Source organism: Notamacropus eugenii, chromosome 1, assembly GCF_028372415.1.
Source record: "Notamacropus eugenii isolate mMacEug1 chromosome 1, mMacEug1.pri_v2, whole genome shotgun sequence".
Classification (NCBI taxonomy): domain Eukaryota; kingdom Metazoa; phylum Chordata; class Mammalia; order Diprotodontia; family Macropodidae; genus Notamacropus; species Notamacropus eugenii.
Window position 1 is genome coordinate 465,304,620 of NC_092872.1, and position 144,179 is coordinate 465,448,798.

The 144,179-nt window shown below is 40.5% G+C and overlaps 2 protein-coding genes across 3 annotated transcripts; one reads left to right on the forward strand and one right to left on the reverse strand.

Annotated features, from left to right (window-relative positions):
• Positions 1-526: 526 nt before the first annotated feature.
• On the forward strand, positions 527-87,650 carry ADCY7 (adenylate cyclase 7). Its single transcript, XM_072632175.1, has 26 exons — positions 527-1,006; positions 25,664-26,210; positions 28,993-29,208; positions 31,031-31,189; positions 33,913-34,062; positions 35,498-35,646; positions 40,788-40,899; positions 41,110-41,237; positions 42,032-42,190; positions 43,030-43,162; positions 65,392-65,580; positions 66,996-67,030; positions 68,725-68,808; positions 71,533-71,608; positions 72,475-72,572; positions 73,268-73,352; positions 74,201-74,335; positions 75,224-75,310; positions 78,124-78,320; positions 79,820-79,913; positions 80,424-80,579; positions 81,849-81,995; positions 83,456-83,563; positions 84,891-85,005; positions 85,585-85,709; positions 86,633-87,650. Exons 2-26 carry the CDS (start codon positions 26,040-26,042, stop codon positions 86,777-86,779), a joined length of 3,255 nt encoding a protein of 1,084 aa, XP_072488276.1. The 5' UTR covers positions 527-1,006; positions 25,664-26,039; the 3' UTR covers positions 86,780-87,650.
• A 5,591-nt stretch (positions 87,651-93,241) lies between these two features.
• Positions 93,242-139,031, reverse strand: BRD7 (bromodomain containing 7). Of its 2 annotated transcripts, XM_072632177.1 has the most exons (17): positions 138,768-139,031; positions 137,276-137,484; positions 118,546-118,675; positions 118,087-118,144; positions 116,067-116,211; positions 111,292-111,402; positions 106,128-106,312; positions 105,103-105,226; positions 104,475-104,550; positions 100,987-101,094; positions 100,521-100,656; positions 97,670-97,781; positions 95,819-95,875; positions 95,022-95,136; positions 94,366-94,509; positions 94,004-94,147; positions 93,242-93,482 (listed from the first exon to the last, which is right to left on the reverse strand). In XM_072632177.1, the coding sequence occupies exons 1-17, from the start codon at positions 138,814-138,816 to the stop codon at positions 93,427-93,429; spliced, it is 1,959 nt and encodes a 652-aa protein (XP_072488278.1). In that variant the 5' UTR covers positions 138,817-139,031; the 3' UTR covers positions 93,242-93,426. The 2 variants fall into 2 exon arrangements, with proteins under 2 accessions (XP_072488278.1, XP_072488277.1); XM_072632176.1 differs by lacking the exon at positions 95,819-95,875 and having other exon boundaries at positions 138,768-139,030.
• Positions 139,032-144,179: the final 5,148 nt, after the last annotated feature.

Below are 144,179 nucleotides of genomic sequence, written 5' to 3' on the forward strand. Positions count from 1 at the left end.
TCCCATCCTCATCAAATGCATAGACTCACTAGGAGTTTGATCTGCTTCCATTGGCAACACAATAAACCTTGTCTCTGACTGAAAGAAGGCTTGAGTGGTTGAATTCTTTCAAGGCAGACCCTCTCCCTGTACCCTTGGATTTTAGGGTTCCAAGCACAACTAAGCACCAACACCTATAGTGTTCCAGGCATGATGCAGAAGACTGGGGGCAAAACCAGCTTGTCCGCAACGTTTTACATTCCTATTCAGGAGACAACATGTAAATAACTAGGGTTAAAACTCTTTTCAGGTTTTTAGACAAAGGCTGGAGAACCCTTTGTTGGATATCTTACAGTAGAGAATTCTTTCTTGTGTGGGTTGGATCATTGGATGGCAAGTGAGATCACTTGCAGTTCTCAAATTCTGTGATTTTTGTGGTCAGCAATAAGCCCCTATCAGGATGGGGGGAATGATGAGCAGGACGTGGTCAGAGATCAGCTGTTGACACAGGAAGATAATCTACTTGTTTGGAAGTGGATACTTCCTTGGGGGTATGTGTGAACTTTTCTGTCCATAAGAGAGACTCCCTTTTCTGACTTCTGAACTAGCTCTTTTCTGCAGCTTTGGGTTCTGTCTCCAGCTCTGTTACTACGTGGCCTTGGACAAACCATTCTTTCAAGGCTTCGCTCAGGTACCATTTCCTTCTTAAAGCTTTCTTTGATTCTCTTAGTTTTGGTGGTCTCTCCCTCTCTCTTCAAATTTCCTTGTATTTACTTTTGTGTGTATGTTTTGTGCTCTTCTTTTCCACAAAAGAATACAAACTGTTTATACACAGGAACGGTTTCCTTTTTAGGTCTTTGTATCCCCAGCACCCAACACCATGGCTTGCTTAACTTAATAAATGTTGACTGAAGTTCTTCCTATGGAGAAAACTGTGGATGGATGAGAGTGTATTTAAGATCTCTTCCAACTCCAACAATATGCCCTCTTTGATTTTAACCACCAGCTTGGCTCCTGAGGACACTGGGTGAGAATGGCTTGGGATGATTTTGGGGGGGGGGAATCTCCCAGAAGTGACCTGTACAGTGTCAGGGTCACAAGGTTACTTTAGCCTGGCCAAGCATCTAACTGGGGTGAGCGAGAACGAGAGAGGGAGAGAGAGAGAAAGAGAGAGAGAGAGAGAGAGAGAGAGAGAGAGAGAGAGAGAGAGAGAGAGAGAGAGAGAGAGAGAGAGTGTGTGTGTGTGTGTATCCATCTCTCAATTTCTTTAGCCTCCTACACCTGCGTGTTGGTGAGGCTAGGCTGGGCTGAGTCTAGCTTTGAAGTTTTGGGACTGCCCCAGGGGATGCTTTAATGGGGGAAGCCTTGTCTCTTTGAAGCACCCAGACTTCCTGGAGCCAGAGTTCTTGCCTCAGCCTCACTCTTTATTTGTCCTAGGGTGAGTGATAAGTAGAGGGGAAGTTTACCTCTTTCTGGAGGAGCGGGGAGAGAGATTTGAAACATGGTACTAATACTCTTAGTTCTGAACTCTTTGTTAGACATCAAAGAGTTAACATTTAAATTTGGGACCTCAGATCCTTCTCCTCTTCTCTCTCCTTTCCTCTCTTTCCCCTTTTTCTTTCATGCCAAAAGGAAGGGTTAAGAACAGGCTGATGGGATAGTAAAGGGGATGAAGAAGTATCTTATGAGGTCACGCTCACACAGATCTTCTAGGGCATGTACCCAGTCCTCAGAGCTGACCCTGACTCCTGAAGAAGGAGAGAGCTGTGATGCCCTGAACCATTTGTCATTCTTTCTTTGTGGCTTGGCTTTTGGGGATGGGTGTTCTTCCCTGGTCTTCAAATTGTTTTCCTCCTTAATGCCCAGAAAGCCAGAGTCTGCCCTGGGACTTGGCAGGATGAGGTTTCTGCCTTGTATTTTCTCGGCTCAGTCTGCTATCATTGTCATCTTGGTTCAAACTGCCATGTGAAAACCAACCCAGAGGTGATGTGATATAACATAAAGAGTGTGGGTTCTGAATTCTGTCTCTGACGCTTGTTAGAGTGTCACCCTGGGCAAGTCACCCTATCTGAGTCCCAGTTTCCTTATCTTTGATAATACTTGTACTTCTTCCCTGCCCACCCCCAGGAAAAGCACGTTTTTTCCCCTTAAGCTAACAAGCATTTATTTCTTCATCCCCTCAGTCAACTTTCCATTAGGCCAAAAAAAAAAAAAAAAAAAGACAAAACCATTGTAACAAATATGCCTATTCGAGCAAAGCAAATTCTCAGTTGGCAATGTCCAAAATATGTATGTCTCATTCTGTATTTTGAATCCATTGTCTCTGCTTTGGGAAGTGATTCCAGTGGGATGCTGATTGGTCACTGCATTGATAGGAGTTCTTTCAGAGTTTGTATTTATAATATCATTGGTATTGTATAGACTGATTTTGGTGTTCTACGCAGCCTCACTATTTGTCTGTTCGTAAAAACTTTGTTTCTTTGAAATCATTCCCTTCATCATTTCTGACAATATGGTGGTGTCCCATTGCGTTCGTGTTTGTTCAGCCATTCCCCAATTGATAGGCATCCCCTTCGTTTACAATTCTTTGACCCCACCACAAGAGTTGCTCTAGGTTGGATTTTTTTTTTTTTTAGCATAGGGATTGCTTTGGGATATAGGCATAGTAGTGGCATATGAGCAGCTCAGTGCCAAGAGCACCCCGGGCCTGGAGTCAGGAAGACTCACCTTCATGAATTCAAATTTGGCCTCAGACACTTACTAGCTGTGTGACCCTGGGTAAGTCACTTAACTCTGTTTGCCTCCAATTCCTCGTCTATAATATAAGCTGAAGAAGGAAATGGCAAATCATTCCAGTATCCCTGCTAAGAAAACCCCAAATGGGATCAGGAAGAGTCAGACATGACTGAACAACATTAGTCGTAGCTTGGTCTGCCCAACTCTTTTTGTGCGTCCCCTTGAGACTAGTTTGACTAATTCTACTTGAGGTGGGGAAATGCAAGTAAGGTGGGATGGAATAAACAGGTCTCAGAATTTGCTACCCTAGCATCCTTTTTGAAGAGGAACCAAGGGATACACAGTGTAGTCCAATGGACAGTCCTTTCCTTTGAAGAGGAAGGGAGTAATTTCTTTTATGTTCAGAAATTTTCTTTTAAAATTTCAAGAGTGGGTTTGTAAGGTCACAGACAGAGCTGGTAGGGATCTTAGCAATCATTATTCCTCAGTTTACAGAAGAGGAAACTGAGGCCCAGAGGACTCAAGCACACTTGTCCGAGGTTACGAGATAACAAATGAAAAACTAATATTTGAACCTAGGTGTTCTGGGTTTCTAAATCTAAATTTGTACTACAATATTGGACCCTGTTTTAAGCAAACCTAACATATGACCATATAAATTTACAGAAAGTACAATTTAGGGAGTAATTGATAATTGCCTTTGCAGAAGGATTCATCTGATAAGATTTAAGATCTCATAAGCTGGCAGAGACCTTAGGAACCATCAGCCACCTGTTATCCTAAAGATGAGTATACTGGGGGCCTAGAAAAGTAAAAGGCACCTGCCCATGATTATGGAGGCAGTCCATGATGGAGGTGGGATTCAAATCCAGTTTATTCAGCTCCATCTTTTTCCACCATGCCATACCTTGTCACAGAATTTCATTTTATGCATTTTCTCTAGGAACATGAGAAAAAAATGAAAAAAAAAAATGAAAAGAAAGATGTCAGACAACCTGGTCTCTAGGCCTGGAGTCTGTTGCCATCCTTTGTGTGACCTCAGGCAAGGAAACTGTGCCTCAGTTTCCTGTCAAGTAAATAATATAGCCCATGTCCTCCTTATTTCACAGGGGTACTGTGAAGATCAGATGATAAGAAACCACAATGGGAAATGAAAATGCTAAGGGGAGAGGTTAATGAAACTTTTTTGGCCTCCCTGTTTCCTCTGTGATCTTCACTGGCAAAAATGTTCAGTCTTACATTTTTGCCAGGGTATATTGGCATGGAAGTGACTAGTTCTGTAGTCTCAATTCTGGAAAACCTGGAGAGGTTATTATAGAGACCAGTCAGTTGATTCATTGTCGAAAAGGAATACGGAAGGACTTAGAGCTGAAAGGGATCTTAGAAATTGTTATACTCCCCCTCTCCCCTACCCCACATTATTTTGTAGATGAGGAGAATGACCCAGAGGGCTGAAAGGACTTCCTGCGGCTGACCCAGGTAGAAAGTGGCAAAGCCAGGATTTAAACCCATGAAGATAGGACCCCTAGCAGTGGACATTGCCTTAACAGCCCCAGGGGCCTTCTCACTGCTACAACAGAAAGAGAAGCCTGTGGCTTCTGCCACCATCAGATCTAGGGTTGGGGCTACTTCCGTATCTGAAAACGGTTTCTCTGGGTCCCTGTGGTTAATTTCTTCTGAACCCCCTTCATTGGGGGTCGTTGGCTGAGCTTTTTTCCCTCTGCCTTTTTATTGCTCAGTCCTGAAAAGAATGGGCATGGGCATAGCCACGGGCACACTGTCTCTACAGCTTTCACCCACTGCTTCGCTTTAGGGCCAAGCAAAAGTAAAGGCAATTCCTCTGCTGTTTACTCATCTGTTGTAGGGTGTTCCCTTCTCTTTAAGTGTTCTCTCCTCTGGCACCCTTGAGCTGATCCCCTTGTACCATCTTGTACCACACCTTGTACCATCATTTGAACTCTTCATTTTATCTGGGTCCAGAACTGAACACAGTACACAAAGGTGTTTGGCCAGGGCGGATCATGATGAGACTCCACCTCCCTAGTTCTGCATACTATGCTGCTCTTAGTGTATATAGCATATGATTTCATTAGGTTTGGGGGCTTTCTCATTACATTATTAATTCACTGTGAGCTTTCAGTCTACTAATACCCTCTGATATTAGTTAGCTAATAGTTAACATTTATATAACATTTGCTATGTGCCAAGCATTAGGCTAAGTTTTTTACTATTATTATCTCATTTTATCCTCACAACAACCTTGGGAGGTGGTTGCTGTTACTATCTTCCTTTTACAAAGGAGGATACTGAGGCAAATTGAGGTTAAGTGATTTGTCTAGGGTCACAGAGCTCTTAAGTATCTGAGGCTGGATTTGAATTCAGGTCTTTCTGATTCCAGGCTCAGCACTCTATCCACGGTGCTACCTAAATGCCTCTAGAGATAGCAGGTTTTCTAGTCACGTGTCCCAGGTCTTGTACATGGGAAATTGTGTCTTGATCTCAAGTTTAAGACTTTACACTTGTCCCCATTAAAACACAGTAAAGACAGTAAAAACTGTCTTTTAAAATATTTTTGTCTATCTACTATAACCTAGTATGCTGTTTGATGTATGGTAGGTGTCTAACCAATGTTTGTTGACTCAGCCGACATCTTTCTGGTCAGCAAAATCTTAAAACAGCCATACTGATTGAGTCCATTGTAAATTCATGTCAAAAAACTTCAACTGGGCCCTCACTGCAGCATGGAAATTTTTTTATTCCTCCATAATCTATTTTCTCTCTCACTCTCAACAGAAGTTATTAAAAATCTTCTCTTCCCTCCACAAACATTCCACCATCTCATTCTCTGCCGAGGACCTTGTCTCTACTTAAAAATAGTGAGGCCATTCAGCTTAAGCTCTCTTTTCTCCCATTCTCTTATTAAAATTCCGTGTCATCATTGCCCACTCTCTCATCCTGTCTCCCAATCTCTGACAGTGAGGTTTTTTAAAAATTAAATTTATTTCAATTAACAAGCATTTATTTGCTTTCCCTCCTACATTCCTCCTTTATCCACTGAAGAAGAAAAAAGGAAAAACGAAACCTTTGCAATAGATACGCTTAGTAAAGCAAAACAGATTCTCAAATTGACCATGTCCAAAAATGTCTATCTTATTTTGTGTGTTTAGTCCATCACCTCTTTGTCAGAGAGGAGGGTAGTGTTCTTCATCTTTGATTCTCTGAAGCTCTACTTGCCAAGGCAACCCTTGTACATGTGGACCTGATCTCATCCTGTTTTGTCTTCATATTGCAGCTTTAGCTACTCACCTTGTGCCTCTTATCATCTTCTGTTTACTGGTTTTTTTCTCTACTGCAGAGGACCTGAGTTGAAATCTCACCTCAGACACTTGACACTCACTAGCTGTGTGACCTTGGGCAAGTCACTTAACCCCAATTGCCTCATCCTGGGTCATCTCCAGTCATCCTGATGAATATCTGGTCACTGGATCCAGATGGCTCAGGAGGAGAAAGTGAGGCTGGTGACCTGCACAGCCCTCCCTCACTCAAAACAAAGTCAAGTGCAAGTCATGTCATCATTTCCCTGATGGCATAGTCTTCTTTGGCAATGAAAGATGAACACATATACTCTGGCCCAAGTTTTCCCTGTCTTTAAAAAACTTTGACTATTCCCTACCATTCTCTGAGGCTCTATCTAACCCTAGAAAAACTCTTGAAAAAGCTGTCTGTACTAATCTTTTCTCATTCACTCCTGAACCTTTTGAAGTCAGACTTCATCATTTTACTGAAACTGCTTTCCCCAAAGTTACCCATGATCTCTTCGATGCCATATTGGCAGCGGTAATTTGTTAATTCATGTCCTTTTTTTAAAAATGTGAACTTTTTAATACTTACTTAATTCTAATTCTTCTTGAGCTATCTACTGCATCTGATATTGTTGGCCACCCACTATTCCTGAATTCCTTTTCTTCTCTGGGTTTTCATGACACTATTTTCTCCTGACTCTTTATTTCCTGACTGGATGGATGCTCCTCCGTCCCCTTTGTTGGGTCATCATCCTTATCCCATCCCCTAGCTATGGGTTTTCCCCAGGGTTCTGCATTAGGTCCTTTTCCCTTCTCTTCCCCTATACTCTCTCTTAGAGAACTCCATAGTTCCCATGGGTTGAATTACAGTCTCTATGCAGATGACTCATAGATCTTTACACCCAGGCTTACTTTGTCTCTCTGCCGTTGCCTCTTGGTTATTTCAAACTGAGTGTCCCAGAATCATCTCAAACTCAGCATGTCCAAAATAGACTCATTATTTTTCTTAATAAGCCACCCCTTTCCCTCAACTTGCCTATTTTTGTGAAAGCCACCATCATCCTTTCAGTCTCCCAGGGTTGGTAACCTTGACATCATCCTGAATATCTCCTTCTCCCTCACTCCATATCTCCTAGTCAGTTGGTAAATCTTGCCTTTTCTTCCTTCAGAACATCTCTCACACCCAAGCCTTTCTCTTTCTGCTCACACAGCTGCCATCTTAGTTTAGGCTTTCATTACCTCTCACTTAGAGTGGTACAATGGCATCCTAATTAGTCTCAAGTCTCTCCCTACTCCAATTACTCTCCAACTTCAGACTACCACCAAAGTGGTTTTTCTTCAGTTCAGATGTAACCATGTCATTCCTCTAATCAATCAACTCCAATGTCTCCCTGTTGCCTCTGGAGTACAATATAAACTGCTCTGCTTAGCGTTTTAAAGCCCTTCATAGCCAGTTCCCAGTTTCTCTTTCCACCCTCTTAGGACACTTCTCCCTTTCACGCACTGCAGTCTAGTCACACTGATTTTGTTTTTGTTTCTGACACCTAGTACACCTCTGTCTTTGTGCCTTTACATGGGCCATGCTCCATGCCTGGAATGCACTTCCTCCTACCTCTGCCTCACGTAGACCCTCTTTTTTATTATTTTTAAAGATGCTATTCTTTTAAAAAATTTTTCTTTCATAGAATTTTATTATTTTCCAATTACATGTAAAGATAGTTTTTGACATTCATTTTAATAAGATTTTGAGTTGCAGATTTTTTTTAACTCTCTCCCCTCTTCCTTCCCCAAGATGGCTTGCAATTTTATATAGGTTATATATGTACAATCATATTAAACATATTTCCGCATTAGTCATGTTGTGAAAGAAGAATTAGAACAAAAGGGAAAAACCACAAGAAAGAAAAAAATTGAAAATAGTGTGCTTCGATCTGCATTCATACTGCATAGTTCTTTCTCTGGATGTGGATAGCATATTCTATAAGATGCCATTGTTTTAAAAAAAAGAAATTTACATGATAACTATTATATATTTAAAAAGTATAGCAAATTACATATAATAGATTGACAGTTTCATGTGTAGTTATCTTTTTTACATAATACTGTTATGGAAATGCTTGTTTTATTCCATAAATTAAAAATAAAATAAAATTTATGAAGAAATAATTACCTATTAAAGTTGTTAGTTTTCCAAAAAATATAAATGAAAGATGCCATTCAAATGCTACTTTCTATGTGAAACATTTCCTGAGCTCCCCAGCTGCTGGTGCCCTTATTGCTTTGATTATCTGGTATTTAGCTACTTTATATTTATTCCGTTATGCATTCTTGTAGATATATTTAGATATACACTTATTTCCTCTTTTAGAATAAAAACATTCTTTAGGGGAGAAATTATTTTGTCCTTTGTAGTTGTCTCTCTGGTGCCTAACACATAGATGAGACTTAATGAATATTGGTGGCTTTGATATTATTAGGGTAAGGCATAGAGGAGAAGCAAGAATTAGAGGAGGCTGGAGAAAGAAACCATAGGGTAGTTCTGTCATATTAATTGAATTCAGTAAACATTTATTGTGCACAGAGCACTGGGCTGTTTGTTAGGGGAATGTAATGTTTAAATGAGGTATAATCCCTGGACTCAGAGAGCTTGTAGTCGGGGTGGGGGGTGAGAATGACATAGAGAGCCATAATACACAATATTATATGATAAGTGCTATTAACACTTATTACATGGAGATAAGTGGGGAGAGAGGGCTTCCTGAAGTACAGTGGCACATGATTTGTGCTTTATAATGTGAGCAGTGATTCATCGGATTTAAAGGGATAGGGAGGATGTTCTAGGATAGGGGTGGGGAACCTGTGGCCTCAAGGCCATGTGTGGTCCTCTAGGTCCTCAAGTGCGGCTCTTTTGACAGACTCTAAACTTCACAGAATGAATCCTTACCCTTGTGACCTCAAAGATACAGGGTCTCCACCCCTGTTCTAGGCATTAGATTGGGGTGATAAAACTGGGAGTGATAAAAATCTTGTCTTCTCTTCAAGATCCACCTGATTGGAATTATACCTTCCATATGGAGCCTTCCCAGTCCACAGAGAAATTGTTCTTTAAACTGCTCGGGGCACTCTTTGGATAATCTCATAACCTGTGTCAAAAACTTTTTTGGCCTGTTGGCAAAGATTGAATGTAATCTTGTATCTTTCATATTGTCTTATTATTTCAAAGTGTCTTGGAACCTCAGAGCTAAAAGAGACTGTGAAGACTCATCTGGTCCAATAACTTTATTAAAATTGTTTTTTTCCCCAGTTAATTAGCATTTATTTTCTCTCACTTCCACCCCCTCATTGGGAGAAAGCAAAACAAATTCCTTTATTAGCGACGTCCAAAAATATATGTCTTCTTTCTACATCTCGAATCCCTCACCTCTCTTTCAGGAGGTGGGTAGCCTACTTCCTCATCTGTCCTTTGGAATCATTGGTCATTGTGTGACTCAGAGTTCTGAAATCTTTCAAATGTGTTTGTACTTACGTTTTCCCCCCTAAATTATTCTGCATCTGTTCAGGATCACTTCATTATACAGAGGAGAGAACTAACACTCAGAGGAAAGGAAGGGTTTGTTATTTCAAAGTCATTAAGCTAGCTAGTGGCAGATCTGGGACAAGCATCCAAGTCTGTTCCCTACAAAGTGCTTTGGCAATTACCCAGAGTGTGAGATTAGCCCAGAGAAAGCTAAAGAGAAGTAACAAAAAGTCTTCAAAGATTGTTTGAAATGCTGCTCTTTGTTAGGTTCAATGTCAAGGTTCAGTGGGAGAACCAGAGGAGATGGAACTTCCAGTGCAGCTAATAACAAACATTTATTTAGTACCTACTGTGTGCTGGGCACCATGATGCTTATTGCTTTACAAATATTTTGTACACAGATACAAATAAATACTGTCAAGATCTCATTTGATTCTCACAACATCCCTGGGAGGTAGGTGCTATTATTTTCCACATTTTACAATTGAGGTTGTTGTTGTGTTCATCCTTCGTTGCTGAAGAAGACCATGCCATCAGAAAAATGATGACATGACTTGCACTTGACTTTGTTTTGAGTGAGGGAGCGCCGTGCAAGGTCACCAGCCTCACTTCTCCTCCAGAGGCAAAGAGCTAGTAAGTGTTTTTTCCAAGGTCACAAAGCATTTGAGACTGGATTTGAGCTCAGGTTTTTCCAGCTCCAGGACTGGTGCTCTATGCACTGTGCCATCTAGCTGGGACCCAGTTGTTGTAAAAGCTTCATCAAGAAGGAAGTACTAGAATTGCTGCCCTCCCTGCTTTCAAATGGTCCTAACTGCCAGAAGTCAAAGTAGATAAGATTTCTCCTTGGAGTAGTTGTGTTTCTCGGAGTTGGGGAAGCACAGCCTCCTGGATGTGACTACTTTGCTTGGTCTCTAAACTTCTTGCTTTTCTTTTCCTAAGAAAAAACAGTGATAAATGTGAATATTCTTTTCCACGCCTTCTCTGCTCCCTCTGCTACCACCCTGTGGAAATTCAGAACTTTCAAAAGCTGTTCTGCTGCATTAGCAGTTCGGTTTCCTCCTGTGGTCAGCAAGAGTGAGGAGACCCATGGAAATGGAGAGTCTGCAGAGGGCAGTCATAGCCCCATCAGTGAAGCACTAACTATTCTGTCCCCCAGCCTGAGGACCTTATTTTGCAGATGGGGAAACTGAAACTCAGAGAGATGTGATTTGGCTTAGCACAGCTTTCAAAGAGACACTTCTCTCAAGTACCAGTTTCATCTTTCTCACAAAGACCATGACTGAGGAATTTTCTCCTCTCCCTGAAGAAGGGAGAGGAATTGGTCCTGTATGACCACAGATTGACTCATTGTCCAGTCTCTTGTACTTTGGAAAGTGCAGTGATTTTAGACTCAGAAGACCTGGGCTTGAACCCTGCCTTGATCATTTACTATCATTACAATTCTGGGTGGGGAATTTCATCTCATCTTCTCTCCCCCACTTCTGCTGTCTTCACCTTGTATTTCTAGGATTACAGATTTAGAGCTGGCAAGGACCTCAAGGGATATCTAGGCCAACCCCCTCATTTAAGAGATGTCTAAAATGAAGCACTAAAAGATTTAGTAATTTGTTTGAGGTCATTCAGGTGGTTAAGTGACAGAGGAGAGTTTCGAAGCCAGGTCCTCAGGCTCTAAAACTCAGAGTTCTTTCTACTAAACCACCTGAAGCCTGCACTGAAATACTCAATTTTCCACCCCTGCGGGAGGGAGCATTTCTACTTCAGTCCTTGTCTCCAGTTTGAAGAAAGCAGAAGTTTAATAGGCAAACTGAGAAAAGAAAAAACAAACGAAGTAGGCTGGATCTCCTCCCTTCTTTAGGGCAGCTGGTCTTCCTGTTTCACAAGGCCCTGAGGAGATACTCAGCTCTTGCTTACATGGGCCATGGGCAGAAGCCAAGCAGGTGGAGATGACCCTTGGTTCCAGCTGAGAACCTTCTCTGGCTCCTGTAGCTCTTCTCTCCCATTATCTTCCCTTTTCCAATGTCCTGAAGCTCTTGCTGTCTGGGAAAGGGGTAGGGAACCTGTGGCCTCGAGGCCACATGTGGCCCTGTAGGTCCTCAAGGGTAGCCCTTTGACTGGATCCAAGTTTTACAGAACAAATCCTTTTGGATCCAGTCAAAGGGCTGCCCTTGAGGACCTAGCAGGCCACATGTGGCCTCGAGGCTGTGGGTTCCTCGCCCCTGCTCTGGGTCACCCACTTTGGCACTGAATTACATGTTGCTTTTTATCTTCCACATAGCATCATTGTCTCAGAGTTTACAAGGGATCCCAGGGGCCATGGAGCCTAACCCATACACACGTGAGACTCACCCCCTTTACCAGACCTGACAAGGGGCCAGCCTTCCTCTGCTTTTGGATAGAACTTTTGGATGCTTCTAGAAAGTTCTCCCTCCCTCCCTTCCTCCATAAATCCAGTCTAAATCTACTCCCCTGGAACTTCACCCCATTTTCCCAGTTTTGCCCCCTTCTCCCAAGCTCTGTAGATTCAGTCTCCAGGAAGCCAGGCATGGGGTGCAGTATCCAGGAACACAGGCTTTTGTTATTCCTTTTCTCTAGAGAAAAATATATCCAGGGGAAGATTTCCTCTACCCTCCCACCCTTTTGCCTCCACGCATACAATTTGGCTGATCCTTAATGACACATACATTCCTCAGGCAAGCGTTGCACTTCTGAAGGGGCCAGTGTGCCATGTGTTAAGGGATGTGCGGTCAGTTAGAGGGAACAATTTCTCTTCTGCCTACCCCAGGTCTGGCCCTTCACCTACAAAGTCGCCACTCACTGGGCCTCATTTGAATAGACGAGGGTAAAGTACCAGGGAGTTGGATTAGGGCTGGACTTTTGGAGCTGTGAACCATATGCCAGCCCCTGGTACATGAGACATGGACGGACGTATTTCCACTGACTGAAAGGTCTGTCAGTGACCTTTCACAGGCTGATATCCTGCTGCTTTCTCTGAGGTAGGGGGAAGAAAACATTTCAGAGTCCACCCTTGAGTGAACAAACGTAGAGATAGTGGAGATGATACAACTAAAGAGTTAAAAAGAAAGCCAGAGGGAAAGCTCGCCTGTGCCTGTGAGACCTATTCTCAATCTTCTTGGCTAGTGCACTGAGTCAGAGCTTGGAGGAATTTAGGTCTATGAGATTGGATATGTGGGTACATGGCTTGAAATGGTGACCCAAGTTTAGACTTACTGACTTTCTTGGCATTGGTCCTGTATGACCATAAATTAACTCATTGTCTGGTCTCCTGTCCTTTGGGAAGGGTGTTGGTTTTAGGTACACAAGACCTGGGATTGAATCCTGCCCTCGCCATTTACTATCATTACAATTTTGGATGGATAATTTCATCTGATCTGTAAAATGAGGGGCCAGAATGGATGGTCCCTCCTCTCTCTATGATCCTATAATCCCCTTTTGGAAGTAGGAGCCAGGTCCCAAATGGGGCAAAACACTTTCTTTAAAATCTTTTGTTTTTTTTTCATTTTACAACTCGGTGGTTCTCTTGTTTTGGTCCAAGTGCTCCTGCCATATTCTCCCCTTGTCCTCCTTCCCTGAGGTTCTGAAGCTCCGACTCTCTGGGCCATCTACTTTGGCACGGAATCACGTTTTGCTTTGTGTTGGGTTCATAACATCAGAGCTGCAGAGCATGGAAATTATCCCAGAGGCCTTAGCTATGAGGGCGATTCTCCTCCTCACATTTCATCCCTAGCACAGTGGATTGCTTCCCATGCTGCCTGGCCCAGGCCTGGAGGTAAAGGATTGAGAGGAGAGAAGACAAGGATTTAAATAGAGTGGGATTCAAATGAAAATGGGAACCGAAAGGAGCAGTGGGTAAGTTGTTCCCTTCCAGTGCCTGCCACAGATCAGTCCGCTAATTTCTCTTTAACTTCTATGACTGACTAATTTTATTTTGGGAAAGTTACTTCCTGTCTCAGTTTCCTCCTTTGTAAAATGAGACTTAACTCTGTTGTCTCTATAATTCCCTTCCAGGTCTCATAGTTTATGCGCCTGCTGTGATAGGTTAATCCTTTAAAAACAAATAGCCTTATTATTGTGAGAGACAGCATGATATAGGGCTGGAGGGCTGGCCTTGGAGGCAGAAAGTCCGGGGTTCAAGTATTGTCCCTAACACCTACTGGCTATGGGGCCATGGGCACATCTCTTAACCTTATCAGTGCCCCAAAGAACTCTTTGACGATTGTCGCTGATCTCTGGTAGCGGAGAGAGCTTCTTCCCAGGAGTTCTTTGTACAGATGGAATCAGAGATCCAGACACTTTCTTTCCTGTCCTCCACCCACCCCCTAAACAGAGATAACTTGTGCCCTTTCCTATTCATTGTCTCATTTGGACCTTACAGTGTTTGGGCTTAGCACTGCAGATAATAAAGCAGGATAATTGAGAGCTAGCTGCCCTTTCTTTCCGGCCAGCCTGACTGCAGTGGGACCCCTTCCCAGTTGGGAGACTGTATCCTAGTGACCAGAACTTTTGCTTTTTCTCACGCAAAGGACGCCACTTCCCTTTTCTCTGTACTAAAAAGATGATCTCCAGGGTGTATATGACCGTGGAAAAGCTTGCTGGGGTTTTGAATAGAGAAACCTGATTTTTCCTCCCCAACAAGCTCTAAAAGAGCCAGTTACAGTTAGGGTCCTCCAGGCTTGTGTGCCTGCGTTGCCATGGTTTCCTTCTCCACCTAGACAGGGCTCAGAACCCAGGAAAGAGTGTTCCCTGGTGGCTTCTTTGCTAAGAAAGCAGCTTTGTTGGTGAAGGGAGTGGCCAGGTTGAATTCGATTTAGCTCAGCAAATTTTTGAGAGCTTTCTGTGTGCCCAGCCCAGGGCTAGACACTGGTCCAAAGATGAAGACTTACTCCTTTCCCTTAAAGGGATTATAATTTTGTTGGGGAGACAAGATGAATGCATAAGGGGATTCTTGGAGAACAAGCAATACAGGACAGGATATGATTCAGAATGCATGCTGGAGGAGATCACAGATTGAGAGAAGCTATCTAGTTTAACCTGTTCATTTCACAGATGAGGAAACTTAGATCTGGAGGGATCGTGGCATCATACTTGTCCATGGCCACACAGGTGGTATGGAGGAGTAGATTTGTAATCCCAGGACCTCTGATTCCAGGTCGAGATCAGACCAGAGAAGGCTTCATGGAGGCAGTCAGCTTTGACCTAAGCTCCAAAGATTTTGCAACAATTAAAAAGAGACCTCCCAGAATTTTCTTGAACTCTTGGGCTTAATTGAAAAATTCTACCTATTCTTTAAGGCCTGGCTTAAATGTGACTGTATCCATGAAACCTGTTCTTTTTCTTTTTCTTGTTGTCTTTAGCTTTTATTGAACTACTTAACTCATTCTGGGCTTTTGCTTTTCTAATATTATTAGAGAAAACTAGACCACTCTTATCTTTTTATATCTTAGATATTCTTAGAGTATCCCTCATTTTCATGGCTTGTATGTTTCTTTTTTTTAACTAATAGAAAATTTTTTTCATCTCATAAATATATTGTAATTAATGTCATATTTTGCTCTTGTACAGTGGTGACATGAGAGAAGTGCAGGGTTTTCACTATCCCACCTCGCTAATTAGTATGACGTGTGATCTTCTTCCTCTTTTCTTTTTTTTAAAAAAATATTAATTTATTTGCTTTCAGTTTTCAACATTCACTTCCATAAGTTTTAAATTTTTTCCCCATTCCTCCCGTCCCTCTCCAAGATGGCTTGGGCTCTACATAGACACTGCCATTAAACACGTTTTCACATTAGTCATGATGCACAGAAGAATTACAACGAAAGGCAGGAACTATGAGAAAACAAAACAAAACATAACAAAAGAGATAATAATCTGCTTCATTCTGCATTCCGACTCTGTAGTTCTTTCTTTGGATGTAGATGGAATTTTGCATCATGAGTCCTTTAGAAATGCTTTAGGTCCTTGCGTTGCTGTGAAGGGCTAAGTCCCTCAAAATCAGTCCTTGATCACTGTGGCTGTTACTGTGTACAATGTTCTCCTGGTTCTGCATGAAGCCTTGTCTGATCTGATCCTGTACTGAGATCACAGATTCAGGTACAGAAGAGAATATGTGGGCCATTGAGTGGTCTTTAATCAATAAATTCCACTTACTCTCTACCCTTTCATGTTACAGATAAGGAAACTGAGACTCAGGGAGGATAAATGACTTGTCCAAGGTGACACAAGTAGTATAAGAGGAGAGATTTGAACACAGATTCTCTAACTTCAGAGCCAGTGCTCTTTCTATTTTAACACAATTCCTCTGCTATATTTTGTTCTTCTTGAATCTGTAGTGTAGTTAGTAGGTGGATGGGGTGTTCAGAGAGGACTAGAACCTCTAGTGTGAGGGCTGCGGAGCCCACTTCAGGGCTGCTCATCTACCTGTGGTGTTCACCTGTCACTCAGCTCTCACCTGTGACTCCGGGAAGGCCACCATTGCAGCAACCACACCCTGGTAAACTGTCTTAGCAGATGAGCTAAACCAGGTTGAGGGTATGGACAGACCACCACTTCTCAGTGAGTTATGGGGATCCTACCCCAAGCATGTGAAGACATTCACAGGTGGAATGGGTGGTTAAGAACAATTTATTCTGATGGCTATGAAGGTGGCTGAAGCATACTCTGTGGAGGGCTCAGAGCTGGGTCAGACGCTGAAGATGTCAAGGCTATCCACTGCATCTGGAGCCATCTCCAGTCCTGACTTTTTTGTCTTGCCACCAGACTTCAGTGACTGTAAGAGAGACTTTGTGCAGCACTGCTTCACTAGACCAATTTGAGCAAGATAAGACATCACTTATTTATGATGTCATTGGCCTTCTTCAAATGACTAAGAGCACCAGTATGGTAGTTATCCATACAGTCATCTCATTGCCCTTCTTCCCCACCCTGTGAGCCACTATGGTGGCGGGGATGGGCTTTGGTGCATCTTTGTGGTCTCTGTAGCACAGGCCCTCAACTCTAGGTATACGCAAGAATGCTTGTTATGTTAAGTGGACTCAAGCAGCTGCTCTGTGTAGCTCTCAGGCTGCTGAGGCTCAGGCTGCCCTCACTCTCTTTCTTCTCCCCGCTTTGGGCCACAACCTTCATTCTCCAGAGGCAAACATACGAGGGTTTGGTCACAGATACCTAGGTTTGGGGGGGTGGGGAGGATGGGAAATAAGTGGAATTTATTGGTTAAAAAAGGTCCAGTGAGAGAATTACATCTGGGAACCCTTTAAAATGTTTGTTTAAAAAAGATCTCTAATGTATGTGGCTGTTAAAAAGTTGATGTGTAAATTCAGTTCAAAAAACACTTATTAAACTCTTGCTGTGTTCTAGGCACTATGCTAGGTGACAGGGATGTAAAGACAAAAATTAAACATTCCCTGCCCTCAAGGAGCTTACCATTGTGTTCTTGTTCAGTCACATCTGATGCTTCATGACCCTGTGGACTGTAGCATGACACTAATGTCCATGGGGTTTTCTTGGCAAAGATACTGGAGTGGTTTACGATTTCCTTCTCCAGTGGATTAAGGCAAATGGACATTAAGTGACTTGCCTAGGATAACAGAGCTAGTAGGCTTTCTGATTTGAACTCTGGTCTTACTGACTTTGGGGAAGCTAGGAGCCACAGTCAATAGAGAACTGGGCTTGGAATCAGGGAGAGTCATCTTCCTGAGTTCAAATCCAGCCTCAGAAACTCATTAGTTAAATGACCCTGGGCAAGTTACTTAACCCTGTTTACCTCAGTTTCTTTATCTGTCAAATGGGCTGGAGAAGGACATGGCAAACCACTCCAGTATCTTTGTCAAGAAAAGCCCCCCAAAATGGGATCATGAAGAGTCAGACTGAAAATGACTGAAAATGACTCCAAGCTTAGTGCTCTGTTCGCTGTGTCACCTAGCTGCCTCTACCATTCTTTTTGGTAGCTGTTGTTTGTTGCTCACTATTTTTTTTTATTAATCTACTAATCTATGAAGACATTTAAAGATGGTCATAGCTGTTATATATTGGTTAAGATATGTTTCTTTTTTTAAGAATTTTTTTTAGTTTTCAACATTCATTTTTATAAGATTTTAAGTTCCAAATTTTTTCTCTCCCTCCCTCTCTTCCTGCTTCCCCAAAATATCATTCAATCTGATATAACCTCTACCAGTCTACTGGATGTATTGTAGGAGTGTGCTGGTAAATGTTTAATAACTGGCTCTCTTGGGGACAAAATATACCCAAAACACACTAAGTTTAAGTTGCATTAAAATTTTCTCTATCACTTTATTAAAACTTGACAATTAACAGAACAGTAAATCAAACCCTGATTTGTGGTGGTGTCCTTTTCCAAGGTGTAAATGCACATCCTGAAAATTTAACAGTGGACTCCCTAACTGGTACAGCATACACCCAACCCTAAATGTTTGTTTTAAGTACTGTGCTTCTATAGAAGTGCGAGGTGGTATATGATTAAAATGGCTTGTATCAAATGACTGGATTTCACTCAGTCAGTTTCTTCACTCAGCCAATTTAATAATTCAATAAACATTTATTAAGGGCTTACTATGTGTCAGGCCCTGTGTGTTAAGCACCGGGGATACAATTTATGAAAGGAAAGACAGTCCTTACCCTCAAGAAATCTATAGCATAATGAGGAAGGAGGGGAACAAGATGCGAAAGGAGGCAGGAAAGAGTGTGGGGTACGTGTGTGTGTGTGTGTGTGTGTGAGAGAGAGAGAGAGAGAGAGAGAGAGAGAGAGAGAGAGAGAGAGAGAGAGAGAGAGAGAGAGAGAGACATAAAGTGAGACACATAGGCAGAGACAGAGAGAGATTGATACCGAGGGGGTATCTTGCTCATGGAGTAGAAACCAAGAAGGGCAGCTCTCCGCTGTGCAGTGAGCCGAGTCCAGTTCTGCTTTCTCTAAAGGAAGGGACTGGGAGTTTAGTAGTTTACTCTCCAGCCTTCTAGTCAGAGGGGCAGAACACTGAGGGAGGTAGCTGCTTGGTGATGAGATTAGAGGTGATGATCTTTAATTTGGGAAAAGCATTGTGTTTTATAGAGTTGAAACCAGGCAGGGCAGCAGATGTAGAGTGGAGATGACAACCAACCCAGAGTTAAACATGTTCACTTTCTAGAGAAATACAACTGATTCCTTACCAGCTGACTTCTGCCAGGTGATTATATTTTGCTTCCCCAAGTTCTTTAAACTGGTGGAAGGAGGTGGGACAAATGTCTTGACATTTGTCTAGAGATTGTCTTATAAATTTACTTGAAACTTTTTCTACTATATCCATATTCTCCTCCCTAACCCTAGTTCTGTTTCTTTTGTCCACCTATATATTTTACATTTTCTGTGGTTCAGGACCCTCTACAAAGTTCTCTGATGATGGATGATGGTGGCATTTGCAAACCTAGCAAGACTGTCACTTTGGGGTTTCCCTGGTGACCTTCCTGGGATAGGACCCTCTAACCCTACTGAGTAATTGAAGTAGTTTGTTCCATAGTGAATAGGTGGGAGCTATTGCAAGGCAGGGAGGGGAAGGAGAGGACTAGTGGAGCATTGTGGTTTTCTGCCTTGCAACAACTTAGCTGTACAACTTAGTTGTGGCTTTCAGGCCAAAGGACTGCGGACTTGTACAGGGCCCTGGGGTTTTTTTTGGCAAAGGGTGGTTTGATTGAGAATCCAGAAGTAGTTAGTTCAAATCTAGCTGTCTCAGCTCTCTGCAGAACCTGGCATTGGTCATCTGGAGAAACTACAGAGAATGATTTCCATAAGGACCAACTATGATTGTGGAGCATAATGGAAAGAATGCTTGACTCAGTCATTGGAGACTTGGGTTTGAATTCCATGTCCATCACTTACTAGGTATATGGTTACAGGTAAGTTTCTTCATGTAGGCATGTAAAATGGGGAGGATACAACCCAGAGATGACGGAGACTTATCTGGGATAATGAATGTAAATGCTTTCAAAATGTGAATGTCAGCTCTTGTTCCCACAGAAGTAAATTAGAGTTTCTGAGCAGGTGTTGCAATCTGCTTGTATGTAGTATGCTCAGAGAGGAGGCTGATAGAGAGAGAGCTAAAGACTACAAGTCAAAAGGTCCAGGTACTAGTCAGGGTTCTATCTCTGACACCCTGGATAAGTCATAATCTTTCTCTGGACCTCAGAAAATGAGAGGGAGTAGAATAAATGATCTCTAAGCTTTGCCCCAACTCTGACAGTCTACGATTCTGTGACCACTTAATCTTTGTGCCTCATCGGCTGAAATGTGGCTACTAGCCCCCTTGCACTACTTGTCTCACACAGAGTAGTTGTGAGTCTCCAGTGAGGTCACAGATGGGAAAACTCCCTGAGAAGTTAAAAGTGCTGTACCAATGAACTCCATGGGAGCTAACCATTGGAGACACTGACCAATTAGACACTGGGGCCGGGATAGTGAGGTTTCATTGAAGGAAACTGGGAATGGTTAGTATGGAGAAAGAAAGACTTCGGGGGCTGGTGGAAATGACTGTCATTAAATATGAGAGGTGCTATCATGTGGAAGGAAGGATTGAGTTCATTTTGTGTGACTGTGGATGACAGAGCTAAGAGCAGTGGGTGTGTATGTGGGATGGAGGAGATTACAGTTTGGACCAGAACTTTCTAACAACCAGAGCTGTGATATAGACAGCTCCATGTCTCTGGAAGAGTTTAGGCTGAGACCAGATGATGTCAGGGGAATTCTTTGATGAGGTGGGAGGCTGGTCCAGATAGCCTCTAAAGCCCCTTCTAGCTCTAATGTTTGGTGCTCTTAGGAAGTATTTTCATGATTGTTTCTGGATGGTGGCACCACTGTTAGCCAGTTACACTGAGAGGGTAGATAAATCCCCCTTCTCAGGAATAAAAATGTTCTCTACTTTCTGACCTGACTTTGCTGCCAGCTCTCTGAGGGTAGGGGTGTGGTGGGGACTATTCCTGGGAGAAGAGCCAAGGGCAGCCATGGAGATGGTAATTGAGGAGTGAAGAAGCTATGCTCACATTATCAAATCTTAATCAAATCTTACACTGATTCCCCTCCCCCCCCATGCACCCTCCAATCAGTGCCATAGACTGGGAGAAGGACCTGGCTTTCTGCTGAGCTGCCTTTCTCTCCTGGCCTTTCCCAGACTTCATTTTGAGAGTGCCTGTCATTTGGGTGAATGGTGTCACTCATCTCTTACTGCAGTTTTTCTCCCCTTACCCCGGTTGCTATGGAAGCCCTTTTCATTAGTGCTGAAGGATGAGTGTTTGATCAAGGACAGATTTTGCTAACACTATGAATATCATGCCTTGGGATCTTGTGGGGGTTTTTTTTCCTCTTTGGAATTTCATTTTGGTGGGGCAGAGGGGAAGTGGGGCAAGAAGGGAAAGAGGAAGAAAGGGAGGTTGGTTTTGTTTTGTTTGAGAGTATTGATGATGGCAGGAGGTCGAGAGGAAAGAGAAACACAGTTGTGAGGTAGGACTTTGCATGTGTGACCTGAGTTAAATTGCTTAATTTTTCTGGGTCTCAGTTTGTTCTTCTGTAAAATGATGGGATTGGATCACATGATCTCTAAGGTTGCGTCCAACTCTAACACTCTGTAATTCTGAGTTCTGGGAAGGTGCTATGTTGTGGCAGTGATCTCTGATGCCCCATCCCAGCTCTGAAATTCTAGAATTATAGCTGTGCATGCACAGTGAATGAACAGAACCACAGAGCTAAGGCTGAGAACCGTCTTTTCATGATGACCCACATTCTTGAGATTCTTAGCCGGTTATCCCAGGTCATCAGACAGCTCTGTTTCATGCTTTGCTGGGTTAGATTTTCAGCAGATGTCTATGGAGAGTTCCTTTTTTTCCCCCAACTAATATTTTCTTACTGTTATTATCTCTTTAAGTGATTAGTCTGTTCTAGGCATGCATTACAATAGTTAGTACATCTCAATGCATTCTATGTTAAATTTAGTGTGGACAGGAGTATTAGGTCTGGAGGGTGACTGTGTGACCCTGGGCAAGTCATTTAACTTCACCCAGTCTCAGTTTCCCCCTCTGTTAACTAAGGATAATTTTTTTTTGAGGCTTGGTTTTGTTTTCCTTTAGAGTATTCATGGCAGGAGGTCAAGAGAGGAAAGGGAAAATACGAGTTCCATCATCATTATTATCTGAAATGACCCTGTGGTGACTCCTATTGCAAAATGAATAGTCCCCTTATAATATGTCTGTTACTCAGTACTTCTAAATTATGAGCTCCTTTTCCCTCCAAACAATAAACAAATATTTATTAATCACCTACAATATGCAGGCACTACTAGACTCTGGGAATACAAAGACAAAAATGAAATAGTCCCTGCCCTCAGGGGGCTTACCTTCTATAGGAAATCCACATGTGCATGTGTAAGTTTCTACAGGACAAATAATAGCTTTTATGTGGTGCTTTGAGATTTGCAAAGCACTTCATGTATGTTAACTCATTTTGTCTGAGAGGTAGGTGCCATTTTCCGCATTTTACAGAAGAAGAAACTAAGGCAGACAGAGGTTAAATGACTTACCCAGATTTAGTAAGTGTCTGAGGCAGTATTTGAACTCAGGTTTTTCTCGTTCCAGGTTTGGGAAGGCACTCGCAGACTGGGAGATCAGAAAAGGCTTAGGTGTTTTTATCCATTTTTATGTTATGAACCACTTTGTCAGACTGGTGGAAGACTTAGAGATTCTTAAGAATGTTTTTAAATGCATAAAATAAAACACCTAGAATTACAAAAGAAATATTGAATAGTTATAAATAATTGTTAAAGAGAGTTGTGGATCCCAGCTTAATAACCCCTGATGTAGAAGATGATATTTGAGCTGAATTGTGCAGGAAACGGGATTCTAAGTGGTAGAGATGAGGAAGGACTGTATTCCAGGCGTGTGTGTGTGTGTGTGTGTGTGTGTGTGTGTGGTGTTGTGTGTGTTGTGTGTGAAGAACAGGAAGAAGGCTGATGTGGCTGGACTTGAATGTGAATGTATACTAGAGGATTGAAGGATAGTAGGGTATGGTGGGAAGGGTTTTAAAAGGTAGACAAGTTTATATTTGTTTCTAAAGGCAGTAGAGAGCATTGTAGTTTATAGCAGGAAAATGACCTGGTCAGATCTACTTTTTAGGAAAGTTGTATGGGGTGTGGATTAGAGAGGGGAATTACTTGAGGAAGGGAGACCATGTAGGAGGTTATCATAGTTAGTTCAGAGGTGGTGAGACCCAAAGAGGAGCTAGGTGATACAGTGGATAGAGTGCCTGGCTTAGTCAGGAAAACTCATCTTCCTGAGTTCTAATCTGAGCTCAGACACTTACTAATTATGTGACCCTGGGCAAGTCCCTTAACCTTATTGACCTCAGTTTCCTCATCTGTAAAATGAGCAGGAGAAGGAAATGGCAAACCACTCTAGTATCTTTGCCAAAAAAAAACCCAAGTTGGGTCACAGAGAGTTAGACACAACTGAAAAAGGACTGAACCACTGACGAGACCCATTGAAGTTAAATGACTTGCCCAAAATCACATAGGTAGTAGTAAAGTGTAAAAGACAACATTTGAATTTAAGTCCTCTGCTATCAGATTCTGTGTTCTTTTCAGTGTACCAGAAGATCATAGGTACGTCAATCAGAAGTTATGAGGCTCTAAAGCCAGGGTGTTGGCTACGTGAGAAGAGAGAAAGGAACAGATAAAAAAAAAATGTTGTGGAGATAGAAAAGACAAGACTTTGGAGATAAATGAATAATATATAAGAGTTGGGGAGAGAGTTGGGGAGTTGAAGATGACATTCAAATTTTGAATCTGGGTGATTTCAAGAAATGGTGACAGAAGGGGGAAGTTCCTAAGAGGCATGGATTGAAGGGTCTGGGAAAGAAATGACTCTTGTCTTGTTAGTGTGAGGGCAGGAGCTATGGAAGGGAGGAAGACTGTGAGCCAGGTAGACCTTGAAAGCAGATGTGGCTTCTTGTACTTGTATCTTTCCTTGGCCTGAGCGCAGCTGTGTGCCCAGTAAAGACAACCTCAAGTGAATGGAAGTTGACCTCTTCATTCAGATTTGCCTCTATTGGGCTTCTTAGTGTGACAGAGTGATAGGTGTCTAAGTCACTTTAAGAATTGTCTTAGAATGACCTACCTTTTAGAGTAACAACATTATAGCAATGGAACTGATTGAAAAGATGTTGGACTTGGGAGTTCCCTGAAGTGAACCAGTTAGACAAATCAATAATGACCCCTTGAACTACTTTCTACCCAGTCTGCCTCTGTGCCAGAGTCAGTGAAAAGAACATTGGCTCTGGAGTAAGAGGACCTGGATTCAAATCTAGTCTTTTGCATGACTACCTCTATGACCATGGGCAAATCGCCCTCCTTGGCTTTAGTCTCCTCATCTGGTTAATGAAGGTGTTGGAGTCTAGAGCCCCAGAGGTGCCTTCCTGGCCTGATCTGTGATGGTGTGTGGCACATAAAGACCATGGCTCCTGCCTTTAAGGAGTTAACAGTTGAATTGGAGAGAAAAAGATGCCTAGATGTGACAGAATAATAATGAAAAGAGAAAAAGTGAGGGAATTGAGGGGATTAGCTATGCAAATGGTTGATTGTGGGAAATTGAGAAACTGCACTGACTCCATCTTGTGGCTCAATTCTGGAGCTAGCTTAGTTCCTTCTCTATTCAATTATGGGTCTAGTTCAATTTCTGTCTTGTAAGAAAAGTTCACTCAATGATGGGAATTGTGAGAAAACCTTGTTGCATTATTTGAAGCTAACCTTGTATGGCTGGGAAGCTACATCATCTTTGCCCGCTGCTTAGAGCCCCATAGCTTAGCTAAGGATCTAACTTATTCTGACCAGAAATCCATTCAGATGCAAAGACTGATGCAAAGAGTTTTCTCACAATTACACATCTTAAGCAACCCATATGTCTTATCTGCAAACTGACCCATGCTAATCAGTCAGTTGTTCCCACGTTCCTTTGATTGTTTACAGGCACTTGGGGCATAGGGACACCTCCTTTTCTGGTTTCAGGGAATTGTACCTGTTCACTCTCCCCCCCATCCCCTTCCAACTTGGAAAGTCCCTAATCTTTCACCTTATTAGAAATCAGATTACCTGATATTGTATTATTTTCTTTTAATTAATTGGGCATATTTGATTGTTTCAATGTATAAAAGCCTACCTCCTCCATATTCATTGAGGTCCAGGCCTAAGCTGAGGAGGTCTGGTCCTGGTTTGCTGAGCACTTGGCATTCATTGCTTAATAAATTGATATGCTTGGAATCTCAGACATTTGTTTCCTGAGTCACTTCCTCTTTCACCTACCACATAGATATAAAACGTAGACACAGAACAGTATGTAACTAGATACTAAGCTGTGCGTATGGACTGAGAGAGCTGAGGGAGTTTAGGAAAGAATTCTAGTTCAAGGTGGGTGAAATTAGTCCGAGAAGACTACAATGGAAGAATAATTAAGGATGAGTAGGTTTAAGAAAACCAAGAAATAACGCCTTGCCTGTGAGTTCAGTTACAGTGCCACAGCCAGACGCAGGGGTGTGATGGCCATGGCCATCTTCAGTCAGTTTCTAAGAAGGTGAGGTGGTGTGACCATGGGGAGGAGAGAACAGTAGCTCTTGGTGTGGTCAGAACAGTGCCCTAGCAGTTACAACACCCTGGTTTTGATCCTGCCTCTGACCTTAGGTAAGTCACTTCTCTTTTTTTAGAGTTTAGTTTCCTACTTTGTCCAAGAAGGCTGGACTTTATAGCTAATGTCCAACTTATGGGCCACAGGTGCCCACAAAACTGGCTGGGAACTAGATTAAAATGAATTAACTAGATAAATAAAAATACAATATAACATAGATAATGTTAATGTGAGGTTTTTCTAAGTCGTTATGTGGCCCAGAGCATTTCAAATTGAGTTTAATACCATGGCAGTCTGCATCTCCGAATACACCTACATGTATTCCATGGTTTTTGGGTACTCAAGAACTGTGACTTCACTTCTGCAGATGCCCAAATCCTGTGTCTGACCTCAGAATTAAGAAGGGGTATGGGAAGACTCGGCCTCTCCTCCTCTCTCGTATTAATTAAAGCTTTTTTTGCCTTTACAGTTGTTAACAACTGTCAGGGGACATCTGCAACTTCACTTGGATCAGCAGGAACCTACAGGAGAGATGATTAGAAGTACCTGAGACGAATTAAAGATGTGCCATTTCATAGCAGAGAGTGAGGTCTATGTTGACACATAGAGTGGTTGGAGATGTGGATCTCTCCCCAGCCCTTCCCTCCAAACCCAAATAAGCATCAGACTTAAGACATCCCTCTCTTCCCCCTCAACCTACTTGGCCTTAGTCCCCAAGAACTGCTGCAGGCAATTTGTGGTGTAAGTGGAGACTGACAGATGTGCTTGGGGCACCAGGCCTTCTCTTTTCTTCTTGGAACCCACCTTTTGAACAGTGGAAGAAGCAGACACCTGACCAGGAAAGGATGCCCACCAAGGGGAAATACTTCCTCAATGAGGATGAGGAATGGAAGAGCACAGATTCCCGCTATGAGCAGTTCCATCGCATGAGCCAGTACTACCCTCTCCTGCTCATCTTCCTCTCTATCGCCATCATTTTGTCAGTCATACTCATCATCCTTGCCTTCATCCTTGGGGTGAGTGGATTGGCTAGGGTGGCAGGAGAGACACTGAGGAGGAATTAGGGGTCTTCTGCTCTAGTTCTGGATCCACTCCCAAACTAGCTTAGTGAGCTGATCCCATCCTGTGTCTTGGCCTCAGTTCCTTCCCCTATGAAATGAGGAAGGGAAGGGGGTAGAAGGGAACAAGTATTTATTAAGCTCCTATTGTATACCCTGGGAGGTAGGTACAATTGTTATCTTTATTCTACTGTTGAATTCATTGATGCAGACAAAAGCTAATTGACTGGCCCAGGATCACATACCCAGCATCTGAGGCTAGATTTGAACTGATGTCTTCCCTACTCCAGGCTCCGTGCTTGCTCAGTCTACTGCATTAAGTTACCTAGGGGACATAGGGTTGGGTTTGGAGCCAGAGAACAGATCTGAGTTGACATCCTAGTTCTGTCACTCATACCTGTATGACCCTGGTTACTCCATTGACCTCAGTTTCACCTATAAAATGACAAGAGGGTTGAATTAGATGATCTCTGAGGTTCCTTCCATTTCTAAATCTGGAATCCCAGGATAAGAATTCCTATCCTGACTGTTTGTTTGGGCCAAATGAGTTAATCAGTGGGGGAGCTTTGAAAAATTCAAAAGTAGCATATGACTGGGAGGTTCTGGTTTAGTGGGAGCAGCTTTCTTTCCTCACCATTGTCTCTTCTCTTGTGTTTGTTAAGGAGAAAGCAGCAGCCTGGGAGTCAGGATGAGTAGGTTTTGGTCCTCACTCTGTCACTGACTTGTTTTTTGGTTTTTGAGAAATTCACTTTATGGTGAGAAGAGCTTTGTGTGCAGTGAGATGGATCAGAGCATCTGGGTTCAGATCCCAGACTGTCTACTTTCTGTTTCCCTGGGCAAGTCACTTAAGCTATCTGATCCTCAATTTCCTTTTCCATAAAATTAGGGGAGGGGTGTGGATTAGGTAACACCTCTAAAGACCCCGCCCATTCCAAACCTTACATTATGAATTATAAATGCATGAATTTATGAATTATAAATGTTAGGAATTTCCATCTCCCTTCCTCCACTTGTATGCATTGTTTGCTTCTTCTTACCTTTAGAGGGAAATGAGGTTGGGTTGCATTTCTTAACAGATCTTGTCTAGTATGTAGCATTCTGGTTGGAACTGGGAGTGAAGAGTCACCTCAGTCAGTGAAAACAGCAGTAATACATAATAATACTTCATTGGCTGTAATTTCGTTGATGTACACACTTCTTTTTTTTTTTGGAGGCAGTCAGGGTTAAGTGACTTGCCCAGGTAAGTATCAAATGCCTAAGGCCATATTTGAACTCAGGTCCTCCTGAACCCAGGGCTGGTGCTCTTTCTACTGCGTCATCTAGCTGCCCTGATGTATACACTTCTAACAATGCAATAGGTTGCAACCCATATATCCATGTCTCCTTGTGCTGTGCGTTAATAATAATTAAAGCAATAAGTCATATAAAGCAGTTATCTGATGATCCTCACCATGATCCCTATGACTTTGATAGTTCAACTAATAACATCCCCATTTTCTGAACAAGGAAACTGAGGCCCGAAGGGTTTGAGTGACTTGACCAAGGTCATATATCTAGTAAGGAATAGAGCTGGAAGTGGTATCTGGAGGGTCACTTGGAGGTGCCCTCCAAAGAGATAACAGAGTCTTAGAAGAAAGAGCCTCCACAGAAGGGTAGTAGTGCTGGTGTGTGTATTCGTCCTTCGTTGCTGAAGAAGACCATGCCATAAGAGAAATAATAACATGACTTGCACTTGACTTTGCTTTTGAGTGAGGGAGGGCTGAATGCTGGTGATTGTTACAGGAGGAAGTATAAGCCTTGCCTGGGCAGCCTGGGCTCTAAGTGATGTACACTAAGACAGCTTCTTTTTGAGAGAGCCCCTGCCTCCCAGTCTCTTTTCACTTGGTCCTCACAACACTATCTGGGATTAGTAGGATGAGATGGTCGAGTGAAAATCACCCCTTTCGTTTGGTACAAATCAATCACCAGACTAGAAGTGGACCCCCTCCCCACCTCTGAGGCAGGGAGGCTGGGATGGCCCTCAAGGCCTCACTGGGGTCCCTGCAGATTATTCCTAGGGTTGGGAGGAGTTGTTGGCTGCTACTATTTCTGCTGGGCCAGCTGTGAAAATCACATCAATCTCCACTCTAGACAGGCCTTGGGCCTTGCAGAGTAAACTCCCCAGTATTAATAAGACATGTGACGCCTTAGAAGGAATTTAGAAGAGAAGTTTGGATTCACTCAAAGAGCTGCACTTGAGGACCTACAGGGCCACCTGTGGGCTTGGGGCTATGGGTTCCTCACCCCTGGTTAAGCCATCTCATCCTACTAATCCCAGATATTGTTGTGAGGACCAAAGTGTCAAGTCCATTTGATTAAAGGTGAAGTATTCATACTTACCCCTCAACAGAGATACCTGTAGTAATTTCTATGGGCTTTGGAGATAAGGAGGGAAACTGAGGCTGAGAAATGAAGTATCATTTTCACAGGTTTCCTCTTCTTGAATGGAAACATGGTCCATCCTCTTGAAGCAGCTGATTATTTCATAGTGTAGACCTCCCTTTCCCCTAACACCTCCCTCTCTGTCCCCCTGCCCCTTACCGCACACACCAGGAGAAATTTAGCCTATAAAAGTTGAAGGAGTTGGGAAGATCATCCATAGTGTTAATGGTCTGGGCTAACACAAGAGGACTTCATGGAGGAGGTAGACCTAGAGAGAAGACAATCGTGAGACATGAATTCTTACTGTAATTTCTATTAGGCTGATTCCAAGCACTACCCTGGATACATACCCTTCCTGGTGACTACGTTCATGATTCTTATCGTATTTGCGATCATTTATGCGCTGGTGTACGTGGAGTGCCTCTTTCAGAAATGGCTCAAATTCTTTGCTGTGATCATCTGGATTTGCTTCTTGACTCTGGGTTTCGTCTTAATCTTCACCTGGAAGGATGGTGAACCCTATATGTGGGAGCAGGTAACTATGGGGCCCAAGGTCTCTGGGTCCCAAGTCGCTGCCTAATGGAGAGATCAAGACAGTGCTTTGGACTGATTTAGCCTGGGAAATAGGATATTGAGTTCCACCCCTGGCTCTGCCACTAATTCCCCAAAGGACCTTGTGTAAGCCAGCCTCCTTTTTTGTACCTTTTGCTTCCCGTCTGTAAAATGAGGGCATTGGGCCAGATGACCTCTGAGACCCCTTTCAAGTCAGACATTCTATAGTTATGGGACTTTACTAACTTATACTTTATTGATTTATTCCTTGAGAGACCCGGGGCCTATAAAAAACCCTCAGTAAGAGAGACAATCTGCAAATTGTAGTTTGGTTCTTTTTGGTGAGGTGTACAAGGTGAAGGGATAGATTTGTTTTCTCATTCAGGTTGACTGAGGCTAATACTATACTAAAATGAGACCCCCTTCTTATGGCATCAGTTAGGACTGGTTGCAGGAAGGCACTCAGCCTGGGGGTGGATTTGAAGGGTAATTGCTCAGGATTCACACTTGGTTGCTGAATCTAGAAGGTACTTTAGAGGTCATTTGGTCTACCTCCCTCATTTTACAGATGGGAAAACAGGCTGAGATCAATTGATTTGTCCATGCTCACACAGGTAATAAGTGGCAAAGACAGGATTCAAACCCAAGACTTTGGAAGCCAAATCCTACAATGTTTTCACCACCCCATGCAAACTGTACACCAGAGGGTGTGACTGTTGCCTTGTGCCCTGTCATTGGGCCAGGTGAACAAGCCCTAGCCCAGCTTCCTTCAGAGTGTTAATTATCCTTTCCCAGGGGAACTGACTAGGCTGGAAGCTGTCTTGTCGAGAAGGAGGCTATTTTAACAACTCTCTGTTATAGCCCAGGGTGTTAGTGTGTCAGCTATACTGTCTCCCATGGGTTTATTAGGGGTTTGAAACTTCACTATGGGTGAAACTTGGCAGGCCCAGATCTTGGCCTCCAACTGCATTTTAATGTGTGGGAAATGATGAATAAACTTGACTTTCCCTTGAGTGAAAAAACCCCCAATAAATTTTAGATTTTTTCTTTTGCCTCTATGCTCTTATAAACTCTGTCCTTGGTCACAGCTCATTTGATAAGGGAAGTATGTTACAATGAAGACATCTTGGGGTCTGAGTGACCATATTTGGAGGCTGGTTGGGGAGCTGGAAGATTTTTACCCTTCTGCTCTAGAGCGTAATGTTTATTCCCCAATCAGCTGACTCTGTGCTCCCAAGGGACAGATAGATCTTGGATAGTGTCTCAAATTCGGTTAATAACTTTACCCTCTTGTCCCCAGGATCTCCCCTCTCTCATCCATGCTTTTTCCTAGAATGATGAGTGAAGAGCCAAACTGGCTTGATTTCAGGTCCAAAGGCTTGGTATCATTTTTTGTTGGTTTGCCCGCTCTCTGCAATGACAGTAATGGGCAGTTCCATAGCAAAGGGGAGGAGGGGAATGCTTGTCCATAATGGACATAATTGACTTGGTGGAAAGAAGCCAGACTTAAATCCTGACTCTGACCCTTAGTACCTGCGTGACCTTGGACAAGTCACCTTAAACACTATAGAACTTGGTGTCTTTCTCTATAAAAATAAGTTTAGATGTTCAGTTTAGGTGTTCTCTGATGTCCCAACCCTAAGGTCCATAATAGACATACTGGATAATTGGCCCCTGGATGTAATGATCTTGATTTATTCCAACACCCAGCTGTCTGCAGTCTTACCTGGTCTAGGGAGCCTCCTTCCCTCCTCCCCTTTTCCAGATTTGAAGTTGCTGGTATTCATTATGTTTTCTTTCTTCAGGTACCTTTCTTTCTGTTCATCATCTTTACTGTGTATACCATGCTGCCTTTTGAGATGAAGGAGGCCATTGTGGTGAATGTCCTGTCCACACTGTCTCATCTGCTAGTACTAGGTATCCGTACTAAAGTGTTCACGTCAGGCTTGCCAGTGGTGCTGCAGGTAAGAATCAGCCCTCAATATAGCATACAAATATCCAGTGCTTAGAGTGAGCAGAGCTCTCTGCTTGGTGCCAGGGGAGATCCGGGTGTGAATAAGCTCCTGTTCCTGGCTTTGAGAAGCTCAAAGCCCAGAAGACACCAGCACAAAGTGCTTGATGGTCTAGCAGGCTTCAGTGAAGTAGGTCTGGGGGAAATAACCCTAAAAAAACTGCTAACAAGAGGGAATTGTAACCTTGGTCCGAGGGTTGTTCTCATGGTCATTTTCAGATTTTCACTTATCGCTTGGAGCAGCAGCGGTCTGATCTGAGTCTCTGCATATTATGGGGAGGTCTGGCCTCTAGACAGGTAGAGAGAATATTTATTAAGCACTTACTATGTTCCAGGAATCGTGATAATGGTTGGAAATACAGAAACAAGAAAACATTCTCAAGGAATTTACCTTCTAATGGCAGAAGAACACGCATAAAAAGGAGTTAGAAAGCAAGGGTGGGAGGTTTGAAGGAGGGTCCCCATGTTGGGATGAGGTAGCCAGAGCAGAGGTGAAGTAGGATGGTAAGGGAGTGATGTGGCAGGGGCTTCTGAGGATATGGCACTTCCAGCAGGGACTCAACAGCTATTGAGTTGGCTTTACAGTGGAGTCATCTTCAGGGTGATAAGCAGCCAGCATTGATGTGGAGCACACCAGATGGAGAACCTCATCTAGGGGAGACATTTGTCTGGTGCTCCTAGGGGAGAGAATCCACCCTAGCTTCTCCCTCTGGTCAAAATTCATTAACATGACTTGTGTTTGCATGTTTCTGGGGTCTGAGAAGGGCATGGAAGTGCATTGAGTGGGAAGGTAGGGCTTACATGTAAAGACTGAGCCATTGTTCTTTTAATACCTATCTTAGAAAAGTCCTTAGTGTGGCTAAGATTACAGAGAAGGGGCAAGGGGACTTTTAAAAAATTAGGCATGGCTTTGTGGCTCAGTTAGGCATGGCTTCCCCTGGGGGTTTGAGGCATAGACTTCCTTCTAGCTTTCAGCACATGTGGCTTTGTCACCCACATATCTACCCCTTCCTCAGCACTGGTTGGGGAGTGGGGGAGAAGTGGTGGTGAAAAGGTGGTCATTGGAAGGAAGATGGTTGGGCCTAATCACTCTTAGCTGTTTTCTGGATGTGTTGTATGTCTGTTGAGGGAGATAACCTGCAGTGATCTTATTTCCTTCCCCCAAAGAATTGTGTGGTAGAGGGAAATTCTAACTTGGCAAGATTACAGGGGAAGTCAGCTCCTTTATCACAAGATTCTCCTTTCCCCCATCCCATTCCAACAGCAGTGAGGATGGAATAAAGGGGATTATCATGTTCTCTGTTCCCTGGGTATGTGCTATGTCAGGCTATGTTCATAAAAAACCTGGAAATAATTATTCTAGCTGATACATTTCCAAAGGACTTTCTTAATTATCATTTCATTGTATCTTCACGACTGTAAGGTAAATGGGGTTAGCTGTCATTTATTATAACACACATTGATACAGTGCCTACTGCATACACAAGGTGTTGTGCTACAGATTGGACTTGTAAAGAAGACTCCCCATAATTCTTTGTCACATAGAGAAGTGACTTTCCCCAAGTAAGTAAGTGTTAGAATGGGGACCCCAGTTCCTGTTCTCTCATTTCTAGTCTAGGTTTTTTCCATATGCCTCTGACTCCTGTCTGAGAGTGTGTATGTATGCACACATATGCATGAATACATACTCTATTATCTCTTTTTGTGGTACCTTGTAAGAGACTGTCTGTGATAGCCATCGACAAGTAAGTAGAAGATGATTGTCTTGTAGGAGCCTGTCCTTGATCTCAAAACCCTTAAAAAACACACACACAGCCCTAGGATAAAGCAGATAATCATATCTTACAGCTGAGACGTCTCTCCCAGGCTGCTTTTTAGTCATTTGTAAATTAAAGAAAACTCAAGATCAAGAGAAATGTTTTTCCTTCCTGGAGCTTGGACCGAGAGACTGCTTTGTCCAGGGAAGTGGAATACAGGTTGGGTCTGAGTCCCCCCAGTCATGCATGGTGCATTGGGGCTGTAGCCCTCCAGCCAAGACCTTGTTTGATGGCCCTTCAGCCTTCAGTATACTCCAAACATTCCATGGACATCATACTTGTCTCTGGGCTTCCAGTACAGGCTACGGCCCCTACAGGAAAGGTTGCCTCTTCCTTGTCCCTGGCATGGGGTTCTGCCCTTCTTTTCCTGTGCCAGGACTTATACATTTTGGCATTGGTGGAGAAATGAAACTGGGAGGGTGCAGTGCAAAGAATAGTAGACTAAGAGGTGAGAGGTCCAGTGTCTAGTCTTGGTTCTGCCAGCAATTTTCTCCATGATCTCAAGGATATTGCTTCCCTTCTCTGGGTCTTGGTCTCCATCAGATAAGGGACTGGACTTTAAAGCCTCTTCCTGAACAAGGGGAATGTCCAAAGAGTGTAAAAGATGGTTTCTTCCCACCCTTGTTCAGAAAGGATCGCTGGAAAGGAGGGCCCAGGCTTGGGCTGGGTTTTGGAATTGGGGGATACAGTTTACATAAAATGTTGGGACAAATTCTATGACCCTCCACCCCCTTGGTATGTCCAGGGGCTCAGGCCAGTGCTGTCTGTCTGCCAGTTTTTCCCTATGCCTTGAACATTCAGGTTCTGGGTTACAGCTGCTGAGCTCTCTGTCTTTCCCCTGGACTCTCTATCCTGGCAGTTGCTGGCAAACACCACCATCTTCCTTTGTGGGAACTTGATGGGTGCCTTTCACAAGTCTCAGATGCAAGATGCATCCAAAGACCTCTTCATCTACACCCTTAAATACATCCAAATCCGAAGGAAACTGAAGATCAAGAAGCATCAGCAGGTAAGCACTTCTGGGAGTAGCTGCCTCCAGATTGATCTGGGAGGTCCCACCCTACTCTTCTTTAATACCCTTGACTTCTCTTTCTTTGATGACTCTTCCAGCCTGTCTTATCTCCTTTCCAAGTACTTCATGGGCATCTCTGCCTTCACTTACCCTTTTCTTCCTGCTCTTTTTCATTCCCAAAATACTATTTTTCAAGGACCAACCCAAAATGGTCCTTCTTCAGCTGGTTCCTTTTGTATCTCTTATTATCGGCACTGTATCTGCATAGAAGTGTTGGTGATGTTCAGCAACACTTTATTACATATTGTTCTTTACTTGCATGATGCATATGATTCTCATTTTCCAAATTAAAGTGGAATTCATTGGACAAATTTCTGGACAAATTTCTTAGCCTCTTTGGGTTTTATCATCCCATCTGTAAAGTGAGGGACTTGGAATAGATGGTCCCTAGAAAACTGGTGACTTAAAGTGAGACCATACCTTTTCCCCTTATTCATAAGGGTACTTTACAAACCTTTGTAGAGTTTTATGATGCTAACTAAGCTTTTGGTCCAAGGAACTTGGGTCATTTGTTTTGGAGAAGAAAAACCTTGGGGGAATTTGATGGTCATGTGGAAAATTAGTTAGATGCATTTTTTAAAAAATTCTTTTTATTTTGTTAAAAGTTTTCCCAATTGTATACAAAAAATTATAACAATCGTTTTAAAAGTTTTGAGTTCCAAATTCTCTCCCTCCCTCCCTTATTCCCTCCCTCCGTACCCCCCTTCTTGAGGAGGCAAACAATTTGACATTGATTATACTTGTGAAGTCATGTAAATGTATTTTACATTTTAGCCATGTTGCAGAAGAAAACACAGACAAAATAAAACAATAAAAATAAAACAAAGAAAAGTATGCTTCAAGCAGTACTGAGAGTTTATCGGTTCTCTCTCTAGAGGCGGATAGCATTTTCCATCATGGATCCTTTGTGATTGGAGCAGATTTAGAGCAGAGAATGCCAGAGGTAGAAGGGACCTCATGTTCTATTTGACCCAAGAGTGTAGCACTAGGACCAAAGGGTGGAATTTACTGGGAAGCAGATGTTCACATCAATACGAGGAAGAACTTCCTAGGTAGATATAATAGATATAATATAGATATAATATAACGATATTATAGATATGATATAATATAATGCCTTAGATATAGATATAATAGATATAATATAATGCCTTGGGAGGTGGTGAGTTTCTCCATTACTGGAGCTTCTTAATCAGAGGCTAGATGACTTTGTGTTAGGTAGGCTGTGGAGGGAATGTTGGTTCTGCCTCTGGTGTGAGTGTGTGTGTGTGTGTGTGTGTGTGTGTGTGTGTGTGTGTGTGTGTGTATGTAAAACAAGATGCCCCCTGGGTTCCCTTTCCTCTTTGAAGTTCTGTAATTCCCTGATCCTCAGGAGAACCTGCTGCTCTCAGTGTTACCTGCTCATATCTCCATGGGTATGAAGTTGGCCATCATCGAGCGGCTTAAGGAGAACAATGACAGACGAAGTATGCCTGACAACAACTTCCATAGTCTCTATGTCAAGCGGCACCAGAATGTGAGGTGAGAATCTGTGTGGCTATAAGTATGGAGCCACATTTGGGGTGGGAGAACCATAGGAGAGAAGGTTGAGCAGGTGGTTTGAAGCCATACTGTGAAGGTCCATGAATGCCACAGTCCAATTTATATTTTATTCAGAAGGTGAGGGACCTTTGGAGTCGAGGTGTGACATCATCAGAGCAGTACTTTAGGAATGTCAGTTGGGCAATAGTGTGGATGATGGGTTGGAGTGGGCAGACCAAGTAGGAGGCTGACATAATAGTGTTGTGGATGAAAAGAGGTGAGGGCCTGATCTGTAGTGGTCACAGTGAGAATGCAAAGAAAGGAATGGATGCTCAAGATATCATGAAGGTAGATCTAACAAGACTGGGCACCTGAGTGGATATGAGGGAGAATTGCAGGAGACCACTCCAAATTTACTATCAATAGAAATAGAGAAATTATGGGAGTATCAACTTTAAGAGAGGAGATATTGAGTTTAGTTTTGTACGTGTTGGGTTTGGGGTATCAGCATAACATCTAGGTGTAAGTATCTGGTAGGCACTGCAGCTAAGCTCTGGGGAGAGGTTAAGGGTAGAAATGTAGTTAGATTTTGGAGTTATCTTTATGGAGGTGATAACTGAAGTGAAATTGCCAAGGGGGAGAAGAAAGACATGGTAGTTCAGTATAAGATAAAGCACTCAAGTGAGTGATATGGTCAGTTTTATAAGAATTCAGTGAAGGGACCTTACAGAGGAGCTGGAGCAATAAGAAAGGGCTTTGTGGAGGAGGTAAATCTAGCTTTGACTTTGAAACACCGGGAAGATTTTTATAAATGAGGAGGGTATTTAAGAGACCAGGGTGAGGGAAAGAGTCAGGAAGAGGGAGGACAAAGGAGTAATGGTGCACAAACAGGAATGAGCCTGATATATTCTGGGGAATAGTCAATAGGCCAGTGTAACCGGAATGGAAGGCCTGAGTTTTTAGAAATGTTGGATTTATTGGTGGACATTATGTAGTGGAGTGGGGACAAACTCTAACAGAAACTAAAAGGATCCCTTGCAGCTGCATATTGACTTAGGAAACCACAAATTAACATTATCTGTGTTGTATTTTTATTTATTTTGTCACATGTTTCCCAATTATATTTTAATCTGGTTCCCTTGCCTTTGGTCAGGAGTTTGAAACCTCACCCCCATTTCACTGAGAGGGACTACTTCCCTTGGCTTCAGAGACATCATAGTCCTGGCTTGCCTATCTTCCTAACTATTTCTTTGTGTCTTCATCATCTTTCTGACTCATGAATGTAGGTGTTTTCCCAGGGGCTTGTCTGTACTCTCTCTCTTGAACATTTCAGATGAGCTCCCATAGCTTTAATCACCATGCAGGTGATTCCTCCATCTCTGCCTGTAGGCCTGACCTCTTTCTTGAACTTCAGAACCCTTCTTCCATGGCCTTCAGGACATCTCCACCTCTATGTCTTATCAGCATCTTAAAGCCCGTAAGTCCAAAAGTGATCGTGATCATGTTCTCTTGTCCCCTAAACCTGCTCCCACTCCTGACTTCACTCTTTCTGTCTATGGCACCACATCCACCTGTCAGAACTACCATTTATTAAATGCTGGGGATGCTGAGAAAGCTAAAACAGAACGAAAAAGCTCCAACAAAAACCTTGGTCTCTTATGTCTGTGACCATAACATTGTCTTTGACTTTTTCCTGTATTTCAATTCTCATATGGTCAGTTATCAAGTCCCATCAATTCCCTGTCTGCACCATCTCTTGTATTAGACCTCTCTCCCTCTTCTCACTGTCACCAGCAATGGATCCTCATTGCCAATTGTTTAGACTGTTACAGTAGCCTCCTTGCAGGTCTTCTGAGCCACATTCTTCATTCTCCCCTCCCTCTAATCCATAATTCATTTCGTTGCCAGAGTGGTCTCTTTTTTATGCATAGAACTGTCCCTGTCCATGCTCAGTCACCTTCACCGACTCTCTGCTGGTTCCTGAGTAAGTTTCGGACCCATATTTCATGGTGGTCCCTTCCTCACACTCTGGGCTCCAGCTTGTCTGGACACTGTCATATCCCCCAGCCTCAGGATGGGAACTGAAGCATGACAGGAGACCTGGATGACTTCTGTGCCCATCTTTAACCTGTCATATCCTACCTGTCCTTTAAAACTCAACTTCCATAACCACTTGACGGAGAAGCCTTCCCCCTTCTCCCTAGCTGCTAACAACCTTCCCTCCTAGAGGATAGGAATGAGCTGTATCTTAGCTAAATTTGGCTCTTCCTCAGCCCTGGTACAATTCTGGGGATACACCAAGTGCTTAATAATTATTTGTCACTGTCACTGCCTGAGGATATTAGGGGCTGAGGCTGGGATTCGCACTCAGGTCTTCTGGCTTCAGAATACCCTGCTCTTGCTGAATGAGGAGACTAAGACTTGCCTGACCTCCTACTTCCTAATCTCTTCAATCACCTTTTCTCTTTTCATCCGTGTCTGTTGTCCATTTTTGCACTGAAGATGTTGAAATCCCAGAGCTGCCTGTCAGATCCTAGGAAATGAGGATAGAGTCAATCCAGACTGTGAAAGAAGGGTCTCTGAAGTTTTTTCTTTCCCTTTGTCTTTTCCACTCTCATCCCCCAATCCCAGCACTATGTAATGGGGTCTTCAGGATTGGTTGTATAAGGGGACGGTTAAGTCTTGGACACCATTCTAGGTCTTCTCCAAATGCTGTCTCACAGAATCTGTCCTGAGTCTCCCTGACTCCCCAAAGGAGGCTGTTGGCTCCCAGACAGCTCTGATGGAGAGGCAAGCCTGAGGAGTGTGTAGGGGGGAAGGGATGGGGCAGGGCACAATTCAACATAGATGTTTGTTTTTAAGCACACTATACCTTCATAGTGGGTGCTTTGAGCCGGCAGACATGATCTCATTCACCCCATAACAGTCCAGGCAAAGCAGAACAGGTCACACCTCTCCGAGGTGGCCTAGCATTGTTGGCTGGGAAGGTAGAGGGTACTTATTACTGTTAAAGCCATAGGGGGAAGCCCTGCTTCTAAAACTGCATTCCAGAGGTACTCAGTTTGCCCCACCTCCTGGGCTCATGTCCTCACTTCACAGACTGGGGGGCTGAGGCCCCAGAGGTGCTCCAAATGGCTTATGGCCATTCAGGGTCCTCTTTGGTTCTCACTGCCTCCTTCCTGATGGTCTGTCTGTCGGCCTAGAATGCGGGCCATAGTCAGGGCACACCGCGTAGAGGTTTTATCCTTCCCTCCGCAAGGATGTTGGGGAAATGTCTCTAATCAGTTATGCTCCTAAAAACCCTCTCTCTCCGATGACTTCCAAGCCTTCTTTGTGCTCCTCTATAATCTGACTTCCCTCTGCCTCATCCTCACCTTCTTTCCTTCATGTACTTTCCATCATAGTCAAAGTATATGTTCTCCATCTCCTCCTGCCCCCTCCCCTCTCTGCCTGGAGCTGCCCTATCCTCCTCCCACCCTCTCAGATCTTTGAGCCTTTGCTGACACTCTTCCCTTGAATGGACTCCTCTGCTCATCTCCCTCAGGTGCAGTCCCTCACTTCCTTCAAGGCCTGGCTCAGATGCTGACTCCCCCATGAAGCCTTCCTTGAAGCTGGAAGTGACTGCTTTCTTCTCAGATGTCTCTTAACACTTGGCCTCAATCTGCCCTTTGTGTTTATTGCATTCTTTCTTGTATTGTAGTTATTTTTGTCCTTCTCTCTTTTCATTGGTTGAAAAGTTTTTTGAGGCAACTAAGTAGCGTAGTAGAAATGAAGGGGGGGGACTCAGAGTGAGGAAGTCCTGGGTTCAGATTCTGCTTCAGACACTACTAGATGTGTGATCCTGGGTAAGTGATTTAACTCCTCATCTTGAAAATGGGGATAATGTACAAGTGTGTACCTCCCAGGGTTGTTGTAAAGATAACATATGTAAAGTGCCGTATAAACCTTAAAGTGCTGTATAAATGTTAGTTATTAACGATAATGATAATTACTGTTATTATTCTGAGTACTATTAGTTATTACTCTTAGAGATAAAAAGGACTCTGTCTTTTCTGTGATTGTATACCTAGCACCCCAGTGCCTCAAACATAACACAATAAGTCTTCAGTGAATGTTTGTTGAATTGAATTTGTTGGGGACTCCAAAAGATAAACACTGTTTCTACCAAACTTGGAGCACTTCATCTGGCCGGCAGGAGAAGCAGGGGTAGCAGGGCCCAGTTCCATATCTGGAAAACAGCTTCTGATGTTTGGGGGAGGCCACTTGGGGGGTGGGGGCAGGGCGGAGATGCAAGAGGAGTGAGGTGGAAGGACTGGGAATTAATTACACCAAATAGAGTCACTTATTCCTTCACTATTTGTTCCGGGCATTGTTCCAGTAGTCTCTCAATATTCCCATTATGCTTGGGAGACACAAATTAATTTTAACATTATCCTCACCAAAGCATAGGAGAAGCAGTGTGGCATGGTGAAAAGATGGGTACCCTTGCAGTCAGACACCTGGGCGGCTCTCTCTGGTGATGCCCGTCTGCAGCAGTGGAGTGAGTGTCTTCATAGGGAGTCACCCACACCTTTGAAATCACAGGCTTGCACCAAGAAACCCAAATGCTGAAGACTGCTTCTTACAGTCTACACAAAATTCTGCATCTTGTATGCACCAAGCTGCATGGAAATGGGGCAGATGTATAGGGATGGATGATGAATTTCAAGTCGCTGGGCCCGAGTTAGAATTTCTATTCTGCTACTGGTTGTGTGACTTTTTTCCATCCAGAAAATGACAAGGCTGGACTTTGATGACCTCTAAGGTTCCTTTTCACTTTAAAGCTGATCATAAGATTTCTAGATGACCTGACCCCTGCTGCCCTTCATTAATACAGAATTCAGAGTCGAGTATATTTTGACACTTGGGAACAGGTTTGGAAATGCTAAAAATTTTTTTTGAGGAACAAAGTGCCCTTACTGGAGCCATGTTTGCTAACTATACTTGTGCTCACCATCTGTGTGTCCATGCCTAGCAGTCCCCTGTGTGTGCATCAGCTATCATGTGAAGTTCTGACAGTGTGACCATTGGACATTTCATGTGGAGGATTTGGGGCCATGTTAGTGACTGCCTGGTCATAAGTCTGCTTTGTGGTTGTGCAGCATCCTGTATGCAGACATTGTGGGCTTTACCCGTCTGGCCAGTGACTGTTCGCCAAAGGAGCTTGTGGTGATGCTGAATGAGCTCTTTGGGAAGTTCGACCAGATCGCCAAGGTAAGTCACCCTCCCAGGGCTGCTGGGTAGGGCATAGATTGAGCCTATACTTTCAGTGCCCTCTCCTGCTCTACCTAGGCTGAGCTTTAAGAAGAGGCTATTCTGGGGTAGGGAAAAGAACCTTTGGAGTAGGGCTCAGGAGGCTGGGTTCTAGTCCTGTTTGGGCCCCCTAATTAGCTCCATAGTTTCAGTAGGTTACTTACTTTGCAGGAAAATGAGTGTATGAGGATCAAGATTTTGGGGGACTGCTACTATTGTGTTTCTGGCTTGCCAGTGTCCTTGCCAACTCATGCCAGGAACTGTGTGAAGATGGGACTTGATATGTGTGAAGCCATCAAGTAGGTACTTGGGGTACACAGGGTGGAGGGAGGGTGCTGTGACAGCAAAGACATCAATCATCTGGAATTGTCTGGCTTGGTTTTCTCTGAGCCTATTCCAGTTCTGTTCATATTTCAAGACCCAGCCCCAATCCCATCTCTTCTGGGAAGCTTTCCTTGGTTGTCTGTGCTCCCAAGGCTCCTTTTTCCTGTAACACTTGCTCTGTGTACCCAAATACTAGCACTCTGCTACATTTGATTCAGGAGAGACAGACAGCCCAGTGAGATAGGCCATCCATGTCCTATTAATGTCTCATGGGATAGAGAGCTAACTTTGGAGTCACAGAGACCCAAATTCAAGTTCACGTTCCTTTTTTTTTTGACACTATCTACATGACCATGGGTGAATTATTTTATGTCTCAATGTCCTTGACAATTCTCTAACACTCTTAAGTTGCAGAGGAAGAGTTGACCCTTCATAGTGAAGGGAGTTGCCCCAAACTCTTTATTTCTACTCTCTTCTGTTCTTCCTTAGTTGCATTGTGTATCAATTTTGTCTAATCTACAATTCTTTGAGCTCCCAAAGGGTACAGACTGTGTCTTCTCTTTTCTCTGCAATAGTGCCTATTCCTGGGTGGGCAGTATAAGAGTTTCTAAAAAAAAATAAAGCTTATTCATGGGGTAGCTGAATTTCTTAGTTGGATATCATCTAGGATGAAAGAAGATCCTGAGTGATTTGAAGCTAAGGGGACTATGAGATTGTTTGGAGCCTTGCTATTTTCCAGGAGGTCCTGACATTTCCCTGTTTTCCCCAGGCAAGTGAGGGAAGCCACAGGTGTAGACATCAACATGAGAGTGGGCATCCACTCTGGAAATGTGCTCTGTGGGGTCATTGGCCTTCGAAAGTGGCAGTATGATGTATGGTCCCATGATGTCTCCTTGGCCAACCGGATGGAGTCAGCTGGGGTCCCTGGGTAAGAATCATTCATAGGGTAAAAGGGGTGAGGGGTTTAGCCTTCACTTCCCCCTCATTCTCATAGTTTTGTTATCTGGGTCCTCAGCTCCTGGATATTTTGCTTGGCTGCCAGCTCATTTTCTTTTGCCCTGGATTTGAAAATACAGTTCAATGATGAGAGCTCTGACAGAAGTGCCATTGGCCAATGTCAGCCTTTTCTTCTTCCCTCTTTAAAATGGGAGGTTTGGGTCAAGAAATCTCTGATACTCTTTCCATTACTGACATGGTATATGATTCCATGATTCTAAGTCAGCCCACTAAGAGGGCTCCTGTTGCTAGGAGTATGGACAGCGGATGAATAATTTTCCTCTTTGGTAGCATTGGAGATCTTTTCACAACCTGACCTCAGTTTCTCCCATTTGTAAAGCAAAAGGATTGGACTAAATAATTTCTAAGGTCCTTTCCAGTTTTGGCATTGTGTGATCCTGTAGCCATCAAATTAGGATGGCATAGGGTAAGATCCTCTCTAGAGGCAGGAGAATGAATGAGACCTTGTGGTAGTTTAGTTCTCCTCTTCACCCACCCCCCATCCTCTCTCTTCTCTTCTCCCTCCCTCCCTCCCTCCTTCCCTCCTTCCCTCCCCTCAACTCTTACTATAATCCATCAAGGCCCACTTTTTCCTTCCAAATAAAGCATGTGCGTGGTAAGGGTAGGGAGGTGGGCTCATGAATCCGAACACCTGTAGCTTCCCTGGCACCAGAGAAACTCAGAATGACTAAATTAGGTTAAGAGACCCTTCTTGGAGGATTCTGAGGACATGAGGTTTGAATTTCTTTTTATCCACATTCTTCTTTGCAGCCGGGTGCACATCACTGAAGCCACATTAAACCATCTGGACAGAGCATATGAAGTGGAGGAGGGGAATGGACAGCAGAGAGACCCATACTTGAAGGAGATGAACATTCAGACCTACCTGGTCATAGACCCTCGGGTATGTTCAATGTCTTTTTCTGCTCTTAGGGAGTCTGTGGTGTATGTGTGTGGGCGAATGTATGGTTCCACCAGGACTGTATTGGTGTTGGGGGTGTGTGTGCATGTGTGTGTGTCCTGTTGTTGTATAGCAGCGTCTACCTCAAAGTGCTTCTGGCCATTTCCAGAACCTGGGGTATCTCCCATCTCTCTTCCCTGCTTCTTTTACTGGCTTGCCTGGTCTTGGAAATTTGTGAATCACAATCGCACAGTTCAACAGACACACCATTTCTTAAATACCTGCTGTGGGCAGAGCACCAGGCTGGGTGCTGGTGGTGATCCAGAACTCGAAAGGGAGAATCTGTAACTGGTTGGAGTTTAATAGGAGGATAAAACTCAACCATGGATAACTGTGAATACACATCACGTGAAAAGTGCATAAGAGAGACACAGACGGAAGTACCAATAGAAGGAAAGGGGGTGGAATGTAAGGGGGAGCAGGGAGGAAGTTTCCTGCCTTTGGGGCTCTTTGAAAAGGCCAGTGCGGGGGAAGGAATCAGAGCAGCAAAAAATGCTGTTAGGGTTGGAAGACGTGTGTGTGTGTGTGTGTGTGAGAGAGAGAGAGAGAAGAGAGGAGAGAGAGAGAGAGAGAGAGAGAGAGAGAGAGAGAGAGAGAGAGAGAGAGAGAGAGAGAAAGCATGTATGTGAGAGTATATGTGTATTGAGTATGAGAGAATATGCTTGTGTGTATGAGATACAGTATGCATATGAGTCTGTATGTATATGAGAGAGAGACAAGGTACAGGAGGGAGAGTTTGTCCATTTGTCTTAGACTGCAGAGAGCTCCTATTCTACTAGGCTTTTGACAGGCAAGGGTATAGCCCTCCTAGATAGTTCTGTTCTAAAGCAAGGGGAGATGTGTTCCAGTAATTGGTGGGCAGACAGATCTCTTTACCATCTGCCTTGGTCTGTTTTGGTTTTCCCTCCTGTTCCTCCCCTTCCCCTTGTCTCTTTCTCTTGTGTAGTAAGATGAACCTTAGATTCCTCAGTGGAGTCTTTTCTTTTAAACAAATCTCTGCTAGACTTATGAGCAGGAAATGAAGTTTCCAGCCCAACTCCTATTTCATCTGTTGTTTTCCAGTAATGTTTTCTCATGCAACTTATAGGAGCCACAGATCTGGCACTGGGTGGGACTCTAGCAAGTGATGAGTCAAACACCCTAATTTACTCATTTGCTGAGCCTGGGTTAGAGAAAGGACTTTGCTTAAGGTCATATAGGTAGTAGGGATCCAAGTTGGGATTTGAACCCAAGTTGGCTGAATTTGACCCCAGCACTTCTTTTTGAGAGGAATGGATCTGTCTCTGCACAATTCAGATTTTTTTTTATAACAGTTTACTTTCTCCAATCCATTGTCTAGCCATTGAATATTTTTCTTTTTTGACCAGTAAAACCATTGACGAATGCTTGCTCAAAGGTTCTTTATGCTTTCAGAGTTGAATGAGAGCACAGAGATGAAGACCCTTCTCCCCCATTTGATAAATGAGAAACCAGAGGTCCAAGGAAAGTGACTTGTCACAGAATCCCACAGGTAGCAAGTCAAGATTTGAATCCAAGTCTCTTGACTCCAAATTCAGTGCTCTTTCCATTAAGCCATCCAACAGCTACTGTATATCTATCGTGTTTGGCACAGACCCTGCTCAGAGTGTGGCTAAGGAGATAAAGTGGACATACATGGAAGAGCAGCATGAAATATAGGATAATATGTAATTCAGGGCTGAGTTATACAGTAGGGGTTCCATAGGAGTGATATAGGTGTATGTAGCTAGAGTAGATGAGACTTAAGCTAGGCATGTAGGAGACTGTCACTTCCTGGGTTCTATCTACATCTCAATATGCCTCCATTTATCTCAGGTCATTCCCTCCAACCCCTAATTCCCTACATGAAATGATTTTAATTAAATATATAGGGACTCTTGATAGAGTGGAAAGACCACTGAATTTGGAGTTAGAGGAAGTGGGTTCAAATCCCTCTGCTACTTTATTGCTTGCATGACCTTAAATTCTCTGGGCCTCAGTTTCTCACCAGCAAAATAGGGGATTGGACTCCGAGGGTCCATTCCAGTTCTAAATATGTGGTCCTATTGTGTCTATGTGTGATGGACTCTCTCTAGCACCAGAAGTGCTGGCTGGGTGGAGAGTATGCACTGAGAGACACAGAGCTGTCCCAGGGGCTGAGGTTCTGAAGATGATTGACTGACCTGGCTCATTGGTGTTGGCTTCCTTCATGACCAGAGTTCCGCCTTTGTTCTGGGGAATCATGAGACTGGCAGTAGTTTCGATTCTGAGCCATATTTTTTGGCTGTTGCTCTTAAATTTCCATTTGAAACAGTTCTTCCTTCAAATTATCTGCCCCCATGTCCCTATGCAAGTGTCATTTGTCTCAAGGACTTTGCTCTTGCAAAGGGCTGGGGTCAGGATGTCACGTTTTAACTAGTGAGTCCTCATAGTTAGGCAAGGGAAGATTATCTTCTCAGACACGGAGGTCAGGCATATGACCCTGATACCAAGGCGTAGAGGACAGAGTTTGGAAAGAACCTAGATTTTTCTGCTTTCAAGTCCTATCCTTATCTTTCTTCTTCTTGCAACAGCCCTGCTCTGGGTCCTTCTCACATGGTTTGGGGTTGAGGGCTTTTCCCCTACCCACCACATGCCTGGACAAACAGAATTATTTTCCACACAGGAGGCCAACAAGTCTGTATGTGGCTTTGGTGAATCATTCTTGGGACTCTGACAAGAATGTCGTCAATCTGTTTTTAAGCTTGCTCTCTCTCTCTACCCCAGCGGCACATCAAGGTCTACTTTAAAGACCCAGCCGTTAAGTGTTTAGATGAATTGAGTGCATCAAAACAAGACAGTCCAGTTTCTCATTTCTAGATGCCTGGGACTGTAGCCAAAGATCTGTGGGCTCAGCTGGTCTTAGTTACCACTACTGCGAAATGGGGATACAGACCTCTGTGTCTTATCCTGAAGGCACTATCTGCTTTCTTCTCCCCCAACTAGTGATAGAAATCTCTGAATGTTACAGCTGGAAGGACCGTTAGAGATGGTTTAGACTAACCTCTCATTTTTAATAGGAGGAAACTGAGGCCTGGAGAGGGGAAATTATTTGCCTAAGGTCATAGTCAGTAAATGGAAAAATGAAGACTAGAAGCCAGGTGTTCTGACTCCCGAGCCGTTGTTCTTTCCAGCATCAGGCTATTATCCTAAGTAGCTACTATCTTGAGCTTTATTTTATCATATTTTAAAGGTTTTGTTGATGATTATTTTTTTTAAATTTATTTATTTATTTCACTTTTAACATTCATTTTCACAGAATTTTTGGGCTCCAAATTTTCTCCCCCCTTGTCCCCTCCCCCCACCCCAAAACACCGAGCATTCCAATTGCCCCCATCACCACTCCGCTCTCTCCTCCATCATTCCTCTCTGCCCTTGTCTCCATCCTCTCCTCTGTCCTGTTGGGCCAAATAACTTTCTATATCCCTTTACCTGTATTTCTTATTTCCTAGCGGCAAGAACAGTACTTGACAGTTATTCCTAAAACTTTGAGTTCCAACTTCTTTTCCTCCCTCCCTCCCCACCTCCTCCCTTTAGAAGGCAAGCAATTCAATATAGGCCAAATTTGTGTAGTTTTACAAATGACTTCCATAATAGTCGTGTTGTATAAGACTAACTATATTTCCCTCCATCCTATCCTGCTTCCAATTACTTCTATTCTCTCTTTTGATCCTGTCCCTCCCTGTGAGTGTCGACCTCAAATTGTACCCTCCTCCCCATGTCCTCCCTTCCATCGTCCCCCCCACCCTGTTTATCCCCTTGTCCCCCACCTTCCTGTATTGTAAGATAGGTTTTCATACCAAAATGAGTGTGCATTTTATTCCTTCCTTTAGTGGAATGTGATGAGAGTAAACTTAATGTTTTTCTCTCACCTCCCCTCTTTTTCCCCAAACTAAAAAAATCTTTTGCTTGCCTCTTTTATGAGAGATAATTTGCCCCATTCCATTTCTCCCTTTCTCCTCCCATATATTTCTCTCTCACTGCTTGATTTCATTTTTTTTTAAGATATGATCCCATCCTATTCAATTCACTCTGCGCACTCTGTCTCTATGAGTGTGTGCATGTGCATGTGTGTGTGTGTAATCCCACCAAGTACCCAGATACTGAATAGTTTCAAGAGTTACTAATATTGTCTTTCCATGTAGGGATGTAAGTAGTTCAACTTTTATAAGTCCCTTATGACTTCTCTTTGCTGTTTACCTTTTCATGCTTCTCTTCATTCTTGTGTTTGAAAGTCAAATTTTCTTTTTAGCTCTGGTCTTTTCATCAAGAATGCTTGAAAGTCCTCTATTTCATTGAAAGATCAATTTTTCCCCTGAAGTATTATACTCAGTTTTGCTGGGTAGGTGATACTTGGTTTTAGTCCTAGTTCCTTTGACTTCTGGAATATCCTATTCCATGCCCTTCGATCCCTTAATGTAGAAGCTGCTAGATCTTGTGTTATCCTGATTGTATTTCCACAGTACTTGAATTGTTTCTTTCTAGCTGCTTGCAATATTTTCTCCTTGACCTGGGAGTTCTGGAATTTGGCCACAATATTCCTAGGAGTTTCTCTTTTTGGATCTTTTTCAGGTGGTGATCGGTGGATTCTTTCAATATTTATTTTGCCCTCTGGTTCTAGAATCTCAGGGCAGTTTTCCTTGATAATTTCATGAAAGATTATTTTTAACCATAGTAATTTTTAGATGTACCTTTCCTTGTCACAAAGCAAAGGAACTGACAAAATAATATTGTTTGACAGTGTATTCATTGTTCTATACCTTTATTCTCCCATGTCTCTACTAAGAGGAGGGAAATGTGTTTCATTATCTTTTTCCAAGACATTGCCAAGATTGTTTATAACAATTAATCAGTTTGTTTGCCTTTCCATATTGTGTGTGTGTGTATACATATATAAATTATAGATGTATGATGTATATAATTGTGTCATTGTTTAGTCATTTTTCAGTCATATCCAACTCTTCATGATCTCATTTGGGGTTTTCTTGGCCAAGATACTAGAGTGGTTTGTCACTTCCTTCTCCAGCTCCTTTATAGATGAGGAAACAGAGGCAAACAAGGTTAAGTGACTTCTCCAGGATCACACAGCTAGTAAATGTCTGAAGCTAGATTAGAATTCAGGGAGAGGAGTCTTCCTGACTCCAGGTCTGGCACTCTCTCCATCCACTGGGTCATCTCTTTGCCCCTATGTAATTATATAATATATATTAAATGTACAAATAATTTCATATATGAAAATAATCTGGAATGCATTGTATGTAAGTATATATTTGTGTGTGTATACTCATGCACACACACACACACACACACACACACACACATACATACATACTGTTCTCCAGGTTCTCATTACTACTTCCTGCATCATGTAGTTCTTGTAGATCTTCCAAATGTGTGTGAATTTCTCATAGTTGTTTCTTATGGAGCACTAATATTCTGTTATATTCCTGTGCCACAATGTGTTAAGCCATTCTGCAGTTAGTAAGCAATTACATTGTTTCCAAGTTTTTCTACCACAAAGAATAGGGCTTGATCTGATGCAGTAATACCCAACTAGTTGAGCCTTACTTGACCTATAGTGTTGTAATGAAGTGTTGAAGAATCAGGAAGTGTAGGGTTGAGTTACTTCCCCTGTATGAATATCAGCTTCTTTATCTGTAAAATGGAACCAAGAACCCCATTCCAATCTCTCCTCCAACTCAGTTGCTGAAGTGACTTTCCTAAAGCATAGTGACCCTGTCACTCCCTACTCAGTAAATGCCAACATCTCCGTTACCTCCAAGATCAAATATAAAATGCACTAGGCATTTAAAGTCTTTCACAACCTGGCCCTTTCCAGTTTTCTTTTTCACATTATTTCTTTCCATGTACTATATGATCCAGCTTCTGTCCTACTTGTTGTTCCTCAAACAGGACAGGGCATCTTTCTGCTTCCGCACCTATTTCTGGTGGTCCCCTAGGCCTAGAACGCTTTTCTTCCTCACCTTTCCCTTATGGCTCCTCTTGCTTCCTTCTCAAATTCCATCTTCTGAAGGAAGAAGCCCTTCTAGGACCTCCCTACAACTACCTCCTTCCTTCTGAGATTACCTTTCAATTTACATTGTATATATCTTGTATGTACATAGTTTTTTGCATGTTTCTTTCCCCACTCCCATCTGAATGTGAGCTTCTTGAATGTGAGCTTTCTTTGAATCCCTAGCCCTTAGTATAGTAACTGGCTCACAATAAGAGACCAGTAAGTGCTGAATTACTGTTTAAGAATATTTGCACTATGACTCAGAAAATAGTTAGGAGTGGAGACTAAAAGCCCTCTACAACAAATTATTTTTTCCATCAATGCCGATAGAATCCCCACATTTGGAGTAAGATATCGTAGTCCCTCATGTGAGGAAATAAAAATGGTAATAAGGAAAATAAAGATTGAAAGAGCAAGTGGAACAGATCAAGAGTACCCAGAAAAGACCCATGCTGGAGGAAATACAATTTTGATGTTGCTGAAGATAGCTGGGAAAAAAAGGATAGCAAATGTTTTTGAAAAATCATGGCTATTATCTTCTCAAAAAGATGGTTGGTAAGATTGTCAGTAACTGCCCACTCATATGCCTTCTTTTTCACTACAAAAATATCTTTAGGAGAACCATTTTCAACCTGAACTGAGTATATTTGATGAAAATATCAGAAGGGGCACGCATGCTTTTATTAAACAATGTCCTATAGTGACTCACTTCCCTATGGTCACACAATTGACTGAATGGTGTGGTGCAGAGAATACAAGACAGCATGGTACTTATTGTTTTACTTAACTTCAGAGTTGGAAGAGATTTCAAAGATCATTTGGTCTTTACTCACGAACACAGGTCCTGTTTACAATGTACTCAAAAAGTGGTCGTCCAGCTTTTGCTTTAAGACCTTTGCTGGCAGGGAAACCACCATCTCCCAAGGCACATCCCACTGCTTTTGAATGGCTCTGCTTCTTAGAAAGTTCCTAATTACCGTAAGCTTAAATTTGCCTCTTTTCAACTTTGCTCTAAATTCTGACTTCTGGTGCCAAACTAAACAATTCTAATTCCTCTTTGAATGGCAACTTTTCGGAACTTGGAGACAGCTCTCATGTCTTCCCCCTCATCTCCACCCTCAAGTGTTCTCAATGCTAAACATTCCTTTTTCCTTCATCTGATCTTCAGATGGTATGATCTTCAGTCCTCTCACTCTAATGGTTACACTCCAGGTTGTCAGTCTCCTTCCTAAAACTTGCCAACATTGAATGTAATACCTCACATATTTTCTGATCACAGCAGAGTGCAGAGGAACTGTCACCTTCCAAGTGACAGTCACTATGCTTATTTTAATGCAATCAAAGATTACCTTAGTTCTCTTGGCTGCAGTATCATACTGTTGACTCACATTAAGCTAGCAGTCCACTAAAACTTTCAGTATTTTCTTTTCAGACAAATTTCTGCCCAACCCTACCTTCCTTATTTTGTGCTTGTGAAGCTTATTTGAACCTAAACTTAAAACTTTACATTTATCCAGTTCAGTTTATTCAGATTTGGCCCAATGACCTAGCCTAATACTTCAATTTTCCCTTCAAACTTTGTCATCTGTATATGTGCTATGCTATCTGTGCCCTTATCCAAGTCATTAATAAAAAGGCTAAGTAGTACAAGTCTTAGGATAGACATTACACTAGGAATGTTTTTCTCTGTTGACATTGAATCATTAATGATTACTCTTTGAGGCTGTCTGTTTAACCAGTTTCAAATGGATCTAACTATATTGTTGTGTTAAATTTATCTAGGTCTGAGAAGGGGCAAATTGAAATTTTCCACTATTATAATTTCACTTACTATTTCTCCCTGTAATTCATTTAGTTTTTCCTATAAGAATTTAAGTGCTATATACCATTTGGTGCATATATGTTTAGTATTGATAACAATTCATTGTCTGTGGTCCCTTTTACCAAAATGTAGCTTCCTTGTTTATCTCTTTTAATTAGGATGATTTTTGCTCTTGTCTTAAGATTTTGATTAATGATTTCTGTTCCTGCCTTTTTTTAAAACTTTAGTTGAAGCATGGAAGATTATGCTTCGACCCCCTTCCCTTTTTAATTTTAACTCTGTGTGTATCTTTTTTTGTAAACAACATACTGTTAAATTGTGGTTTCTAATCCATTCTGTTCTCTTGCATCTTATGAGTGAATTCATCGTATTCACATTCACAGTAATGATTGCTGTATATTTTCTTCCATGCTATTTTCTTATTCCTTTCCTTTTTTCTTCCATCTTCTCTCTAAGAATCTGTTTGGCTAAAGCCTTCCTTATTCTACTCTATTTCATTTCCTCCCTTTTCTTAACTCCTTTTTTTTTTCCTATTTCCCCATAGGGTGAAATGTGTTTCTGTTCCTGACTGTGTATGTAAATATATTTCCCCCCCTTTAACCAGTTCATAACAGTGAGATTCATATTTTTCCTGCTCCTCTCCTACTGTTGCCTCCATATATAAACTTTACCTTGTTCAGTTCATTTATGTGAAATTATTTTTCCCATTCCTCTCCCTTTCCCCTCTCTCAGTGTGTTCTTCTTCTTTACTGTTTCCATTCTTCTTTTGTCATCATCAAAACATAATAGAATCACTTCTAGGTTTTCTGCCTAATTAGACTCCTTCTGTAATCCCTGATAATGATAGAAATCTAGGGGGTTACATGTATCATTTTCCCACATAAGAATGTGAACAGTTTAACCTTGTTAGTTCCTTATGATTGCCTGTGTTTACCTTCTTATGTTTTTCTTGACTCCCACGTCAGATTTTCTACTCAGCTCTGGTCTTCTCATCAGGAATGCTTGAAAGTCCTCTATTTCATTAAAGACTCATTTTTTTTTCCCTCTGTAGGATTATACTCAGTTTGCTAGGTAGTTTATTTATATAGAAAGCAAAGGTAGGTCCTTTGCTTTCTAGAGCATTATAATGTTATATATATATCATATAATTTAAAGCTCTTTGTTCCTTATAGTAGTGGCTGCTAAATCTTGTGCAATCCTGATTGGTGCTCATTGGTTCTTGAACTCCTTTCTGTATGCTTGAAGTATATTCTTTGATTTAGGGGCTTTGGGAATATTCCTGGAAATTTTATTTTGGGGTTTCAGGAGATACCTCCTGAAACTGAATTCTTTTAGTTTCTGCTTTGCTCTTTGGTTTTCTTTCATGATTTTTTAAAGTATGATGTCAAAGGTCTGTTTTTGTTCATGTCTTTTAGATAGTTTAGTGATTCTTAAACTATCCATCTTTGATTCATTTTCTAGGTCAGTTGGCTTTTTTTTTCATATTTTCTTCTATATTTTTCAGACTTTTGACTTTGTTTTATTGTTTTTTTGATGTCTCATGGAATCGTTAGCTTCCATTTGGCTAATTCTAATTTTCAAGGAGTTATTTTCTTCAGTAAGGTTTTATACTCCTTTTTCCAAGGTGTTTTAATTCCTTTTTTTCCATTTATTTCTTCTCTAGCTCTCACTTCTTTTCCTATTTTTCCTCTACCACTCTCATTTAGTTTTAAAACAATAATAATAACCAAACTCTTTAACTCTTCTAGGAATTCTTATTGGACTTGTGTCTAAGCTGCATTTTTCTTTGGGACTTTGCTTATAGATGGTTTTGAGTCATTGTCTTTTGTTTGTTATCTGGAGCTTCCTTGTAATCATAGTTGCTCTCTATGGTTGGATTCCTTTTTTTGTTTGCTCATTCTTCTAGCCTATTGGACTTGATATTAGTCTGTGCTTCTTGGGGGGACTGTCAGGCTTGAGCTTTTTATTCTTTTATGTCCTTCTGCTGCTTTCACAGGTCAGGATGGGTGCCTTCAGGCTTTCAGTGCTTTGGAAGTGGTATGATCCAGGTTGAAGTCTGCTCACTACCCTATTGGTCTGACCCTCCTAAAAACAGTTTGGGTCTGTTGGCTTGTTGACAAGAGTTTTAGTAGATGGCTGCTGGACTTGGTCACCGTTAGCCTGATGGGAGGTTCTGTAGGTTCAGAGTAACTGAACTGCTGGCTCCTCTTTGGTTTAGGATTCCTGCCTTGGCTATTTTGTCATAGGCTTAGATGCTAGGCTAAAGGCTAGAAACGAGTCACCTCTCTGCTCCTGGGAGCCGCACCTATATTTCTGGAACTTTTTCTTTGCTCAGTATACAGGTAAGGCCAACACTCAACATTGCTTCTCTCTCTGCCCTGAATGTAAGACCTGGAACTGGGTGGTGGGTGACAAAGCTGTCAGGTGGCACCCCACCCTCTGTATCTAACAGTATTTCCAAGATCCCCTGAGATCTCTTTCTACCCTAGTGTTCCTGTCCTGGCACTCTGTCTCTACCGTCTTTCAGTTCCTGGGCACAGAAATGCTCCTTCCAGGAGCACGCTGTGTTCTTCTGTGCAGAGCCCATTCTCACTGTCCACAGACCTCTCTGTCTTTCTCCTTAAGCTGCCTTGGGCTGGATCAATGATGTACTTTTGCTTTCTCTTGACGTTCCTGATCAGAATTGCTATGTTTTCTAGATCATTGAAGAGAAAGTATAATGGGTAGCCAGGCTATATGGCTTCCTATCACGCTGCTACTTTCGATTTTGCCTTAATGAATGACATCACTGTGCCTCACATTTCTGTTGTGTCCAAAAATGGCATGTGAGATTTTGTAAAATGCTTTGTTGAAATCTAGGTAAACTTTAGAGTATGCTTCTGACCTCATAGTTTGGTAACCCTGTCTGAAAAGTAAATCAGGTTATTCTGAAATGCCCTCTTTGCTGAAGCCATGCTGTCCTGTTGGTAATCCCTGATTTCTCTACCCTCCCCCCAAGTATATTCACTGATCAATCCTTTTAATAATATATACTGGCATTTTGTCAAAAATCCGTCAAATTCACTGGCCTAAGGTCTGCAGATACCACTCTATTCCCTTTCCTCCTTTCATTCCCACCTTTCCCCCTTCATCAATTAGACTAGCATTTGATCTTACCCAAGCTTGTGGTACTTCTTCCATTCCCTAGAATCTTTTTTCTTCTTTGTTATTTATTTTTAAAAATAATTATTTGTTTATTTTGAACATTCTTTTAAAATTTTGAGTTCTAAATTCTCTTCTTCCCTTCCAGCCCTCCCTCAGCCCCCGAGAAGGAAAGCAAAATGACATAAATTATACATGTGAAATTATGTAATGTATGTTTCCATATTAACCATGTTGCAATCCCATGCCAAAAAAGGAAGAACAATTATACTTTAATTTGCACTCAGAGTTCATCAGCTCTCTCTCAGATGGATAGCATTCTTTTTTTCCACCATGAGTCCTTTGGAATTGTCTTGCATCATTGTATTGGATCAGTGTAGCAAAGTCTTTCATGGTTGATCATCATTATGACATGGCTGTTACTGTGCACAGCAGTCTTCTGGTTCTTCTCACTTTACTTTGCATGGAGTTCATATAGATTTTGTCATGTTTTTCTGAAACCACCCCTTTTGTCATTTCTTATAGTACAGTAGTACTCCATCACAATAATGCACCACAACTTGTTCAGTTCATCCTCAGTTAATGAGCATCCTCTCAGTTTCCAATTCTTTGCTACCACAACAAGAAAATGCTATAGATATTTTTGTACATTTAGGTCTTTTCCTTTGATTTCTTTGGGTACAGATCTAGTCATGGTATTGCTGGGTTAAAGGGTATATACAATTTTATAACCCTTGGGGCATAGTTCCAAATTATTCTTCAAAATGGTTGGACCATTTTACTACTCACACAACAGTTTATTAGTATACCTATTCCTGTCATCCCATCTAGCATTGTCATTTCTGTTAGGTGTGAGGTGGTACCTCAGCATTGTTTTATTTTGAATTTCTCTAATCAATAGTGATTTAGAACATTTTTTGTATGACTATAGATAGGTTTTATTTCCTCTTCTGAAAATAACCTTTTTATATTACTTGGCAATTTATCATTTGGGGAATGGCTGTTATATCTATAAGTTTGACTCAGTTCCTATGTATTTGAGAAAAGAGGCCTTATTAGAGAAACAGCCTATAAAATTTTATGATATTACTTTATTGTCTATTGTACCATTTAGTAAAATGTAGTTTCCCTGATTATCTTTTTTAATTAGGTGTATTTTTGCTTTTGCTTTGTCTGAAATCATGATTGCTACACCTGCCTTTTTTTACTTCAGCTGAAGCATGATAGATTCTGCCTTGGCACCTTGTTTTAACTCTTTGTGTGTGTATATTTTTCTGTTTCAGGTGTGTCTTTTGTAAACAGCATATTATTGAATTCTGTTTTCCAGTACATTTTGCTATCTGTTTCCATTTTATGGGTGAGCTCATCTCGTTCATTTTCACAGTTTTAATTACTGTGTATTTTTCTTCATCCTGTTTTCTTTTTTTTATCCTTCTCTTTTTATTCTGTCCCTCCTCAAAAGTCTGTTTTGTGAACTCTGAGGTACTACTTCACACGTGTCAGATTGGTCTAATATGACAGAAAAGGAAAATGATAAATGTTGGAGGGAATGTGGGAAAATTGAGACACTAATGCATTGTTAATGGAGTTGTGAACTGATTCAACCATTGTGGAAGGCAATTTGGAACTATGCCCAAAGGGCAATCAAACTGTGCATATCCTTTGATCCAGCAATACCACTACTAGATTTGTATCCCAAAGAGATTAAAAAAGAAGGTGGGGGGAGAGGGGAGACTTACTTGTACAAAAATATTTATAGCAGCTCTCTTTGTGGTGCCAAAGAATTGGAATTTGAGGTATCCATCAATTGGGAATTGGTTGAATAAAATTGTGGTATATGATTGTAATGGAATACTATTGTGCTATAAGAAATGATGAACAGTATGATTTTAGAAAAACCTGGAAAAACTTACATGAACTGATGAAGTGAAGTGAGGAGAACCAGGAGAACATTGTATACTGTAACAGCTATATTGTACAATGATCAACTGTGAATGACCTAGCTATTCTCAGCAATACAATGATCCAAAACAATTCCAAAGGTCTCACAAGGAAAATTGCTGTTCACATTGAGAGAAAGAACTGATGGAGAGTAAATATAGACTAAAAGCATACTCTTTTCACCTCCTTTATTTTTTCGTGGTTTTTTCTTTTGTTATGCTTCTTTTACAGCATAACTAATATGGAATATGTTTTACATGATTACATATACATAACCTATATCAAATTGCTTACTGTCTTAGTGAGGGGGGAAGGGAGGGAGGGAGAAAACTTGGAACTCAAAATTTTCAAATGAATGTTAAAATTTGTCTTTATATGTAATTAGAAAAGAAAGTACCATTAAAAAAGTCTTTTTTGTGTCTGATCACTGTCTGCCTTAATCCATCCTCTCTTTTTCTTATACTCCTCCTTACCTCCCCACCCCCTACATGTCTCATCCTCTTCTCTTCCTATTTCACTATTGGTCAAATTTCTATACCCAATTGAGTGTGTGTATGTGTATTGTTCCCTCTGTGAAGCAGTTCTAGTGAGAGTGAAGTTCAAGCATTGCCCATTAATATCCCTCTGCCATTTTCCCTTACCTGTCTCTTTTATGTGGAAAAAATTTGCCATTTTTCCTCTCTCTTCTCTCTTGTTTTAGTACATCCCTCTTTCTCAATTCTTTCTTTCATTTCTCTTTTCTTTCTTTCTTTCTTTCTTTTCCTTCCTTCCTTCCTTCCTTCCTTCCTTCCTTCCTTCCTTCCTTCCTTCCTTCCTTCCTTCCTTCCTTCCTTCCTTCCTTCCTTCCTTCCTTTCTTTCTTTCTTTCTTTCTTTCTTTCTTTCTTTCTTTCTTTCTTTCTTTCTTTCTTTCTTTCTTTCTTTCTTTCTCTTCCTTCCTTCCTTCCTTTCTTCCTTCCTCCCTTCCTCCCTTCCTCCCTTCCTTCCTTCCTCCCTTCCTCCCTTCCTTCCTTCCTCCCTTCCTCCCTTCCTCCCTCTCTCTTTCTATTTTGGGAGATGATCCCAGCGTAATCAAATCATATTCATGCCCTCTGCATAGTAGAGTCCTTCTAACTGCCCTAATAATGATAAAATTCTTTCCCCCCTACCCCTAATTAATAGTAATTTATTTTTTCCAATTACATGCAAGTATAGTTTTCAGTATTAATCTTTATAAGATTTTGAGTTCTGAATTTTTTCCTTTCTCTCCCTTTCCCCCTTTCCAAGACAGCAAGCAGTCTAATATAGGCTATGCATGTACAATCATTTTAAACATATTTTCACATTAGTCATGTTGTGAAAGAAGAATCAGAACAAAAGGAAAAAATCATGAGAAATAAAAAACAGCAGCAAAAAAGAGAAAAGATTGTGCTTCAATCTGCATTCAGACTCTATAGTTCTTTCTCTGGATGTGGATAGCATTTTTCCATCACAAGTTTTATGGAACTGTCTTAGATCAATGAATTGCTGAGAAGAGCTAAGTCTATCATAGTTGTTGCTATTACTGTGTACAATGTTCTCCTTTCACTCAGCATCAATTCATGTAAATCTTTCCAGGTTTTTCTGAAGTCCATCTGCTTATCATTTCTTAAAATGATAAAAGTCTTAGGAGTTACATGTATCATCCTCCCCTTATAGAAAGTAAACAGTTTCACTTTATTGAGTCCCTTATAATTACTCTTTCATGTTTATTTTATTATTATTCTCTTGAGTCCTGTGTTTGAGTGTCAGATTTTCTGTGCAGCTCTGGTCTTTTCATCAGGAATGCTTGAAAGTCCTCTATTTCATTAAGTATCCATTTCCTCCCTGAAGGATTATACTTGGTTTTTCTGGGTAGGTGATTCTTGGTTGTAATCTTAGCTCTTTTGCCTTTCTTTAACATGGAAGTCACTAAATCTTGTGTGGTCCTGACTGTGTTTTTACACTATTTGACTTATTTCTTTTTGGCTGCTTGCAATAGTTTCTCCTTAACTTAGGAGCTCTGGAATATGGCTGTGATAGTCCTTGGAGTTTTCATTTGGGCTCTCTTTCAGGAGGTGATTGGTGCATTCTTTCAATTTGTATTTTGCCCTCTGGAAATAAGATATTGGGGTAATTTTCTTTTATAATTTCTTGAAATATCATGGTTAGGCTTTTTTTTAATCATGTCTTTTAGGCAGTCAAATAATTCATAAATTATCTCTCCTTGATCTATTTTCCAGGTCACTTTTTTTTCTGCTAAGATATTTCACATTTTCTACTATTTTTTCCATTCTTTTTATTTTATTTTTTTCTTGATGTCTCATGGAGTTCACTTACATTTGCCTACTTGCAATTTTTATGGAAATCACGTTAATTAGTTTGTTTTCAGTTTTCAACAATCACTTCCATAAGTTTTAAATTTTCTCTGCCTTTCCCCCCTCCTTCTCTCCTCTCTACCTCCCACCCTCTCCCTCCCCGAGATAGCAGGTAACCTTATATGGGCTCTACACCTACAGTCTTATTAAACACATTTCAACATTAGTCATGCTGCATAGAAGAATTAAAACAAATGGGAGAAACCATGAAAAAAACTAAAACAAAGCAAAACATTACACAAGAGAAAATAGTCTGCTTCATTCTGCATTCTGATTCCATAGTTCTTTCTCTGGATGTGGATGGCATTTTGCCTCAAGAGTCCTTTGGGAATGTTTTAGGTTCTTGCTTTGCTGTGAAGGGCCAAGTCTATCAGAAACAAGCTCACACACTGTCGCAATTACTGTGTATAATGTTCTCCTAGTTCTGCTCATTTCATCCAACATTAGTTCTTTCCAGGTTTTTATGAAGTCAGTATGTTTGTCATTTCTTATAGCACAATAGCATTCCATTACATTCATATACCACAACTTGTTCAGCCATTCCCCAACTGATGGGCATTCCCTCAATTTCCAGTTCTTGGCCACCATGAAAAGAGTTGCTATAAATACTTTTGTACATGTGGGACTTTTCCCCATTTTTATGATCTCTTTGGGATACACCTCTAGAAGAGGAAATATTTTCTTCAGTGAGATTTTATACCTCTTTTTCCATTTGACCAATTCTGCTTTTTTTTTTAATTTTGTAATGTTTAACAATCACTGCCATACAATTGTGATTTTATCCCCCCCACCTACCCCCCACTACCCCCCTCCCTCCCCACGACTGCATACAATTCTGTATAGATTCTACATATACTTTCCTATTGAGTATATTTTCACTATAGTCATGCTATGTAGTCAGACTAAGATAAATGAAAGAAATCGTATAACAAATCAGAACATGATACACAAACACATACACATACACAGACATGATCTGCTACAATATGTGAGTGACTTCCATATTTCTCTCTCTGAGTGTGGCAGGCATTTTGCCTTGAGATCCTCCATTGGGTTTTTTTTTTTTTTTTGGTAAGAAGTTCTTGTGTTATTACAAAAATCTAAGTCTACCAGAAAAAACTCTCACACACTGTGGTTGTTGCTGTGCATAAAGTTCTCCTGGTTCTGCTCCTTTCACTCAGCATCAGGTCATATAAGTCCTTCCAGGCCTCTCTGAAGTCTTCTTGTTCATCATTTCTTATGGCACAATAGTACTCCATTACATTCATATACCATAATTTATTCAGCCATTCCCCAATTGATGGACATCCCCTTGACTTCCAGTTTTTGGCAACTACATAGAGTGCTGCTATAAATATTTTTGTACATGTGGGACCCTTTCCCATTTTTATGATCTCTTGGGGATATAGTCCTAGTAGCGATATTGCTGGGTCAAAGGGTATGCATATTTTTGTAGCCCTTTGGGCATAGTTCCAAATTGCTCTCCAGAATGGTTGGATGAGCTCGCAGCTCCACCAACAATGAATTAGTGTTCCAACTTTCCCACATCCTCTCCAGCATTTATCATTTTCTTGTTCTGTCATGTTTGCCAATCTTATAGGTGTGATGTGGTACCTCAGAGTTGTTTTGATTTGCATCTCTCTAACCAATAGTGATTTAGAGCATTTTTTCATATGATTATAGATAGCCTTAACCTCTTCCTCTGAAAATTGCCTGTTCATATCCTTTGACCATTTATCAATTGGGAAACCAATTCTGCTTTTTAAGGAATTCTTTTCTTTATGAAATTTTTGTGCCTCTTTTACTATTGGCTCAATTCTCTTTTTTAAGGTGTTGTTTTATTCAGTATTTTTTTTGTGCCTCTTTTACCAAGCTATTAATTCTTGTTTCATAATTTTCTTGCCTCTCTCATTTTTTTTCCTCCAATTTTCCCCTTCCCACTCTTATCTTTTTCTTTAACTTTTCCAGGAATTCTTGTTGGGTTTGGATCTAATTAGCATTTTCTTTGAGGCTTTGCTTGTAGCTATTTTCACAATGTTATCTTTTCTGAGTTTGCCTTGGTCTTCTTGCCACCATAGTAGCTTTTTACAATCAAGTTCTTTTTTGTTGTTTGCTCATTTTCCAGCCTATTTCTTGACTTTGAACTGTATGTTAAAGTTGAGCTCTACTCACCTGGTGTTGGGGTGGCACTGTGCCAAGCTTTAGGCTTTTTTTGTGCTGCTGTTTTCAGAACTAGTTCTAGGGATCTAGAAGTTTTTGGTGTGGTCCTGGGAGAGGTATAGTCACTGCTCTCCTGGTCTGCACTCTGGCCTTTTCCCAGGAAGGGCCCCTGCTTCTCTGTAGCCATAAGTGCTAATGCTCCTGTCTCCCTTGTAGTTGTGACCAGGCTCCCTAGTCCCTTGTGATTGATCACAAGTGCTCCTCTCCACCCTGGAACTGTGACCCAGAACTGTGTATGGGCAGTATAGTTGCCAATCAGCGCCAGCAAAGTAATCTCTTTCTGACAATTGTCTCATTCCCTTACCATCTCTGGGCCGAGAACTCCTGATGCTACTGCTGCCATTGTCACAGCCACCTCCAAGGCCTGCCCTGGTTCTTACCACTGCATGTATTCTGGGCCAGCCCCAACCCCAATGTCACAGACTCCTCCTGCTGACATCCTAAGTTGTCTTAGGCTGGAAAAATGTCTCACTCTGACCTTTGGTTGACTCTTCTTCTCCCAAATTTAATTTGAGGAGTAATTTTAACATTGTTTGAAGGGGAATGTTGAGACAGTTCAGATAGCTACCTATACTCTGTCATCTCTCCAGAGTCTTTCAAAGATCAATAATTGACCCAGCAGTCACATCTGCCAGTTGTTTCATGACTGTAACAAGAGAGAGAGAGAGCTGTGTATAATCCTCTGTTTTTTAATATAAATGAGATGTGGAGGGAGATATGTTTGTCAGAAGTGTTTGTCACTAGCATGGAGCTAAAAGTCTAAATGAAAAATGGTGCAGACATTCAAGGCACCATACAATGTTTGTAGATGCTAAATTACATTAAGGCTAGATCACATCACATATTCCAGAGCCTCCTAAGTGAGATCCTGATCTACTCAAGACCTCTGCCTCACTATCTATATGGGGAAAAAAGCAAGTGTATGAAGAATGCCTCTTGTAGAGCTATGACAGTGGTGCAGGTGAGACTCCTGGAGTGATCCATCACAGCATCCTATCCCATATGCTGTATTAGTACCTGCCTGATATTAGGACACTTAGAAGTGGGTAGAACTTCCCATCCCTCAAGAGAGGATTTACAGGAGGAAGTGAACGATAATCATGAAGCTTGAGAAGATAGACCCACATCAAAGAGATCACCGATATTTTAAAGTGTATAGAAGTACTACCTTCCTGCTCAGGTTGTTCTGGGAAAAGCACTTTGTAAATAGTTTAGTTACCTAGAAGTGTGAACGATGATTGACTCCCTCTAGTAGAGTTAGCTAACCCAGTAGTTGAGTTTCTCTATCAGTAAAACAAAGGATTCATACCATGGGGTTTCTCAGGTTCCTTCCTGTCCCCTCCTCACTGCCCTCATGTTCTGTGAAATATAGATCCATGATTATAAACTTCAACCCTCCATAATTCAACAGTGAGCATGGATTTCATCTGACTAGGTGTAGAGTAGCCTGTCTAGGAGCCTTGTTACCTTCTCTGTCCATAAGTAAAGCCTTCTGTACAAAGCAACTTTATATTCTGAAAGGAAGTGGCATTGTTAGATATGTCATGGAGACAAGGTACTATAGCAGAAAGGATATAGGAGACCTGGACTCCATTCCTGCCTGACACTTATCAGCTATGTGACTGTGGGCATATCATTTCCTTTGACTGGTGTTTGATGTTCATGTCCACAAAATGGACATTGTCTCCCTTATAGGATTGTTCTGGGAAAAGCCCTTTGTAAACCTTAAAGCGCTAAAGGAATGGAAGTTATTGCTTGTGGCATTATTACCTCTGTGACCTTGGGCAAGTCATTTTATCCTTCTGGGTCTCTGTTTCTTCATCTGTAAAAAGGGACCCCTAAGCGTCTTTTATCTTGAAATCCCCGACGCAGGATTTGGGGTTATCTCTGCCATTTACTAGTAATGTGACTTTAAGGAAATTGTAGGATCATAAATTCAGATCTGGGAGGGACCTTGGAGGCCTTCTAAAGCCCTTCACAATTTTTCCCACCGTATTAGAATTCATTCCCCTTCTCATGTTCTGCCGTCCAGCCAGACTAACCCTGCTGTCCCTCACACATGCTGGTCTCTCCTGCCCCTGTGACTGCACAGGTGCTCCCCACCCCCACATGCATGGAATATACTCGCTTCTCACCCCTGCTTCTTAGTACACTCAGCATCCTTCAAAGTTTAGCTCAAATGCTAGCTATGAGGCCTTTCCTGATTCCCGCGCCCTAAAATCCCCTCGCATTTATTTTGTATATATTTGTATATATTCATTTGCATGTTGGCTCCCTTGATAGAATGTAGGGTTCTTGCTGTCAGAGACCATTTCATTTTTGTCTTTGTATCATTACTGGTGAGCATAGTGTCCAGTAAGCAGGAGACATTTAGTAAGATGAGTATTGATTGGTTGATCTGTGCAAGTGCTTCTTAAATCTATGGGGTTGCAACCCCCAGTTTAAGAAGCACTGACTAGGCTGACCCCCTAAATTTGCAATTAAAGAAACCAAAGCCATGACAATGAAGTGATTTTCTCAGGTTTGAACCCGTGGAGTTCCTTAACCTCCCTAAACCTCAGTTCCTTTATTAGTAAAATAGGAATATTAATCCCTGCTTTGCTTTTTTTTGAGGATCAAATGTGTTATTGTATGTGAAAGTGCTTTCTAAACTGGAAAGTGTCCTACAGATATAAGGGATTAACATGATCATTGCAGGCACTTCGTAATTATCCAATGTTGCCTTCTCTTTGCTCACACAGCCACCATCCTTGGGTAGACTCTTGTTACCTCATGCCCGAAGTACTGAGTGCCATAGTCTGGTTTCAAGCCCCTCCTCACTCTAATCTATCATCCACTCCTCTGACAAATGGATTTCCCTAAAGTACAAGTCTGGCCATGTCACTTCCTTGGTTCAGTAAACTCTGTTTTTCTGTCAACTCCAGGATCCAGTATAAAGTCCTCTGCTTGGCGTTTCAAGGCTTTTACAACTGGCCTCTTCCTGCTTTTCTGGCCTTGTCCCTCTGTACTTCCCTCCTTGTACATGTCATCCAGTGACATTGGTCTGCTTGCTATGCTCCATAAACATTTTTGGGTTCTCTACCCTCCCCACCCCCCCAACTAGTGCCTTCACCTCTCAGATTCCCATCTATCTGTATATATCTTGGACGAACCTAAGTATCCATGTGGTGTCTCTCCAGTTAGAAGATATGGCATTTGAGGGTAGAGACCTTGTTGCCTTTCTCTGTATCCCCCTTCCCTGTCCCCCATTCTTCTGTCCCCATTCCTGGAACTCTTTCACTTCTCATCTCTGCCTCCTGGTTTCCTTCAGGTTTCTACTAAAGTCTTTCCTTCTAAAAGAAGTCTTCCTTAATCTTAGTGCCTTCCCTCTTACATTAATTATCTTCATGTTATCCCATCTGTATGTTGCTGATACAGTTGTTTACCTGTTCTCTCCCCTGTTAGACAATGAGCTCTGTGAGAGCAGGGAGTGGTTTTTGTTTTTTTCTTGGTAATTCCATGCTTAGCCCAGTGCCTGGCACATACTGCTAGATGCTTAATAAATGCTTGTTTCCTTGACTTGATCTCCCTGGCTTTCTCCCATGCCTGGAATGCTCCACCACCTTCTGGCTTCCTTCAGCACTCCACTCAGATCCTCCCTTGGCAGGAGGCCTTTCTTGAGTCTCTCCACCCACCCCAGCAAGTGCCTGCCCTCAGAGATTATTTTCATTTACATCCATACATATATGTACATAACCATATATATTATATATATATTTATATCTTATATGTAGCTATTTGCACTCTATTTCTCCCTTTAGACTATGAGCTCCTTGAAGGCAGGGACATTGCATTTGGCTTTGGTCATGTCTCCAGCATTTATTAGTACTCGGTTTGTTGATTGAGTGACTAGTAATGAAATTTTTGATGAGCTTTTTGCTACGATTTTTGTGTACAGTAAATGGCATAAAACAAACCCTCTTAAATGTGAAACTAAAAAGTAAATGTGGTGGCTGGAGGTTATCCTACCTGCCGGGTCCCATAGACACACTCGGTTGAACATAGGTGTCTGCTTTCCCCTTTTCTGTCTTGTGACCCTTTTTCTTGCTCCCTCCCAGCTCTCTCCCCATCTCCTCCCCACTCTCTTCCCCCCACTTTCTGTGGAAGGGAAGAACTTTATGGAATCCAGGTCCTGAGATACTTCATTCCAACAGTTATGCAGGATAAATGTTGGAAGAGTGCAGTGAGTCTTGACTTCTTTAAGCCCCATTCCTTTGCCTGGATTCACCTTCTTCTATATGTGGTTTTGAGTTTGTCCAGAGTTGGGAGAGGGGAGAGGAGGCAATTATTTATTCACAGGCTCTAGAGATCATTGTCCAGGCTCAGGGAGGATGCTGCAGGAGATTTATAGCATTTGGAAATAAATTCCTCATGTCAACCTCTGGCTCCTGGATTGGAAAGGGTATGGCCTGATGCTGGTGCTCAAAGATGGGGCTGAACTTGGCCTTCTGAGAGCCCTTTAGGGCATGCTAGACCCCTGTAAGGGTCATGATAGATGATTGTGAGAATCTTTATTAGTTTTTTTTTCAGTGACCTTTCTAGTCTTTCTTCCTGAATGGGATGGTTTTGTCCTTGCATTTGCAGTCCCGGCAACAGCAACCACCCAGCCAGCACCTCTCAAAGCCAAGAGCCAACGATGCCCTGAAGATGAGAGCCTCGGTCCGAATGACTCGATACCTGGAGTCTTGGGGAGCAGCCCGGCCCTTTGCATCTCTCAATCACAGGGAGAGTCTAAGCACTGACATCCTCCTCCCCAAAGTGAAGCGACCAAAGGTGAGACCTGTGCAGACTTTCATCTCTTTCCTGTTCTCTGACATCCCCTTTTCACCCAAATCCAAAGGTTTGGCATTTGTGCAGCTAGTGGCCTGTATGACTTCTGGGGAGATGCTATGGTATGGTGTGCTGGGAAGAACCATGGGAGAAGGAGCCAGGAGCCTTGAGTTCTAATTCTAGTGCTCTCCAGTAATGTTACCTTGGCCAGTCTCATCAAACATTTATTAAGTGCTGACTGTGTGCTACATGTTGGGGATACAAAGAAAGACAACAAGGTCTCTACCCTCAAGTACCATGGTTTCTAATTGGAGAGATGACATCACATGTGAATACTTAAGTACATGCAAGGTATATTCAGAGTAGATACATGAGAATCTGAGAGGTGAAGGGTGGGGAGAGCAGGGAATCAAAAAAGTCTCCTGCAGAAGGTGAGACTTGAACCTTGAACTCCAGGTTCCCCACCTTTAACATGAAGAGAAGAATTCCTGCCTTTCCTATATTATGGGCATAACATGAAGGTCAAATGAAATAATTCAAGCTGTCAGCAAGGCACTAGGCACTGTACTAGGTCCTGGGAATACAAGGCAAACATGAAAAACCAGTCCCTGCTGTCCCAGAGCTTACCTTCCTGTGGAGATCACGTAAGGAAGTGCAAAGTCGTCAGTCCTGCTAATAACTTTCAGGGATTTGCTTTGAAATATTTATCTGGACATTTCATTTCACATCTAGTATTATTGCTAACGCTGCCCCAAGCTTTTTCTGTGCCCAGGATGCAATGCTAACCCAAGGTGGCACGTGGACGATTTTGGTTGCTGCCATCTGGTCATCCTCAGAGGGAGCTGGTTCCTTATTCACTTCCCATTTCTTTGGTGCTTTTCCTTTTACGGTGTTATTGCACCTGAGATTTTGTTAGATCCTCACAACAGTCCTGGGATTGTGGGAGGGCAGATATGTATTATCTTCTCTTACGGATGAGTAATTGGGGCTCAGAGGTTGCCCATGTAAGTCATAGATCCCAATGTCAAACGTCTGCAGACATCCCAATCTAGCACTGTTCATGCTGTTTGGGGTAGGAGTAGGCTGGCTTATCTAGGGAGGTTGGACTTAGCAGAGGCTGAGTCCTCATCATGTAGTGCCAGTCTCACTGTCTTGTACCCCTGTGGTTTTTTGATGACCCCCCCTCCCCCATCGTACTGTAGGAGGTACAGGGTCTGTTTGAAGACTTTGTTTCTCCCATCTCACCTTGAGCGTTTTTCAGTTTACCTGTTAAGTTCTTGGTTCATGGGGATGGGGGATGATGTCTGGGCTTCACAGGGCAACCCAAATTTGCCCTGGTTTGCTTACCTTCCAGGATGTGGCATGATATCACCATGCTGTGAAATAATGTTCAGTTTTGATTTCTTGCCTCCTTTTAGGCAATCCCCTTACGGCGTCACAGGGATGTGGACAGGTATGTTTCATTCTCGCTTCTCCCCTCTGTCAGGCCAAGCTCCTCCTCTCTCTTCCAGATCCTAGCCGCCATGTTTCTGTTAGCATTGTGTGGTTTTCAGAGCTCTTTCCTTTCAGAGGCCTTAAGAAGCAGGGAGTGCATTTTCCCAATTTGACATCAGGAGTTCCTTTAAGGATCTATGATTTTGTGAATGTGGTGATCTACTTAGTTCAGCACAGATCACACAAGATACCTGCCTGCATGCCTTCAATGATCTTTGTAAGCTGCTCAAGTCAACCAAATGTCACCATGCTTGGTGGCCAACCTTCTGGTGTTGTACATGGCTGGTCCTTGGGTGCCAGACATATAAGTTGGATCACTGGGTCTGTGCCAGAATGTTTTTGAGCTCATTAGGACCTGCTGTCATTTGTGATTTGCTGGCAGAGTTTTTGAGAGCTCAGGATTACCTCCGTGCCAGAATGAAGCCCCAAAAGAGGAATTTGGTGGAGGAGGCCCATTTTGTAGATTGTGAAAACTGAGCCTCAGTATCACTAGAGTATTCCTTTAAGTAGCTGGATCACAGGATCAAAGGTTTAGATCTGGAAGAGACTTCAAGAGCTACATATCCCAGCACCCTCATTTGTACCAATGAGGAAACAGGCTCAGAGAAGATTAAGGGACTTTGCCCTAGGTGATACAGAGAACAAACATTAGAGGCAAGATTTGAACCCAAATTTTTTAGCCTTGGAGTCAACATACCTGGGTTCAAATCCTGCCATAACTCAGTTAGTTCTATGGGAGATAGGGCTTAAATTTAGGGCTTTTAATCCCTGAGTCCAGTATTCTTTCTCCTTTCCCATGTGGCTTTTCAGTTCACTCTCTGAAAGTTTTCCTTAACTAATTCTCCCAGGCCCTGGCCATTTTAGAATATTCTCAGTGTGCGCACGCACACACACACGCGTGCGCACACACACACACATACACACACACACACACACACACACACACACACACACACACACACACACATACACCGCTGCTCATTACTAATACAGAGCCCTCACATAATCCTCTCTTGGCAGATGTTGACTGAGTTTGTTGTTGAACATATGGCTGTAATTAACACCATACTCTTCTGCATGTGGGGATTTTTCCACTATGTTTTCAGCCTTTCCCATCAGCTCCGAGGGCAGGGATTATATCGCCCATTTCCTCTCTCCTGTTCTAGGTGTTCAGCACTAGGGCCATTCCATCCCTGGTAGTGAGCCAATAACCATCTAGCATTTATTCCTGGCCACCAGACATTGTATATAAACCAATAGGTATTTGCTTATTAAGTGCCTGCTTGCTTATTAAGTGTCAGATACTATGCTGAGGCACTGAGGACACAGACAGAAAAATGACACATTCCATGCTCTCAGATCCAGAAGAATTAATTGAGCACTTGCTGATTACCTATTCCTGTGCCCCGAGGACTTGTGACAGAGAGGAAAAGTAGGTACAGTCCCTGTCTGTTTCATTCCCTTCTTGCTCTTTGTTCAACCCAGGGAAGACTTACTGACTTCAAAACAAACTAAACAACAAGGCAAATGAGACAGAGACCTGCCAGGTCATCTTATTCATCCTCTACAACTGGACAAGGCTGCCTGACTTGGTGGTGGGAGGTGTAGGAGTCCTTCTGGACACTCACTTGTGCTGAATGGGTCTCATTTCAGAAATACCTCTCCAAGGGGGAAGGCTGAGGAGGACACCTATGATGAAGAACTGATGTTGGCCATTGAAGGTCTCAGCGTGGCCAGGTGAGACAATTAGGGATTTTCCCCTTCCCCAAAAGGAGCAAACTCAATAGTTGGGTCACTAGAATCAAATCTTTTTGAAACTGAACCCCAACTTAAATGCATAAATATCATAGACTCATAGATCAAGAGTTAGAAGGGACCTCAGACCAATTCCCTCATTTGATAGGTGAGGAAACTGAGGCACAGAGTGCCTTGCCTAAGGTCATATAGTTAGTAAATGGGATTGAACTCTGGTCTTCCTGATTCCAAATCCAGTATTGTCTACTACACCAAGCTGTCTCAATGGGCTGGAGACATTCTCTCCTCTGTAGTTTTAGGACTGGAACTAGTGCCCTAAGTTCTTGTTGCTAAGGAAGATAGTTCTGACCTTTCAGTCTTGGTGGTGGTTTCTTCTCATCTTTTTCTCCCTTCTGTGTCCCACCTTTTGACATCTTTTTTCCTCTCTTTTCTTTGAGGCCTTTTTTATCTCCATCTTTTGTATCTAAGGATGGATTCTGGCTCAACAGGTGCCTGGTAGTTCTGTCCTAACTAGGTGCCAGGCCTAGAGGCCTGTGGGCTACCCGAGTCTTCTTACCTCACCTCTATCGGAGGTCTTCGGTTGGCCAAACCGGATGCTCGTATGAGAGAAAGGACGTTCCAGAGTCGAACAAGGGTTGAGCTTTATTTCAGGGTCTGGTTACAAGTGCAGGGGAATTCTTCCTTAGGAGGGAGAGAGAAAGATCTCCCAAGGAGGCAAAGATCTTACAATAAGAGATTGGAAGTAGAAGTGTAAGTGGGGAGAGAGGGGGAGGGGAGAGAGGAGAGAGGAAAAGCGGACCCTTGTTGTCCTCACCGCTCCGCGCCCCTCTGCCCAAGAGAGCTTTCAGGCTTTCCTGATCCTACTTAAACTCTTCAGCGGCATAGTTTGCATCTGAATACCGTGCTGTTAGATAACAATAGTGTGCCCAGATCTGGGACAATCTCGAGGGCGGGGAGAGCTCTCTCCCATCATGTTTCTCACGGGAAGAGGCGGAAATACACGAGATAGCTCGGTTCACCTCGATTCCCAGCCGTTTCTTGGGGGGTCTCGTGAGAACTCTAAGATTTAGAAGTTCCCACCTTTACCCACCCGAGACTGTCCACGTGGAATTGAGCTTCCAACCCTAGCAACTAGGAATGGATGGGCATGTGTTGAGGGGAGGGGGCTGTGTCTGCCACAGGGGAGGGGGCTGTGTCTACCCTGGGGAGGAGGGATGTACAGTGCTTTTCTTAGTCTGGGAAGATTTTGACTTGCCTACCACTTCTCCCATCTCTTCCTCTGAGGCTGAATTTTAGGTCCCGTGGAGCTTGGCATATGGGGAGCCTGTGCTTCTGTCTCTGATACTGACTTTCTGTGATATTCTGCGACTGATGGGGCGGAGCAGGGAAGGGATGAAATGAAATTATTCTAGAGTCCTACCCCAAGCACTTGATAGAGTGCTGGACCTGGAGTCTGGAAGACCTGAGTTTAGATCCAGCTTTATAGGCTTACTGATAAGCATGTGACCTTGAGCAAGTCATTTAACCTCTATTTGCCTCAGTTTCCTCAGCTGTAAGAAAAAAGGGTAATAATAGCAAATATCTCCCAGGGTTATTGCAAGGATCAAATGAGAGAATATCTGTAAAATGCTTAGCGTTGTACCCAGCCCATAATAGGCTCTATTTAAATGCTATCATCTTCATCACCACCGTCACCATCATCATCTCCATAGTCTTCATTTAGGAAAGCATGATCCTGGCTCTTAGGAAATAGCAGACTGGTGCCATTCAGGCCAGGAGAGCAGGGGTGGGGAACCTGCAGCCTTGAGGCCCTCTAGGTTCTTGTTAGGCCCTTTGACTGAATCCAAACGCATGTGACCTCAAGACTGAGGGTTCCCCACCCCTGCTCTAGAGACTGTGGAAGGTGGATTTTTTAATTCTTTTTCCTTCAACTCTGCTAATTTCTGTTTTCCAGCCTCCACCTGACCCACTCTGACACATGATTCTTGAGCCTGTCATGGGTGTGGTCTTACAGCTTTCAGATTCATACCCACATAAAATATCAGACCTGCCAGAAACCACTAAAGGTTATCAAGTTGAACTCCTTATTTTCTGGGGATAGGAAATCAAAGTAGATGGGGCAGTGAATTCAGAGGATCATGAGCCTCCAGCTGGAAGGACCTTTGAGTCCTTGTGATTCAGCCCTCCTGTTTACAGATGAGGAAACTGAGGAAGGGGAAATGAGTTGCTTAGGTTATATATAAGGGCCAGAAGGTGGTCCAGTAGATAGAGAGCCATGCCTGGAGTCAGGAAGACTCGAGTTCAAATCTGGCCTCAAACATTAGCTATGTGACCCTGGACAAGTCACTTAACCCTGTTTGACTCAGTTTTTTCATATGTAAAATAAGCTGGAGAAGGAAATGGCAAACCAATCCAGTATCTCTGCCAAGAAAACCCCAAATGGGGTCGCAAAGAGTCAGACATGATCAAAATGACCAAACAACACAGCACGGGTTATGTGAGAAGTTAATGGCAGAGCCCAAACTAAAACTCGAGGCTCTTCCAGAAAACCCCCCTCAAACTCCCTCCCTGTCCAGTGATCTTTCTGCCTCTCCCAGAATCCAGCCTCTCGCCAATAGTCCTACCCCGACCTGGAGCATCCTGCATATGTCATCCTGAGTCTTTTGTGTACTCTCATGTTTATGCCCATACCTTGTGCTTACACAGACCTTGCTGCTGTGGGAATTCTGAAGACTTCTACACCATTGGGACGTTCTTTGTGGAGAAGAACTTTGAGAAGGAGGTAAGTGGGGATAATGTAGCCTAGAAGCCATGATGTGGCAGGGCCTGCTGCAGGCACCTTGTGTTGTGTGACCACAGTGTCTAAACTTCCACCATTAGGGAACTTTATTTAGTTTTTACAGGCTCCTTCCCTTCCTTTCCCGCTCCATTCCCCTTCCTCCAGATTCAATTCCTGTATTAAGAGGGAGCACCCTGCCTGATAAATGTTTACCCCTTAGGCAGTGGAAATAGAGCAAGGACAAGGTGTGGGGAGGTGGAATAGAGAGGCGGAACCCTTGAGGCAACAGAAAGACTGCAGAAACTAGCCATGTTTAGAGGTTCTCCATTGCCACTGGCCACAATCTGCATCTGGCCGTCATTGGGATCCACCAGAAGAAACCTTAGAGATCATCCCTCTAATAAAGAAACTAAGAAAGCAAAGAGAGGCTAAGTGACTTGTGTTAGGTCACAGATACAGTAAGTGGCAGAATCTGGATTCGAACCTATGTCTTCTGCAAATTGTGTGCCTTTTCTCTATATACTATTGTCTAAGGAAGTTAAGCCTACAACGCACAAAATCCAAAGTCCCCCAGGGGTGGCTTGTGGATTATGTCTGCTACTGTTTCAGTCATTCCCTTTTCGTATTAGTAGCTGTTGTCTTTGGTCTCATCGGAGTTCCGAATCCTTTACTGCTTGGGTGGGATGGTCCCTCTCTGGCTTCTTCCCCCGCCCCAGTTGTTAAGGACAATTATATGGGTTACTTCATACAAAGGGACCCCAGCAGGCAGCCTTATTTGTTTGCTAATCAATGTTTATTAACTGACTCGTCACTCTGCAGGGCAGCCTGCTGTTCTCACCTGTCTCCTTCTCCTCGGCCTTCTCTTTCAGTACCGAACCATGCCCATCCCCACGGTCCGTAATTACTTTGCCTGTGCTGGCCTGGTCTTCTTTTGTCTCTTGCTCATCCACTCCTTAGTGATACCCAAGTAAGTTCAGGTGATTGGAGGGTCCTGGGACCCTATTAGAATGGGCAGAGCTGGGAGGGGTCTTAGAAGTCATCAAATCCAATCATCTAATTTTATAGAGGAAGAAACCAAGGCTCTATAAGAAAAAGCAAAGGACCTGGCCAGAGTCCTAATGGGTGGTGGGGCTTGGACTAGCCCCTGGGCCTCCTGACTTGGAGGCCAGTACTCCAAGCATGGGACATACTCACAGGGCCTAGGGTTAGGTGTGAAACTCCATGAGGCACCCCCTCTCCCCACAAAAGCTAAAACCAAATTATTTGGGGCCCAGTGCTGACTTTTGAGTAGGGTAACAGTTCCTCCAAGGACCAGAACTCTTTGGCCATGCTCTATGATAAGGCTGTGGGGTGGAGTGGAGGATTGGGACGTTTTGTGGACTTGGCCGGAAGGAAGAGAGTGAAGGGCACAAAATCACCCACATATTTTGGAGCAATAATGGATTTGCATGTGTCATGTCTGATTTGTAAACACTTCCTGTTGCTTGGACTTGGGAAGGGAGAGAGGCCAGACTGAGAGAGCAGATGGAAATGGCCTTGCCTCTCTCTTTCAGTATTAGCCTCAGGATTCAGGCTGTCTCAGGTCACTGAGGGATGGTATAGTGACTAGGCCTCCATCAGTTGTTCTGTGACCCAGCAACATGCTTGTGTCTTTGACTTTAGGACCGCAAAAATGGGGATCTCCTTTGGAATTGTGGCCTGCGTGATACTCCTGGCTTTGGGGGCTTGTTTTGCTGATGATTTCCTGGTGAGTGTTTGAACCCTTCCTGCTAAATTCTTTCCCTGTCCTTACTCCCTCCGAGTGCTGATGAACTGGCTCTGGGTGACACAATCCAGCTCTAACATCGTGGTCATTCATATGTTGAGGACTTGTACTGATGTGTTCTGGGGCTCACAGGAAGGAATGGGGCTCCATTCAGTGCCCCTTCCTGTAGGTGCAGGGATGGGGGTTGGACAGTCTTGCTCTTTCCTCTGGCCTGGATGCGCGTGCATCAGGAGGCACTCTTGTCCTGAGCCTTCCCTGTCTTCACAAGGTACCTTTGACCTTCCTTCCTTCCAAGAGGCTTTCTCTGATTAACTTCACTCTATGCTACTCAGGTTGAATAGAGTGCTGAACTTGCAGTCAGGAAGACCCAAGTTCAGATTCTCACTCTGCACTTAGTAGTGGTGTTGATACTGGGCCCAGTCATTCAGTTTCTCTGTGCCTTGGTTTCCTCATCTGTAAAATGAAAGGGAGGGGTTGAACATGACCTCTCAGGTCTCTTCTAGCTCTAAGTCTATGATTCTTTACATAGTCATGTCTTTTCTGTGCATACATCCTTTCTCTTAGCCCAGTGTCCAGTACACAGTAAGTGCTTAATAAATGCTTATTGAGCTGATTGTTTAGAAAGGCTAAAACGGAGTAGGAAGCTATAGATTTTATCATCCCAAGAGCTCTATCTCACCATCAGCCTGGAGGTTCCTTGAGGCAGAAACTCATCCTTCCTCTGTCTCTCTCCCAGTCTCCTGCCTAATCTAGGCTTCTCTTCTAACCAACCACCTTCCCCCCCAACAATGGGGGGCCTTGCAGTGACTCCCCTTCTGCTTCTGTCTCAGAGGTGCTGCCCAGAGAGGTCATGTCTTCGCTTCCTCAGGACCATCTCTGAGAAGGTGGAGACAGAACCGCTGTGGAGACTGTCCTTGGCTGTCCTGACCATGGGTGGCCTGCTGACTGTGGCCATCGTGAATCTGGTAGGTCTTGTCTGCGCTGTCTAGAATCTGTTCTGCACTTCACTTCCATGCCTGATGCTCAGAACTTCCCCTCTCAGTGACAGCAATGTCTCCATGTCTGTTTGCTGGGAATGTAGCCTTCCAGGGACCTGCTTAAATTCAGCAGACAAGAGTCTGCTTCTCTAGAGGACATACTACCTTGCCAGGGCTATGGCTCAGGCTGCTTCTGTTCCTTAGGGAAGGGTCACCAAGGGCAAAGGCAGGTTCCCTGCCTTCTGTGCTGCCACTGGACACACACTCTAGGCAGAGGTTTGGCAGAGTTCACTCCAACTGGCTTCTGAGAACTTGAGCATTCCCATTCACACCTACAAATCAGGGCTTTATTTATTGTTTTGTTGATTTTCTAGATTTAAGAAAGTGACAAGGAAAATGTTAATAATGCACATTGAACATAAATGTTTGTCCTGTGTACATTTCTCTCTCCCCCTACCCCATCAGTTGTTACACATTCCCTGAGACACCCCTGCTACTATAACTCATAGGGACATATTCTTAGATCCATAGAATGTAAAAGCAGAAAGAAGAGTATCAGAGCTTCAGGGGAGCTCAGAATATAGGACGAGACCATCTTGTCCAATCTCATTATTTTAAAGAGGACACAGACCCAGAGAGGGGGAGTGACTTATCCTTGGTGATATTGTGAAAAGATGGAAAACCCTGGGCTGGAATATAGGGTTCTTGAGTCCATGATCCAGAAAGGGGCTTTTGTGCTCTGCCAGTCTGATTTGAAGTTCACATGAAAGTTGAGGAAGGAACAGTAATGGGCCTACATGGTATGAACAGGAACCAAAAGTAGGAACCAGCCAAAGGCCCCACAAGGTCACCCTAAAGCATTGTTGCCTTCCACAGTTACTGTCACCCCCTGGGGAACTTTGTGCGAACTTCACTGGGCCGAACCATGGAAACAGCACCAGTTGCCCGTGTCCCATCCTTCCGGTGAGTAGGGATTGGGTCATGGACCCTAAATGGGGTTCTGGATCCCACATCCTCCAACTGAACACTCCATGGCTCAGTCTTTGACTCCTCCATCTGACTTTCAACACTTTTGGCAAAGTACAATCAGCTCTCACTCACAGGACAAAACTGCACAATTTACAGACATGGATAATTAAAAACAGTATTGATAATACCAGAATTGGTAAAGGATTCCTAGAACATAAAGCTCTAAGAGACCCTAGAGACCATGTAAGCCAGCCTCCTCATTTTATAAAGGAGGAAACCAAGGCCTGGGGAGAGGAATCATTTTTGCCTGTAGTCATGCAGCTACTTGCAGACAAAACTAGGATTAATCATATAGGATACCTTGCTTCCCTTTCACTGCCAGACTGCTAGAAAAAGCTGATTAGATTCATTGCTTACATTTCCTCACTTACTATTTGCTTCTCCACCCCCAGGATTGCAAAGGCAATCCTGTCTGAAACTGCTGTCTCCAGGGTGACTGATCATTTGAGTCACGAAGTCCAAGAGGCAGTTAGATGGTGCATTGAGCGCCATACCATGAAGTTAGGAAGACCAGAGTTCATGTCTGGTCTCAGAAACTAGCTGTGGAATAGTATGCTGGGCAAGTCACCTAACTGCTGTCTGCCTCATCTTTCTCAACTGTAAAATGGGGATGAAAATAGCACCTACTTTGCAAGGTTGTTATGAGAATCCTATGAGACATCTGTAAAGCATTTAGCACAGTGCCTGGTACCTCATCAGCATTTAAGGATCACTTATTCCCTGCCCTTCCCCTTTTCTCAGTCCCTACCCTTCTTGGATTCTCTCTAACTTTTGGCAGTATTGACCATGTCTCTCCTCCTGGATACTCTCCTCTGCTGGCTTTCACACTGCTGCTCTCTCCTGGATTTCACCTCCTGCCTGTTGCACCATCCCTTCCCATTCTCCTTTACTGGATTACATCATCTCCCAACCCCTAGCTGGGGTAGGTGGCCCCTGAGGCTCTGTCCTGGGCCCCCAGTGATGGGAGGGATGGGATGGGATGCTTCCTATCCTGTTGCTCCTTCCAGCATCTGTCATTTATCTAAGCCATTTCCTCTCCTAGCCCTGAGTTTCCATCCTTATTCGCCCCCACCTCATGCCCCTGTTCAAAATGAACTGCCTGGTCTGAGTGCCCACATATCCCGTGGGGTGCCGGATCAGTGTAGGCTCAGCTATGAGGGGAGGAGCAGCCACTTGTTTTACTCCTGTAGGCCACCCCCTGACCCTGTAGTAAACTGAGCACTGGCCTTCCAGTCACTCTCCTCCTCAGTTCTGAATTTCCACTGTGTCCCCTACTGTGCTGCAGCGGAAAGAGCTCAAAGTCTGGTCAGAAGACCTGAGTTCAAATTCGCTTGACCTCTCTGGCCTCTTGGCCTACTCAGCTGTACATGAATGGGACACCCTCCACAGGGTCCTTCCAGCTTTTAGATCAATCATCCTGTGATGTCATTGGAGTGTTTCTTTCATCTTCTGGGGCATCTGCAAAGCAACCCCTTCCTCCTAAAGGCAGGCGGCTTCTCTCACATGGGGCAGGGAGAAAGGGCTGGCATCCTCCATGCTCCCCAGGCCACTAACAGATCCTTCCTCGGAGGCCCCCACTCAGCAGTCTCCTCTCCTGTTTTCCCTGTTCTGTCCTGATTTCCATTTACCCCCATATGTTGTCTATGTATCAGTTCTCCCTCCTCCCCAGTAAGTTCAGTCCCTCACTCACTGTCTTTTCCAATGTCCTACAAGTCCTCTACGTTCTCAACTCCCATGACCCCTGCTTCCAGTCTATCACAACCAGACCCTGAAATAGACGGTGCCTGGGGCTTCATCCTGCTCCTTTCCGAGTCCTTGTGACCTGTGAGATGAACAGTAGAAGGAAGAAACCGGCACTCGCTGGTCCTGAGGTCTCGGTGCTTAGACAGTCTTGCCATGCTGGGTTCCCTCACTGCTGCCACACCCTGCCCCAAGCTTGGGTGAAGTGGTCCTGGTGCTGCCTCAGTCATTCTCCTCCACTTTCCCTCCCCTCTTCCTGTATCCATTAAGCTTTTGTTGATCCGTGTTTCATCTCTCTCCTTTTCCCCATATGTACCCCATCCCTCCTCAGTCCCTGCCTGTATCACTCTCACCTGGCCAGTTGCAGCATCCTCCTAGTTGAATTCCCACTCGCCAACCCATCCTCCTCCTGCTGGTCAAAATAACCTTGTTATGGCATGAATGTGACCTCACCTCTCTCCAGCTTAAGAGCCTTTGGTGGCTCTCTGTTAACTCTAGGATAAAATATTGGCAGTATGGCCCTGCTCTAGGTCTGCCCATAGACCATACTGCCTTACTACACAGTCTGCTTTCCAGTCAGTCTGACCCCTTTGCTCTCTTCCTTGGATCTGGCCTTCCATCATTCGTTTCTGTGGTTCGTCTATGCCTGACATACTTTGCCCCTCTTGGCATCCTGCTTCAAGGCTAAGCTCTGGTCTCTTCCTACTGGGTAGCCATTCACTGATTGTCCCCCACTGGTGCTCTGCTCCTCCCTAAGTTATCTTTATTTATCCTTGCATTTTGCATCTCTCTCTTCTCTTTGCATTCCCTGTTAATACAGTTCCTTGAACTTAGTAAACATTTAAGGAAAGCATGTTGAATTGAAATCACAGGTCCTCTAGAAGAGACCACATTCACTATTCAGTGAATAGTGAGACGGGTATTGAGATTGGCCCTGATGAGCTGGAGTTGGGGAGGAGAGGGTGCCTTGGTCAGGCCTGCCCCTGAACCCTCCTTTCTCCTCCTAGTACTATGCATACAGCTGTATCCTGGCCTTCATCGCCTGCTCCATGTTCCTCCGGATGAGCCTGGAGCTGAAGGTAGTGATGCTGACAGCCTCCGTGATTGCCTATCTCATCATCTTCAACGCTGACGCAGTGCCGGATTGCAGCGAATTCCTAGGCACAGATCGACTCGGGTTCAGTAACCTCACTCGGAATAACAGGTCACACTTCCCCCTAAACTCATCCACGTTTGAAAAAGTTCCCTTTCTTGGCTCTGTTGATCCATGTATGGGCACATGTGGTGTGTCTAAGACCTGAAGGTAGCCTTTATTTGAGGTGGTTTTTTTCTTTTCAGCGTGTACCTAGATCTTTTAAAATTCTTTCTTTTAAAGGAGCTGTCATTTTTAAAGGTATAACCTACATTTTGGGGTAGGCTATTTTGGGACCAGTATAGTATTAATAAAAAAAATAGTTATTTTTATATTTGTACAATCATTTCTGCTTTTAAAAGCACAGCCTCATTTGGGTGTGAAATTCTATAAGGTGGTAGGTGACATTTTCCCCATTGAGCAAACTGAGACCCACGGGGATAAGGGATTTACCCCAAATTATTCAAATTGCAGTTTAAAACCTGAGAGGGCCTTAGGGATCATCTAGTCCAGCCTCTTATTTTAAAGATGAGGCATTTGGAACCAAGAGAGGGAAGGTGATTTGCCAGTGTTTGTAGAGCTGAAACTTGAGTCCAGAACTTTTTTGAATGTTGCCTCCCCCAGCTAGTCAGTGGCAGAGAAAGGGTGGGTTTCCTGATTTCCTAGTCTAGAGCTTCCTCTCTGGTTCTGGTGGAGTTCTAGCCTTTCCAAAGGCCTTCCTGTCCATCCTCCTGCCCTCTGGTGGGGCTACAGAGGCTCCCCTTGGCCCAAATAGATTTGAGGAGTGGGTGAGGGAATGGAGGTGCTACATGTTAGTAGTCACCACTATGCCTTCTGGGCCCCCAGGGCCTTCTGGTGCCCTGTTGGGTTCCTCCTTTCCAGAGAAATTGGTGAATGGCTGTAGTAGTAGTCTACATACCAGTTCTTGGGAAAACACCACTTATGGTCCTGGATGCCCTTTGGGTAGCCATTCTCCTGAGTCTCACTTTTCCCCATCTATGAAATGGGAAGGACGTTTGTGGATTATGGTGAGGAAGGGGCTTTGTGCTCTCTAAAGCAGTGGATAAATGTGATAAATATGTAATTTATCTGTTGGACAATTTGACTGGCTTTGTATGTATATATCTCTGGTGGTGGGAATCTGTGAATATGAAGCACATCAAAACTTTTCTGTGGGGTCACACACACACACACACACACACACACACACACACACACACACACCTAACCCAGCCTTTTTTTTTTTTTTAACACAGCTTAGAATCCTTGTAGTTCTACCCTCTTGTTTTACAGTAAATTGAGGAAGAGAGCATGAGTTGCCTGAAACCATATATGAGAGCAGCTAGCTGGCTCAGCGGGTAGCCTGCCAGGCCTGGAATAAGGAAAACCAGAGTTCAAATACATCCTCAGACATTTCTAGCTGTGTGACTCTGGGCAAGTCACTTAACTACTATGTGCCTCAGTTTCTTTAACTGTAAAATGGAGTTGTTGTAAGGGTCATATGAAATAATAGAGCCTACTATGTGGCAGGCACTTAATGAATCTTTATTTCCTTTCTGTCCTGTATCTAGTGGCTCAACTTCACAATTCATGAAAAATCCGAAAATCATGATCAATTTTTACCTGATCCTGTTTTATTTTACTCTTATCCTGCTGTCAAAACAGGTACAGTTTGCAAAGCCCTAGGATGCATCAGTGTTCCTTACCCCATCCTTCCCCCTGTCTCACCTGCACTCTGGGTTGATGGGGCTTGCAGGTGTTGCCTCAGATTTGGAATAAAAAAAGGGAGACTGCAGTGGTGGGGGAGGGTACTGGCAGGGCAGCCCTAGCCAATTGTTGGTGGGTATGTGTATGTATGTTGTGGGGAAGTTATATTCTTTCAAATATTTAGAAAGGCTATTCTTGGCCTTTTTTCTGGCCTATTTTTCTATCCCAGTTTTTCATGTGAACGTGACCATCTATGATCTGTATCCCCCATCAGATGGGTGGTGGGGACATCTTTTCTCAGACTGGGGACTCTGTGTGGACAGGGGCTGTCACTTCTCACCCTGACTCAGAGGCAGGGGACTCCCTGGGTTCTCTGAGGGCAGAACGGTCTTCTCTCCCTGCCTACCTATGACCCCTGGGGTGGAGCACATTGAACCAAAAGATGATGTTTCCTGGGCCTTTCTGCAGATCGATTATTACTGCCGCCTGGATTACCTGTGGAAGAACAAATTTAAGAAGGAGCAGGAAGAATTTGAAACCATGAAGAATGTGAATCATCTCCTGCTGGAGAACGTCCTCCCTACCCATGTGGCTGAGCACTTCATTGGGGACAAGCTCAGTGAGGTGCGGGCAAGGCCAAGCAGAGGCGGGCAGCAGTCACCCTGCTGGCAATTTACAGATTCATTTGTTGGGTGTTTTCTGAGGCAGGCTCTGACACCAGTGGTCCCCAAGCTCCAGCACCAGACTGGAGCCACTCGCTTTCCCAGCCCTGCTCACCGAAATCCCACTTCTGTCAATTAGAGGAGCCTTTTGTCTAGTATGAAGGAGCCATGTGGCCCTGTCTTCCTTCCAGAGCCCCAATAACACCTGAGAGGCTGAGATGTGGAGAGTGTGGGCTACCTTCTTCTGTGTTTCTCAAAGTGATGATCTTTTCGGGAATTCTGATTGGGAGGGCTGCATTTCATATGTCCGGGGTTATAGGCTGCAGGAAGGCTTTGACACAGGAGAGAAAAAGGGAGTGGACCCTGGATTTCATTGGCATAAGCAACCCTTCCAGGTGAGATGACTCCAAATGTGCAAGGAAGCATCTTCTCTGAAACTTATAGTTAGAAAGGATTACATGGAGTACTGAGTGGTTGGGTGCCACCCAGCTAGTGTGTCAGAAGCAGGGCTGGGGTCAAGGCCTGCCCTCTCTCCACCCGCCACAAAGAGAGCAAAGTAAAAGCTCTCCTCTCAGAATATTGGTACTTCTAGGAAAAGACATCCTTTGGTGTTAGTAGAGCAGACATTACCATCTTCCTTTTATCCCTGAGGATCCCAGGCTCAGAAAGATGACACAATTTTCCCTAAGTCTCCTGGCTAACATATGGGTTTAAACTGCAGTCTTTGGAATCCAAGAGTGTAACTCTTCATCCTGTGCCCCAGGACACCCACCCAGAGGTCCCCTCACCCCAAAAGCTGCCTCACCTGTGGATGTTACCTTGGAGATTCCTGTGTGCCCGCCAGGCAGAGTGTTTTCACACAGTGCTTAGTAATCATAGTACCTGAGACCTATGATTGTGACCCATACCTTACATTATATTCTTTGATCCTTACTGTAACCCTATGAGGTAAGCAGAGCCAGAGCTCCCATTTTACAGATGAGGAAACAGAGACACATTACTTAAAATTAGGAAAGAACTGGGTCCTAGTTCTGGGGCAAGAGCACCTTCTGCTACATCTCCTTGTCTTCAGAGAAGGCCCCTTATAGTCTGGTGTATTCAAGCCTTGGAGGGGTTTCCTGTGTCCTGGAGTCCTTCTGGGCTTGGGGCTTGGGTAGAGGTTTGAGGCTTTGTGGGTAGGTAGTGGGGGGTAGGAAGTAAAGTTCTGCTTTTGCCTCCCTACTGTCCTCAGGACTGGTACCATCAATCTTACGACTGCGTTTGCGTCATGTTTGCCTCTGTACCTGATTTCAAAGTGTTCTACACTGAGTGTGACGTCAACAAAGAGGGGCTGGAGTGTTTGAGGCTCCTGAATGAGATCATCGCTGACTTTGATGAGGTGCCACCAAGTCCCAGGGAGCAGAGGAACTGTGCTGGGGGGGAGGGGAAGGGAGAGGCACGGGCACGGATCATCCCCCAGTCTGCTTTGGGACATATTTGGTGAACTATCCCTGTGCTCTGTTAATACTTTTAGGTTCCTTTCCTAATTCCATTAGGCTCAGATTCCTGTTAAAAGTTACCTTGCCGGGATATACATTGACTGTGGAGAGCTGGGGGCCAAGATGAAGGCTTGGGTGCTTAAGGCTTGGGTGGGGTGGGATTCAGCTAGGTGTTCCATGTTTGCCTTAGATAAGAATCATTTACGTTTCTTTAGTCTGTTTATTGATGTTGTGTCATGTCCTGCTCTATGACCCCATTTGGGATTTTCTTGGTAGAGATACTGGAGTGGTTTGTCATTTCCTTATCCAGCTCATTTTACAGATGAGGAAACTGAGGCAAACCGGGTTAAATGACTTGCCCAAGGTCACACAGCTAGTAAGTGTTTCAGGCCAGAACTGAATTCAGGAAGATGAGTCTTTCTGACTCCAGGCCTGGAGCTCTGTACACATTGGCACCCCCTTGCTGCCCCAGCCATGTAGGCTTTACAAAACTCCAGCCACAGCCCTATAAGGTTGGAAAGTGGTGCAAGTATTTTCGTCCTCCTTTTACAAAAGAGGAAATTGAGGCTTAGAAAAGTTATAGTTGTGTTGTAGAGGAAAGCACATCAGTCTGCCAATCAGAAGACATGGGTTTGAATCCCAACGCTATCAGTAAGTCTGATTTGGCAAACACCTGGCATTCATTAAGTCTCAGTTTCCTCATTTGTCAAAAGAGAGGCATAAAATTTGCCTAGATGATCCCTAAAGTTATTTCCAGACAGAATATGCTATAGTTCTGTAATAATGTGATTATCAAGCCTTCAATAACAATATCACATTTCTATAGAATATTTTATAAATGAGAAAAACAAGACCCAGGAGGGGAAATCACTCACCCCAAATCATAGCACTAGTGACTGGAGGACAGAGCTTATAGAACTTATGGCTTTACAGTTAATGCCTGGGAAATGTTATTGTGGTAATGCATCTTTCCTTCCCTTTTCAGCATCTCAAATGTTTCTCAGGTAGTAACATTTGCTTTGGCAAGTAGGGAGCAGCAGGGGTAGTGTTCCCCATTGGTGAAACTTAGTTCCAGTGTGGGGAGAGGACTGTGTGAGGCCAGGGTTCCCCATGCTGTCTTTTTCCTTAAGCTGTATTTTTTAATTTAAACTCAAATAGGGAGGTGGGGATGGGAATAGGGTCCAAAATTGCTTTTTCATAAGGGAGGGATGTGAATTATTTAGTAGGATTTTATCTAGGAAGCCTTGAGCCCCAGTGATGCCAGGGACAGCCCTCTGTTCCTCTGAAGATGCAGCATGGATGGGGCCGGATTTCCCACTAGGGAGAGTCTTTGACCTTTGTCTTTCCTTTCTCCCTACAGCTCCTGCTAAAGCCAAAATTCAGTGGGGTGGAGAAAATCAAGACTATTGGCAGTACCTACATGGCAGCCGCTGGGCTCAGCCTCACTCCTGGGCAGGAGAATAACCAGGTATGGCCCCAAACTAGCAAAAATATAATCACTTAAAATAGGTTATCTGAATTATGAACAATAATAATAAGATCAGTCATAGAACTGTAAATTATTTTGTTTATAAAAGGAAGCTATATATAGGAATTTCGGCAAAATTGTAATAGCATCTAATTCACATCTCTTTCTTTCTGACCTTTTCCTCCAGTGTCTCTCATAATTCCTTCCTTCCTTCCTTCCTTCCTTCCTTCCTTCCTTCCTTCCTTCCTTCCTTCCTTCCTTCCTTCCTTCCTTCCTTCCTTCCTTCTTTCCTTCCTTCCTTCCATCCTTCCTGCCTGCCTGCCTGCCTGCCTGCCCTCCTTCCAACTCCCATTTCTCAAGGCTTACAAAACCATTTCCTTAAAACAACACTGTGAAGGAAGACAGGCATAATTATTCCCATTTTACAGATGAGGAAATGGGAGCTCAGACAGAATGCGATTTGCACATGCTCATATAAACAGTCTATAGGTAGGTGTGGTTGTTGCTACGTAATAATTCTTTGACCTTGGATGAGTCACTTGACTTTTTCTGGGTCTCAGTTTCTTCACATGTAGAATGAAGGGACTGGATGAGCTGGTCTCTCTGGTCTTTGTCAACTCTGCTATTTTATGGTCATTGGTGCTAAAGCAGGTATTTGAATTTAGGTTTCCTGACTCCAGTCTAGTGCTCGTTAGATACCCTCCCTCCCCAGGTTGCCTTTGTGTGCTGCTGACTGTACTTCATTGCATAACATTTTCTTGTATTTTTAAGATTTGTGATTTTTAAACGGTTCAGTAACATTCAGTTACATCACAATCCATTCAGCCATTCTCTAGTCCTTGAACCTTTAGGTGGTTGAGTTGTAGAGTAGGGAGGGCAGGGAGTGGGGACTTCTGCCCTGTTGGCCCTCTTCCAGCAAGGAGACAGTGGCAACAGTCTGAGCCTTTTGGGCCTATCTTTTGGGGAAGGACCTTATAGGCATTGGGTCATCCTACCTGGCTAGATGACCTCAAAGCGGGGAGCCTTTTCCCATCTCCATCGGCTTTCTGGGGCATCATGGACTGAGGCAGAATCAGGGGACAAACCTCCCCACACTGCTTCAGGACCATACATGGCACCCAACACTTCCCCCAGAAAACTCACCTGCCCCACCTATACCCATACCTCGGACTCCATTTAGTTTCCAGGAAAGGCTTTATTTGAGGCATTAGGTAGATGTGCATTGGAGCAAAGAAGGCAGTGCTGTAGGTAGTGAGCAAGGGGAAGGACTATTTGAAAAGCACTTTTCCAGGGTCACATAAGCCCTAGAAATATATGCCTTTATCAGGATCAGGAGCGCCAGCATGCCCACATAGGCATCATGGTGGAGTACAGCATTGCTTTGATGAACAAGCTGGATGGCATCAACAGACACTCCTTCAACACCTTTCGCCTCCGGGTTGGTGAGTCAAGGGATCTTTGTGGTAGAGGTGGTAGAGGGAAGCAGAGGGGATAACCCTAAATGGCCATGTATACGTCCCATCAGCCTGCTTCCAGGAAGACCCACTTTGAAGCCTTACTGGAGGTAGAAAGCCACCTCTTAATTTTTTTCTCTAAAACTCCCAGGTGGTTTTCCTTGATGATAATATTCCAAGGGCTGGGAGGTTCTTCTGAATGTTTAAATGAAGCCATATTTTTATTTCAGCAGGGAATTTAGTTTTTGAAAATTAATTTTCATGCTATATTGGTCTGATTATAGACGAAAGCTTTTCCCTCCCTTAATTTGTATAAAACTTGACTTTGAACTACCATTGGTATTATTTTTCAGTAGATGACTGAAAAATGCCCACGTCCCAAAGAGATCTCATTATTTTAGGAATGCAGCCTATATTCAGACTGGTACAGTACTTCTTAGTTTGGGGAAAAAGATTTTTCTGGTTTCCATCAAGGCTTCCTTTCAGTGGAAGACTTGGCCAATATGGTTCTGTCCAGAAGTCCTAAAACCCAGACTCTACACTGAACTCACTATATACTTTCTTTAGGCATCAACCATGGGCCAGTCATAGCTGGGGTGATAGGCGCACGCAAACCTCAGTATGACATCTGGGGAAACACAGTCAATGTTGCCAGCCGAATGGAAAGTACTGGAGAACTTGGGAAAATCCAGGTAAAAAAATGCAAGCAAGCTTCTAGTGAAATTGCAGGTAGTTGTGCTGGAAAGAATCCTGGTGTGGGAGTTCAGAGTCTCGGGGTTGTTATTTGTGTGACCTTGGGCAAGGTGCATCCTCATCCTGGCCCTAAGCTGGGAAGGCCCTTAGGGAGCGTCTAGTTCAATCCCCTCATTTCTACAAAGGAAATTGAGGTCTCTTTGGGCTTTTCCTCCTCTGCAGATTTTGTGGGTTGGACTCGATGACTGCTAATTTAGGATTCTAACCATTGCCTTCCGATTTGTACCCAGACTGTCTCTTATGCCCAGTCAACAAGCATTTGGTTGTGCCAGATGCTCTGGGGATAGACAACAATGAGATGATCCTTGCTCTCAAGGAATTTACATTCTGTCAGGAGAGAAAACGTGTGGATGTAAGAATATATAAAATAAATACGAGCTTATTTCAGGGATGGAAGGGAATGTACCCTCTTCTCCCATTCCCACCAAACAAATCAAGTCCGTAGGGCTTGGTGCTGTACCTCGCACATAATATGTGCTTAATACATTCTTATTCGATGGATTAACTGGCTGCTAACATTCAGTGGGTCTGTGTATATGTCCATCAAAGGTAGTACAGAAGAGAGCCCTGGATTCTCAAAACCCCACTAGCAAAGGGCAGGATCTAGACCCCTGTAAGCTCCAGAAGATGGGCACAAATTCACTGTTACACTGTTTGCTGTCTGATGAACAGTCCAGAGAGGCTCATCACCTAAATACTGGCCAATGGGTGATGGAGTTTTGTCCATAGCAGTTCATATGTACCTTCCGTTAAACGTTGTGAGCTGCATTGGTAGAGGCTAATTATGCACGTAATAATCTCTATTCCGAGATTTATTTTCTCTTTCACAAAGGCAAAGACTTTGGTGTGTTTTCCTTTGCAGGTTACTGAGGAGACCTGTACCATCCTCCAGAAGCTGGGCTATTCCTGTGAGTGCCGGGGACTGATCAACGTTAAAGGCAAAGGAGAACTAAGAACTTACTTTGTCTGTACTGATACCACTAAGTTCCAAGGGATGGGGCTAAACTGAGGAATTTCACTGGATTGTAAGGTTTAATTACTTTGCCCTTCTTATACAAGTAAAGGAGAGGCTCGAGCTCAGCACTTGAAACTTTCTGGACTATCTCCTCGGCTTGGAATTGCTTTAAAGAATTTCCCATCTCTTGGACATGAGACGATGCCTTTGGCCTAAACCAACTACAGTACTGAGACTTTTAGAAAAAACTTCTGAAGAGTTAGGCATCAAGGCCCCCCCAGCGTGGGAGATGCCACACTTCTGGCACAGTCTTGCTGCAGATCTTGTAGAGCTATTCCTGGGACAGAAGGCAGGAGTTTGGATTATAACTGTATCTGGAAGTTGTTACACCGTAGAGTGCCATCTAGTGACTTCATAGCAACAAAAAGACACTATTTGACATAGAAAATTCCTGTATTTAATGTTGCTTTAAAATGAATTTTCTTTTGGGCTTTGGACGGACCCTGGACCCTGTTCTGGTCACCCACTGGAGGAATCCCAACACCAGTTGACTTTCTTAGTATGTCACCAACAGGGCCAGGCCTTGATGGTGGTTTGAGATCCGTATTAGGTCTGTACATCCCAGATAAAACCTTTGTTCAGTAGGGGAAAAAACTCAAACCCAAAACCCTAAAGGTGTTTTTTTTCATTTCTAGATTTCCAACAATGGAGTTGCAAGTATTTAAAAGGAAACGGTACTGCAGATAATTACTAACTGTTCCTGCTTACTGTTCTTCTGTTTCCCCTTGTTCCCATGGGTTTGTTCTAAATGAATACATTATTAATGGGACATTTTAAAAGGACTTCTCAGTGCTGGAAAAATTAACCTTTAAGTCTGTCCTCTGTCTTTTTAAATCGACTTAAAAGCCCAAGAAGTCAATGCCATGATTTTGTGTTTAGTTTTTCTACTGGGCATCGAAGAGGGTCACCTCGGCTCTACATTTTCTCTACATTTTCAGTTGGGTTCTCTCAGAAGGTAGAGATATAGGGCGAAAAAAGGCCTTTGTTTAAGTGCTAAATTAGGTTCAACCTCCTATCTGTTATATGGGTATCAGACACATCATACATTATTAATCTTATAAGTAGGTGAAAAACCATCTGCTTTTTAGCTATGCTGTTACTTTTCAGACCACAGTGGGAAAGTATGTAGCATAGAGAAAGATATCCAGCATGAATCTACCTGTAGGAACATCTTCCCTTACTACTTTGGTTTGCAAATGGAAACCAGTATGAGCTTTAAGAGTCATTTAAGAATCATTCAGCCCATAGAAAGGAAGATCCCAGAAGGCAAGTAATCCCAGGCAGGGGAATCTCCCAAGAAGAAATCCTCTCATCTTTGTGCAAGTGTTATATCTATCCCACTTAACATTCTCCTTCACAGAAATGCAGACATACCCTTGTTCTAAATCAGAGTGATTCTTCAAATCCCTTTGGAAACAAGCCAAGTTTATGAAATGTTCTTTTATGTGTCTTGACCATTAAGAACAGTGGTGTGCTTTTATAGGATTGTAGATTTCCAGTTGAAGGGACTTTGGAAGTTATCTAGTCAAATCCCAGCCTCACAGAGGAGAGGTGTTGTACCCCAAGTCCAGCACACAGTTAAGTACTAGGGCTAGGATTTTAACACAGGTCCTCTGATTTTAATCCTATATTCTTTCCATTGTACTACCCTGCCTTTTGGAAGTGGGGGTGGGTGGATGACAATCAATTTTATTTGTTTACAAGCAGAACTAAACCAGCAACATAATTTTAGGGAAAGTTTTCTAATCTAGTTCTACAGGTTTTAAAAATGCTGAATTTCACTTCACATAATGTGGACATTTTTGAGGCAAATTACCACTCAATTTGTCTCATCTAAATTCAGTTTTCCACATAGGGGCTGGGGTTCACCAATACCAAAAACACTTTCAAAGGTGTCTAACAAATCAGAAACTTAAGTGAATAGAATAGGCCTGTTGTGATCCAGTGATAAGTTCTCTCCTGGAATATATATATGAGACCCTTAGCAACAGTCTTGTTCTAATACTTTGTCCTGGTCAGAACAAATCTGGAGCATAGTTAGGTCCTAATTAGTATAGATGATGAATTCTCAGAAGTACTTGCATTGTTTGAATTTGCACTGCATATTTCCATTGTGTTAGAACCAATCACAGAATTAGTGTGAATCCTTACTACATATGGTCACTTCATATGATTCATTATTGGAGCTACTTAGGACTTAGGTCATTCTATTCAGTTCTGCATTCTACATTTTAAGGAGGATGATGATAAGCTGGAGTGTGCAGAGGAAGGCAGGAAGGTAAAGGGCCTCAGGTGCACTATATATGAAGATTTATTGAAAAAACTGGAGCAATTTGACCTGGAAAAGACTTGAGGTGTCAGGGGAAGATAAAGCAATTATCTTTAAATATGAAGGAAGAATTAGATTTGTTTCTGGGGGCCAAACAAGGCACAACAGGTAGAAGTTGCCAAGAGGCCAATTTAGGCTTGATTTAAGGAAACATTTCTCTCAATTATGCAAAGACATGCAAAGACGGAATGGGCCACCCTGGGGTGGGATGGGTCCTTCAGCACTGGAAGTCTTCATGAAAAGCTGGATAAAAACTTGTTAGTTATGGTGTATACCTTACTCAGGAGTGGGATAGAATATACAACCTCTGAAGTCTCTTCCAGTACTTTTGGAATACAAATGTTTTCTACCACGAATGGTTGGTATCTGAAATCCTATGAAACATGATTTAATTGCATGAAAAATGAAGCAATGTTTCTCTTCAGCAGATGAAAGAGCTATGCTTTTATTGGTGTGGGTACTCCTTTCAGACACAAATCACAACCCTTCTATGACTTAGTAGATGGTGCTAATATGTTGATGTGGCTCAAAAAAACCTCCTCACCTTGTGGGCCTAGTCTCATATTAAGCCTCTCCATTGTGACTTGCTGGAGAGAGCATGTGCTAGTAGTATGTGCATGTCATTTCATGGCACAGATAAAGACTGGCTCGAGACCAGAATGAGTCTGTGTAAAATGTTGCCATGGCCTCAAATAACTAGGATCTCTTCCATTCCGCACTGAAGCAAGCATCAGGAGCTTGACATGTGTCAGCAAGCACAATCTGTCCAGGAAGGAAAACAGGTTTGTAACAGTTTGGATATCTGGCCACATAACATATGTTTGTTTTTTTTTTTTTTTTTTACTTTCACTTAACAGTACTATGCTAAGATGAGAATGTCAAGTAAATTTTTCTAGCCTGAAGCTGCTCAAAGAAGTGAAAATGTTAAATTGACTAATAGGGAATAGTTTGAAGTTCTTCAGCATATGTGTTATAACTTTCCTATGAGAAATAGACGATTATTAGTTTATTTTTTATATGTTCAGAATAATGCCACAGATGTATATTTTTAGAAGGTACATGCAAATAACTGGCACTTACACTGTGTAGACAAATCTTTTACAACATTTATGTCAAAGCAGTATTTCATTTTATAAATCCTTTAACAAGGATATTTCTATAAAGCAGCAATAATTCATAAGATAAATTTGCAATTTGGAAATGTTAAGTACCTTGATTGAATCTAGATAAAGACAATGATAAACTTTTGTTGACACAGCAGTATTTAAGTCACAATTCTTGGTCTAAAATAGATTCTTTAATGTTTATTCTCTCAAATTATTTTTTTGGTTGTTTCTTGGAATGAAATTTAGACTTTGGAAAAAAATGCATAAACCACTTTGTGTTATGAAGATTCAAAAACTGATAACTCAGAATTGCTTTTAACAAGAGTATCAAGTTTCGATTTAAATAGGTAATATGCATTTCTTTTTAAGGGAAAGCTGTTGCTTTATTTTAGAAAATGAATTTTTTTTTACAAAAGGTTTGCATCAAACCATAAAATACTGTAGTTTCCTAAAATTTCCTTGCTGTGTTTTTTTACAGTAAAATGTCTAAAATAGGGATTACTATGGCACTTTCATGGGATCATAGGTTGAGTTGATAGGGCTCATAAAAGGATTGTCTAACCCTCTCATTTTATCAATGGGGAAACAGAAGATGAGTGACTTACTCAAGGTCACAAGGCTGAGTAATATAGTGATTAGAGGGCTGGATGTGGGAAGACCCAAGTTCAAATCCAGCCTTAGACACTCATTAGCTGTAAAACTTTAGGCAAAGTCATCTAATAACTCTAAGCCTCAGTTTCCTTATCTGTAAAATGTAGATAATAATAGTACCTCCTCCTAGCATGTTTGCTTTGTAAATCTTAAATTGCTATATAAGTACTATTATTAGTAATAATAATGGCTAGCATTTATACAGTGCCTGCTGGGAGCTCTGTTCTATTTTTACGTCTATTTTAGTTTGAGGCAAATAGAGGTTAACTGACTTGACCATAGTGAGAATTGGAGCCAGGATTTAGGATCCAGGTCCTCTGACTTGAAATCCAGTGCTCTTTCCAATACAATATGCTGACTTTAAATAAATTTTGCTCTGTCTTCAGCATTTTCCTTTAGCCAGTACATTTAAAAGTTGAAAATGGAATGGTGCTTGAATTCTATTTTAAGAACTCACTATGATCTTTACCCAACTCAAGTGAGAAGATGTGGTAAGATGTAACATTTCTGATTTGAATGGGTTGTTGACTGGTAGTGCTTTGTACCCAATTATGTCCTTTTCAGTTTTTTTAACCTTTCCCCCCACAGTGGATCTAAGATTTCATTGGTGTGGGAGCCCTTTCCCTAAATGCTAACTGTAATATTTCCAGGCTGTTTTACAGATTTTCCTTAACATATACTTCCATAAATTCTCCACAAAAGGTCTTATTTAGAACATTTCTATTTTTAAAGGTAACTTTCTGTTTCCTACAAACTAGTTATTTTTGATGGTATTTAAGTCAGTATTACAACAAATGTTGGATTTTTCTAAAGTCAACAAGTATTTTTGTACAATCAGAGATAACTAAATTATTCCTTGCAAAGGAGACTTATAATCCTTGGACTTATTACTACAATTTGGTTGCTTTTTATGGACAGGTTGAGTTTCAGAAAAGGATTTTTCTTAGTTTTTGTTCTAAATTTATTACATGTTTAATCAGAGCTTCTGAGAAATTCTACTATATTCTCAAATGTCATAATGTAATGAAACACCACATGCCTATAAGCCTCCGCTTTACCAAAATAGCTGAATTCTATCGCAATTGACCTTTGTGTTTCAGATAAAAACAGATCAGTTATCTGGTTCAGTTCACTCTAATTAAGTCTCTGGCACGGCAGACGTAACCTTTAAGAAATTGTAAGTAGAAATGTGTACTTTATGATTTGTTCAAGGATATATTTTCTTCTGTTATCTACTTTGTAGACCCCATCCCCCCAAATATTGTTCCAGGGCAGGGGCATGCCTGAAACACGAAGAGTGTGAGTGTGTGTGTAGGTTAGAAACCTATTCAATACACACACCATTATATACAACATGCCCAGACTGGCTAGGAACACAGGAAACGTTACTGAAGATTTATTTAAGGGTGAAAAGTATGCTCTTGAGAGGAAGTGTGGATTAGTGATAGAAAGACCTGATTCAAGTTTTGCCTGCGTGAGTCAAAGCAAGTCACTTAACCTGTCACTGCCTCTGCGGCACCCTCTAAGACGTGTATCAGAGCAGCTGCAGATCTGCCTTGGTAGAAGGAATTCTTCATGGATGTCTTCCCTTCCTCCTAACACCCCCCTCCCCAAAAAAGTTCTGTATAGTGTAATAGTGGAAAAATAGCAGTTTAAAAATTTTTTTCAGTTAAGGAAGAGACCCTAAGTGCTATTCAGAAACATATGCCCAGTTCTGCCACCGGTGACAATGTCAGACCACCTCCTTCTCTGGGATAATAAAAAATAATAATAGTGCACATTTATATAGTGCTTATTTTATGCCAGGCACTATGCTAACAGCTTACAATTATCATTTCATTGAATTCTCACAACAACCCTGGGAGGTAGGTGCTGCTATGATCCCCCTTTTGTGGGTGAGGAAACTGAGGTAGACAGGTTAAGTAACTGGCCCAGGGTCATATGGGTAGTAAGTGACTGAGGCCTGGGCTCTACTGTTTCACCAGCTGCCTCAGTGTACTCCGCAAGAACATGAAGCAACTTTTTCTTAGCAGCAATGATCACGTCTTTTTCCTCACTGTTTCACACTTTTAAAATTGGGAGCTAATTTGGTCCAATTTCCCTAAGAGAAATTAGGGACTATGGCAAATATGAATAACCCAAGTGTCTGGATTAATTTTGTATTTCTGGAATAGCTTGGCTCTACCTATTAAATAAATGTGTTTATGATGCTGAATTGCTTTATTTTTTAATACCATGAACTTTGGTGAGATTTTTTTTTGTACTGAAAACATCACATTTGACCCTAGAGACATCTTGGTTTAGGTGCTTAAACAAAATGATTTAAAATAAGGTGCTAAGTTGTGACTGAAATTATTAATAACATACCTGGTAATTCAAGGTTCATATTTATTACTTTAACACATGTTCTATCTCTGGAACACTAAAATTAATTGTTCCAAAATTCAACTCATTAAAAACACAATTTACAAATATTTAACGTGCCCTGAAAAATTTCCAAGTTAAGAATGAAAAATTATGTACACTATATATAATCATATACCACTGTTATAACTTCAAATTCCATCAGATCCACAGTCAGTGGTGCTGATTTTTTTTGGTTCTTCAAGATCTGAAAGAAAAAAAATACATGGACTTCTATTTTTATTCAGAATTTTCTTTTAAATAGAATATATATGTATATGTGTGTGCGTATGTATATATCAGACCATAAAAAGTGTCAAGAGCCATTCTTAATGACTTAGGTTGTATGTGAGAGAAAATGTAAAATTCTTCGTTAAAAAGGTGCATGAACACCACTAAATTAAAATCCTACCTCTGCAAAGATATGTTACCTTTACTAGCAAGATTGTTTAACTATTTCTTTACAAAAAGCGAAGAAGTCAAAACTAGTTTATATCTAACACTTAAAGTCCGTAGTAGTTTTAAATGTTCAGAACTTCATGGAATTATACATTTGCAGCAAATGGAAGAGGACTGATAAGGATTGTGTTTTCCTATCAGTGTTCTGTGAAGCACACACACTGCTCACTGGACATGTAAGACAGAGATGAGCAAAATCTTGAGAAGTCATATAGCCTTGCTCAAATCAAGGAAGTAGATTTCTCAAACCAGGGGAAAAAAGGAACTCACCTTCTGTTAAATCTATGAAACTGTTTTCTATAACAGGAGAAGGAATAGAAATCCCCATTGCTTTCCGGATTCCATACATGCTCACTATGTCACCTGGGGTTACTTGCTGCGCAAGTTCTTTAAGATTATTGGTCACTTGTTCAGCTAGGGAAAAGAGCATGGAAATTAAATGGAAGTTTAATTTGTGATACTAAACACTGTTGTTTCTTGAGATAAATTCATTCAAATCCAAAAGTATACAAATTGTACCTGCCTTTGTTTGGCACTTTGCACTCATCTGTTCATATCACTACTTGGTAAGTTCATCAATTATAACAAAACCCCCTAATACTGCCATGTTTTTACTAAGATGACCAACATACCCAGATGCATTTCTCTGTAAGATGGTCCCAAAAGACAAATCATATTAGGAGGAGGTCTGGTACTTAGACGTTCGTTCTGAGCCTCTTGAAGTTCTCTGAGTAATTTGGTAGTTTCATCAAGTTTCCTCTGGAATACTTCAGCCTCTGGGTTGTGAGAAAGAAACATGCTGAAAAAAGTGAGGCCTGCAAGAAACATTCACCCAATGTTTAACACCATGCAGGGCTCTAATGTGATTTTGTCATTAAGTGCAAAAAGTTTATACATTACCTTTCTTGTGGGAAGAATACAAATGAACTTGGTCAAATAAGCTCAGCTTCCGTACCCAGGATTACCTATTACTTACTCAGGGTCAAAAATGTAGTAGTTCCTAACTTCTGAATATGGGCAAAAATTATCATAAAAAAACTTACGATTCCTCCCCCCTTTCCCTTCAATATCTGCATTTATTCTGTACAATGTTGGAGCGAGATAAAATTTAAAATGACAGTTTTGGGCATGCATGCAGAGTTGTAGACCTCTAGCAGGAACTCCATGTCCTTCTGAGAGGCTTGCAGCATAAAGGTTGGACACCACTGCTCGCTCTCATGTGACATTAGATCTTGGTGTGTTATCAGTGTTCTATGGTTATTTTCACCACTGCTATCAGGACACTCACCTTCAGAGTCAAAAATCTCAATCTGGGCTCCAAAGTTTGTGACTGCCTTTAGTGCTGTAAGTCTGTCCTTATTAGTGCTAGAGTCCAAAGAGCCAGATGAGTCTATTTCTGTAACCTGTCAAAAAAGAAAACAAAAACAAAAACCCTCCTCCAATTGTTTAAGCCTGTTAAGTTAGATGATCGCAAATAGAAGATGAATAGGATACTTTATGGATGAACTCTGCCTAGACACATATTTTTACTCAGTAATCATAATTTTTGAGTCTAGAAAAATGGTTTCATAAGCAGGATACTTTCAAGATGCTAAGCACAAACCTGAGCAAAAATATGTCTGTAAATCTTATCATCTACAGTATGTAAATGTGCTGTTTCTTAATGTAATCTCCTCTAGATCAGGAGTAACCTACCATTTTGTTTGACTTGTAATTTTTAATATGAAAACAAAAGGATTTGCTAACTCATCCTCTTAGTGTTAAAAGAGATATTTCTTTGCTATTAGTCTATAACGTGATCATGCTTGAGTTTTTAAGATGAGATAGTTAATGTAAGAGGTTTAATAGCTTCTGAGGCAAGATATCAGGACCGCCTGGGAGAATGAAATCTATTTTTAAAATACTGAGGTTTTAGTTTTGATTCTACAAAACACTTAAATTCTATTTCTTCTTAGGAACAGATCAACCTAGAAAATGCGTTTGTTACTAGGACAACAGCAGTCATTTTAATATACAGTGTTACTAACTAAGCCTATTAGATGATTATTCTTCAGATAAATATATTTTAAAAAATGATACAGTCACCTCCATGTCTTTTGCATTGTCAAGACTACCATTCTGGATTTCACCTTCAGGTACTGGCTGGAAGTAAAAGAAAAGAAGAATCTTCTATTGTTACATCAATAAAAAAGGAAAACTGGTAGAACAGGAACACTTGTTCATGCTGTAAAATTAAGAGGCATTAGACATATAGCAAAAAATAAGCAGAATATACTGTATTAAGACATTTAAAAATGATGCTTTGAAATGAAATAGATGCTTAGAAAACTGCCACAAAACTGCAACCTTTTAGTTTTTAGTCTGATAAACCAAGGACAATGGAAAGAAGAGAATCTTTACAGTCTGCTGTTAGCAGAAGTGATATGTTCACCTGTCTTAAGCTTACCACAGAGGAGGAATTTTCTCTTCTTTAGACTCTTAGAAAGTGGCCTGGTGAAAGAGAATCTAGTAATGGGGTTGTATAGAAGCAAAAGAAAAGGTCACACTTTTTTGGGGGGAGAAACATTTTTTAAAATGCACAGACCAGTACAGAAGGTTGGCCAGAAAGAAACATAGACAACAAGAAGGTCAACTTTGCACGCTGTTTAATTTATTATACATTTGAAAGGAAAAGCAAGCTGTATGTAATAAGATTACATGACTTCACGCTCAATTCTTTTCTGTTCTATTTTATATATTTCAAAATGCTAATTTTATTTAATGTTCAGTTCAGAAGAAAAAAAATGGCCTTCAAAGTATATCTTTGTTTCCATAGGGCCCCATACTTAAAAAGTCAAATGATATATATAAACCATCAATTTGAAATTATATTAAATCTCTATTAATTCAAACTTTTGGGAGAGGAAATATACCCTTCTGGAATGATGAAAAATTTAGTAGAAATATCACTTAAGTAGGGTATACAAAGAGGTTTATCAGAATTTCTGAGAAGAGGGATATGTTCTTCCTCTATCTAAACATAGCAATCGACTGGCCATTAATATGCTCTGAGCAGCAAAGTTGAAGAGTTGTTAGCCCCCAAAGAACAGCAGCAGGCAGCAGCAGTGTACAGAAAGAGGAAGTTGGTGAACATCAGCACAACTATGAAAGTGTTCTTGGCACTTAGTGCATCTTTCTAGGGCCTCTTGGGGCACAAGAAGCTGCAGAGGAAGCATGAAAGCTTCACTAGTAAAAGCAACACAAACTTTGTGAAGAAAACTTTTCCCTACCTCACTAGTAACTGTGGTTGTCCAGTCATTTCAGTTGTGTCCAACTCTTTGGGACCCCATTTGCAAAGATACTGGAGTGGTTTGCCATTTCCTTCTCCAGCTCATTTTACCGATGAAGAAACTAAGGCAAATAGGGTTAAGGGACTTGCCAAGGGTCACACAGCTAATAAGTGTCTGACTCTTCCTGACTCCAGGCCTGGCGTTCTATCCACTAGTTACCCCTACTAGTAACTGTAGCCACATGAAACTATTCTAACTCTTAGTTTGCAGCTGGGAGATGGATTAAGTTCCTGTTTACATGCACAACTGTGTGTTTGATAAAGGAAAAAGTACGATCTACATAATTATAAACCACTTCAATTTCAACAAGTTAATATACAAACTCTGTTTCAAAATCCTATACTCCTAAGAATGAGGAAAATTAATGTAGACTGAAGTTCAAGTTCAATACTTCAAAAGTCTCTAGGCCAGAAATCCTGGCAGCTGAGTTATGAGTTTCCGCTCATTGTCCTCCACCCATGACCTCCACCTTCCCTGGGTGGGGCTGTTTTTTTAAGATGAAGGGAATTTGGTTTTGATATTGGTTAATGCCACAGTTTCATAATACTGAGTGACTGATGTTTGGGAATCATGATGAATTGTTCTATCTTTATTAATTAGTTCTTACCGTTTCAAGCTCTCTGAGGGATCGAGAATGTCCTCCTTTTGTCAGAACATCCAGTAAACTATCTGCCATAACATAGGGATAATCTTGTGATGTAGCCAAAAACTCATGGATACTAGAAAAGAATTGTAAAAGTAACTTTCACATATATTATCTCTATAGGCCTAATCTTGTCTACCATGGCTAATAACACAGGACACAGAGAAAGTCAACATAACTTAAGGATCAATTATTCTAATATCTAAAATTTTGTTCAATAGGACTAAAGTTTTCTTATTTTCTAGTGATCTCTTTACTACTGTATGATGAGGGGGACAGAATATAATGAATACACTTATTGAAATGTTAACGGGAATGATATGGAAGGTTTATACTACCTGCAAGCGAAATACAACTGTATATCATTTCATTCAATAAATATTTCTTAAATACCTGCTGTGTGCCAGGTGCTAGAGAAAGAAAAAAAATCTAAAATCCCTGGCCTTAAGGAGCTAACATCCTATTAGAGGAAGGAGGAGAGAAGACAGGTAAATAAATATAAGGAAACTTGAGGGGTGAGAGAACCCTGACAACCTGAGGAGACCAGGGGAGGCTTCAGAGAGCAGGTGACACTTGAGCCTTGAAGGAAGATAAGGACAGAAGGAGAGAAGAGAGTACATTTCAGGCAAGGCCAGTTATGGGGGTGGAAGATAGAATTATAGTTTTGGGAAGCAGCTTGGATCCAGTTTTGCTAGAATAGCATGAAGGGAAATAATAGAAATAAGCCTGGAAAGATAAGTTGTAGGCAGACAATGGAGAACTTTAGAGGTCAGATTATCCTGGAAACAAAAGCCTTCAAAATCTTCAGGCAAGGTAGTGACATGGCTAGATCACTGACTCTGGAAAATTATTTTGGCAACTGTGTGGAGGCTGGATGGAAGAAAAGCAAGTAGAAGGAGTATAATTATAATAACCTCCTTAGCAAGGAGATTATTACAATAGTCCAGCAAGAGGATATAATACCGTGAACTAGAATAGTGGATGTGAGAGATTTTGAGCTCTAATCAAGACTTGGCAATTGTTATGGGAAGGTGAGGGAAAGGGAAAAGTTAAAGATGACCTTAAGATTTTGAACATGGGCATGCTGGAGGATGATAGTACCTTGCAGAGAGAAAGAGGCAAGTCTAAAGCACAGGCAGATTGAGCGGGAAAGATCATCAGTTCTGTTTTAGATGTGTAAAACCTGAGACATACACCTAGGCTAAAATATTCAGAAGCTGATTTGGAACTTGAGTGCAGGAGAGGGAGAAGGGTTGGATTTGGGAATCATCTGTCTTACAGTAGTAGGAGTCGTAGTCGTAGTTGTACGTAGTAACAACTAACATTTATATAGTGCTTACTATGAGCCATATTTACGGCTGCTGATGAGATCACTACAATGACGTAGAGAGGGAAGAAAGGTTAGGGCAGACTTGGAAGACATCAATACTTATGGAACAGACTATGTATGACAATCCAGCAAACAAGTTAAGAATGGTTAGACAGGTAGGTGAACCAGGAGACAGCAGTGTCAGGGAAAACCAGTGAGGAGGAGCTGGATAACATTATAAGAAACTCCAGAAATGTTATGTAGAATGAAGGGTAAAGGCTGTTAAACACAGCTGATAAGAGATCACTGGTAACCACTGAGGGAAGTTTCATTCCAGTGGTAGAACTAACCCAGATTTCAAATGAGAGGTAAGGAATGTGGAGATGTTGAGTGTAGCTAACTCTTTTTGGGTGCTTAGCTATGAAAGGAGATAGACATAGGATAGCTTGATGTGAAGGCAAGATCAAGTGAAAGTTTTTTTAAGTATAGGGGTGGTTTTAGTATTGTAGGTAGTGGGGAAGATGCAATAGCTAAGAAGAGATTAAAGATGAGAATAAGAAAGGCAGAAAGAGGTAGCTCCTGGAGGAAACTAAAGGGAATAGGATTAAGTGTACAAGTTGAAGGTTTAGCCTTGGCAAGCCCACCTCTTCTTCAAATACTGGAGCACAGAAGAAGATGGATGACAACATATAAGAGTAATTCTGAGGTACAGGGTAGGGGGAATGAGGGAGCTTACAATGCATAGCCTCAGTCCTGGGGCTTCTTGTTGGTATAAACCCCTGGGGATACTTCTTGGTTCTGACCAATTACCTCCTTTTTTTGTTCTAAAGAAAAAGTATTCACCCACTCCCTTTTCTAATCCTACATTCTGCAGCTTCTGGCCAGGGTTTCTCTCTTGACCAACCTACTAGAAATAAACAACATTACCCTTATCCTTTTCACTCTAAAGGACGCACACAACCCCCAGAAGACTTTCTAAAGGCAACAACCGGAAATAAAAAAGGAGTTAACAAGACTTCATCATAACCATACTGTTACCTTTCCTCCCACAAATAAGAAAAAAAATTGTTCTGGTAGGGGAAGATACTCCATTGGGCACTTTACAAAAGACTGATATAATATTACTGTATTCAGAGGAAAACAAACTTTTTCTGTTTTAGGCATTTCATTGTCGAATTTAGAGGGAGGCTGGGGCTGGGCCAGCTGGATGGGAGTTATGAAAAAAAGCCTTTGAGATTCACCTACCCTTCCTCCTTCTCAGTCAGTTCTGTCACTTCATCCCTGAAAAGTGAGAAGCTGAATGGACAGAGAAACTGGGAGAAGGAAATAGAAATCCCAAGGATAGCAATTCATATTTAAAGGGCCCAGTTAAGTTGGGCACTCTCTGCATATGGATAATTTTGTAATTCAAACAGAAGAATTTTAGGTACATAAACACAAATCTTATTGGCATGTAATTATTTTAGGAAACTGTAGTACCAGAATACTGATGAATTAGTGACTCACCTGAAACCACCTGGAAGATTAGAATCTTCCCCATAAGTTGTGTAGATTAAATCAGAATCATCCTTGCTGATATTTGCAAATGTGGAATCATAGTTTGGTGCATAAGAACTGTAGGGTCCATAATTCAAGTATAACACTGTTGAATAATAAAAAACCCAACACTACTACTTTGCTTTTTTACAACACGAAACAGCCCATTTCTGTTGATTACTGCCTTAAACTGAATATGTCTAATTTTTTTTCCCTCTTCCAAAGATAGTCACAGTTACATCTTATATATAAAAGTCAATAGCCTCAAGAATATTCTTAAAGTTGACGTTCAATTTTTGACAATATGAAAAATATATTTAAAAACAGATAAGGTTACATGACTTTGCCCAAATTATTGGATATAAGGGCGTTTTCTTTCTCAACTTCCTCCTCCCTCTAGCAACTAAAAGGAGAAGGACAAAAACTACTATCTCACCTGGAGTAACTTTATTCCTTTTGTCCTCTTTGAATCCCTGCAGTGTATTAACTCCAGACTGAAGTCTTCCTGTTGTCATTCCCAATCTTACAGGGCAGTAGCCAGGTTCTGAAGAATAAATTCAGGCATGAGACAGGTAAGCAGGTAGCTGTCTGAAGAACAAAATTTACTGCTGTATCTAATATCAAGGCTCATCTTAAACAATTAAAACTCAAAGGTTGAACAAACATTGTAGACTTTTTTTTTTTAAAAAAGATTTAAACTTTTCTTTTTCTGAATTGGACAATTATCAACAAACCTGAACATTTCTAAATAAAGGAACATAAAAAGTTTCATATATGAAACCATGGATCTCATTACATACCACTTAAAAATTACACACGTCAAATTTACTAAGTTAGCTTTAAACAGGTGTTAACTTGTGGTCACTTTTTTTGAAAAAAAAAAGTTGTGATAACTGTATTTCAACATAATTGGCTTCCTTTGTAATCCTATGTATTTTATTTATGCATTCAAAAACATTATTTTGAGAAGGGGTCCACGTCACAAAAGAGGTTAATAATCTGTTCTAAAAGTTATCCTGCTTGGCTATTTCCCCTCCTGTTCATTAAAAAAGTTTCATTGACACTTTTCTTCCTTCTTTCCCTCCCTGCTTGTTCTGCCCATCTGAAAACAAACAAAAAACCTCTCCCTTGTAGTAAGGTAGTAAATTCCCACAAAAGAAGTTATTGTGGGCTTCCTTAAAAAAACAAAACAAAACTAGTTTGGCATAATGGAGAGACCCAGGTTCACAATGCTGATATTATCTGTGACTCTTCACATTCTCTCACCTTACCTATCCCATCAGTTGTCAAATGTCACTGTTTCTACCTCTATCTCTTGCATCTGTCCATACTGCCATTGCCACCCTAGTTCAGCCTTCAGCAGCTCTCACTGGAACTACTGAGCTAGCTACCTTCTAACCAGTCTCTCTGCCTCCAATCTCTCCTTTCTTCAATTCATCTTGCAGAGAACTGCCAAAGTGATTTTCTTTAAGCGCAGATGTGACCATATTCCTCTCTCATCCACTCCAATGCTGCCACCTTTAAGATGAAAGATAAACTTCTGTTTGCTTTTAAAGCCCCAGTCTTGCTCTACGCTCCTCTTTCCCTCTTTGCAGAGTAGCAATGCTGGCTTTCTTGCTGCTTGCTCCTCTACTACTCTGTAAGAATGATGAAGCACTTGCCTACTACCTGCACACCAAAGCACTGTGTTGACAGCCAGGAAATAAAAACATCCTAAGTGACACCATCCTCACTCATGAGGAGCTTAAGATTTCTTTTAACACACTTCATTTTTTTTCTTCCAGTCTTTGCCCTGGCCTTTCTTTCCCCTCACCTTTGCCTTTCACAGTCCCTTATTTCTTTTAAAAGTCTGCTTGAGCAACAGTTCCCATATGAAGCCTTCCCTAGTGCTCCAGCTGCTAGTGTCTTCCCTCTAAAAAATTTATCCTGTACATATATTTTTTAAATATATATTTCATGTCTCTCTTAATAGAATGTAAGCTCCTTGGGGGTTAGGATGATTTCATTTTTGTCTTTGTCTCCTTAGACTCTACCACATACTAGATGCTTAATGGGGAATCAGGAAGAGGTGGGTTTTAAGTCCCTTCTTTGATACATGTTGTGACAGAACAATCAGGTAGACAGTTTTTAGAAATATAATTTATGTAAATCATCATGATAATGATGATAATAATAGCTAGCATTTACATAATGCTTTAGGGTTTGCAAAGTGCTTTATAAATTTTATCTCATTTTATCTTTGCAACACGACATAGATGCTGTCATTATTCCCATTTTACAGATGAAGAAACTGAGACAGATAGAGGTTAAGTGACTTGTCTAGGGTCACACAGCTAATTTAGTGTCTGAGGCTACATTTGAACTCAGGGTATCTGGACTGTCCACTGTGCTACCTATCTGCCTCTAACCAAGTATTTAAAATTAAGATGTGGGGAATGGGTATGATGTAACCAGAAAAATTTGGAGTACTGAATAGGTAAACTTGGAGAAAAACTTGGCCTATATAATTCCAGCAACACTCCTTGGACCCTCCCTCATTTTACAAATGGAGAAACTCAGGTCTAGACAGGTCAAGTGACTGGCCCAAAGATCACAAAGCTAGAATAGAAGATCTGGGAAATCAAGTTAGGTCTCCAGACTCCTTCCTAGTCCAGGGTGAATTTTCTTTAAAAGTAAATTAATTCGCTGGCCAAGCTGGCTGCCTGAGTGGTAAAATGACAGCCTGCCTCCAGCATATCTACTCTATCAAAACCCTAAAGCAGACACTAGATTGAATAATGAACAAGAAAGTCAATGAAAAGCTACAGGAAACATCTTCTTCTAACCCAGCACTGTACAAGAAGTGATCCATAAGCCTGAGGGCAGGAGAAAAGGTATGCTGGAAAAATCAATGCAGAATAGCCCTCAGAATGACTAGAAATGGGTGAGAGACAGATGTAGTTGGCCAGATGTCAAAGAGGGTCCCTTTTTCAAATGAGAGGACAAGAATTTGTAGCATAGTAAGGAAAGATTATTTTCTACTTTGTAACTGCAAAAGTATTATGTTCTAGCATAGATATCAATCCCACACATCTACTTTACTTGTGAGAGTGGTTGCCAAATAAGGAATAAACTTAAAGCCTCTAAAACTGATTTAAAAGCTTTAAAAAATTTAATTTTAGGTTTTTCATACCCTATATTAAAAGATGTGATGAGGATATTAAAAAAGATTGATACCAACTTCTTATACTAGCACTGCATGACTATATACACCCACCCACTTACACGCACATATACATACACACATATATAAAAAGATAGTGCTATATGGTACTGCCTGATGCTACTGACTGACAATAATGTATCCAGGAGGCTATAACCACTGGTTTAACTTTTGATTTTGAGGGGGGAAGAAAACAAAAAAAAAAACCCCTCTGCTATGACGCTCACCTAGAAGGGGTCTGGAGACAAAAAAATGAACTTTTGATTGTTTAGAAAAGGCACCACTTCTTCCTGTCATTTTAAAAATTTTCTGGCAATTTGTGTAAAATTCATAAAACTGATACGTCTAGGTTAATATAAATTTGTTTTGAGAATTTAAAGCTTTAGAGATAGTTCTTGAGATAAATGGAAACACCCATGAGGTTATTTGCAACTATGATTGGGAATCATGACTAAGACATATGCTAAATGTTCTAGAAGTTTCTTTATTTTCTAAGTGAAGGTCCATCTTTTATATGTACTTATTTTAGGTTTAACTGGAAATTAAGTTAGAGATCACTGACAAATCTCTAGTATGTAACACACTGGCTAGCTAAGTTTTTTAGGGATAAAATGTTGGTTCTGACACTATTATGAAGGAACACTAACTTCTATCAGTAACCTGCATGGATTTAAGAATACAGTATCAGGTTTTTAGCTTGCTTTTCTGTTTGACAGACATACCTCCTGCAATAGGGTCAACAGGATTAAGAAGTCCTAATGTTGTGGTTCCATCTGGCTTTCTTCTTTCAAACTCACACTAAAATGAAATAAAACATTGAAATGAAGGATTAAACTGTCTTATACTCTGGGGATTTCAGACATATGACATAAAGCAGGAGAAAGTTTGGCTTTAGCTTTAACTAAAATTAATGCCATGACAATTAGCTAACATGACTATTAATTAAACTTCCAAGTCCACATGTACAATGTTGCTCAGTATAAAGGGGCACCTAGAAATGATGTTGTAAAAAGTCATGTAGATTTTAAGTATTTCACTTTTAAGTCCATTATCATCAAACAACATTATTTACAAAGAAAAAAGATTAGCAATAAGATTCAGTTACAAGAAATAAGTACTGTTTCATTTTGGAGTATATTAACAAAGCAATTCACCAAAATTTAACAAGAAAATAGGATATTTTATATACAAAATATAATTACTTTTTTTGAGGATTTTTTTGACTGGAAAGGATGAATAAAACTTATGGAATCAAGATAGTGAAAGTCTAAAAAATGGACATAAAATAATAATGAGAATCAACAAGAGTGGAGGAGCAAGCAATAGAAAAGGCAAGAAAATATTCATCACCTGACTATTTATAAGCCTTCTGGTCAACTTTCCCCCGGATTCTCTAACAATGCGGTCAATTTGCTCTTGTTCTCTTTCTAAGTTGTTGCTTTTAAGTTTATCTTCAAGCAAATCTTTGTCTTTCCTGAAAACACACAGTGATACCAAGTGAAAAAAGAGAAATAAATGGAAAAAGTATTCAAATGAATTTCAAGTAGAGATACAACTACAATGGAGAAATGTGTCCTTTTGCTGCCAAATGAAAATTCCTTCATCATTTGGTAAAACTCCGTAAATATGAGAAATTCAAACTCAAAATATAACTTAGTTTTCTCTTCAGTGTTCTTAGTAATAATATTAATGGTACAGCCCTTACAATGAATTCAGTCTCAAGCTTTAAAAAACAAAACAAGAAAAATATAATTTTGATTCTTAAAAATTCACGGTGTTGTGGTGTTTTGGGTTTTTTTGGCCAGTGAGACTCAGAAAAATGTTCATTTTCGTCACAGTTGCATTTGGTAGTAATGTTCCTGTGTGCAATGAAATGAATCTTTTATATATTCCTTTTCCAAATAGTTAAAGTGAGCTAAATACCAGATATTATGATTGGGGTAGGGAGAAGAGTGGTACTCACAGATATTTCACTATTCTTCTGTTTCAGAAGTGCTATGATGATACTTGGGCTTATTCATTATTGTATTTAAATAAACCATATACAAGTAAAATTTAATAAAAAAAACCTGGCAATATTTGGTTGCTAACATGTTTCTTAACTACCTTAATAAAAAACCTATTTGAAATGGCTTTTTAAACTCAGTTTATACAATCATATAATACTACTTCCTATGGAGATGAGGAGAGAGAAGGAAAAGGGATGAGAGTAACATGTTATTAAGTCAGACTTTCTGGATGTCCATCTGACAGCTCCATACTCCAGGACATATTCCATCTGACAGTTAAAACACAATGATCATGCCTTAACTTTCCTTAGTTACAATCAATAAAGTTTGGTTATTTGCCTACAATAATTTAAGGAAGTGCTTTACTTTTTATTTTCCTTATTTGGACTTTTGAAAACTTTAATATCATTGTCCAAAGAATCATCTTTATCTTTTAGCAGATAGCCATTGTCTTCCCCACTCTGCTGTATTTCCATTTTGTCTTTCTGCTTCCGGGTCTTCTGCAAGTCAGCCATAAAGTCTATACTCTGTTTCAGGCTCTGAATTCTTTCCTACAAAAAAAAAATAATATATACATATATATATAAGAATATTATTAGTGCCTTCTTGTTTTAATCCTCTCTTAAGTAAACTTTTCCAAAGACAGTTTACACATCAAACATTTTGCAGCTATTTAGCACGATGTCAACTAGGGAAGACAATACTAGCGGTCAAAAAATTAAAAGCAGAACACAACTGTACCAAGAAGCATTATATTTAGAGACCCAGATAGTAAGGTCCAGCTCTTCAAAAAAAAAACAAAACAAACTCAAACTAGGAGTTGCTGTGTGTTCTTCTCTAAAAGATTTTTGAACCAGTAAAGTGGTAAAAGAAAAACATTTAGGGCAATTATTCTTTATTTTACTTTGACAAAGTCTCAAAATATTTATGTAAGAAAAAGTAGGAATTAAAAGTATAGCTTGCAGGCCTAAAAAAATCAATCAAATCTTACTTAATAAAATAAAATGTTATATGTATTACCAAAAATTAAATTCTGCTATTTAACAATATTAATTACATGCTACACTGAGGATACTGAATCATCACATTCAGTAAACACAGGGATCTATGGAAGATTTGGTACTTTTTCTTTGTGAGGAAATAATATAATTTCAGCTGTACAAAAGGCTGCTATTATATTTTCTGCCTCATAATGTAGTGAGTTACATTTTGCCTAAGTTGCCCAAAGAAGTTCTCTGCTTCTATTTTATGAATTTTATTTTCAAATGTCAACTATGGCAATATATTACAATTACCTCTGTCATGCTTTCTGGGGCAAGTCCTAGAAGGAAAGCTTAGCTCCTCCCAGATACCCAGTCATATGTGTGCATAAAACATGGACTAACCAAGTGTGCTGGCATATGGAGCCTATGCTCCACACATTGCCATGTACTGTACACCTTCATTTCTAATAGTAGCTACAACTTAATATATGGTACCCTAGTATGGAGGTGTTGATACAGGGATTAGGTACTGAATGAAAAATAGGGTTCTTAGAGATTACTTTGGGTATGAGGATACTGAATCCCTTAAGAAGTTGAAAAACCTGCTCAAGGTTTTGTGGTTAGTCACTGGCATATAGCCATGACAAGAACCCTAACTTCCTGATTCTGAGTCCAATATCTTTTCTCCTATGCTGAATGCCAATGTAAAATGATAAAAAGCTAATTCACAAAGGTTTTAGCTTAGAGGTAACCCCAATTTTTATTGTTAAAAATCAGCAGAACCCACATGATGATGATTTCCAGTATTTTTTTGAACACACACATACAAAACCTTACAAAGTTTAATTTTTAAATGTCTATATTTTTGACACAAGAGGCAGCATAGCAGAACAGAGGACTGGGTGTGGTATAAGAAAAGACCAGATTAAGCCCCACTTCTGACCCATACTGGTTGTGTACTCTGTGCATTCTCTAGACAAACTGCAGAGCATGTGTTAACCTGCACTGGTAAAGGGGCTTTCTTTCCTTCCAGCAATGAAACCACAGATCTAGTTTCTAAAACGTGTGTGTGTATGTGTGTGTGTATGGTGCACGTGTGCCAATAGGTGTATTAAATTTCTCTTTAGTTAACAAATCAATTATGAATCACGCAATTTAGTGAAATGAAAAGATTTAGTTCTGTCCTGTCCAAAAAAAAAATTCTAGTAACCATGCTGGCTATTGAACACACACACACACACACACACACACACACACACACACACGCGTACATGTGCACGTTCCCTCTAAGCACTTAGTTAGGTGACAGACATTATTCTACATATACTCATAATTCAGATATGGAGATGGTTCTAATGGTTAGCACCTGTGTGCAGATGTGTCTGAAAAGACAGAGGGGTGACTGACAGGCCTGATCATAAAGAATACAAAAGTTCTCAATGTTCTGGAAAACCTAATTTTCATAAAAATTTAGAGCTATAAGGGAATTTAAAGATCTTGGCCAATCTACTTATTTCACTGATAAGGAAAGTAATTAGGGTTGAGACAGGGGTAAGTATTTTATCTAATGTTGTAGCAAATTAATGATAAAGCTGCAATTAGAAATGCGATTGTTTGACTTCTGGTCTAAACTATTTTTATGAAAGAATATGCTATGTGCTGTCAGTGTTACTGCTTTTAAGAAGAGTTAACTCAGGAGAACTAAAATAAAAGTTTGAAAATCACTTGTAATGATCCCTCCCATCTAGGGTGGAGGGAACAGGAAACTATAGCACAGGATGGGTAGGGCTCCTCAACAGGAAAAGATTCAGAGAAAAAAAAAAAGATGACAAATAAGAAAAAGAGAAAACAGAATAGAAAGTGTTTTTTTCTCTGTATTTTGTCTTAGCAACACTTTATAAGCTCTAAAAGGAAGTAGAATATTCTTAAAAATTTAACTGTGTTTTTAGAAATTAATAAAAACAAAATAGAAAATTTATAATCAAAGTCGTTTGAGAGTTTATAAGTTGCTTCATTTTATCTTTGTAAAGAAACAAAAGTCCTTCACTTGTGATACAGTACAAATTATTTGATTTTACAAAGGAATGCCAAAGTCTCTTAACTGTTATGTTCATTTTAATTTCAGATTTTAAAATCAATGCCATAATTCATCTGACATTTATAGCTTCCCAATCTGGACTGAATTTGGGGATTTTCCTGAGGATACTGAGATAAATATTTCTCGTTTTCTCTTCCTAAGCAAATCATCTCAGAGAAAGAAAACTGGTTTACATGGCAGGACCTGATGCTGTCTAAATATTAGCAAGGCAAGAATAATTGTCTGTCTAAATGTTTTCTTTTCCCAGTTCACTGGGTTCAAGAATTTTTCAGAGTAGAACATGCAGACACAAAGTTTGATAGCTGCATACCTTGATATTTTTTTAGTTGTAGAACTCTTAACAATAAATGATTACTATAGAATTTATGTAAATCAGAAAAGCACAAGTTTTCTGTGTACATACGTCAAAAAACTTACTATTATCCTTTAAGTTCCTGAGCTTTAAAACTTAAGGAACTTTTTGATTCCTTCTTATTCTTTGTTCACCGCCTGCCTTCTTTCCATATCTACTCACTCTGATTTGATTTTTCTTTTCCAAAAATCTCTTATATTTGTTTCTTTCTTGGCAATGTGGGGTAAATAGTGTGGAAATATAAAATATATAAAAATAGTGTGGAAAATAACTGTCTGAAATCAGAGAAGTGAGTTTGAATCTCACCTCTGCTACTTATCTGTGTGACCTTGAGTAAGTGACAACCCTTTTGGGATTCATTTTCCCCCATCTGTAAAATGATGGGGTTGAATTAGATCTCTAAAATCCCAAGTCCTTTTCCCAAAATCTCCTGCTTTGGTTGTTATTTTTATGATCTCATATCTGAATGATCATAATACTTTCCCTTCCTGATTGGTCTACTCATCTGAAGTCCCTAGACCAACTTATTCTTCCTTAAACACTGTTTCCAATGTCACTCTTCTAGCAGTCTTCTTGCTAACACACAAAATACTATGTTTGCCTTGTCAAGATCACATTCTCAAGACTATCATTCATGGCGCTTCTATTGAATCCTTCTGATATTTCCAGTTAAGTTAAACTCTAATGCCTTCTGCAGCACTTGTTATTTCTTTTATGGACATCTTTCCTATAATGTAACTACTACTTCCTTCCCTCTCCTTTCCAATAACATATATTTATTAAACACCTATTGTTTGTAAAACATTGTTCTCAGGTCTAAGGGATAGTGATATAAAGTTTATATAAGATGCACTTTCTGGTCTCAATGAACCCAAAAATGTGGACAAGATACTAACAGAAATCTGTAATGTCCAATATCACATGATAAATGAATTAGAGTTACAAAACCAATTGTTCTCTGTTAATCCTTCTCTCTTTTCAAGGCCCAGCTCAAAATTCACCATCTTGAAAAATCTTTCTAGCTTACCAATGATATAGTTTGAACATTCCCTTTTTCTTTGTCCTATTAAAATGCTAATTTTTATATTGTTGTTAAATACAATAACATTGTTTTCATTTCTGAATATTGTTATTCAGTTTGTATCAGGAGTTTGCTCTTCTGATCTAGTTTGCTTTGTGATTACTCATCGGTTGTTTCATACGTACATATTATTCTGTTTCTTCCAACTATGCTATAAATTCTTGACTGTCAGCCACTGTATATAATTCCTACATAGCTTTCCCTTGTCTCTAGTATGTTACGCATACAGGATTAATATTCTACTGAACACCTGGAATATCCTTATCATAAAGAAAAATATTTTATATTGCTAAAGGCCTCATAAATTATCAGATCTCTCGGAATTTGGAATCTTCTGGAATTTTTTTTCTCATCTAATACAATTCTGTTTAAAAAAATATAGAATATTTAGCATGTGAGGGGTGGGCTCACCATGGAGTTGGTCTCCATGTCATAACTGGGAAGAGTTCTGTGTCTCCTAGAAGTATGGACAATTTAGGCATTCATATCATATTCCCTCCACCCCACTCCTGAACCCCAGGAACTTTGGGAATGACAGGTTGAACCCATAGGCAACCCAGGATTGGGGTCCTTTTTCCAATCCTCCCAGTCAGGATTCTGCTTACATGCAAGGGAAGGAATCCTCTGGTTTCAACCCAGGTCTCTGATTTCACCCCAGTCAGGACTGAACTTCCCATGGTATTTCTTTAGAATATTTCTGTCCAGAATAAATAAAAGTGTTTACCAGTCCAATCAAGTCAAGTGTCTTCAGGAAAGCTATAACAAAATCATATAAGCTCTGGCCCCTCCAAAGATTTAAATGCATCAATTCCAAATTACAGTTACTCTACCTTTATCTGTCTGCCTATCACTTCAGCATCACACCTTTTAAAAAGAACACATCTTTTAATGTTTTCTATTCCAAAAATGATTTTACTCTGAAAATAAATTCAGAACTTTTTTATGAATATTAATTTTAGTTTAAGCACAGAGATAAAATTTCATTTCCATCATTTATAACAGGGGATTTCCTTTACCTGGCTAAGAATTTTCATTCCTGAGTGCAACAGCTTCTTTGCAGCTTTGTAATAAATGGTTTCCGGTTTGTTGTAAATCATAGCATTGTTACACATCAGTTTGAAATTATCCTGTAAAGAGAAGTTTAAGGAGGAAAATGCACAAAGAATATTTTTAAATTATACATTCTGCTCAAACTTCAACTCATTTAAAAACACATTTCAATCCCTTCCCTTTTGCATCATGAAAAAAAATCCTCTCATTTCTCTCACTGTTGAATGGTAATCTCACACAGGCAATTAAAGCACTGAAATACTGATCAACAAATTAAAAGAGATGCAATTTGAAAAGTAATTTAAACATGCTACAACATTTTTTTTTCCACAAAGGAACAGTCACATGTAAAATCTAGAACTACATTTTTAGGAATCAAATGTCAAGAAGCGGAATCCTTCAAAGATTCCTTCCACTGCTCACTAAATGAGAATTTTTTTTGTTTTTAAGAAACATCTTTGTTGAAAGGAAATTACATATGTTATTTTGGAAAATGATTTTTTGATATAAACAATGAAGAACTTAACTTGATTGTTACATTAGAAAACCTGGGTAGAACCTGGGGGGCAGAGCTAAAATATTATAACATTCTTTACCACAACTATAGGATAGTTATAAGACCAATATTTTCATTTAATATTTTAATTTTGGATACTACTGAGAGCAAAATATTGTGGAATATTACAAAGAGCTTATCACTGTAAAATAAACCATACAATCATGATAAGTTATTACATGCATCACTACTGTCTAGATTATTTGCAATTTTAAAATTTTTGTTTTAATGTGCATATACTGGAGAACTCCCTGCATTTTTGCCCAGTCAGGTAAATTTCATTTGTGGGAATGTGAAGAAAATCACGTCAAGCTATAACTAAAATATCCCTAACACTTTGAGAGTTGATGATAACACAGAACAGATGAAAGCTATGAACAGTTAAGAAGAATTACAGCTCCACTTTAAACCACAGAGAAAGCTGGAAGTAAGACAGGAGTCTCAACGTTGAGTGCTATATTGAAACTTAAAAAAACAGTATGTGTGGCATTCTCAAAACCTACTCAAGTTTAAAACGGATACATGTTACATTTGGCACTGGATCCTCCTTGAAAAAGAATGCCATTTTATTACACAGAGAAGTAAGTTTTTAAAAAATATATGTATGTATATACACGCACACATACATACAGGTTCAACTTCATTAGGCTTTAATAGCTTAAAATAGCAGAAAGACTTCTGAGGAGCATACAAAGGAAGGAGAGAGGAAGGGTGAGCAGTAAAGGGATTTGGGGAAAATTGTATCATATGCAGACAAAAACTGACTAAGGGTTTATACAGTGTGTATAATTTTATTAGCAACAAAGTACTCAGCTAGATTATAGGTTTGACAAAGTATAATGAGTCCCGTGTCTAAGGTATCTAGATGGTGCAGTGGATACAACTCGAGGCCTAGAGCTGGAAGACCTTAGTTCAAATTCAGCCTCAGATAACTTGCCAGTTGTGTGACCCTGGTTTAAATCACTTAACCTCCAGCAGTCTAGGTTTCCTTAACTATTAAATGGAGATAACAACAGCACTTTCCTTACAGGATTGTTGTGAGGATCAAATGATATATGCATGGTGCTTGTAAAGTGGCTGGCACATAGCAAGTTTTTAAGAAATGCTTGTTTCCTTCCTAACTTCCTGTGGCATATCTGAATCAGTCACAGAATAAAAAACTATACCTTTTATCTTGATTCTTTAAGAGTTGTATAAAAAACTTTGAGGTTTGACCTGATGTCTCTAAGACTGGCAAAGATGGGCAAAAGAGGAAAATGACAAATGTTGGGAGGGGCTATGGAAAAACAGGTATACTAGAATACTGATGGCGGAGCTGTGTGAGCTGGTCTAGCCTTTCTATAAAGCAATTTGGAATTTTGCCCAGAAAAGTTATTAAACTGTGTATGTCCTTTGACCCAACGATACCACTACTAGGTCTATATCCCAAAGAGATCAAAGAAAGAGGAAAATCACCTACATGTACAAATACATATGTATATATACATCTACACACACACACACATGCTTTTTGTCATGGTAGTTGAAGATCAGAAACAAAAAGTGTATTCTATTGGGGAACAGCTAAACAAATTGTGATACATAAATGCAATGGAATATTACTGTACCATAGGAAACAAAGTGGACAATTTCTGAGAAAAATTCTTCTTCCCCATTTGGAATGAACTGATACACAGTGAGGTGAGCAGAAATACATCAATTTATACCATAACATTAAAAAGAAAAACAACTTTGAAAGATTTTAGAGTTCTGATCAATGCAATGATAAATCACAAGTTCAAAAGAATGAAGATGAATCATCTTTTCAACTTCTGATGAGCTTAGGATGCAGAAAGAAACTTACATTTTAGGATATAGCTAATGTAGGAACTGGGCAGTGAGATAGCACAGTGTCTTTTTTGACTACCAGACCTGGAACCAGGAAGACCTGAGTTCAAATATGATCTCAGAAACTTACTAAGCTGTGTGACCCTGGCTAAGTCACTTAACCCTGTTTGCCTCAGTTTCCTCATCCGTAAAAATAAGCTGCAGAAGGAACTCCAATATCTTTGCCAAGAAAATCCCAAATGGGGTAATGAAGAGTCAGACACGACTGGACAACAAATGTGAGAATTTGTTTTATTGGACTAAGCAGCTATATATTGAGGGTTTTAATTTTAGGTTTGTTTTATTTGCTGAAGGGAGAGGTTAGTAGGAGGTACAGATTAATAAAAAATGCTTGTTAATTTAAAAAATTAAAATATTTAAAAAAAAGAATCGCATTCTGTTTTTCTTTTCTCCTAACCAAATATATACAGCTTAAAGGTTACTAAAAACTAGATTATAATACACAAGATACTCCTCAAATATAATGATCCTTTACCCTGAAAAATGTGATAAATAACCTTATCTGCCAAGGAGTTTTTTTAGTGCAAAAATCTACAATGAACTGTTGTATGTCAGTATTTAGATCTGTAAGTTTAACTGAATTTTTTGTATTTACATTTGCTGAATTCATTTTCTCTAACTATAAAAGATTAAGATGAATAAAGTAAAATTTTTTATGCTCCCCCCCCCAAGAAAAACACAAGAAACAATGCTGAATTTTATAAGCAGCTCAAGACACTACTTTCATTTCAGTTGTGTGATAAATCTTAATTTGTTTGCCCAAAGATAAACATCTTTGGAGAAAATAATTTTATGTATTGGAATTTCTTAAAAAATATAATGAAAACTAAGAAAAATTTTTTCTGTTAGAAACTGAAGGTCTGAAATGTTTAACTAGGTGATTATAGCCTATTTTGTCAAGGAAATTCTTGTTTATTTGAACATGAATGCAACTCAGTAACCTGAAAAAATGGCTCCTCTACTCTAGAAATTACTTTGTATTTATTTTGTATCAGATTGTGAGCTCCTCAAGGGCAGGGTCTATTTGGCCTTCCTTGAATCCCCAGCACTTAGTACAGTCTACTGCAGAGTAAGACTTCTATGTTTACTGACTGATTACATATATTTGTACCGAGACATGTAGTCTTCCCCAAGAGAATGTAATCTTGTTGGGGGGAGGTATTGTTATATTTTTATTTTTGTTTCACCAATACCTAGTCAGGCACATAGCAGGTGCTGAGCACTTACAAACTGACTATGATAAACTGATGTTCAAATTAGAACACACACTGGAAGCTTCTTGAGGTGCTATAATCTTGCTTTCTCCTCAACTTACCCTTTCACTGTACATGTGGCTAGAAGAAAAGAAACAGGACACAATTCTCAAGGAATAAAGATGAGATGTACAGATAAGCTTTTCTTCTATCACTAGTTAGGATTTTATTCAAAAAGTATTTCTAAAATATTAAAGAGTAAAAAGGGTAGAATTACTTTACTACTTCAACTGCTAAGTATTTGTATAGGGTCTATACAAAGGAAGTTTAAAGCGATGTGGTTTCTCCTCTCTAGAAGACGACAATATCAGAAAAATACATATCTTCCTTCCTACTCTAGATACTACAACCATCTAAAAGTGAAATCAGCTTCAGCTATAACTGTTAACAAACATATACATTATCTTCATAGCTTTCTGTTTACTTATTATAAGGCTTGCCCCTAAAAATGCGGGGCAGAGAAGACAGGGAAGGTATTTGACAAAGATAATGTGGAATTTAAGAGCAATAAGGAAGAATGTAATCAAGTTACTTCCTTATACAATATTTGTGGTCAAACCAATTTATTTTCTGCTTATTTACAGGAATATGCATGTTTTCTTGAATGGTCAAAAAAGGGAAGGAATACTGGTTCTAGTTACATTTTTATTTGAACTATAATTTTATTTTTTTACCTGAAATTAAAAATTTAATACCCCTTTTAATCTCAAATAGAATATTTTAAAAACATTTACAGTCATACAAAATTTCACTCTAAAAAAGCTCCCATATGATATATTTTATCTGTTTTTTTTTTCTCACAGAGCTCGTAAGTTTTCTGAGGCAGAAAATAAAGTCTTGGAAATTAAAAAGAAATTACTCTTTGTACAATAAAAGGTCAATAGGAAATATTCTGAATACCAGACATGCAGATTTGTACCAAGCTTTAGGGTTTAGAGAATCCAAAAGTTTGGCTCTGGACTGAATAAAGATGTCAGAGTTTTATATTCTGTTACAGGTAGGTTAGTCTCTTTCCCCACAGAAAATACAAATAAATTATAACTACCTTCAATTCTTCTATGGATTGATAGTCATTGTTCTTGATCTTTTCTTTCATAGTACTAAAATCCATTGGGTGTTTAATGATCATAGAGTAGCCAGGAGCAATAAAATCAGTCACAGGAAATGAAAAGAAAGCACTTGGGTCCTTTCTGTGAAGATATGAAAGAAGCAATCTTATTTTTCATTTCTACTGCAAAAGGTTCTGCTGGTCCAGGAGCTGAAACTAGAGAAAAAGCTCTCCCTAGTTGAAAGAAATCATAGTAAGGCAAGAACTGTTTCTCACTTAAAAACTAAAACAAAGCTGATATAGGATTAATATTTTACAAAGATTACGTATTTGTAATTGTATATAATTGTATAACTGTAAATAATATAGGACTAATATTTTACAAACAAGTTTTATTACAATACAGACCTTTTCTCTTAAGTATGCAGACTACTTAATTTATTACCCTTCTACTTCAGAAAAAAGCAAAATAAAAGAAATAAACAAGACCAGTCACCCAGCTGACGCCCAATACACATCATTCAAAGATGGGAAATAGAGCAGAGGTAATAAACATAATAAACAACAATACACAACTACATTCATTTCCCTGAAGGAGCAATCTACCGCCCGTAAAGCTACCTCTACCAGATTCACCTGCCAAAGTCAGTAGATAGCCAGGAACATAGTCTATGTGCTACACAGTAACATCCTCCGTGTAAAAATGAATATTATCTTCTTCAACATAGTCAATGTAAATTACTACACAATTTTTTTCCCCAGTGATGCTTTCATGGCTTCAGGCACTTTTAGAACTCCCTTCAGAACGAGTTCATGAATCTTACAAGAAAACAAATCTCATCATTTTAGCATCATACTTTGGGTGTGACCAAAAGATGAAGTTTTTACCACTGAGATTCAATGCAATATGCTATATATAGACTCTGAAGGGAGTTCTAAAAAGAGAAAATTTCTAAGTATGTTTTAAATAATGGTATTATGACTTTGAAAGGGACAACATTTTTGAATGTATAACTTTCGGTATGTTTGTTAAAACTAAGTTATCAGCCTATAGTAACTATGAGGTATGCCATTTTTCTACTCTTTGGAGACAGAAGATGCTTTATGCAGTAATAAAAGATACTGGTTTTATTTAGTCTATTACTGTATAGTAGGTGAGAAGATGGCAGACCAATATACTTTTTGCACTTCATGACAAGGCTGAATTATATGTGTTGAATATTTAGCACCAGGGACTTTCTCTGGGGAATTTCTTTGTAATGGACATCATGTATGACAATCACATAGAAAAGCTAGGTATTAGGGTTAATTTAAAATTCATGCTTTAACCTAAATTTGATTATTATCTTTCTGCAAATGATCAAAACTTCAAAATATAATTTTGGAAGAAAGAATCAAACCAAATTTTGTGAGTACAAATTCTGAATAAAGTACTATTGTTTTCTTTAAACATAAGTAACAGGAATCAGTTATCTGGATTAACAAAAAAAATTTGGTCAACAATGAAAAGGCTGGCCAAGGCTAAAACCTGAGACTTAGGAAGGTGCATTTAAAAGGAGGAGTTCTATTTTATTTGTTACACAGTACTATTTACATCTTCCACAATTTAGTCTGTATGTAATTAATATTCACAAAACACGAAGAGCTGGCATTATAAAAACAGAAGGCACCTCCTCTATTAGTAATAAATGCACAATATACGTATTACTTATTCTTGGTCTTAAATTTTAACATTATTAAAATACTTTAGATCACAGAGAAAATTGCCATTAAAATGCATCAATTAACAGTCTCCAAGTTGCCAGTTAAAAAAAACCCCAAATGCGGATATCTGACTACTCAGCATCTTGTGATACTTTTTATTGCCAAGCATAGTATTTATCATCCACTTTAAAATTAACTGAATTTGGATCTAGGCCACATATTGTAGGCTTTAAAAAGTGAATTCCTTTAAAAAGTGCACCTTTTATGTTATGAATGTACAATTTCAATGTAAAATGTTAAAATATACCTTTACCTTTGTAATTGTCTCATCAGTTGATTCAAAGCCTCTTGAAGGGGTGTTTGTTCTACTTCTAGTGTACAAAGAAAAGAAAAAAAGTTTTACAACAGAATATTCAGATCAGAAAGCTTAAGCTATATAGTTTCACGTGATGCCTCTTATCTATCAGACACTTCTTCTGGTGTCCTCATAATCTATCTTTGTTTTTCCTTTTTTTAAGCTTAAGAACAGAAATTTCAATCATGCTCCAAATGGTTCTAGTTTGAAAATACAGATTAAAAATTAAAGTTAAATTGAAAAATTTCAATATAAAATGTGATAGAAACAGAAGTTTGTTTGGTTTTTTTTTTGAATTAAGAAAATCTAAGCTTTGACTAACTGAAACTGAACCATTTTTCCAGGCCTTAACTCTTCAAGCAATTTTTTACTTTATTGGTACTTTGCTCATAACAGTGAATTCTTAGCTATTCCCACCTTCTTGCTTGGACAATGTACTTGTCAGAGGCTTCTCAGGGGGCAATTCTAGTCTTATAGGAGTTTGACATTGAAGTTCTTTTTCTGCCTCACTTTCACCCCGATCCCGATCTCGCTTTTTTCTATCCTCCTAGAAAAGAAATATATACATATATTTCAGAAAGGTTTCAGAATCTGTACTATTAAACACACATGATTCACATTAATTTCAGAATGAAAAAACAGATAACAAAAGTAAACTGATTTTCTTGAGTAGGAAAAATCTAAATGGGTTCTGTTGCCATCTACTGGAAAAAGGAGAGTAGAACAATAAACGTCTATAAAGAGACTGGACTAGAATTCAAACAGTGGGAGTCAAACACTACTTCATAAAATTCTTCTTTCAGTGGGACAAGGTCTATTGTTTTGGACCATTTTTGAAATGGAAGTCATCAGACATGCAATAACATTGCCCTGTTCTTTGTAGTCAGACAAACTGCTTTCCTTAGACCATCAAAAGGAAAAGAATACTCTTCTCTCAGGCTGTCTTATTCTAGTATCAAGAGTGGCTTTACTAGCTTATCTTTGTCTTTTTAATAATTTTCACCACAGACATACACTAGCAACTTCAAGCAAAAAAACAAAAACAAACCCTCATATAACTGGAACTATTCACGTTAATAACAAATGACATTGATGTGGTGCTTTAAGCTTATAGAATGTATTACTGATTCTCACAATAATTCTGTGAGATAAGTACTACTGTTATAATCTTAATTTTATAGATGGGGAAACTAAGGTTCAGATAGGTTAAATGACTTGCCTACATGGTAATATAGTTAGTAAATGTCAGCGGTGGTATGTGAACCAAGTTTTCTTCACTGCAAATCTAGCATTTTATATTTCATGATGCCTCTCTTACAATAAAAAAGAATTAATAAACTTCTCAGCATTCCATTCTGTATCCATTTGTATCTGTATATATGTAAAATTAAAGTTGATATTTAGGAAATGTGCTAATATAGAATTTCTTTCATTATCAGAGACAGAAACTTTTTTTATCAGTTAATTATTAAAATTTGTGTTTCTTAGTATGTGTGTGTGTGTATCTTGTGAGCATTATTCCATTGGAGAATGATTTTTAACCTTATAAATTTCTATCAGTTTCCTACAGTTGGAATTGGAAGAAGGAACCTAGATGTCAGGTTTTTCCTCAGCCATTATTATCATTAAAATATCTTCTTAATTTGCTTTTAATTTTTTAAATATATTTAACCTAAACATATTTAAACCTATCTGTACTGACAGAGTAATTTAATATTAACAAAGTACCTTACATACATAATGTCATTAGATCCTCAGAATAACCTGGGACAGTAGGCACATACACATTTGTACCCCTATTTTAAAGATGAGGAAATATAACTCAAATAGGAAAAGTGACTATTCTGTGGTCACATAGCTCATATATACCAGAAAATGTAAACTTAGTCTCTTCTGATTCCAGGTTCAGTGCTCTTTTCAATACTACCATGTTATTTTCCAATAATTTCTTAAATTTGTTTTACTGTGTCAAAAAATATTTGTCAAGTGCCTACTTCATGCACTGTATTAAAGATAAAAACAAAAGTCTCTGTCTATAAGAAGATTAGGTTCTACTAGGAGGACTCAACACATACATAGCTAAATATAACCAAGTAGGGAGTAAAAGATCAACATTTTGCTAATATTTGAGAAGAGAGAACACTGACAGTGGCAGGGGGAGGGGGACTTTAGGGGGCAGACGCAATAAGAATCAGTGATTATAGATCATGTATACACATTAACTTTTAGTACTCTAAATGTGGGATCCTTGTCCACTGTGCAATGATATACTACTGGAAGAAATGAGTCATATCAATCTTGACATTCTCATTACAAATGAAACTGGAAGAGGAAGTTGAAACTAAATAAAGGGATGGCTCACAAGTTGTCCTTGGAGAAAGATATAAGTGAATTAATAGAGATAAAACTGTGGTGCAAAAAGAAACATAATTTAATGAAATGCTTGGTCACTTTGCCTTATGTCTAATGGTGAAGCATTTGCAAACAGCACCATGAAAATAATTGTCCCTTATTGCTAACTTATATTCCAAAGGATGAGAGGTAAAGAAATTCTATAAAGAATGTGAAAAGGCCCTACAAATTAAATCAACATATACTTTAAAGCTTGATTACTTCAATGCAAAGGTGAGCAGACAAGAGGACAGCGAGAAATATGATGGAAACCAAGGTGAGAATAATAAATTTGAGAGGTTAAAGCTCACAGATTATACCCACACAGTAGCTGGAACAGAGAAGGCACTTAAATACTTGTAGATTCAACTACGTGTAATCAGACCATTAAGTTGTTAGAGCAAATAATAATAGCTAACATTTATATAACACTTTAAGATTTCCAAAGTACTTGACATAGATTATGTTTTTTTTAAAGCACATAGACTTTTTTTCAGTTTTAAATTATCTCTCTCCCCCACCTAATGAGAAGGCAAGAAAAACAAAATCCATCAAAAATATGTAAAGTCATGCAAAACAAATTTCTATATCCCGCCCCACCAAAAGAAGAAAACAAAAACAAAACAACCAAGCACTTCCCCTGCCCCCCAAAAAAGCAAGACAGAGAAAGAGTATATTTCAGTTTCCACTTTGAGTCCATTAGTTTTTTATCTAGAGGTGGACAGCATGTTTCATCTTGAGTCCTTTGGAATTGTGGTGGGTTGTTGTAGTGATGTGAACAACTAAGTTTTTCAAAACTGATTCTCTTTTTCAAAAAAATTAATTTATATTTTAGTTTTCAACATTCACTTTTGCAAGATTTTAAGTTCTAAAATTTTCCTTCCCCTCCTCCCTAAGACAGCATGTACATATACATACACAATATACATATACAATAATAATATATTTCCACATTAGTCATGTTGTGAAAGAAGAATCAGAACAAAAGAGAAAAACCATGAGAGAAAAAACAAACAAAACAAAGAAGAGAAAATAGTATGCTTCGATTTGCATTCAGACTCTGTAGTTCCTTTTCTGGATGTGGATAGCATTTTCCATCATGAGTCTTTTAGAACTGACAGATCACTGCATTGCTGAGAAGAGCTAAGTCTATGAAAGTTAGTCATCACACAATGTGGCTATTACTCTGTACAATGTTCTTCTGGTTCTGCTCATTTTACTCAGCATCAGTTCATATATGCCTTTTCAGATTTTTCTGAAGTCTGCCTGCTCATCATTTCTTGTAGCACAATAATAATTATATAATTACACAAATGTAATTCCATTACATTCATATACTACAATTTGTTCAGCCATTCCCCAATTGATGGACATCCCCTCAATTTCCAGTTCTTTCCCACCACAAAAAGAACTGCTGTAAATATTTTTGGACATGTCAGTCCTCTTCCCTTTTTAATGATCTCTTTGGGATATAGACCTAGTAGTGGTATTGTTGGATCAAAGGGTTGGATCACAGTTTTATAAGCCTTTTGGGCATAGTTCCAAAATGCTCTCCAGAATGGCTGGATGAGTTCACAACTCTACCAACAGTGAATGTATTAGTGTTCCAATTTTCCCACATGTTCTCCAACATTTATCATTTTCCTGTTTTGTCATGTTAGCCAATCTGATAGGTGTGATATGGTACCTTGGAGTTGCTTAATTTGCATTTCTCTAATCAATACTGATTTAGAGCATTTTTTATATGCCTTTAGATAGCTTTTATTTCTTCATCTGAAAACTACCTGTTCATAGCCTTTGACCATTTATCAACTGGGGAATGACTTGTATTCTTATACATATATATACAAATACTTATATACATAAGTAAAAGTGTGTGTGTGTATATATATATGCATGTGCATATATATATACACACACACTTATATATACATACTTATATAAATTTGACTCAGTTTTCTATATATGTTAGAAATGAGGCCTTTATCAGAGACACTGGCTGTAAAAATTGTTTCCTAGCTTTCTGCTTCCCTTCTGATCTTGGTTTTGTTTGTGCAAACCCTTTTTAATTATTTATTTTGCACAAAATTGATTATCTTTACAACATTGCTATTACTGTGTACATTGTTCTGGGTCTGCTAATTTCATTTTGTATCAATTCATATAAGCCTTCCCAGGCTTTTCTGAAAGCATCTGCTTCATTATTTCTTATAAAACAATAGTGTGCCATTACATCCATATACCATAACTAATTCAGTCATTCCATAACTGAAGGTATCCCCTTAGTTTTTAATTCTTTGCCACCACAAAAGGACCCATTATAAATACGGTATATATGGTACATATGTATATATGGTCAAGTCCTTTTCCATTTTCATTTCTATAGGGTATATAATCTTAGTAGTGCTGAGTCAAAAGGTATGCAGCAAAAGTAGCTTTTTAGGCATAGTTCCAAATTGTTTTCAGAATGGGTGGACTAGTGCACAGATCCCTCAACAATGTATTAGGTTCCTGTATTCCATATCCAGTCAAACGTTTGTGATTTTCCATTTTTGTTGTCTTAGTCAATTTGATGAGTATAAAAGCGGTACCTCATAGTTGTTTTTAGTTGCATTTTTCTAATTATTAGTGATTTAGAGCATTTTAAAAATATAGCTAACGATAGTTCCAATTTCTTCCTCTGAAAATCATCTATTCACATCTTTTGACCATTATTAATTAAAGAGTGGCTCTAATTCTTACAAATTTGACTCAGTTACTTACATATTTTAGAAATGAGACCTTTGTCAGAGAAACTTGCTGCAAAGATTTCCCCCAGTTTCCTGTTTTCTTCTGATTTTAGCTGCTTTGGTTTTAATTGTGCAAAAACTTTTAAATTAATATAATTAAAATTACCCATTTTACCTACCATGAACCTCTCTATCTCCTGTTTGGGCATGAACTTTTTCCCTATCTAGATCTGAGAGGTAATTTCTTCCCTGCTCCTCTAATTTGCTTGTGATTTGCTTCATATTATACGCAAATGAATAAATTATGTACCTATTTTAAGTTTATGTTGATATATGGTGTGAATATTGGTCAATGACTAGTTTCTGCCAGATTACTTTTCAGTTTTCCCAAGTTTTTGTGAACTAGGGAGTTTTTGACCCGATAGTTCAGCTAGGTTTATCAAACAGTATGTTATTGTGTTCATCTGTTTCTCTATATTACTGTACATCAAATCTGTTCCATTGATCAACCTCTATTTCTCATCTAGTACCAATCTATTTTGATGATTTCAGCTTTGTAGTATAGTTTGAGTATAGTACTGCTAGGCCCTCTTCCTTCCCAATTTTTATTTTCTATTGATTCTCTGACCTTTTCATTGATGTTTGTGACTTTTTGTTCCTCTAGATGAATTTTTAAATGATTTTTCTAGCTCTGATTGGTATGTCACTGTACAAGTAAATTAATATAGGTAGTATTATCATTTTTCTTATAGCAGCTTGGTCTACCCATGAACAATTCATATTTATTCAATTACTTAGATCTGTCTTTATTTCTGTGAAGAATGTTTTGTAATTATACTCTTGTAGTTCCTATGTGAATCTGGATAGATAAACTTCCAAGTATTTGATACTGTTTGTAGTTATTTCAAATGGAATTTCTCTAACTCTTTCAGCTGGATTTTGTTGGTAATATACAGAAATGTTGATGATCTGTGTGTGAGTAATCCTGACTCCTTACATGGGACGTGAACTCTTTCTTGCTACTTGTATTATTTGCTTCTGAACCTTGGAGTTCAGGACTCTAGCTATAATATGCCTGGGAGTTTTCATTTTGGGGTTTCCTTCAGGAGGTGACAGGTAAGATTTTTTATTTCTACTTTGATTGTGGGACTTAAGATATTGAGCAGTTTTCCTTTAAAATTTCTTGAAATATGCTGTATAGGTTCTTTTTGTTTATGGCTTCCAGGTAATCCAATGATTCTTAAATTTATCTCACCTCAATTTATTTTCTAGGTGAACTTTTTCCTATGAGATATTTCAGTTTCTTCTATTTTTTTTCAGTCTTTTGACTTTAGCATTTCCTGATATCTCCTGGAATCATTAGCTTCTGTTTGTTCAATTCTAAATTTTAAGAAATGATTTTTTAAAGCAATATTTTGTACCTTTCATCATTTGTCCAACTCAAATTCTTAAGGAGGTATTTTCTTTAGCAATGTTTTGTGTCCCTTCTACCATTTAGTCAATTCTATTTTTTGGGTAATATTTTTCTTCAGTAATATTTTCTACCTTTTTTGCAAAGCTGTTAATTCTTTTCATAACTTTCTTTTAGAGCTCTCATTTATTTTCACATTTTTTTCTCTACCATTTTTATTTGGTTTTAAAAATCCTTTTTCTTTTCTTCCCCTCCTTTATCTTTTCTAAGAATTCTTGTTGGGCTTGAGTCCAAGCTCTGCTGTCATCATAGCAGCTCTTTGTAGCTAGGTTCGTTTTTGTTTACTCATTCTTCCAAGTGTACTTCTTGACACTGGACTTTATGTTAGTGTTTAGCTCTGTTCACTTTTGGAGGAGGATGCCTGGCCTATGCTTCTCTCTTTTTATGTCCTTTTGCTCTCCTCATACCTCAGACTAGCAGCCTGCAGGCTTTCAGCACTTCCAAGGTGATGTGATCTGGGGAAAATTTTGTTCACTGCATTCCTAGTTCTGTTAGTTCCTGACTGAGGTTTGGGTCTGTTGGATTGTATGTGGTTGAGTTTCCAGAGACTCCCACTATTATCAGTTACTGTGAGTCCACTAGGAAGTTCTGCAGGTTCAGAATAACTAAACTGCTTGACTCCCCTTTGGTACTGGTTTCCTGCCCTGCTTATTTCATTGGGGCTAAAAGGTAGAGCTAAGTCTCCTTTTTGCTTTTGGGTTCAGTGCCACAAGGCTAAGCATTTTGAACTTGTTTCCTGCTCCATACATAGCTAAAGCCTCTTTTATTTATAACTCCTCCTCCTCTCTGCCCTGGAACTGGTTAAGAAGCCACAGAATTGCCTACGCACAGGTTTCTGATTCAGGAGTGTGACTCAAGGGTCCCCTATGATCTCTTTCTTCCCTGGTGCTTCCTGTCCTGCTATTCATTCTTAGCCTCTCTACTGTCCTTAATGGTAGAATGCTTCTCACAACTGCTATTGCTGCATTCCTGGTCAGCCCCTGCCCCAGAGTCCTCAGACCTCTTTATTTTCCTAAGCTGTTCTGGGTAGAAAAAATTACTGTGACTTTTTCTTGGCTTTCTCGTTTGGTGTTTCTAGGTGGTTGCGGAGGTATACTGTGTGAGCTAGACAAAAATACTGACTCTCACTTTGCTATCTTGACTGACCCTTTTGACATATATTATCTTATTTGATCCTCATAAAAACCCTGTGAGGTAGATATTAATACCCCCAAACTACAGATGAGGAAATTGAAGCATAAAGAAGGTGACCTGTTTAGGGTCACCCACTTAATAAATGTCTGAGGTAGAATTTGAACTTAGGTCTTCCTAACACCAAGTCAAAAGCTCAATTTACTGTGCCTCCTAGCTGACATAAAGATCAAAAGAAATACCAAAATAAAAAAGTAAAAATTTGAAGATGATATGGAATTCATATGATACAGTAAAAAGAGCACTTGCTCTAGAGACAGAAGACTTGGGCTCAAATACCACTTTTGACACTTCCTGTCTTAATCAATTAACCTCTGAGGCCTCAGTTTCCTTATTTCTAAAATGAAGCTGCTGGACTAGATGTCATCTGAGGTCCCTCATAATTCTGCATCTATGAAATGTGTTGTAATTAAGCCAGCTACAATCTGACCTATTTAAATAAGCTGGTGACACCAAAAAATGGGTAGGAGGCTATCAACTAGTTGGAAAAAGTCACAGACCTAAAGAGACAGCTGAGAAAAGAGCAATAATTATTGATTATTCATTTTCCTATTTCTACAAAATCTTTATGAACATAATTTATACCCAGGCAATTTAAATCAAAGGCATTCTTGATGAAGGTTCAAGAGGGGAATGGGCACTTTTTCACTAACATTCTACTGAACTCCATACCTTTACAGTTACACAATAAACTAAAGTATATGGTGAATACAAGATACCAATCTGCTTGTTTGCTGATAATAAAAAAGCTTCTGATTTGGTGGAACAAAACATTGCCTTAAAGTTCTCCAACAAGGTGTATCTCATGTACATATCATAACTTCATAAAATTTCTTGAAATTTCTAACAGAAATAACTTTGATAACCATAATTATCAAAGCAAACGTATATTAAGCAATGCATAAATCAAAGAGACATATACTTGCCAAATGTTTTTATTACTACATTATGCATACTGATCATATAGAGATTGCCTAGAAATAGTGAGGTTCTCCTAGATCCTCCTCTTTGAGAATGACATTATACTGGTTTCACCAAGTCCTAGAACACTTCAAAGGATACTTAAGAGTCACAATCACTTCAAAGTTAGGCTTAAGTATCCAGACTATGAAACTAGGAAAAACCAAATGTATGAAGAATGCTTGCTGTACAGACTGGAGGTACAACACCTCTGCAAAACTCTCTAGCATGTCTTGAACTGTACTGAAATGTAACTGGGAAATGTTTAACAAAATAAATAAAAATACAACATAGATAACGTTAATTGTGATTTTCTAGCTAATATGCAGCCCACAGGAATCTTTTCTATTTGAGTCTGACATCACTGATCTAGACTATGACATATAGTTGGATAAACAACACACAGATCTTGTCCATCAAATATATATGTGTGTGCATACATACACATATGATATATAAACATACACACACACACACACACACACAAACCCCCTCCCCCCAAAATAAATGAAAACCTAGATTGCTAACATGGATAGACAATGACCTGGGCCCTAAACTGATCAGGATAATGGCTATAGGTTAAGATTACTATGGGAAATTAGGAAGTGTTTTTAATGAGCTTGAGCTTTTCACTGAAACAAAGGCCAACTAGACATTATATGTCTGCAGGTCAAGGACGACTGCTAAAGATTTAAAGTTACAAGTAACAACAGACAATGTAAAACTTAGTGGTGAATATATTGAAACAATATCCTACAAGTTACTAAAATGTATACAGTCTTTGACCCAGTCATGCCAGTACTATTTCTATACCCTAAAAAAATCAACGAATGAGGAAAAGGACCTATAAGTACATAAATATTTTAGAGCAGTTTTTTAGTAGACATCCCAAATTGGAAACTAAGGGTGTATTCTCCTATTGAAGATGGCTAAACCACAGTGGTATATAAATGTAATAGAATATATTGTATTCCCACAAGAAATGACAAAATGGATAGTTGCAGGAGAAATTGGAAAGATTTCTATAACTAATATAGAGCAAAGTAAGCAGAATTAGTAGAACCATCTATACCAGGATAACAATACCACGCAGAAAAAAACAATGTTGGAAGAATCTAGAACTTTCATTAATTCAATGATAAACCACAAATACCTCCTGTCAGAGAGGTGATGAACTTAAAATACAGAAAGAGACATACATTTTTAGACATGGCCAACGTGGGAATTTTTTTGGACAATAAAATGCAGTTAATCTATTGAGGATTTCATTTATTATTTCCTCAATGGGGGAAGGAAGTAATGGGAGGGACAGATTAATAAAAGAAAAAAAAGAGACAAGTGATTGAAAAAGAATTATGACTAGCAGTGTCATCAAAGATATCACATTTGAGAAGCTGTGCACCAAAAAACAAGCCCATCCAACATATTAATAATATTATAATGCTTATTTTTGTTATAAATATCTACATATATTCCATTATTTTTATCTCTAAAATTGGTTTACTTATTAATAAAATTGCAATGAATTTTATTAAAATGCAAAGAAAGAACTGCTCAAAGGAAGCACCTTAAAGGGAGTCATTATATGAAGGACTGAAAAGGAAATGATTTTGTTAAGTAACAAGAAAAAATAGATAACTGTTAATCAGCCTTTCTGCTTTTTTGGCATTTATAACACAAGAGACCAGAAGACAGTGCCCCAGAAATTAGGCACACTCTATGTGGAAGAATCATGAGAAGTTATGGACCTGAGTCACACAGGATGAGACATTGACAAAGGCTATCATCATTTAATAAAGAGGCTTAATTGATTTAAGGAGACAGATGTGGAATGATAGAAACCATGATCTGTATGGCTGGAGAAAGTACCCTTCTTAATGAGGGCATAATTCCATAAAAGTATTAAAATATGAATTATCCATCTTTGTGTGTTGCAAACCAATAAATAAGTCCCCAAAGTGTATGTTAACAACAAATTTCTTATAGTTTGCTTATATTATAAAAATAAAATATAATTAAAGGGAAAAAATTAAAATATGGTTAAGAGAAAAGAGACCTAAAAGAGAATAGGAGACAACCTACTAAAAAAAAGAGGAAAAAAATGATCAACAGAAATTTCAGAAGGTTACAATAACCTTGTTTGTACTCTGCATTTGTAAGGAATACTGAGGAACAAAATGTAAAGTTTATTACATTATTCCTCCAAAATGATTGTCAATAGATATACTGTTCAAAATGTCTATTATGTAAAACATGCTGTTATCTGGTCTAAATTCTTAACAATTCAAATGTTGCCTTTCTCAAAATATGCACTGTAAACATAAGTCATGTCCTCAAAATGTGTGTGTGTGTTCAACCTTGTTTGCCAAAGAACACCATGCCATCAGAGAAATAATGACATGACTTGCACTTGACTTTATTTTGAGTGAGGGAGGGCTGTGCAGATCACCAGACTCACTTCTCCTCCAGAGCCATCTGAATCCAGTGACCAGACATTCATCAGGATGACTGGAGATGACCCAGGATGAGGTGATTGGGGTTAAGTGACTTGCCCAAGGTCACACAGCTAGTGAGTATCAAGTGTCTGAGGTGAGATTTGAACTCAGATTCTCCTGACTCCTGCACTGGTGCTCTATCCACTGTACCACCTAGCTGCCCCCTCAAAATATACATTTTAGATCAACTCTAAGTCTAGATTCTCAAATGAGTTATGCTAGAATTACTGTGAGGGTAAAATAACATGTAAAAAGGTTTTGAAAAGTTATAGGTGCTACAGAAACATAATGCAGTGAATGTTATCAATAAGAGTGAAGACAACTTAAAAGAAAGACAAAATACGATCTGAATCCCTAGTTTTATTTAACTCAATACAAAGAAATGAAGCACTTTTGTCACACTTGCAAAAGAAATGGTTAAACTGTTATGTTGGTTGGTTGGTTGTTGTCTTTCGTCTTCGAAGAGGACCAAAATGACATCACCATTGTAAAGTGAAATTTCAGTGTGTCCGACTGTGGCTGATCAGTCCAATATGAGCTCAGAATGCTCTACTACAGGTTGGGCACAGATAGTCCGTATGAATACTTGGGGTGGATATCCCAAATTTGCGCATCCTGCCGTTCCTTTGTGCTGTCTCAAATCTGCTTTGCTCAATGACCACAGTACCTTTTCTTATGTGGGCATGCCATGCTTAGCAGTCCTGTGCCAGTGTCTCCCATGTTACACAGTCAAATCCAAAGTTCTTGAGAGAGACCTTAAGAGTGTCTTGTATTGTTTCTTCTGGCCACCATGTGATCACCCGCCCCATGCAAGTTCTCCATAAAATAGGCTTTTTGGCAAGTGTACATCTTGCATTCGAACAACGTGGCCAGTCCATTGGAGTTGTGCTCTCTGAAGCATGGTTTGAATACTTGGCAGTTCAGCTCAAGCAAGGACTTCAGTGCCTGGTACCTTATCTTGCCAGGTGATCCTCAGAATCTTCATAAGACAGTTCAAATGGAAGCGATTCAGTTTTCTGGCATGGCGCTGGTAGACTGTCCATGTTTCACAAGCATATAACAGTGAGGTCAGCACAACGGATGTGTAGACCTTCATTTTGGTAGTCAGTCGAATACCTCTTCCCTCCCAAATCTTTCTTGAGAGCCTCCCAAACACTGAGCTAGCTCTGGCAATGCATGCGTTAACCTCATTGTCAATGTATACATCCCTGGAAAGTACACTACCAAGGTAAGTAGAACTTATCCACAGCATTCAAAACTTCTCCATTTGTTGTAACTGATGGTTTCACGTATAGATGGTGCGGCTGATGGAGCACCTGTGTTTTTTTGGTGTTAATTATCAGGCCAAAATTAACACAGGCAGCAGAAAACTGATCCATACCTTGTTGCATCTCAGCTTCAGAGGCTGCACTGAGTGCACAATCATCTTGCAAACAGAAAATCATGCACCAACACTCCCTCCACTTTGGTCTTGTAACCTTTTCAAATTGCAGAATTTACCATCAGTATGGTAGTTGACCTTGATGCTGTGTTTATCCTCATTGAAAGCATTTGTCAACATGGCTGAAAACATCATGCTAAAAAGCATGGGAGCAAGCACACAGCCCTATTTCACTCCATTGGTGACTGGGAAGGTATTAGAGCTTTGTCCATTATCCAGAACCTGGGCAAACATGCCATCATAAAATTGATGTACACATTGATGAACTTCTCAGGGCAACCAAATTTTGGCATAATTTTCAATAAGCCCTCATGACTAACAGTGTCAAAGGCCTTGGTCAGATCTACAAATGTTGTGTATAGACCTCTGGTCTGCTCCTGGCATTTCTCCTGGAGTTGTCGGGCAGCAAGCACCATATTTACTGTTCCTCGGCCCTTTCTAAAGCTACACTGGCTCTCAGGTATATGAACACATTCCAGGTGAAGGATCAGCCTATTAAGGAGGACTCTAGCAAGAATTTTGCCAGTAATGACTAAGAAAGAGATCCCCCTGAGACTGTTGCAGGACAATCTATTCCCTTTACCTTATAGAGATGGACAAAGGAGGCATCCTTGAACTCCTAGAGGATAACCTCCTCTTGCCATATAACCTGGAAAATTTCAGTCAGCTTTTGTATGAGCAATGGTCCTCTTAACTTGTAAATCTCAGCAGGAATAGAATCAGCACCAAGTGCTTTGCCATATGAAAGGAACCTAATGGCCCTCAAAATCTCTTCTTCAGCTGGTAGTTCAGCTAAGGAGGAATTGACTTCAACCTGAGGTAAATGGTCAATGGCCTCAGCATTGATTGATGATCAAAGGTTGGCAAATGAAAGCCAGCTTACTGAAGTTGGAACTGGATATACCTCTTTCTGGAGTGGGCACAGTGAAGGGGAGTGCTGTGAAGCTGGTGTGGGTTTTGTAATCAAAACTAATCTAATCAGCAAGCTGGTATGCCTGCCAAAAGGAGTGAATGACAGGTTCATGACAATGTGATTGCCACTCACAGGAAAACACCATGCCACCATCATCAGTGCCTATGCTCCCACCATGACAAACCCTGATGAAATCAAAGAAAAATTTTATGAAAACCTAGAGACCCTTATCGTCAATGTGCCAAAAGAGGACAAGCTTATAATTCTGGGTAACTTTAAAGCTAGAGTAGGTTCAGACTACCAGACTTGGCAAGGAGTCCTAGGGAGGAATGGAGCTGGAAACAGCAACACCAATGGTCATTTACTGCTTAAGACTTGTGCATCACATGACCTTCTCATCACCAACAACGTCACTGTCTTCCATTTACCTAAATGCAATAAAACTTCATCAATGCACCCTCACAGCAAACACTGGCATCTAATAGATTATGTGATTGTAAGGAGAAGAGACAGACAAGATGTGAGAGTGACAAAGACAATATGTGGTGAAGGGTGCTGGACTGATCATAGACTTATCCTTTCCAAGATAAATATTCACATTCATCAAAAGCACCGCCCCCAAGGCAAAAGGACTACCAGAAGAATTAATGTCAACGAATTAGAGCTCTTCTCTGAGCATGAACAGTTTGCTGCTGACTTGCAGGGAAAGTTGAGCCAACACACAACTGGCAACAGTGGAGCAGAAAAGGAGTAGGCAGCTTTCAGAGATTTGGTGGACAGCACTGCATTTGCTCATTTAGGTCAGAACAATCGCAAGCACCAAGACTGGTCTGATGAAAATGATGGGGAAATTCAGAAACTGCTAAATGAAAAACGAGAACTCCACAGGATTTACAGTAGGATAGTTCATCTATCTTTAAGAAGGCAGCATTTAATTCCATCAAAAGCAAAGTACAAGCAAAGCTTAGAGAGATGCAGGATTCCTGGCTTGGTAACAAGGCAGATGAAATTCAGTTTTATGTTGATGGTAACAATCCAAAGCACTTTTATGATTCTCTGAAAGCCATTTATGGACCAAAAACCTATCGTGCATCACAAATACTCAGCGCTGATGGAGCCACATTGATCAGTGATAAGGCTATGATCCTAGCGAGATGGGCTGAACACTTCCATAGTGTTCTCAACAGACTGTTATGTAGTAAGGTTAACATAATTTAGTGTGGCTCCTATAATTCAGTTCAATGGGCCTTTATTAAATACCTGTTATATGTTAGGCACTCCCATCCTATCCAAAAAAATCAAATAGTTCCTGATCTCAAGAAGTTTGCATTCTAATGGAAGGAGGGAAACACCATGAACACAGATAAATAAATACCAAATATGTACAAAGTAATTAGGAACGATAGGAAGAGAGGACTTAACAAGTAGTGGGACTAGGAAAGGCCTTCTGTGGGAAGTGGCATTTGAACCTAGCTTTAAAGAGAACGAGGGATTCCACGTAGCAAAGGTTAGGGAGGAAGAGCATTTTAAGCATAGGCAAAAGTCTGTGCCAGGGATGGGGAGCCTGCAGCCTCAAATAAAAAGATTTGTTCTATGAAGTTTGGATTCAGCCAAAGGGCTGCACTTGAGGAGCTAGAGGGCTACATGTGGCCTCGAGGCCGCAGATTCCCCACCCCTGGCCTGTGAAAAGGAATATAGGTAGGAAATGAAATACCATATAAAGGAAACTTAACATCAGCCAATTCATCTGGAACAGAGAGTGTAAGGGAGTGATGTAAAATCAGTCTGGAACAGCAATTATTTCTTAACCTATTTGGTGTCATGGACCTCTTTGGCAGTTTGGTGAAACCCATAGAATATTACCAAAAAATTAAAAAAACCCCAACAACTTCATGAACCCCCAGATTAAGACTATCTAGTCTAGAAAGATAGGCTGGAACCAAACTGTGAAAGGCTTAAAATACTGAACAGAGGAGATTGTCTTTTATCCTAGAGGTAACAGAGGACCACTGAAGCCTGAGAGTAGGAGTAACCCAATGAGAGCTGTGCTTGAGAAATATTAATTAATAACTGGGTACAAGATGTTTTGGAGAAGGAAGAGACTTGAGACAGAGATTAATTAGGAGACTAGGGATCAAACTAGAGTCTGTATATGTCAAGAAGGGATGGATGTAAAAGATATTCAAGTAGAATTATTAAGTCATGGCCACTGATTAGATGTGAGAAGGGTAGGGGTGAGAGGTTTGTCCACCTAGGTAGATTAAAACAATACAAAACAACAGTAAGAGTTTTAAGAAAAAGATAGAATTAAGGATGTTACAGTTCATATTTTTTTTAGTTTAAGCAGCACTCTTTGAAACATATTTGAAGTTCTCATAGCCAAGATTTCTAAGAAGCACGTGACTTCTTCCAGTTCTAATTTGCAATAGATATTTGTCTACTTTTACTCAAGATATTATTATACCTCAGAGGACCCCTAATCCTCACTGTCAGTGCTCCCCTCTTACAATGTATATCTTAGTCCTCCCACGTTTTCTCATCCTGTAGTAAGTTTCTTATCCAAAATGCTAGAGACCTTCCAGCATTTCAGGAATAGTTAAGTATAGCATTTGGGCTATTGATGTGTTATCCTTCACTCTATCCTGAATTATTCTACAAAAGTCCAACTCTGATTTCTCTTTATGGCATGGAGGCTACCCTGAGTTCTTGAAGAATATGCCATTTGAGCACTGTATCTGGCAGCTTTTACAAAGCTAAAAAGGCTTCTAGAATGGTCCTGGTGTTAAGGACCAGCCCTGCTATGTATAGAGAAGCTCATCATCAGTAGGTTAGCCACTAGATGACAAAATATTCAGCTACAACAACCCATTAAAACAAAAAATGCAAAAATGTTCTTAGTACTATACGCCCCCTTTCCACTTCGTCAGTGATGAAAAAGGGACAAAAGGTGATAAGTTTTAAGAAGGCTGTGATAAGTTTTAAGAAGACTCTAGAAATCTGAATTTGTTTATATTCTAAATGGGAGACTCTCATCTAATGACCAAGGTATGGACATACCAGACCTACACTACAACAACACTGACATTTTTGCCATAAAGGAAATCAGAAAACATAAAGAACTTGCAGTCAAATGGAAGATGGCTCAAAAGATATTTTTTGTTTTTTTTCTTTAGTTGTTTTCTTCAGTTACGTCCAACTGTTTGTGACCTCATTTGGGATTTTCTTAGACAAATACCAGATTCCTTCTCCAGTGTGTCCCCATTTTACAGAAGAGGAACTAAGGCAAATAGAGGTTAAGTGACTTGCCCAGGGTCACACAGCTAGTACATGTCTGAGGATGGATCTTCCTGATTCATAGCCCAGTACTCTATACACTTTGACACCTATCTGCCTCAAAAGTTCTTAGGGAAAAGGCAAATAAAGGAGTCATAGGATCACAGATGTAGAATTAAAAGGGACCTCAAAGGTCATCTAGTTCAATGACTTTATGTTACAGATGAGGAGAAAGAGGGACAGCTAAGTGGTACAGTGAATAGAGCACTGGGCCTGGAGTCAGGAAGATCTAAATTTAAATCTGGCCTCAGACATTTACAAGCTGTGTGATCCTGGGCAAGTCACTCAACCCCTATTTGCCTCAGTTCCTTATTTGTAAAATGGGGACACCTTGAAGAAAGAAATGGCAAATCACTCTAGCCTTTGTCAAGAAAGGATGGGACACAAATGAACAAGAATAAGGTACAGATAAGGAGGCTCAGAGAAATTAAGTGACTTACTAAAAGTCATAAAGATCATAATGTCCCAGATGAGATTTGAACTTAGGTCCTTTAAATCTAGAATAAAGTGCTCTTTCCTTTGAACCAGAGTGGATCCATTATTCAACCAAAGGCAACAATACATATCATTTCCTAGAATGTGTGGTCATCTTGCTTTGCAGTGTTTATGATAAAGAACTGTACATAGCCTTTAATCCAGCAGTACTCATGATGAAGGATAACTAAAAAGGACACCATGAAGATAACTTTGTAACATATGTCCTAAGATATGTCCTAATGTGTTACAAAAGATGAAGTGATAGAGAGCTTTTTCAAAGAACACAAAAAGAGCCTTCAAACCAAGTCAACATATACACTGATAACTTAAGGCAAAAGTAGGCATGGGGAGTCCAATGAAAAGCAAAATGGAAAATGAGTTGCTGAGAAGCACAAAAATGCTCAAAACTACTTAGAAGCCTCCTAGCTATATTTGTGATAATTTACTAAATGCAAGAGGCAAGCTATTTGGTAGAGTGGATAGAGTATTGGGCTTCGAGTCAGGAAGATGTTTTCAAATCCAGCCTCAGAAACTTCCTAGCTGTGTGATCTTGGGCAAGTCATTTAACCTGTCTGCTACTTGAGAAAGAAATGGCAAACCACTCGAGTATCTTTGCTAAAAAAAACTCCATGGAGAGAGGTCCTCGGCATCACAAAGAGTATGACACAACTAACTAACAACTGAACAAAAAAAAGGTTTCTTGGCTGGAGTTATCAGTTAAAACTTCTAATTTGTCCTCAAATGAGTAACAACCTAATGCCTCCAAATAAGGAAACAATATAACCAAATTATGGAACCTTATACCGACAAACTACTAAATAGCTGTTAAAAAGGAAAACTATGTAGACTATGTCTATATGCGGAAATGTATATGTGAAATAATTTCAAATGGAAGACTGACAACACCATGGGAATACGCTTTATAACAAAAACCCTGAATTAGTAATCTAGCGAACTAGATTCTAATGCTAGTGCTATCACTCAGTTATGTCATGTTGTGCAAACTACCTCTCTGAGCATCAGTTTCTACAGTTCTAAAATGAGGGGAACTGACTGACTAATCTCAAAGGTTATTTTTAGTTCTATGATCTCTGTCACTGTGGCATTAAAAACAAATATTAAACACATATTGTAACTATGTAAAAACATAGTGTGGGAGTAGAGTCATGTATAGAGTGGTCAATTTCATGTTCAGAGAACTTGGATTTCAATTTCAGCTCTGCTTACTGTATTCATGACCCTGGGCAAATTACTTAAACTCTCTGGACCAGTTTCTTCATTTGTAAATGACAGTTCTAGACCAGATAAGACTTAGATCTCTTCCATTCTAAATCTAAGATCCTATGTAAATATGTTAACAAATATCTGAATAAAATTTGAAGTGCTGTGAAGTCTATTAATTTTGGGGATTTTTTAGGGGGTATAACTCTGCTTCAGCTCATAATGAAAAAGTGTATTTAAAATTTTCCTTTACTCATGCAAATTAAAACATTTTTTAGAAACAAAAATGAACTCAAATATTGGTCACATTTTTACAGGGGCTTCAATTGATTAAGATCTGTAATTTTCTGAATGAAGAAATCAAATAGCTGAGGCATCTACAGAAAATGAGGAAGCTTAACTACTTGCTAACCTATTTGTGAAGTTGTGGACACACACAAAAAAAATGAAGTTAGGCTAGTGCTTAAAGATTTGTAATCTGCAAACTACAAGTTTTCCACTTTGCAAGCTTTTAAAAACACTTACCTTTACTCTTCTCCGTTTCTTTTCCTTTTCTTCCCCTGGGACCTGCTTTTCTCCTTTCTTTCTCTTTTTTCTCTTTCTGTCTTTATGTTTCTCATGATCCGTTTTGTCATCAAAGAGGCTTGAATCATGTCCTGAGCTGCCTGTGGAGAGCTCTGTGACTTCGTTTCCTCCTACTTTCAGTACTAACTTCAAAGGTTTTTCCACATACTCTTAAAAAGAAAAAAAGGAATGGAACAAGATTAAAACTCCAAGCCTCTAAAGAATTAAACCAGATGCATTAAAAATATCATTTGGGGGTACTGTGCCATTCTTCTAGGCATCAGTCTGATGGAGTCTAAGGCTTATGCAGTTTGATATCCATGTTAAGCTAATTTCTAGACATCACAGGACACAGAGACATGATTAAAATTATTTTATTAACAACATAGAAAACGATCACTGAATCAAGTGCATGTCGACAAAATGAACAAGTCTTTCTCAAATCTAAGTCTTCAACCACTTGCTAATACTTTGGTTTGTCTCTGGGGAAAGGAAAACATTCAGCACCAATTCACTAACACCAATAAAACCTGGCTATCATTTTTGAGATTATTCTACTAAATTCAAAAATATTCACCAAAGTGCAATAGTTACAGAAGCATAATGAGAAGGGCAAAGGGTTTGGAGCAAGAAGAGCTGGGCTACAGGCCTGGCTCTGCTGGCTGTGTGAATGTGGATGGACAAGTCACTCCACCTCTCAAGGCCTCAGTTTCCTCTTCTGTAAAAGAGGGATAACCGTACCTCTGAGAGCTGCCCTGCGGAGTTATGTTACAAAACACAGAGGCACATGACCAGTAATTATTAGGATTACCCCAGCCACATCCCGGCCCAGTTCTCAGAAACCAAAACCCACTCTTGTAGTTCCATGCCTTCCCACGTTCCCACCCCTTCTCCCTCCACTCCGAGCCACCTAGTCAGGTTCATCCCCATCTCCCAAAGGCTAATCGATATCCTTTCTGACCCCAACTCTACTCAGTTCAACGTTTATTAAGTAACTTGTCCAGGTTTGCTAGGAGCTGGCGGGTGGGACGGGGGTGGGGCCAGCAGCAGCTCCGGCTCTTTCGCTCCCCGGGGAAGCCCCCTCCCCGGCCGTGGCCCGCCCCCTTCGCCGCCTCCCCCCGGGCCCCGTCCGGGCAGACCCTGCGGCCCGAAGCTCTCCTCGGGCCCCTCGCCGTCCTCAAATTCAATTCTACTCTGTCCGACAAGCGCTTCTGAAGCACCTCCGAGGGGCCGGACGCTGGGGACGTCGGCCAGAAGGAACCGGGCCTGCCCTCGAGGAGCTTCCAGTCCTTTCCCGCCGGCGTCTCCTCGGGCCCGGCTCCCGCCTTCGGGCTCTAGCCCCCGCGGTCCCCCAGTCTCCTCTGCCTCTCGGGGCGCCTCAGGTCCCTCCCCGGCCCTCCTCGGTTTCCCGCCCGGGCCCTTCGGGGCCCGCGGCCGCGGCCGGGCCGCTCACCCTCATAGAGGTGCTTGTCTGACTTGTGCTTCTTGTGCTTCTTGCCCATGTCGGCCCGGGCCCCGGTGCCCGCCCCCCGCGCCAGGCCCAGGCCGCAGCGCTTCCGGCCCGGGGAGCGAAGCCCCGGAGCCGGAGGGAACGAGGGAGGGACGGAGGGAGAGCGAGCGAAAGAGCGAGCGAGGGCGAGGCCGGAGACCCGGAGGAGCCAGCGAGACGACGAGCGAGGAGAGCCGGCGAGCTGGGGCAGAGAGGAAGGGCCTGCCCAGAGTGCTGGGACTCGGGGCGCCGCGTCACATCGCCCTCTCGCGGCCGGAGGTCGCGCTGCAGCCTGCCTGTCCTCACGTCAGACAAGCGGACGCAGCTAGGTTTGTATGGGCAGAAAAACGAGAGAGGATGCTTCCTTGGAAGGGGCAACCCTAACAGGCAGAAAAACTACGGGAAAAAGAAGGGGCTAGAGAGAGAGGGAAAGGAAAATGAGGGACGTAGAGAAAAGGATCAGGGAGGGAGAGGGACACATACAGGGATTGTTTTCTTTGTAGCTTGGGCCAGTCCTTTAACTTTGGGTGACTTCAATTTCCTCTTCTAAAAATGAAGATGAATAAGAGGTCACTTGCAGCTCTAAATGGATAACAGGAAGCTTGGCATGATGGCAAGAGCCCTTGCCAAGGTATAAGGAAAACCCAGACTCACTCCTAGCCCCTGTTGTATACTGGCTGTGTGACCCTGAGCAAATCATTTGATCTCTAGTGCCCTAGACCACTCTCGAAGACTAAACGTTTCAGAATGGTTGCATATCTACACTGGTAGAGATCCTCAGTGGGAATTCCTTACACAGAAGTGATCATTCAGTCAGTACATTTTTATTAAGCACCTTCTATGTGCTAGGCACTGTGCTAAGCACTGGAGATTCAAAGGAAAGCAAAAAGCAGACCCTCCTCACAAGGATCTCACAGGGTAATGGGAGAGACAACATGAAAACAACTATGTACAGACAAGATAAATACAGGATATGCTGGAGATAATCAACAGAGGGAAGTATCAAGATCTGGACCAAAGCCAACAAATGAAATCCTTTAAGGAAGAAGAAATAAGCCCCGGAAAATAATTGTTCTCTTTCTAGGTACCATTTTCTCATGTGATTTGTATTTCAGCCAAATCAACTTGGTCTCAGAGATTATCATTGTCACCTGATAGATCGTTTGGTCTGGAAGGAGCCTTAGAGATCTCCTAGTCAGATCCCTTTATTTTATTGATAAGTGCACTGAGGCCCAGGGAAGGAAGATGAATTGCTGAGCTACTTAGGGTCAGGTCTTGATCAGAATCCAGGTATCCTGAATGCTTCACATGTGCTCCATCATTTGGATCTAACACTGACAGCGTGAGGAAGGCAAGGCAGTTACTGTTATTTCTGTGCAATTCAGACTAAGCTCTTTATGATAGTTGCTTGTTTTATCCCTAAGCCTCCCTATTTTGTCTTGGCTTTGAAGATTGAGGAACCCATGCAAGAGGAGTGAAGAGATTTGCTCAGGGTCATACAGTAAAATAGGCAGCTAGATAGCGTAGTGGATAGAGTGCTGGATTTATTGTCAGGAAGATCTGGATTCAAATTCTGCTTCAGACACTTATCAGCTGTGTGATCCTGGCATGACATTTAGATTCACTTTCCTTATCTGTAAAATGGGAATAATAAAAATGGGAAAAATAATGGGAATAATATTATTTGATCCTACTTCAAGGATCAAATGAGATGACATATGTAAAGGACTTTGCAAACTTTAAAGTACTTTACAAGTGCCTGCTTTCAGAGGTAGAATTAAGATTTGAATTCAATTCTCCTGACACTCAGACCAGTCCCTTTCCACTTAGACCCCACAACCTGTAAAATGCCCTGATTTTTACCTTTTACGTATTCATATTGTTCTGCTTATCATCGATAATGCTGCTGCTTCGTCTCCTCTTTCTGCTACTACTGATTAATTACATATATATGGCACTTCTCAGTCCAGTTTATATCCATTATCTCACTTGATCTTCATAAAACCCCATGGAGGAGGCAAGGCAGGAGCTATTTACTCTCATTTTTCAGCTATGGAAGCTCAGGCATAGACAAGTGAAAAGACTTGTGAGAGATTACATAGCAAGTTAACAGTAATGCTGTTATTAGTGTCCAATATGACCAAATTGTGGTGTTGAGTTTTTTGATCTTTAGGTTTCAGAGAGACTCACCAAGGGACTGGGGTCTGTTGAGCTGACCTTAAGGAGTTGTCACCAATATTACCATCCCTTCCTAGGCTCTGGTAAAAGAGGATGCAGGAGAAGATTGTTATGGGGTAGCATGTCCTTCAGTTATGTTTCCATAGCAACCTAGAGATGTAACCTAGGAGGAGCATTTGGGTTCAGGAAAAGAGGCCTCTGTTTGTTGGCTTTTATAGAAAAGAAGGGAAAAATTCCAATGAAATCTAGTTTATTTTTCTTCTTCATTAATTTCTCATTGAAGAAACACATGGGGGGAAAATAGTTCTCAGAAGGTTTACATTTGGTAGTGAGAATTTCTCAGGTTTATGCACATGTTTCTTGGGATTCCAGGGGTAGGGAGGAGAAGACTGAGTAGCTGGTCAGCTTCAGGCAGTTGTAAACCAGAACCTGGCGGTGGGGAGGAAGGGAGGGTACTAGGTGAAGAGCAGGTTGAGGATGGTCACCCCAAAGGAGGGGATCGATACTCCCTAGAGAGGAATATAAGGCAGATTTTATGAGGCTTTAATAATTATCCTTCTGTACTTTACCACACAACACTGAAATGAGTTCCAGTTATGTACCAAAATATTTTACTGGGACCAAAGATATCTGTAAGACTGAGCTAGGCTATCCTTTTTGATTTGTGGAAAAAATCCAAAGTCATAATTGTTCTTCACACCTCTTAAGGGAGTAGTCCAATAGCGAGAGAGGATACTTGAGTCTGCAATGGCCCAAGTTTATAACTATAAAATTGGCAAAGTTTGTCCTTGGCATTTATCCCAGAGGAGTAACCTTTCCTCTCCTCCATGTCTCAGGACTGTCATGGTATCAAGAAACTTCCTGGTGTAAATTTGAATGATCTCACTAATTAATTTACATTGAGGGCTCAAGGACTTAACGTATAACCCTTCCTAGGGGTACTTATATTTCATGGGATCAGATACCTAGACCTGTAAGGGACGTTAGAGATCATCTAGTCCAGCACTCAGATAAATGAGGGAACTGACGCCCAGAAAGATTAAACAATTTGTTCAGGGTCACCCAGGACCTCTGGTTCTGTGACTGCAAGAAAGACTTTAGCACTCTTTCTACTGTACCACACTGCCTCCCCAGGAGAGCATCGCCAAAAGAATGATTTTTGAATATCAGAACTTCAGGTACTATAGTACCTGGAATGGGGTAGGATATATGAATTCAGAAATAATCCTCTTCAAATGCTCAGGCTTTCTAATGTGCATATTGCCCTGGGATGGGGATGATTAATTTTTTTGGCTTGGCTAATGGTTTTCTTCCCCAAAATTAAATTTTATGTTCAGTTCCAAATTCTCTCCCTCTCTCTCCCCCACCTCTAGCCATGGAGAAGGTGAGAAAAACAAAGACCATTACAAATATATATAAGCATGTAAATCAAATTTTCTTTATTAGTCATGTTGAAAGAAAGAAGGAAAGAAAAATAGAAAGAGGGAGGGAAGGAAAAAAGGAGGGAGGAAGGAAAGGAAGAAGGAAGGAAGGAGGGAAGGATGGGAAAGGAGAAAGAAAGGGAAAAGGAAGAAAGGAAGAAGAAAAGGAAAAAAGACAGAAGGAAGAAAGTAAAAAAGGCCGAAAATATACTTCAGTCTCCACTCTGAGTATATCACTTCTATATTTGGAAATAGACAGTGCGTGTCATCTTGAGTCCTTTGGAACTATATTAGGTCATTATGTTCATCAGAGTTACTAAGTCTTTCAGAGTAGATTGTCCTTCACATTGTTATTGTACAAATTGTTCTCTTGGTTCTGCTTATTCTACTCTGTATCCATTTGTACAAGTCTTCTCAGGTTTTTCTGAAACTATCTATCACCTTTGTCATTTCTTTTAGCGTGACAGTATTCCATCATTTATATACCACAACTTAGCCATTCATGTGAGGATAATTGAGGAAGAAGGAACCAGTGACCTTTTTCTTGTGTGGAGCCTCCTCTGGGATTCATCTCAGGGAAAGTTAATCCATCACAGCTGCTAAACTGATATTCATAAAGCATAGATCTAGTCGTGTCCCTCTTCCTATTCAAAAAACTCAGTGGCTCCCTAATGCCTCAAGGATAAAACAGAAATTCTTCTGTTTATCTGTCTTCAACCTACCATTCCAGGTAGATCTCCTTCATACTCTCTACCTTCCAGACAACCTGGCTTACTTTCTGTTCCTCATAAAATGGGATGGGCTGGCAATTGTTTAACAGTTGACATTGTAAAAAAAAAAAGTGCACTATATGCTTTTGAGTTTAATCTGAACCATTAACATTTCCTCCATCACTTTATTATTAAGTCTGGGCAATCAACAAAATAATAGATCAGATCCTGATCTGTAGTGATATCTGATTTCTCATATAGAAATGCTTGCACCAAAAGTGAAATAATCAGCTGTAAGCAGGCTCTAGCACACCCTCTAAGAAATTTCATCTCCCTTTTGTGTGCCTGTATAGATTATCACCCATGTCTGGAATGCACTCCCTCTTCATAACTCTATCTCTTAGAATTCCTAGGTTCCTTCCAAAGTTTAGCTGAAGCACTGCCTCTTCTATGAGACTTTGATTAATCCCCTAGCTGCTAGTGTTTCATAAAAAAACCCCAAAGTCTAGTGTTTATTTTGTGTAAACTTAAATATGTATGTGTTCTCTCTCCAGATTGCATTTAAGTTCCTTGGGGCATGGATGATTTCATTGGACCATTGTATCTTGGTGCCTAGTTGAATAATAAGTGCTTGTTGCTTGCTGGGTTGATGAGAGCAGGGGTTCTTAGCTGTTTTTATGTGTCAGAGGCCTCTTATGACAGTCTAGTGAAGCCTATGGACCCTTCCTCTGAATAATGTTTTTAAAAGCATAAGATAAAATATATAAGATTACAAAGGAAACCAATTACACTGAAATGCAGTTATCAAAATATTCTAAAGTATTTAATATCAAAATATTTTAAAAGTCTAAGGACCCAAGGTTAAGAAGACTTGAGCTAGATGGAACAAGTAAACTTGGTTCTGGTCACTGATCAGAGCTGCCCTGGCACCACCACATACTCCAGAGGTCTGGATCCTTCTAACCTTTTTAGATCTTTTGGTTTTATAGCTCTAGAGCTGGGGAAGACCTCAGGGATGATTTAGTCTGATCCCCTCATTTTTAAATGTCCAAACTGAGTCACATGGA

What these genes read in the sequence shown, in the direction of transcription:
- ADCY7 (XM_072632175.1), top strand. Translation starts at nt 26,040, where the DNA reads ATGCCCACCAAGGGGAAATACTTCCTCAATGAGGATGAGGAATGGAAG. An exon ending in GAGTCAGCTGGGGTCCCTGG is followed by an intron (nt 42,191 to 43,029) that starts GTAAGAATCATT and finishes TCTTCTTTGCAG; the next exon opens with CCGGGTGCACATCACTGAAG. An exon ending in TTATCCTGCTGTCAAAACAG is followed by an intron (nt 79,914 to 80,423) that starts GTACAGTTTGCA and finishes GCCTTTCTGCAG; the next exon opens with ATCGATTATTACTGCCGCCT.
- BRD7 (XM_072632177.1), bottom strand. Translation starts at nt 138,816, where the DNA reads ATGGGCAAGAAGCACAAGAAGCACAAGTCAGACAAGCACCTCTATGAG. An exon ending in TACATTGTCCAAGCAAGAAG is followed by an intron (nt 118,145 to 118,545) that starts GTGGGAATAGCT and finishes TTTGTACACTAG; the next exon opens with AAGTAGAACAAACACCCCTT. An exon ending in TGTTGACCCTATTGCAGGAG is followed by an intron (nt 101,095 to 104,474) that starts GTATGTCTGTCA and finishes TTTATTCTTCAG; the next exon opens with AACCTGGCTACTGCCCTGTA.